Genomic DNA, 144,179 nt, shown 5'->3' with positions numbered 1-144,179 from the left:
CAGGGACCCCTACACAGTGGTGCCTTGGTTTATGAACTTAATTTTTTTTATGATTTGGGGAAAGATGGCTGAGCTCGTGTTGGTGTGGGGAAGATGGCTATGGTCATGTTTGTCACCTGATGAGGAGTTTTGAACGAATGCAAAATTTTTCCAAAAGCTTTTGTTTGAGAACCAAATTGTTTGCCAATAGCAGCGCTTGTGAACCAAGGTATTATTGTACTCTCCTTGCAACTCTTCCACCAATCTACAGATCATTTCAAGTGTGAAGTTAAAAAAAAATAACTATTACAAGAAACATCAATGGGTTCCTATGTCCTTCAGAGGAAAAGTTCAGGAGCTCACCTGGAGGCCTCCTGTGGTCTGCCACCCCATTCCAACCTAACTGGCCTTCTCTCCAACAGCCCCTTCAACTGTCCTCACCTGGCATCCTTCCTGCTTTTGAACCTGCTCTTGTCTTAGGCTCGTGCCCTGGCATTTGGCCCTGCCTGGCACACTCCCCTCAAGGATCTTCCTGACCAACAGCTTTGCTTCTTTCCATTCATTGCTCAAAGGCAATCTCTGATCCAGCCTCACCTGACCATTCTTAGGCTGAAGCCACCTGCTCTTCCCCACTACTCTCGATCTTCCTTATTCTGATCTTCCTCTTTCCTCCATGTCAGGCCTCTCCGTGTCGTTTCCTTTCTCCTTCTGGTTCACATTCATTACCTGTCTTCAATTTGATGAAGGACGTCTCAGTGGTGTTCATGCTCATACCCACACTGCCTGATGCCTGGGCTCAGTAAACTGTCTAGTGGATAAGTTTGCCCACATCATTCTAGCATTTAGCTTGCCTTGTTTAGGGTCAACACACCTCTGGCTGAGAGTTCATCAAGGGATGGGAAGGTGTAAACATTTTCCTGCAGAGGAGCTGAGGGAAGAAGGTTCCAAACAGCTCCCTAGAGCTGGGCCTAAGAGCTGAGCCCCTTCCTATGAGCATGGGCATGGCAATGAGGGTTCCTGCTCCATCCAGTGGCTCCAGATCTGTGGAGCCAGAGGTGCAAAAGGAAGCCCACGGTCAAGGCAACATGTAAGCCAAGCTGAAAGTTATGAAAGATTTAGGAAGGCTGTTTTCTAAGCACCTTCAAAACTCCCAGAGGGTTTTTCTTATGGGGCAGGTATTATAATGAAAAAAGACCCAGACATGATAAGAAATACATGGATAAAGACAGCTATTAATGCAAGAATGATTTATTTCATAACATTCCAAGGTAGCACTCTCCAGCTCCAGCTCCAGGCACCCCTCAACCGCAACCTCCCTAATTCGCATAGGTAATTGACAGCTTGTTAACAGCTCATTAAGAACACTGAAAAGCATGTGGACAACCACAAAGGTGTGCCTAAATGGACAGAATCTGTAAATCAACGGAGTATTGAGAACTCAATCAGATCTCAGACTACAGGTCACAAAACAAGTGAAAAAACAGGGACATCAAATGACTTAAAAAATAAAGTGATACAAAAAAAGTCCTTTATCCAGCAGTCTTATGGTCCAAGAGTAATAAACCCAAACCTAGCCAGGATGATTTTTAGGATTCCGCTCTAATCAACATGATAATATGAGTTCCGGTTTAATATAAATATGCAAAGGCAGATCACTTCCAGTTTCTAAAAAATACCCGTTAAGCTGCTTATGCAGTTTTAAAATTTGTTCTTAAAATTCACCTTTTTCATAAACACTAGTCGTTTAGACACCACTGTCTAATATTCTGCAAGTTAGAAAAACGTAAAGTGTAATTTGATTTTAGCCTATAAAAAGGAGATAAGTTTCCTGATTTGCACACAGCTACTATCAGTAAATTTGGAGGCTGCAGGTTTCTGAAAAGAACATTTGAATATAAATAGTGCAAATAATTGTTACATCAGCAAATCTCTTCTGAGCATCAGATGCCAGTGCAGAATACTTCTTTGCCAAACTGTTCCTGCTGGATGGAATAAGAAGTTTGAAAGCATGTGCAGCTCCGCTGGACAGCTGCTCTGTGCCCTGCCCATGTCACCTGTGATCAAGCAAGGGTACAGATGACACAACACGTGCGGGTTCTTATTTTCCCTCTTCCTGCCTGGGTCTCCTGCAGGCAAGTGGGCAGCAGGGAAGGATGGGGGTATGGACCAGGAAACAGCCTTCAGTGTAGTCCTTGGGATTCCAAACCATGCTGGTGTTTGCAGCCAGACTGGTCAACCCTGTTTGCCAGCACTGGCCAGCTTGGGAAAACCCACTGGCCACCAGTGGACTCTCACCTGGTCTGTGTGCCCAACCTCTGCCTTCTCTTTCCAGGGTCTTTCTACCTCACCCAGTCAGATTCTGCCCCCGGGACTCTGCCAACCCAGTGAGGCCCTCTGGGTGGAAGAGCAGGAAATTAGAACGTAAGGAGAGCCCAAGAGAGCCACAAGGGTCCGGGCTTCACCACTGTGGCAAAGTGCTCACCATGGACTAGATATTTAATCCACTAAGGCTTCGGTTCCTTCCCCCTGTAAAATCAGAGTGACAGTACCTGCAGAAATATGAGGGATAACATATACTTAGAAATCCTGGGAGTGCCTGTTGATATCAAACCTCAAGACAGGCTTAGGAACGAGAATCAGTTACGATCGCAAACACCTTGGTATAAAGTCTATACTGGAGACATCAGTTGCTTGGTTCCTTGGGCTACTTTATCCCAAGGAAAGTCAATCTGGAGATGGAATGGGGACTGGACAGAAGCAGGTAGACTGAACAAAGCACAGTTTTGATCTCCAGTGTCTAAACTAGAAATTCAAACAGATTTATAGCTCTCATAGAAACTGCAGCTGAAAATCCACGTTGTAGCAAGAGCTTGGAGGCGCACATGCCCACCCTGAAATATCTTCCAAGTGTCATCCTGCTGAGGTTTCTCATTAGACTTTTCCACCATTTTAATAAGCCTGTCTGCCAACAATGTTTGAAGGGAGTAAACAGTCCGTGTAGTAATGATAGCAACAGCCAAAAAGATCAAAAGTTTTTTTTTAATTTTAATTTCATAACAAAGAGAATATCTACCCAAGTTGGCCAGGAGATACATTACATTTGGGCTTGTAGATATTATCTTAAAGATTTTTTAAAATTATCTGCATTCATCTAAAAACTGAAAGATGGCACAAAATTACAAACCCTTTTCTGCGAGAGAAGGGGAAGACAGAGTTCTTCTATGGCAACAATCTGCTGGAGTCGGAAGGGCTTGCTCACAGCACCTGGCCAGCAGCATTACCCAGGGACCCCACACAGGCAGCTGAATTTGGGAAGTTCCAAAGACCAGCAGCACTAGTTCCTTGAGTCCTCCACCCACTTAGAAGTCAGTGTGTCTCCTTCACAAAGGAGGGAACTGAAACACAAGGGGTTTACGGAACTTCTCCAAAATCACGCAGCCACAAGTTGCCGACAAATGGAGGCCTCCTTGGGGACCAAACCAGTGTCTCGAAGAAGCTGGAATCTTTCTTTTCTCCCACACCCTCTTTCCATCTTCTTCCTGCTGATCCCATCCCACTCTTCTGAGAACCTCTTTAATGAATGTAGTAAATGACCCTCAACATGGAACAAAGATATGAGTTGCTTTATTTTCCCCCCTTCTAAATGCAGTTTCCTTGTTTCAGATGCAGCAAGTTCCTTTAAGGGCCTCCGTTTTCTTCCATGTCCTTAGAGAGCTTCTCACAGACAGGGCAAATATTGGATCCTAAACACAACCAGTAATGGATGGAGAGGATCTTTATCTTCTGTTAAAATATATTAGTGGTGGGCTGGGGATTTAGCTCAGTGGTTCTGCTGCCTGCCTTGCAAGTGGAAGGACCCGAGTTTGATCCCCAGTAAGAAAAAAATATAAAAAAATAAAATATATTAGTGGTCAGCTAAGTTAAACCCAGGTAACCAATGTCTCAAGCAAAAAGTCTGAGAAGAGAGCTCTGAAAAGAACCAAGAAAAATAGCTTCATGTGCTAGCCAAAGACTGTGCTCAGGAATCCACATGAACTGGGCAAAGTGGGCACCATGAACTAGAAGCTGGAAGACGAGTTCAGTCTGAGGTCTGCCTGAGCATCCACCAGGATCTGAGTAGGAATGCCAATTCCTGGGCCCCATCCCTGATGCCCAGAATAAGCATCCTAGGAGGTGGGGCCCAGCAACCAATGTTCCAATGATCTAGCCAGGTGACTGTCAAACACACTGAAGTTTGAAAATTGCTGGCTGCACACTAAGATCACCAGGGGAACTTTGGGAAACATAAACGCTTGTCTTGGCAAATGAAAAAACAAGGAATTTTGAGTGTAAGTTGGATCAAACACTTTTTTTATCCAGCACTCTGAGCCCAGTTCTGCCCTCACAGATTCTCGTTGCTTTGTCCTGATAGTGGCCCACTCATTGGAGTAGTGAAAGCTGTTATGCAGCCAAGATTGAAAAAGACAGCCTGAGAAGCAGGCCTTTTCCCACCAGGAAGCTTTCTATGGTCACTGTCTCACTGGGACTCTGATCTGGGGTGGGGACAAGGTGGCAATGCAGAAAAATTAGTCTTACTAGAATGGAACAGATGGTAGTTATGAATGTAGTCTTGAACCATCAAACATGGAATCCCTGATGAAGATAGGTCATGACCTCTTTTATTCTGGAGCTGTGTACGCATTGCCAACATTTTCTAGGGTATAGAGAACAAACTACACCACACTGTGTACAATTGGAGGTTGCCAGGTGTGAGCCACAGGGGCTCTGGATAAGAATGGGGAGTCTTGGGAGAAAAGATGTGGACAATCCTGAACAGCATTGCAGCTTGGAATTTGGAGCTTTGGTTTTCATTTGTTTTCCTGATGTTAAACGACTCAAGAACTTGAGTTCATGAATCAAGTTGGTGTGGACATTTCAAAAAACCAGATTCTCTTAATTGGTTCTACCTCCCTTGTGACTCTTGTTCCCAGTGTTTCAGTGATCCTAGAGCCCAGGGGAGCAAAGCCTAGGGTAGGAGATGCTCAGGACACAAAAAGTTTGCCTGTGTTCCCAAAGGCAGAGCTGGCTGTTTTGTACAAAGTCTCCACCTCACAGCTTCTCCAATGGCCAGAACATAGTACAAGGTGAAGGCTTCCCTTTCCTGGATCATGAACTCAGTCAAAGGAATTGTTCAGTTTAAGGACATCAGGAGCTTGTTCTCTCCGCAGGTCTGAGCATATTTTTCCCTTGGCACAATAATCTACTCAGTATAAGATTGTAGAATTAAAATTCCAGCCTGGAACAATCACAGTAGGGTTTTATCAGTTGAATTGAGGAAAACTAGTGGTGCCCAGGGACATGTGTATATATATATAGAGAGAGAGAGAGAGAGAGAGAGAGAAAGAGAGAGAGAGGAGAGAGAGAGAGAGAGAGGAGAGAGAGAGAGAGAGAGAGAGAGAGAGAGAGAGAGATCTATTGATAGCTTGGATCTTTTAATTTTTAACTACTTGTGTCATATTCCTTTTAATTTCTCCTTTAAATATAAATGTATTTATTTGTCATCCATTTCAGAGTATTCTATTATTTTCACTTCTTGTGGTACCAGTCTCTGGTTTTGTGTATCGGCTAACTTCCCTTCTATTTTCTTCTTTCCTGGTGGAATTTCTAAATTTTTATTGAATTTATTCTTCCAAAGAAGTTTGGTTTGATTTTAAATCTATGAGAGTCTCTCATGGCCCACGTGAGAATCTGGTCCTAAAGTGTTGCTTTGTATTTTTTGCTACAGAGAGTGCAAATCTTTACCTTATTCTTTTGACTTGGGATTCCCGCACTGCAAGTTCAGCCTAAGCTTGATACATCTCACAGCAGCTTGTTCATTTAATTTCTCAAAAGAAACTTTTTTCTCAGAGGCCAAGGTCGATGGCAAGCTTCCTGGCAGTATCTACTGGTGTTTCAGATCTTTGGCAGGTGTGTGTCTGCACACACATCATTCTGGTTGTCATCACATACAGATTCAAAACTACATCTTCATTCCCAATGTGAGCCATAAATCTCCAGACCCTAGGATGTATAATCTCTACCCTTGAGAGATGCTATGATACCAGCAAATTGATTCATTTCAAGCACCTGGCTTCCTTTTGATCACACCTTTATATCTTTAAACACTGTATTTTCTAGTATTTCTATGTATTTGTGTCATAAAAATGTGCTCACTAGCTCAGTCTGGCTGTTGTTAAAATCTGAAGCATGAAAGTTATTCTGGCAGCCAAAGAGTCAGAGAGTATGACTTCTTTCCAGTCTACTCAGGAATACTTGGCAGGAAAACAAAGGATATAAAGGGAGAGTTTGGGTTTAGATCAATAAGACTTCAAAAACTATGGTCATGAGGTTGCAAATCCATTTAAAAGCAACTCACACAAACTAACTCAAGAACAAGGTAACTCCAACTGGGTCTTGGCATTTTGTAAGTATAATGATGACAACTGATCAGTAGCCATTGCTGATAAACAAACTATCTCAAAAGTTGATGGCTTAAAACAACAATCATCTATTTTTTCATTTTCTTTAATTTTAATTTTATGAGTAGATTTGCAGTACATAATGACTACTATCATTGTAGGAAGTTGGTGCATGTACATATCACATCTTAATTCTTTTAACGTCCTCTTCCCCTCTTCCTCCATCATATTTTTTTAGACAGAAATTTGTATAGGGCTCAGCTGGGTGACTCTTCTGCTCTACATGATACTGACTGAGGTCATTCAGTGGTATCCAGCTGGTGGAGAAGCTGATCAGAAGGACCCCAGGTGGCACCAGTCACATAGCTGACACACTGTCTGGATAATGTAGCTGAGATTATTGTCCAGAATGCCAACATGTGACCCCTCTGTCTTGGTAGTGTTAGGAGAGTCAGACTTCTGACATGCTCAGGCCTTCAAGAGAAAGTTCCATGAGACAGGAAGTGGACAGGGAGTGGCCTCTTGATTGGAAGAGGATCTATAAATTGTTTATCTGCTACCATAAAGCAGGGTTCATGGGCTGTAGATCCAGGCAGAAGCACAGGGAAACTGAAAGAGTTTCCTTCCCACTCACTGGCTCCAATACGCTCTCCCAGCTTTTGTTTCCCCATCTAAAAAAGGGAAATATTAACATGGAATCTAATTAAAATATTTCAGTTGCAAGTAATAGAAACTGATTTGTACCTTTAAGCAAATAGGGCTTTATTTTTCTCACCTAAAATGACCAGCAGAGGAAACCCTTGGTTAATGCAGTGACTTAACCATACATGCATAACTAGTACCTTCCCTCTTTCCACTTGACCATCCTTGATATTTTAGAATATCATTTAATAGCCGTAAGATGGGATGAATATTGCAGAACCATGGCCATGTTCAAGGCAGAAAGAAGAGGAAGAGCTGCCAGGTCTAGGTGAGTCTTTTATTATCTTTCTCAAAGACTCCTAGCAGACTTTTATCTCATTGGCTAGAACCTTGTTACTCCTATAGCTAAGGAGCCTGGGAAAAATTAATTTTAAACTATGTCCATTGCTCCCACTGCAAAATAGGCTTCTTCTGGCAAAAAGAAAGGGAAACAACATAATAAAAAGAAAATGAATGGTATCTGCCTCAAAGTCATGCTACCAGCCAAATATCTATGTGCTGCCCAACACAATGCATGAGTCGTAGCCTCAAAATTAACAAAGAGAGAAAAGATGATAATGAAGATGGCAATGATTTGTCTGGGCCTCATTTCGCTCTACCAAGAACATAGGTGTTTTATTATAAGACAACATTAAATTTAAAAATGCCAACCTATACCTAAGAGTCACACATCAGGACACGGAGCACTAGAAGAAAGCAACTCTTTTAAAGATATTTGAAAATGATTAAAACCGTAGCTTGAGTATCTGTAGTGGGAGGACATTTTATCCATGGTTATGAAGGCTCTGTTACACACACACACAAAAAAATGGTTACCCAAGAATAAACGAATGTACAGCATATTTCTCAAAATAATAAAACAAGGAATAACAGAGAAGAGGACCAACATCTCATAGGTAAAAAAAAAAAAAAAAAATGAATAAACATCTGGAACATTTGGTTTGGACCAGAGCAGAGATAATTCCCTGAGACATAATTCTTAATAAGATGATATTAGAAATGAATGTCAGAATCCCACTACATACGACTTAGGGTTTGAGATATATAATTATGCTTAAATTAAGTGTACACTAAATTCCAAATAGAGTACATCCTGTGGGTTCAATTACTAGAACCCAATTGTTTTGTGATGTTCAGTACCACCCATATTTATGAAGCATTTACCAAATCATCCACTGCAATGTGAGCTTTCCATATATTTTAATCCTGGCCATACTGCTATAAAGAGCTTTATCCTGGCATTTCATAGATAGTGAAACTGAGCTTTAAGATGCTAAGAGCCAAACATCAATTGCTGAAATCTTTCTTTGGAGCCAGGATGAAATCTCTTCCAAGGGCAGCCTGTTCAAGCTCCACTGGGCTGGACTATATCCCCCACCTCACTGCCGTGAGAGACTTATCACATGCTGATCCCCACAGGTTTTCAGCAAACCCAAGATAGGCAGACAGGTACTCTGGGATTACTTAATATATGCAGAAATAAGATAATGGCAATGACAACAAAAGGGTTTCCATTCTACAAAGCCAGTAGATATGCCTATAAATGTGACATGCAGTAGGGATGGTGAAATAAAATAAAGAAGGTTGCGTCATCTCCAAGGCACTTCGACTTTAGGTACTGAGACTCTGTTTTATTGATTGCCGTACTTTTGTTTCCTTGATAATTTTTTAAAGTAAATTTCTTACGATAAAATCACATGGTTGTGTGGAATAGCCAATTTTACACATTATGGCTGAAAGTCTATGATCGCATCCTAGATAGAAGTTAACTATCTTAGACTTTAAAAAGCATAGATTATTTTTCATACATTTTCTGGGATTGGGTTTCCCAACATATAATCCAAATACCTGCTTAGGACCTCAGCAAAGCAACAGGTCCTTCATTTCATGTTCAAAAGCACTTTTTGGAAGAACTTGATATTCAAAAAACCCATCAGATTTATTATCCTGGCTATTCTCGCTGTTCGGATTGCATATGAACTTTAGTTTGAAATACACATGAAAGTGGGACCTGATCCTTTTTAGTATTAAGAGTCTGAATATCCTGCAGCCTCGGGGCCACAACACTCCACAACACGCCCCCCGATGTCCCAGAGAGAAACAGCAAGGTGGTAGTTGGGACAGCCCTCACCCTGCCTCCACCTCCCACCGCTGCAGACCCTCTGTGACACCCCTCTGCAGTCCTCGGGCTCTAGGTTGGACAACTCGTTATTAGCAGGACACCAAAGGGAATTTCAGGGAAGGCAGAGAAGGGGCCGCTACAAAACAGGGCTGCGAACTCTGGACCTGCTGGCCATGCCGCCTTCCTGGAAGGACAGAGCTGCCCACCAGAACCACAGCTCTCCACTGCCACCACGGAGCTCCAGGTGTGAGCCCCGAAAAAATCTGGTCCCTGTGAGAAAGAGTGGATGTGCAAGTGCACACGCACGTACCCACTCACACACGCACGCACTCCAGGAAGACCATTAATTCAATTCCTTCTCTACCAAACATTGTGACAGGCCACTTCGTTCTTCTTACTCTCACCCTAGCCTCTCCCCGTCTCTCCCCTTCACAGCCCAGGTTTTATTAGTATTATTATTCTCTTAAGTGGCACATGTAGTACCACTTCCTGCTCCGTCAGGCCCTGCTGTCAGCGACGGAAGCTCGCTCTCCTCGCAGTGACATCTGTCTTGGTGGTAGCCACCTCAGGCGGTTCTCTTGGCAGCCTCCGCACTGCCACCAGGCCTGTCGGGTGGCTCCGCGGCTGACGGGCTGTCACAGCCACCTCATCTTGCTGGCTGCCATTTTCTTTTGATTTACCTTTGGATTCAGAGGCATTTGCCTGCTTTCATCACTTAGTGGACAAAGCCCCCAGCAAGTCCCCCATGGCTGTCTTCTGTGTAGACAGCCAGGAAAGAGGTAGAGCCCTGTGCCACTTGGCTTTGAGGTGTAAATGGAAGCCTGACTGTCCCATGCCATGCAGAGTCCAGCCGTGGGTGTAGATTGCCACCTGCCAGCTTCCTGGGAGCCGCTGTTGTGTTTCCCTTCTCTTGGGCTCAGAAACCACTTCACCAATGGCAAAGTTCTCCTCATCAATGACTAGTCTGTGAATCACCCAACTTGGTAATGAGTGACTCAGGGCAGAGAGGCACCTAGTTCTTCTTCCCCTGGCTGGGCATGAGAGCTCATTAAAGTAACCACACTCCTCTCCCTTAGATGCTCTGCCTTTGTACGCATCCCAGTGCAACAATTCAGACTGCAACTCCGCTCCCAGGCGGGCGGCTGGAAGGAAGTGAAGACAGGGTTAAATTGCTAATCGAGGTTTCGTGAGGTCTGCCAGAGCCGAGTCTCCAACACTTACATCTGTTCAACAATTATTACAGCATTTTTGTCATAAAAAATTCAACACCCTGAGTGTCGTGCTAGCAAAACCTGAGAATTTATGCAGTGAATAGAATAGCTAATTTCTCTGAGGAAATGCAGGGGGAAAATTACAGATTTTACTTAAATTCCAAACACCAGAGTGCACACATCTGACGCCCTCCCTGGGCTTTTTTTTGGTCACAATGCCGGACTGAAGTAGGACTTCTCTTCTACCATGAAGCAGAATGGCTTTCAGTGCACATTCTGATCTTTAACAAGCACACTGTAAGAGCCCCAAATGGGTCCATACAGCCACCCCAGGGCATCTCTGAAAGACTTCTCCCTTAATTACATAATTCCATGTGTGGTGGGGAATCAGAGCCCAACTCTGGAGTGAGCCTGGTGTTATTGCTTTGCATTTTTACCACTCCCTTCTCCCAGTTTGCCCCATGCCCTTCCACAACTCCTTGGAAAAAGCAGAAGAGCTAAGGAAGGGTCTCAACAGCACCAAAGGTCTTTAAACTCCTTAATTCTTTCTGATGCTGTTGATGTTTGCAAAGGCAGCTTTGGAGTATACCTCTTCACCCCATAAAAGTCTGGAAGATGGAATTTATGCTAAAACTAAAGCTGTCTAGTTAGGATGCCGGCGGAGGGGAACAATATGCTACAGGCAACCATCGAGTGCTCTCCAGGGCTGCAGCCTGACTCCCCTCCACCCATGTTTGCTACCTTAGTAAACACTGCAAGCCAAGTGGGATGAGCCGGAGCGCCTTGCTCTGTCACCACGGTGGTGCAACCAATGTCACATGAATATTCAGAAATTCTACTGTACGAAGGGATCCTTGCTTCACTTCCTTAATGACCATGGCAGGAGCTCTGATGTAGCATTGCAGGGACACCTGCCAATTGCCCAGTCCACTGCCTGGTGGCCGTACCAGTCCAGGAGAGGTAAAGGCTTTTCCTGCAGTTGCTCCTATCTCTCTCCCAGCTCACCACAGGACTGGAGAGCCACAGCCAGGAGGGGCACAGCTTAGTGCAGCAGCCCAGAGAAGAAACCCTCACTGTCATTTCCGCCTCAGTGAAAAGCACATGCAGTTCCCAAATAAGGTAAACACTGCAGCCTCTCCCTGTTTGGGGAAAGACTTTTTCTTCTCCGCTCCACGCCTTTCTCGAAGGCACAGTGTGCCCTCCATAGACACCATGGAGACCATAGGACTTCCTGATGTGCAGACACAGCTGGCCCAGGCCTTGCAGGTGGCAGAGATCCTGCAGAACCCCCTTGTCTGCAGCCCGGCTGTGCCTGGGGCACAGAGCCCCTTGGGAGCAGGGCTGGCCCCACCTGGCTCTCACCTGAACCTCCCTTGCATCCATGGCAGCACAGCCCTGGCACTGCCTCTGGCTCTGTCACATGGTGAGGCCTCACTGGATCCTGTGGTGTCTCAGACCTCCTGCCTGACATCCCTGACATCTGTCCGCAGGCTAGAGAGCTGCAAGGTGGGAGCTTGGCTGCAGCGTCTGTCAGCCAGAGTGAGAACTGTATGACCCCTCACATGTCCTTCCCTGCCCAAGAGACAATCGTGAAAACAAGAGGGACACAAGCAGTGGCCACACTGCTGTGACGCTAACTGGTTACCAAGCTCCTGTGCAGAGCAGCTTGTCGGGTTTGAGTTTCGGAGCCGTGCAGATTCCAGGACCGGGCAGGAATCCCAGATGGGGCAAACTCCAAGCCCCTTCCCCTCCTCTGGGCCACCCTACCCCTGGGGAAACTTTGCTGGTGAGAAACAAGTTCAGCACATGATGCCCAGCTAAAATGGCAACAGGGCAGACCTAAGCAACTAGGTGCGTCCACATGCGGGGACAAACTACACCCAGGTGCCAACTGTCATTCAGAGGACAGAGGCAATAACAATCCAGAACTTTCTCAAAAGAGCTGGAAATTACCTTAACTGGAAGGAGTTTTCCAAGATAGGGCTCTCCTGTCCTTTCCTCCTCCAGAGTGGTGATTGTTTGGCTACAAATCCTGTGGGGAAATAGTTTGGAGTCACCCCAAATGATTGGAAAGGGTGCAACATTCTGGAACGCCCACATTAATGAGGACTGATCTCCTCTACTTTATAGGCCAGGTCTTGAAGTGCAGGCATGTGAGACCCCCTTCCTTATCTACCAGCTGCCAGAGCCTGACAGAGCCTTCTCTACCTACAAGAAGATCTCAGAACCACTCTGTCCCCTGGCTGCATCTAGTGAAGCCTCTGCAGCCCTCAACACCAGCACAAGAGGGCCTGTCTTATTTCCATGGACACTTTGTATTAGTCACTTGTTACTGCCTGACAGATTACACAGAGAGATAGTGGCTTAAAGAAGTAATGCTTGTTATTATCCCACAGTTTCATAGGTTGGAAATGTAGGTACAATTTAGCTAGGCCTTCTGTGTCAGAGTCTTGTGCAGGAGGTAAGCAAGGTCCTACAGGAGCTACAACCTTCCAGTCTTCCCTGGAAGAAGAATCTGCTTTCAACTCACCCACATGATTTCTGGAAGGGCCCAGTAGTTCTCCTCTGGCTGTGGCTCCTGATCACCCCACAGCCTTGCCATCCTTGCCTGAGTGCTTCATGGGGTCTTCTGGAGCACGGGGTAGAGCCAACAGAGCAGCTTCTGCATGCCGATAAGCCAAAGAAGACAAGAGTGGAGCACGCCTGCATGAAGCCAGAGGTCACATTTGTGATGGTCTAATCGGAGGTGATATCTCATCACTTTTGTCACTGTCTATTGGCCAGATGTGAGTCACTAGGCTTAGCCCCTCAGCAGAGGAGATCCTACAGGATGTGAATTCCAGGAGGCTGGGACCCTGGAGAACCACCTGGAGAGCCATGTCTCTCCCAACCCACACCAACACTTGTAGGATGAATAGTTGTCCATGCCATGACCTACGTATCCCTTGTCCAGAATCCATTTGGTACCTGGGACCAATTTTTATCACCTTATAGGTAGCTTCTAAAGACATTAAATTACCTGTTTCTACAAAGCCACTGTCCTTACCACAAAAAAAATTTGCTGTGGCATTATTGCCATTGATTGACTCCCTGCTATAGACCAAATGCCAAATAAGAGCTTTAAATGTTTTATCTCACTCAATCACTGGAGCTCGCCAGTGTGGTGGCATTTGTGAGTGGGTGAGGATGCAGACTCAGCCTCAATAAGGAACATGCTGAACATCATTTCTTACACTGTAGAGTCTATGTTTTGTCCACTCAGCCATGATCTTGTAGAAATATGTCTGCAACTTCATTTTAGAGGAATTAGGCACTCAGCCTAGGTGCCCAACCAAAGTCATCCTCATCACTGACTCCAGAAAGAAATTCTTACACAAGTTACATATGTGGAACTTGGGTCCATTGTAACACTATCTTGGGGATTTTCAAGTGGATGATGTCATATCACCCATTCAGTAAAACAATTGTAGAGACACACAAACACACAGACCTGCCAAAATTGATGTGACCCAAACAGAATTACCATTATCAGTGCTCAAGATATGAGATACTAACATTGTTAATATTCAGATCTAAATACCTGATCTTTAGGTATGGACAAATGAACCTTTTATAGAATAAATAATCCATATAGCAATGATTTATACCATAACTTTTAGAAAGAAAGAAAGAGAAATCAAAGTTCTATTGTGAGATCCTAGCATTAGATAGAAGAAACAATAATGAAAGAAACATCTCTTCCTGGACATTCTCACATTTAATATTTTATTAAGTCTTTACAGTTTCTCTAGAGTAGCTACTATTATCCTAACTTGAATACTTAGGAAGAACCTAGTTGAGAGACAGGGACAACTTACCCAAAGCCATATAACTAGATGACAAAATCAGCATTCCAATTTAAATTATTTTATTCCAAACCTCATGCTCTTTCCATTAGACTTAGTACTTTATCAAGAATCACCTTCTAGAAATTTCTTTGTGGTCATGCAATTCTTCTTCATTAAACTTGACCCGCTGTGCTTTAGAAACCTGTGTGAAGAGACACCAAAACATCCCAAGCCACAATAGCACTACAAATAAACCTCTCTGTGACAAGGTGGTCACACTCAACTCTAGAGAGGAGCAAAGAAATTGGTCAGTCACTCAGGTCTCCATTCCAAAAAGAGCAGCCTGGCTGTCGAACTGGAGGTCAGGGGTGGGGGTGGGGGGATGCCCACATGAACCACCTGAGGGTCTTTGGCCACTTGAAGGCTGTGCCACTGAGTACCAGTCTGGTGCCGGCGCCCACTAGTGAGTGCTTTCTGCCAGGTCTGGAACCACTTGCACGCACTCTCACTTCTTCTGGCTGGCATCTCCTCTTGAGAGGGAGGAGGAAGTACACGCACAAGACATGAAGAAAGCAGAAGCTTCTGGAAAGTCTGGGGCCTGCACTGGAGCCCTGGATTCTAAAGAGCTCAACTCTGTACACATCAAAGTAAGAATAAGAAGAGCCACAGGTTTCTCCAATTATCACAAAACAAACCCACAAAGACGGGAAGAGACCAAGAAGAAGTCAGGTAGATCATTTGCTTGCACTATGCCTAAAACCTGGCCACATGCTTTGGGTGAAAATGTGGCTTCTGAATTAGTATCCAAGAGGACAGTTTTGGAAATACTAGGAATCATGATGACAAAAAAGGCAATTGTTAATAAAAAAAAAACCCTGAACATTAAATAAAACTAAGCATTAAATAAACCATATCCATGAGAAGTATAAAAATGGGGTCAGTGTTGTAAAAATGTAGATGAAAGGATACCAGAGGAAAGAGGTGTAGTGAGGAAACTGAAGAAACTTTAGAATACATCTATTTTATGTTCTCTTCAAAATACAATGTAGAAATATGCAACATGATTAATTATTTTAACATGGCACATTTGGGTGAACTCTGAAATCTTAAAAAGGATTTGAAAGAAATTATGAAAGACTCAATAATAGCTAATACTTACTGAGGACTTTAAATATCCTAGACATTGTTCTATGCAATTTGCCTCTGTTAGCATGGTCAATTCTTATAATAACCCTCAAGTGTGCTTTTTATAAGAGGCTGAGACATGTTAGAAGTTAAATATCTTGCCCAACTCAAAAATGTAGTAGATGTAAAAGTAGAGATTTAAACCCAGGCAGCCTGAATATGTATACTCAGTCTTCAGACAATACTGCTCCAAAAAAACCAAAGAACAGAATTTGCAGAGCAGAAAATTCAATTAATAAACAGAAAGCAATCTAAAAAAGACTTTCGGGAATTTAGAGCATAAGTCAGCAAATTATAGTCTGAGGGTAAATTTGATCCCCAAGCTCTTCTTGTGAATGAAATTTTATTGGAACACGATCATACTCAATAGTTTGTATATTATTGATGGCAATGTTTTTGTAGTTCAAAAGGCAGCATTGACTAGTTACAATGCTGTCTGGTCCACAAAGCTAAAAATGCACTTTGGTTAGCCTTTGCAGAAAGAGATTTCTGATCATGATTTAGAGAAACAAGAGGAAGAGGTTCAATTTAATTGAGGAAAGACACAGATGTGAAAGATAGCATGATTCACTGTATGAAGTGCTAGAATTTCAATAACACAATCAGGATGAAGCAAGAGAAAGACAAATCAAACACACCAAGAATTGAGAGCTGGAAATACCTAAGAAGGTTCCTCAAAAGGGGTCAAATTATTCCAAATTAGTATTGTCTAAAGAAATTCATTTCTTAAAGGAATTCTGAATATCTGAGGAAATTTTCCTGTAAAGGATGGGGAGATTAGGGTAGGTTGAACAGGTTACTTACAAGAGAAAACAAAAGTGTAGCTAATCTCAGATTTCAAAAATTTTCATATCAAAAAGAAACTAAACAGAAACTAATGAGTTTTGAGAAGAAAATAGCTTGACTGAAGACTTTTATACCCAGCCAAATGATCATGTGTAAAGAAAGATATTCAGCTATGCAAAAATATATACTATCAGTATACTTATCCTGAAAAATTTTATCTGTACATATATTTGTGATGGCTGAGAAATCAAAATAAATACTTCAAGGCAAAGAAATTATTATTCAAGTTAAAAAATATTCATCATCACAAGAAGAGCAAAACAAATCTAAGGCAAAATCTAAGGGATAAATGCAATAAAATCAGATATCAACTAATTATAGACAGGCATAATAGCACTAATAAATAAGCATAAGAACAGGTATTTAGAAAAACACAATGAAATCATAAGCTGTTATTAAATCCAAATTAAGAAACAAATAAATATGCAGAACTGGATATGAGGAAATTGGAAACAAAACCCAATTAGTTTTAAAAATTAGAAAAAATACATGTATAGAAAAATAGATTTAAAAATTAGAAAAATGACTATAAAGATATTTGAAAATGTAATCAGATAGATGGTTTCCTGGAAAATTAAAAATAACAAAAATTAATCCAGGAAGAAATAGCAAATTTTAGTAAACCTACAGCCATGGAAAAATATTAGAAATAGAATCAGTCCCCCAAAGGAAACCTGTTATGACTTGTGTTTAGATGTCCCCCCAAAGCTTCATGCAATCAGTGGAACTTTTTCAGAGGTGGCTGGATCTAGAGTGTGTGATGCTGGGACTGATTCATGCTGCAATGCTAGGCTCAAGAGCACTAGGATTAAGGGTGTGAGTGCTGTTTGCCCTAAGTAGCCTGGATAAGATATAAGAGATAGAAAGAGTTGTGGTTGTTCCTTGCTTGCTTTGCTACTTTCTGCCCGCCGTGAACTGTTTCTCCTCTGCAATGACTGTCTGCGATGTCACCCTGACTTGGAGCCAGTCAACTGTGGACTGAAACCTCTACAAACTGTGAGCTAAATAAATCTTTCCTCCCTTAATTTGTGGATGTTGGGAATTTTGTCTCAGGAACAAGAGAAAAGTAACTAAGGCAAATCCCCAGCCAAGTAATTTTGCTTCTGTACGTCTTCATGAATTAGATTATTATACTGATTTGATTCCAAGTATATGAAAAAGTCTTCCATTCATGTTGTAAAGACACTTTTTTTTTTTTTTAGTACCGGGGATAGAACTCAGGACCTTGCAAGGCAAGCGGTGGAACCACTGAGCTAAATCCCCAGCCTAAGACACTTTTACACCCATATTAAAACCCACAATAGATGGTATCAAAAAAGAGACTCTGTAATTAAATTACTCATGAGAAGATAGAAAAATCCTAACTCAAATGCCAAATGAATTGAAATATACAGTAGAAGAATCTAGGTATTTGACTAGGGTTATAAGGAAAGTTACTCTTAATGCATTAATTTGATGCATTGAATCACATTAAGATGACAAGGTTAGAGAAAAATACGTGCATGGCAGCATATTTTCAGAAACTAAACAAATTCCACAAATTCTATGTCATTCAGAAAAAAGCTATGTATCTTGAGCCACTTGAAGACTAGCAGAATATTTCCTTAAAATTCTAAAGACTACATTTCTTAAACAGCAGTCAGCATTGCATATGATGCTTGGATTCCATATCTATTCTCATTCAAGTCAGGACAAGGGAAAAGGCCAAAGCACAGGCCATTTATCGTGGCATTGTTTTCTACATTCCAGATAATGTTGTGAGATGGGAAAACTAAATACAGTTGTAAGGAAGAAAACAGTGCTCATTAATAGTTCATAATCTCTAATTTTATAAATCATTAGGCAATAGACCTGGAGTATCTTACATAGTTAACTCAAACAAAATACGTATAGTTTTAATCTAATTCAATGAATTAGCCAGGTAGCAGGTTAGCAACTTGGACTAAGTCGGGTTACCCAAGTCACATTTGGGGAAAATACACAGAAATGCAACATCCAAAAAGAATTGAAAAATATTTATATTCTTACTAGTGTGCCTTAGAAAGTGCTAGTTTTAAAATATATTGTTCAAAAAAAAGCCTCTTTTCTCTTTAGGCATGTCTCATCCCAAGTCTCTATTTATTTATTTTATGTGGCTGCTGCCTCCAATCCCTTGTTGAAATTCTTCAATGTTACTCCATAGTTTACTGCAAAATTCCAAGCTACATTTGCTCTAGATGTAAAAGACAGTCATCCCATTCTTTCCAAACTAATACCGGCATCTATGTTGACCAAAATTCTAATCAGAATTGCCTCTTTTTTTCAGATAGTGGAAAGGGATAGATTATTTTAAATTTCACTTGGAAAATTTAATTCAAATTCTGAATTTTTTGAAGACATAAAGGGAAGATACTCTATTTTATATTTTTATTGTCATACCATATTAAGTGAAGCAATATGACAATAGTATCTTTCACCTGATACGTTAGATTAGCTAATCTGAAGCAGAACTGTATTTGTACATGTGTGCGTAAAATCTTAATACATAAGAAAAGAAGGGAGAATGGGAACTTCACACCCAGTCTTGGAAATTTAGTGATGACACCCTGACTCAAAAATAAAAATAGAAAGGGTTGTGCGTGTAGCTCAGTGAGAAGGCCCTGGGTTCAGTCCCCAATACCAAAATAATAATAATAATAATAATCCAATTTTAAAGAGTAAGGATCCAATACCTGAAGTTGGAAAAGTGATGGGTTTTAAAAAGAGAAGCCCAATCTTATTTAAATCAAAATTTTAAAAAAAACAGTTTGTAATAAAAAGAAAGACTTGTAGGAAACACAAACGGATCCCAAAATGAATCCTGGGAGAATAAAAAGATTCTCTAAACATGAAAGTCAAGGCAAATCAGCTCTGGTCTGAATGGCTGAGTTATGCCAAGTCCTCCCCAAGAGGCTGGTACCAGGAGGCAGGGAGCAAGTTCTGGGTTGGAGACCAATGGTCACCTAGGGGAACCCTGTCCTGAAAGGCCCCTCACTTTTCCACCACATGAGAACAGAGCAAGGAGACAGGGTGGGCGGAAATGGACCAGAGGACACCAAACCACCCAGGGCATTGACCTTGGACTTCCCAGTCTCCAGAACTGTAAGCAATAAATTTCTTTTATTTATATAACACAAAGCCTATGATATTTTGTTACATCTGCCCAAACTGACTAAAGCAAGAGTTCATAACAAGTGTTCTCACTACACTTCACCTGATAAAACTTTAAAATTTTCTCTATTGCTTATCATCATAAATAAAATTAAAATAAAACCCCAAAGAATATTTGCTACAAATATATCTGAAACAACACTGACAACTCTTAGACATAAAGGTAGTGAACAAACTAAATGTGCACACACACACACCAAATATCTCAAAAGAAAAGAAGGGTAAACTTTAAAAAGAATATAAATGACAAAGTAAGAAAATGACACTCGTTGTTATTAGTAATTTAAAGTAAATAACTAAAACAACAGAGTTAGTGGTTTTGCCCCACATTGCTTGGGACAGGAATGTCCAGGCCACAATGGGGGAACTAGTCTGCACCCCACTAAGGAAAATCCCCTGCAGCTCACAGCCATGGCACATCCCAGCAAACAGCAGAAATGGCACCTGATCAAAGAAAAATAATTAAACCCCCAGAGGTAATATGTCCAAGAAGCTTAAAACATTTATCCATTTTTTCCCTAAGTTCACTTCTGCAAAGGTATTCACAAGAAAGAATCAAATATTCAGATAAAAACATATTGACAAGAATGTTGACTGTAGAATGTGTAAACAAATGGAAATAATGAAAATGTCTGATAATGAGGGTAAGCTTAGGTCCACATAATGACACGAAGTGATCTGCAAAAAAACATTTTGTCTGCAAAACATTTAATAGCATAAGAAAAATCTTAATAATGTGTTGATTACTGAAAGAAAAAGATGACGATGTATGTGTGTGTGTATGTGTGTGTGTGTGCGTGTGAGTGGGTACATATTCACTGACAGCAAGCACCAATTTTTGTAAAAGTGACTCGGTCTTTCCTCCATGTCTGCATGGGGCTGGTTCCAGGGAGCCCCTGCAGGAGATTCCCACAGCCCTGAGTGTCACATTTCTCATAGAAATGGCACAGTATTTGCCTGTGACCTAGCACATCCTCCCCTGCAATACTCAGTGCTGTATAACAGTGGTTCCACATTACTGCCTAAGGAATGGTGACACGGGTAAGGTCCGTGCACAGTCGCTCATCTCATCCTCCCTGTGCAGCACTCCCCGACCCAGGACTCCTGCAGCTGGGGTGTCTGCACAGGGTGGGTCTCACGAGCCCTCAGCCGGCTGGGCGGGTCCCAGGCCTGGCTCTGAGCCTGGTGCATGGTGGGCACTCCATAAATGCTTATGGGTAGGTTTAAGAAGTGTAATAGGAAACAGGGAGGTAGAGTTTTGCAAAGAGTAAGGTGACCATGAGTTGGAGAAAAGGCGAGGTTGGGAGGGTGTTAAAAAGAATGAAGATGTGCACACTGTCGCAGCTCGGCTTAAGGGATGTGATCATGATGTACTGCAAATGGGTGCTGGTAACAAGTATTTGTAAATGCTCACGAATAAAAACAAAGAGAAGGAAGTAAAAGGAGGAGGCAGAAAGTGCTTGAGAGAGAGGAATGAGCTGCAGCAGGGCCCTGCCCTTAGGCATCCCCCAGCCTTGCCCTGCTGCAGAAAAAGGTGGGAGGTCACCCAGGTGGTGCATAGCTGTTTGTGCCCAGCATCCTCCACTCAGAGCTCCCATGGCCTTGGAGCTGCCAACATGGTCACAATGTCCAGGAGGCCAACTCGTACCAGCCACTCTGACAAGGAGGGGCAGCCTCCAGGCACTGGAAGGTTTTCCCGTCACAGATCAGATGCTAGATCTTGGAAAGTCATTCAAGGAAAATCTCTCCCCTCCTCTTCCCTGGAAACATATGATGAGCCTTAATTCGAGCCAAGGTGGGAGGAGAAGGGGACAGACACTGTAGGAGAGTGAGTGAGGGTGTTTTAATCCCATTTAGGGACACTTTGAACAATCACTTATGGGTAATAAGCAATTTAAAATTCTTTGGTCAGTCCTTAGTGAAGGGCTTTTTATGGAGGAAAGAATGAGTAATTCGATGCAGATGATCTGGCCTTTCATAAGCTTTTATTAGTGATTTGTTGGACATGGATAACATAAATTTTGCCACCAATCTATTAACAATTTCAACTGGAAGTTGGTTTCCCTGCTCCTCACATAGCATTTCAGACACAAGTGTAATAACCAAGGATCAATAACCCCTGCTTGGTATAGTATCTGAGGTAAGTGATCATGACTGCAATATTTCTATGTATTGAATATCATGTCAACAAATTCCGATCCAGGAATAATAAAGCAAGCTACAGCCAATCTCAAGGTTGTTTATCCACAGAAAGGGGTACGCAGCATATTTCACTTTTTTAAAAAAAATGTGCTAACGTCCTTTACCTAAAATAAAATAATCCATGTTTTGATCTCCACTGCCAAATAAAAGTAATTTTGCATTGAATCTGTCAGCTGCCGTAACACATTGAGTCCCATAACATGGACAGTAGCTTCGGGAGGAAAATATCACAGTAGTTTCTCCACCTTGCTTATTGGGTGAAGCATGAGGTTAGCCTATCTGAGGTATTAATGTGGGCTTGGACACACACACACACACACACACACACACACCCAAAGGGGCAAGGAAAGAAGTGGCTGAATTTACCAGATAAGGAAGAAACTTAGCTGCAGAATTATTTCCAACTTATAGTTCTCAAACACAGCGTGAAAAGTCTGAAAAATGAAATTTTAGTCATTAGAACCTGACAGCTTCCAGTCATAATATGCTGACAAATGGAACGGGAATTAAGAGTTTCTATCGGCGGAATGAACATTAAGAATCTCTTTTAGGAAAATCATTTATTTCAGCTCTGTGCGTTGGCACTGAGCACCGGACACTTACAAATGGTGTACACAGCATTCGGGTTATTTCTTAAGTAGATTCCACTTATGGACCCTAATTATTGGCGAAGGTGAGGGGAGCCCCTGCCTGCTAGCCAAAGAAAGGAGCCCTGTTCGGATCAGACAGAGGGGCTGAGAGCACAGGGGCTCCGCCACTCAGGACTTCTCTAAAGTCAGGCAGAGTTGAAACTGGTTCATCTGTTCTGGTTCACAGTCCCCCACCCCCACTCATTATCAGGAAATACTTATCACATAGAGATTGTCCTAGCTACAGGGATATGAAGAGGTATCCCATCGAACTCTAAGGACTGGAGGGGTAAACATGTAAATACATAAACATGTAAGTAAATAAACCCCAGAGCTGACCCAGCAAGTCAGGGATTGTGGGACACTGGGGAGCAGCAACCTCACCCAGGCTGCTAGGGCGTGCAAAGGCCCTGGGGTCAGCATGCCTGGGTTCCAATTCCAGTAATACTTTTCAGTAAGTCATGGGCAAGGAGCTTGACCTCTCTGTGTCTTTCTTTTTTTCCCAACTAGAGATAATCACCATGCTTTTCTCTCTCATAGGGCTATGGTAAGGATTGATGAGCCAATGGATGGACAGGAAGTGTCATTGTGAGTTTTATCAGGTAACTGTGCGTACTTGCTGGGCTGCTGGGGGAAATGACCCCTTTTTGGGGGACCTGGGTGATCCAAGTGTACCCAGAGCAAAGATCATGGAGACGAAGTGTTTCTGAGCCTCACAACGTGGTGGATTTGCCCTGCTAGTCTTGGATGTCTCGGGCCTGTCACATCTTTTCCTTCCTGACCCTCCCAGGACTGGGATGTCCAGCCCATGCTGCCACCGTGTCTGGGGACACGGGACTCACCTGGTTTCCCAGGGTCACAGTGGGAGAGGAATCGCATCTCAGGACAGATCAGAGCCCGGGGCTCACCCATTCCTGATCAGAGGACTCTGAAATTTACCTGAGACCCGGCTTGGATTCAGACCTTGAACAATGTTCAGAATGGATGGATGTATTCTTCGTGCAAAAAGGACATGAATTTGCAGGAACCCAGGGTAGGATGTGGGCTGAAGCGAATCCCCCAGATCCATATGTTCAAGTCCTGACTCCTCCAGTGCTTCAGCATGCCACTCCAGGGAGAGATGGAACTCTTAGAAAGGGAATTAAGTGAAAACAAAGTCTTAGGGTGAGCTGTAGTCCCATGACAGCGTCCTTGGAAAGAGGGGATCCTGGGCTGCAGACATTCACAAGGAGCCCTGTGAAAACACAGGGAGGATTGGCCATCACCACGCCAAGGTGAGAGGCTCAGAGAAACCAACACTCAGGCTTCCAGCCAGATCTCACACTCAGATCTCAGACTTGCAGCCTCCAGCATGGAAGGAAACACAGAGGGTCCCTCACTTATGAAGGTTTGATTGATAATTTTTTACTTTAAAATGGAGTGAAAGTGACAGCATTCAGTAGAAGTCATACCTGGTGTCATGACTTTTGGCCTTTGCTGGTCTAGGCTGTACTGTCCAACAATCTCCAGTGATGTGGAACAGCAGCAGAGAATGCAGCTCCCAGGCAGCCCCATGATCACAAAGGGGAACAATCGACCCTGCAGTTTACTGCAGTCCTGCACTAGAATGTTCCATAGTTTCAGGTATTAAGTGCATGTTCAACTTAACAATATTTTAAGTCAGAGAGCTTCTGCAATTTCTGTCGTGTAAGCCCTACAGTGGATGGGTATCCCATAGCATAACAATCCTGGGTGGGCAGAGGACAGCAGAGAGAAGTCCTACCAACCTGGCTCACGCTGACATCCGACACACTACTCACGCAGTGACCAGGCTGCTCCTTGGGGTGTTAACTTCCTGCCAGGAAGTGGACGCACCCACCAGGGCACTTTTCTGACAACGCTGTCTGTGAAATACATGGAAGCATTTCCTGCCTCTGCGTCCTGTCCTTTCCCCTGCAGTGGATTACAAAGAAGGAGAGCAACTGAGCAGCAGGAGAAAGGAAAGTGGATTCTGCAGGTGAAGGATCATCCCCCTGAGTTCTGAGGGTGTTGGGGGAGAAGGAGGAGATAAAGATCAGACCAGAGTCACAAATTGGGGGGGGGGGGTCGCTGAAGTAACCAGGGGACCCAAGGTGGTACTTTTTGAAAGTTTTCTTTTTGAAAGTTTTCATAAACGTGTTTCCAACTTTAAAAAAAGTAAGAATAGGTGTTTGTTGCCCTGCGTGGGGTCCATGTCTATAATCTCAGCACTCTGGGAGGCTGAAACAGGAAGATGAAAAGTTTGAACTGACCCTGGGCAACTTTGTGACTTAGCAAGATTCTATCTCAAAATTTTAGAAAGGGGGGTTAGGATGTCGCTCTGTGCAAAGACCTGGGTTCAATACCCAGTACTGAAAAGAAAAGTGTTTATTCCACTTTGCACTTATTGGGGGGGGAGGGGCTAGGATGGGGACAACATGGTCCTAGTGCTCTTGACCTGCACCCCACCTCCAGAAAGCAGAGACAGTTGGGGGAGGGGGCGTGCTGCCCTGCAGTAGCAGCAACATTTGGGAGCTGAATTAAACTTTGGGGTGTTTGACCTGACCCAGGAGCCCAGGAGAGTCCATAACTCAGGGATAGGAGCAGAGTTATATGGGGAGTCAGGGCTCAGGGAGATTCCGTCGCTTAGGCCAGGGGCACAGGGACAGGAAATCAGGTGCTGCCAGGCTGGTTGAGTCTCTTCATTTGTATTCTTGCTTTCAGCCTGGACCTCGAAGCCCTGAGAGGAGGGGTAAGTCATTTATAGGGTGATTAATTCTCTTGCAAGGGATGCGTGCTTATGCCCGAAGGCCTCAAGTAATTCAAAACTAGCACAATTCAAGATTAATTCTCTGGAGGAGGAAATGTAAAGTACGGTTGGCATTAGTACAAAATCTGTGCATAAACTGTGGGTATTAATGCATTATATATCATGACTTCAGATTTGCGCTATTCAGGTTCACCAAAAAATACAACCCCACCCTCCGTGCATGTATATGCTGGGTCAGAGGGGGCTGATTAACAGTGTGAAGAGAACTATGTCATTTAGGGGAGCTAGGGCCAGCGTGCCACAGTCCTGAGAGCTATTTCCCAAGGCCGAACCTAGAATCCCAGCTCTCCCTTCACTTTGGCAGGTGTGTAGCTTCTGAATGAGACAGGACAACCTAATGGCCAAAGTTTCATCTCTGACTTCAGAGAGCCATGGGTTCGAGTCTTGCTTTCTCTGTGAAATATCGAGCAAATGATTTCCCCTTTCTTACCTCTCAGTCTTGTTACCATAAAATCTCTGCCATCGCCCTGATGAAATCTGCTCCACAAGAGCAAGTAAACTAACATAATGGATGCAAGCCCATGCACGTGGTCCAGGAATATTAGCTTGTGTAGTTACTGGTGTGGATGGTCTGGGATCACCTCCCCTCCCTCCATGCCACGCGGGAGCGTTGATTATGTTATTATCCCACTTGATAGGCGGAGACCTGGGGTGTCAGATGAGGTAAAGAGGCCTAGGAAGATGACAACCCAAGTCCGCCTAGCTATGCACCCTACAAGCACATTTTCTACCCGCCTCGCTCCTAGAGGGAGGACCCCGTGGAGACCCCACCAGCCCGTGACTTTAGGGCCAGGGGCAGAACTGAGCCTCTCCAGCCACCGTACCTTCCCACAGAGTCCCTACCTGTGTGTCTGGTTAACACGAACGTGCTCGGTGAATGCTGCCAGCATTTCAATAACGCCAGGACATTATGCGCTGTAAAAACAGAACATCACTGCTTACCAGGGGCTTATAAAAATAATTGCGATCCAGCCTGGCCTCTGTCACTAGTAATTTATCGCATTGCTCCTCTTTTTGTTAATGCAGTTTACACGAGTCAAATGAATTATATGTAAATGAGGAGTCATGTTCGACTTCAAGTGGAGAAGTGACATGCATAGGTGTGAGTAAGATAGTTTCCGATTTTTCAGATCCCCCATGGAGGCAGGTGAGACACTCGCCATGGGAGAGGGGGTCTCGGGTCTGGAAAGGCTGCAGGCCCAGCTCCAGGCAGAGACCAAGGGTTCAGGTCTCTCCCATGCCACGTTTCCCCTGCTGTCGCTGTGTGGTTCATTCGTTTCCTTGTCCATGTATTTGCCCTTTGATAAGCAATCCTTCGAATCCTTCCATGTTCCAGGCCTTGTAGAAACTCCTGTCCTGCTTCACCTTCCCACCTCCCTCTGCACAGTGGACTCCCGCCAGTTAGGAGGGGTGGACAGAAAGGCTCAGGGCCCTGGAGCCCACTTCTCAGTGCTGTGCTGGGTCCTCTAGCGGAGTCTCATGCTCCATCTGTCTTAGGAAGGATTCTGTGCTGCCCAGGAAACTGAGGGTCCAGAAAACATACCAGCTGGGCCCAGGGGCACACACCTGTGATCCCTGTACTCTGAGAGGTGAGGCAGGAGTTAGAGCACAAATTAGCACAGCCTGGAATACAGCTCAGTGTGAAGGTCCTGGGTTCAATCCCCATTAGAGAAGGAAAGGAAGGAAGGAAAGGAGGAAAGAAGGGGGGGAGGGAGGGAGGGAGGGAGGAAGGAGATGGGAGGAAGGAAGGAAGGAATCTGACCAACACATCAGAGACCAGGCCCCTTGTCAGGATTTGGCACATTTGTCTGAGGGAACCCAGGCCATGGCCAGTTGAGTGAGCCTGAGATGGAGTCTTCCAGCATCTGGAATCTGATCCCAAAGCTTCCGGGGGTTCCCAGAACACACTTGGGATCCCAGCTCAGGAAAATATCATCCAGCTTAGTTATGCCAAAAGGCACAGGAGGAAGGAGAAGATTCAAGTGTTTACTGCCTGACGGTCAAACTCCTGGAAGACAAAATATGCTCTGTTACCACTACAGCTCTCATGTCCCAGAACAGAAACTACACACAGCACGCACTTGTGAAATTCCTGAAGGAATAAAGGATCCAGACTCCATGCAGCCTCTCATAGAAAGGAACTCACGATATGGCCCAGGAGAGTAAAGGTCATTATCAAAGTGCTAAGTGCATTTACAATGGCTGCCATTGTGGATGCCTACGCTGCTCAAGGGTTCTGAGCCCTGTGACCCCCACACCCGGGAGGTGGACACTCGGGGTCCCTCCCTGACGGATGAAGAAGCCGAGCACAGACAGCATTAGTGAGGTGCTCCGTGACCACTGATAGCAAGGGGCAACAGAATCGCTCATTCCCTCATTAAAGAACTCCTTAGGGGACGCCATGGCCTGTGGATTAGAGGAGGACTCACAGGGACCCGGAGACCACTCCAGTGCATGGCCAAGGCCAAGGGCAAGGGGATGGCAAGTAAGCTGGGTCTGCGGCCAGGCAGGGAGTGGGTATTTACTGACCCGCAAGCCAGTCCACAGCAGTGTTACTCCCCTCCCACCTTCGAGCCCCCGCCCTCTGCCCCTGCTGCCCTTCTCCAGCTCTCCTCCATGGTGGCCGGGGCTTCCCTGACCCCAAGACCTTCCACACCTATGATCTCAGAACACCCTGCTGAGCACCCGCAGGAGGTGCTGCCACACAGAGGTGATTATCCAGTCTCTGTCGCCTCCCAGAAGTGCAGAGACCACATCTGCTCTGGTTCATCACCACAGCTCTGTGGCCATGCCCAGAGCATCCCTCGGCTGAAGGAGCCCAAAAGCAGATGCGAGGAGGACTCGCCAGTCTGGTCTGTGTTTGCAGACACCACTCGGCAGAGTGCAGGGTGTGGGGCAGCGTGCATGGGGCCAGGAGGAGCCACCATGGTGTTTGCTTGGGGATGAGGGTGCCCGCTCAGCCGAGCCACGCGTTACTCACGCAAGTATTTCTTATATTTGTCAGGGGCTTGGACCCCGCCTCTTAGCATTTGCCCCTGGCTGGTGGGAAGGCTGCTCTGCAGAAGCAGCAGTTATCAGAAGCTATGAATTCCAGCAGCCTGGGAGGAGGGAGGACTGAGACAGTGGGTGGTTAGGGGACATGTGAGAGATGTGACCAGAAATTAACGGATTCCCCCAGTGTGTGGCCGATGCCACTGTTGGACACAATGACATCAATGACCCAAGCGCCGCAAGTCACCAAGAGAAGATAACACAGAAGAACTTACTCACAGCCAGGAAGCAATTCAAACTCAGGTAAGTTTGGAATGATGGTCACGTAGCCGACAGAAGGCCCTGGGTCCACGGGGAGCTTGGTTCCTTTGAGTGCTGGAGTGGGAATCAAGAGCCCAGTATTCACTGTCGTTAACTCTAGCACAATGGCACGGGTTCTCATCGCTGTACCCCTCCGTGTGTTTTGCAGAGATTATTTCCATCCAATGGAGCACCCTGTAAAGTAGACATTGCTTGACAGGTGAGGAATCTGATTCTCAGAAGAGCTGTACACACATGGAGACAAAGGAAGAATCAGGACTTGATCCAGGAGAATTGTAGTTCATGGCCTCGAGGATGGCCCAGTGACCCTGGCTCCCAGAGTCCACACCAACCGCAGCAGCCAACTTCAACCAGAGCTGGACTTAAAGGCTTGCTTCTCATACACAATACCACAGAAAGAAGCAGTGGCTGTCACTGCCAATACTGGATTACAAAAAGACTGTGGCTTCCATCGTCAGCCTCAAAATCTCTCTCTCTCTCTCTCTCTCTCTCTCTCTCTCTCTCTCTCTCTCTCTCTCTCTCTCTCTCTCTCTCTCTCCCTCTCTCTCTCCCCATCATAATGAAGGAACCAAGTGACCATAGGGAACTTCTCTGTCTGGCATCTGTCGAAAGCCAGTGAGAACCTGCAGCCATCACTCCATCGAGTCTTTGAAGAACTGCCTCTTCCAACATTCAGATAAGTAGGCTTGGATAAGGATTCTCCCAGTCCAGGCTTCAGGTGGCAGCATTCCTGGTGCACCTCCATTGCACCTGCGAGACACCCTGAATAGAGACACCCAGCTAAATCACAGCCAAATTCCCAGCCCACAAACTCTGCCAGGCGACACATGGATGCTGTATGAAGCTGCACAGCCCGAGGATGATTTGTTAGGCAGCAGCAGATAACAGGAACACATGTCTCATTTCAGAGTCCATGCTCCCCGCTCGTGTATCTGGCTGCTTTGCAGTCCTCCACTTCAGCCACCAAACTACTTACCCCGTACCCAAATGACAGAGACACTCAACAAATCTGCACCTGATTCTGGAAAAGGAAGATAATATTAGAATGCACATCTTGAGCCAGCACCTCTGAATGAAATAATTAGTGTAGTTTACTACCTGCCAGGGTTTTCAGTCAACGTTTTAATGAAATTATTGTCATTTAAAATGATTGTTACAGTAAATTGAATACTGCCTCAGTCTGCCTTAGACTGAAAGTTCCCCGAGGTGCCCTGCTCATTAGGAAGGCATGGTGAAGGAGGATGCCTCACAGAAAGCTGCCTTCACATAGTCATTTTACACTCGAACACCGTCAAGAGCCAGGCCCTTGGAGGGATTCCCAAACAAATATATTTGCAATTTTTTAAGTCATGCCTTGAGATGAGCACCCAGAGAGATAAAGACAGAATGAACCAACTAACTCGGGAGAATAATAGAAAATCTCTGGGAGAAAATACCCCTACATCAGGCACTTGGGGAGCAGAAGACTTAGACCTGAATACAGTGCATTTGGGGATAAGAGTCAGTGGGTGATTTTCTTTCACTTCATTCATTTGCCTATGAACTCAGCAAATATGTATTAGGCAGGCTCTAGCTCTACTGTAGAAGTCTCCAAGACACAGAATAAAAGACACTGTCAATCCAAAGCACAACATTAAGTGGACATTTAGTTGACCAGGTAGGAAGGTGAGGCAAAACAGTAAGAGGAGATTAGAGAAATCTAATAACACGAGTGGTTGGATTCTTACAGAAAGCCTTGCTGAACCACTGGGACTGGATGTGACTTTGGGGAACCATGTTTGCCATCATCCAAAAGGTATTTTGAGCATGAAGGAGGGTACGACCCATGAGTTAGCCTGAAGCTGGCACTGCTCAGGTGAACTCGGAGCTCTGGGCTTCAGAGACCTGAGCAGAGCTGGACACTCCCTGCTAAGCAGAAAGAATCATGTGAGAGACCTCTCTGAGTAGAAGTTAATACAGTTGGTCAAGTGTGGTGGCAGTAGGGGCTACTAGAGTACACGCTCAATGGAGATTTGTTGAAAGGAGAAAAGATAGGAGGAAGAGGAGAGAGGGAAGTCAGGTTGCCAACAGTAAACCCAACCTCTGGGAAGTGATTTAGTTCTATCGAAACTCCTAGAGATAGTGAAGTCTCTTAAAATCTTTGATGTTGACCTTGCATCTTGCTTGACCTTTTACCATTAGCACAATTCTCTGAAAGATCTTTGAGGATCTTCGTAGAGTGAGAGGTCATGGGCTTGAATCTTAGTCCTTTTTTCAAGTGTACATTTGCATCACTTCTCAGCCTTTTGGCTAAGATCAAGTATAGTATCACGCATACGTTTGCAGTATGTAACAGTTACCTTTGTTTGGGGGAATTATTATATATATATGTCATTTCCTGATCATTTTCCATCCCTTTACCTCCCATTAGGGTTAAGATCTAAAATGTCCCCCGAGATTCTCATGCATTCTGAGGCAGGGCCTTTGGGAGGTAACTGGGTCCCGGGCACTGTACTGGTCAGTGGATGCGGCCACTGGTCAGTGCCACCGTTCAGTGTGCAGTGAGGAGGTGGGACCCAGCTGGGAGATGAAGTCCCTGGTGTCTCTGCCTCCTGGCCCTGCCTTTCTCTCTCTGCTTCCTGCCTGACCAGAACAGCTTTGCTCTGCTTGCCCTTTCTGCCAGGTGGTTTCTGGGTTTAGGCCTGGTGACTATGGACTGAACGTGTGCGCCAGAGTAAGCCTCTCCTCTCTCAAGTTATGGGTGTCAGATACTGTGTCTCAGCAACAAGAACGGACGAAGACACCTCTTCTGGCTACCTCCCCTCTCTCCCCTGCCCTGCACCCTCCCCCTTTCTCCAAAAACCCTCCCTGTTTCCTACCACCTCTCCTTTATTCGAATCTGTAATTCATTTATATTTCTGGCTTCTCAAATAGGAGAAACCACATGATATGTGACTTTGGCGACTGACTTATTTTACTTAACGTTGGAGTCTCAATTCCACCCATTTTTCCTGCAGATGACACGATTTCCTTCTTCTCCCCAGCTGAATATTACTCTGTCGTGTATACACAAAATATTTTCTTTGTCTGTTAGCCCTCTGATGGACTTCTAAGTGTTTCCAGAGCTTAGCTAGTGTGAGCTGCGTGGCTATAACCTGGGTGTGCACCTATCGATGTAGTGTGATATTTTAAGTCTTGTGGGAATACACCCAGGAGAGGTACACGGGGTCAGATGGAACCCTCACTTCTATCCATTATTAGTAGTAGCAGTAGTAGTAGTAGCAGTAGTAGTAGTAGTAGTAGTACTGGGGATCAAATTCAGGACCTTTCGCTTTCAAGGCAGGCCCTCTCTCCCTTATTATGAATAAGTTTCAGATCCTCAATTTTCTCACTTGTGAAAGAGGGATGAGTGTTTCTGCCTCAGAAGACCATGATGCTGTTTAAATGAGCTACTGTGGAAGTAAACCGCTCCCCACACCCACCTTTCTTTCTCCAGAAAGTCGCAAGCCTACAGTATGAGGGAAGTTCCCTAACATAACCTTAACCCTCATACAAATTAACAGCAGCCTCCTCCGGAATATGAGGAACTGTAAAGAAAAACTCAAAGTGACAGAAGACACTGATAGCACCAGTGAAAAGAGCCGACTGCTTTGTCCCACGAGCAATACAAAGCTTCTAGAATCTTCCATTGTGTGTGAACTTCCACCAAAGAATAAGGAACTAAATAGGCTTCTAAACTAAATTTGAATAATTTGGCCATTCCAATAACGAAGTCCAGCAGATTTTAATGGCATTTTAAGCCTTAGAAAATAAGGCTCTTTAATGTAAATGCTGACATACCCTTAACCAAAGCGAGACATCCATCGACACAGTAATAGCTTTAAGAGGGAGAGTAAAACACCTATTTACATTTTGAGTACTAGCCTATTCCCTAAGCACAGGCACATTTGGATCAGATAAAAGAAGCAGAAGTGAGCTCGGCTGACTGACAGGTGTCAGAGTGTAGGAGCATGAAGGAGGGATGGATCTTTAACACCACCATTAAAGATCATCCCCATTTAGAAATCAGATGTTGTTAGGACCAAATTGTACTCACTGACCAGGAGTCAAGCCGACCGTTGTCTACTTTACACTTGGGGATGCAGTATCGGCCCAAGTGTGTCACAGATGGACCCAAACTCATGCTTCCCAAGCAGTGAGGCCAGACCATGGGACCAGCTCCGTGTTCACCTGTGGCGCCACACAATGGCCAGGGCCCAACGGTAAGGAAATGTGTAACCAGCACTGACTGAAAGACAGAATGGAAAGATAGGAAGGCAAGATGGTGGCGGGCAAGAAGGGAGCACGGGAGCAGGGAAGGAGGACAGAGCCCAGGACCACACTCAGCAGTGGCAAGGAGGGCCCAGGGGGTGGTCTGGTTCACCCACGGGCGAGGGGTGAGCTTGGGCTTCCTGCCAAGGTGAGTGTCGGGGAACCTGGATTTGCACAGTGCCCCTCATCCCACATCTGGTTCACCCAGCCCCGCTGGCTTCTTCTCTGGTCTTCGAGTCCGCGTGTAATGCTGGGTATCATTGGCGAGCAGGGAGCTTTGTGCTCTGGGGGTGGCTATACCTGTCTCCCTTGCCCTCTCCACCCCTGCTGTCCATCACTCCAGGCGTCCTTTGCCAGGGTTCTTGCAAAGCTTCTCCAGTCTCCCTCCCTCTACTTGTTCTTTCTGCCCATCTGCGGTGTCATCTCTCTAAAGCACAGATTGGCTATTGGTTGACCCCTGGCACTCAAGCCTCTGTTTTTGGTTGCTCCTATGTTAGCTGCAGTGACCATAGAGACCCTAAGGCTCCAGAGCTTGGCTGTCCAAGCTCAATGCATGGCTGACCTCCCTCCCTCAGCTACGACAGAGAGTAATAGCAGTGGGGAAACTGAGCTCTGCAGTCACAGGCAGAAAGGAACTCTCTAAGCAGGCCGCAGTGCAGGTTTCATCCCAGGCGGTGGCTTCTCCAACCAGACTGCACTGTCTTGGGCACCCAGCCCTTCCCAGATCCCGAGCCGCATCCTGGCATTGCCGCACCAGCCCCAGTTCTGCCACTGTCTTGAGAAGCGTCAATCTGAATCCCAAATGTGCCAGCCTTATTACCATCATCAACAGACTCCTTAATGAAGCTGCCAATACTGTCAATGGCATCTTTAATGGCACTTCCCAAAGAAAAAGAATTCTACAACTCCCTCTTACACTGCCATTTGGTTCCTTTGCTTTAAGGCAGGCATGAAATGTTCTCTGAATTAAGGCAAGGGCAACAATAACAATGGAAATAATAATGGCACTCAATATTTATTGAATTCTAATCATGTGTCAGGTTCTGTTTTAAGCACTTTACATCCATAGTAGAGTAACTTGCCCAAGTAAATATGAATTTAAGAGACCTCCAGCCAGTCACGTAAGGACTTAATAGCTAACCTTCATCTTCTCAGTGTTAGATTCTGATTTGGCTACAGTGCCCTAGTGCGTATACTGCACCAGGACTACACACAGTCCATTTTTCTAATCCTTGGGACAAGTCAGCAGGACTTTGACCCTGTTATCTCCAGATCTGGGGGAATAAATAACAAGGCCCCTCAAAATACTTGACCAAGGTCAACCAGCTAGTGGGCAACTCAGTGAAAATCATAGGGCATGTTTACAAAGCCTGTGGGTACCCTTGGCTACACCATGTACACCTCTACCATGCTGAAGTTTCTGTCACCAAATGGAGAAGCCAAAAGGATCTCGGGGTGAGAGGACCAGATAAACAGGAGCACCTAATGCCTCACTCCAAAGCAAACAGCAATGTCAGTCACATCCGGAATCTAGTATGGGTCTGGTGGAGAGTCCATGTCACAAAGAGCCTTTTTCCAGCCCACTCCTGTATTTAATACCCAAACACCAAGCAGACTCTTACGGGGCATCCCAAAAGCTTAGCCAACATTGTCAAATTTGATCTTCTAAGATGTCCCCAAGTATGATCACTAACACAATTCCACAATGGTAGGCTGTTCTATATCCACCACATTATAGAATTAGGCAGCTTCCAGCATCACAGACCTTTTCATCGAAGCAAGTAGATTTTTAGCAGAGGGTCTTTAGCCTAGAGTCCTCCATGAGTGCTGAGATTACAGGTGCACACCACAAAGCCCAGCTGAGATTTTATTTTTAAAGAGAAAAATACTAAGACTCAGAATCAGCCATTCAAGGCATTTGAAATCCAATTAGAAGAACATTCTGTACCAGCCCACGAGCATTGAACTTGAGGCTGATTGATTCATTGACTGATGGATGCCTAGATGAATTGATTATCCCTACCCTTCCTCAGCAGCTCCCATGTAAAATGCCTTTTAAAAGTTTCTTCTCCAATCTTACCGTGTAGCATCCAATAGTCTTCCCATTATTTAGTAAGGCAAACACAATTTTAAATTTTTATTTTTATTGCATTTTGATGGACATGTGTTAGTTATGTAGATTAATGGGATCCAGTGTGATATTTCATTTCATGCACACAAAATTCACATGCGAAATCTTCAGTTGACTTCCATCTCTTATCCTGTACAAAACTCAACTCAAAATGGGCCCAAGACCCAAATGTCAGCTCTGAAACTCTGAAACTACTAGAAGAAAACTGGGGAAAGACTTCAAGACATGGGTACAGGCTGTGGTTCTTTGGATACAACCCCAAAAGCACAGGAATGAAAAGCATAAGTAGATAAATGGGAGCACAGCCAACCCAAAATGCTTCTGTCCATCAAAGGAAACAGCCAACAGAGTGAAGAGCCAGCCTATAGGATGGGCGAAAATATTTTCCAACTACTCATTGGACAGAGAGTTAATATCCAGATAATATAAAAAATTCAAAACCCTTAATAAAAGTATGAGCAATCCAATTTAAATATGGGGAATGGGAGCCGAGGATTTAGCTCAGGGGTGCTGCCCACCATCTGCCTCGCAAGCGCAGGGTCCTGAGTTCTATCCCTGGTGCCAAAAAACAAAAAAATGGGGAATGATTAGAATAGATGCTTCTCAAGAGAAGCCACAGAGCACAACTTTAGAAACAAAAGCTTCCCACATTTTTCTTCTGGCCAAACAATCACTACTTTGGTTCTTTTCAAACTAGAAAGTTAAGGGGGAAAAAGATGTAGGTAAAAATATTTTCTTGTTTCTTTCAGTATTGAGGATTAAACCAAGGGCCATTGCACTGGGCTGCATCCCCAGCCCTTTTTATCTATTTTTATTTTGAGACAGGCTCTCACTAAGTCACTAAGTTGCCCAAGCTTGGCTTGAACTTGTGATCCGTCTAGAGTGCTGGACTTGCAGGCCATGTACCATGCAACACACCATGCTTAAAAATCTTAATGAGAGGAAAGATGAGGAGGGAGAAATAGAATTAACAAAGAGCATGAAAGGAAAGTCTGGGAGCCGTTATTCACCATGAGAGCCACCTCGCACTTGGAATCTTTCTGTTCCTCCCCCTTGACATTTGTGTTTTCTTGGCTCTCATTTTATGTTGTTTTGCTCCCCGCTTCTGTGCACGTGTCCCCCGGGGTCATGTCAGTGCCCTGACGGTTCCCTGCTCCCCTTTTCGGGGCCCCACGCTGAGGCTCAGACAGGAAATCCTCCCTCTGCCTCATGGGCTGCCACATTTACACCGCACACCCAGAACTCTCAAAGATCCTGCTCGCCGTGAGCATCACCTCCAAGTCCAAACCTCAATGCCACCGAGATAAGGGGACCGCGAGCGCCCCCCAGAAGCAGGCGCTGCAGCATTCCCTGACACTGTGTACACAGCAGAGGGCCGGGGGAAGCAGGTGACCCTCCAGCAGCCTGTGGCACTACAGGCGCATGCTCTGTTCTTGCCTCGGGTTTTCAAAATGTTTCATGATGTGGTTGTGCTCGTTTAGGAAGCAAAAAGGTTGTAGAAGTTTATGCTCTGTCTTGCTTCATGGATTTCTGAGACGTTTTATTTAGAATCAAGTAAGATGTTAAAGAAAGAATCCCAGTTCTCCAGGTTAGCTCATTCAGTACACTTAAAGCACCGACTACATGTTAGACCTAAGCCAGGCACCGCGATGCTGCAGGATGAGGCAGACCCACTCTCTTACAGCAAAATAGGGGGCACCAGGCATGCAAACCTACACCCTGAAGAAAGATCAGAGAGATTCACAGCCAAATGCTCCAAGGACCCAGAGGTCCTGCAGAGTAGCGTCCTGGCCACTGGCCTGCAGCACTCACTGTGAAAACGGGCTCCAAATGTCCGTGAAGAATCCCGTTTGCACCATGCACCTGCTCTGAGTGCTGTTTCCTAAGGCAGTCTCTTTCCAACACGACTTCCAAGCGCTCCTGGTCACATTGTACTAATAAGTAGTGATTTTGGAGTCTTTAAATGTTACACTGTATAATAAAAAAGGGCAGGGAAGTGTTTTTAAATACCAATGAATTCCAGCATCTTGGGTTGCCAAAGCTCTGCTATCTACTTCCCGTTCCTGCCCAACCAAGGATTCAGATGTATTCGGATTGGCACATGTCAGAGAAGCCCACGGTTGGAGGTGGGGCCACCCCATCCTTCCACATGGTGTGCTGAGGACTCCAGGCTGCTAGCAGATGCCCTGCCAAGGTGTGGCACTTGCTGTGATGTTCATGCCTCCTGCCCTGGGAGTTCTCACCCGGAACACTCACCAGCAGCCCTACGCTCCTCTCTTCTGGCCTCCATGCCTAAGTTCTAGGGGAGAGAAGTAGCCCTTGGAACCATTTAAGAGTGATATCCCATCTCAGGCCATTCAGGGAATGTTAGAGGAGAAATGGAAGCTCTATCATCGAGGAGCCAGGAAGTTTGTTTTGGGGACAAACTGGATGTGTACCCAAGGTCTGTGTCACTCTGAACTATGAACAAAGAGAATGTCACTGCCATGGATCAAAGGGTGGCTTTGTTCAGGCACTACAAGTTAGCTGGAGACTCAAAGCATCCATAGATAAACTCTTAGGATCCCTTTCCTACCAGGGCACTGGGGCCTCAGTAACACACTCAGCCAAGGCCATCCTTCTCCGAAATGGGAAGGCCACAGGTTTCAGGGTCCACAGCTTTTACCCTGCCTATCGCTCATGCAAATCCCAGACATGTCCACTGGGGACCCAGCAGGCCAACAAAAGCCAGCTTGGAACAGTGCAGTCCTGTGAGACAGGACCCAGGCCAAATCCCCCGGTGAGAAGCAAGGAGTCCACGCAGTCCTTCTCTCAGACTCTCGCTTGGCACTATGTATTGAGCACTTACTGTGTGCATGGCCTTCTGTTTTAGCCAAGAAGACTGCATGGAAACCACTCATTGCAGAGGGATGGACTTTGCAGAAGCCCAGGGAGCTGCCCGGATGGTTCTGCAAGCCACGTCTGCCAGGGGACAGTGCAAAGGTCAGGTGTGGGTACTGGGGTCAGCAGCTTGACTGCAGAGAGGAAGGGAACTTCTGAAAAGCCCTACCGAAGGGACAAGAGTCCTTCCAGCAGGTGATGGAGAGTGGCAATCCAGAAAGAGGGAATAGACTGTGTGAAGGCCCTATGTTGGGGGGGGCATGTAGGAGAATGACCCCACATCCACTGAATCTTAATCCCTAGAACCTGAGAGAGACAGCATTGCCAGGGCAAGGAACTCTGTTGATGAGATTAAGGTTGTGGACCTTAAAAGGGAAGGATCACCCTGGAATAGCTAGGTGGCCCCTGTGTAATCACAGTGACCCTTACGTGTAGAAGAGGAAGGCAGAAGGTCTCTCAAATGTAACGACACCAGAAGAGGAAGCGTGACTGAAATCATGAGGTGGACTCCATCAACCGCTGCTGGCTTTGAAGATGGAGTGGCCTTCAGCCGAGAACCAGCAAGGGAAGAGGGACCTCAGTCCTGCAGCTGCACAAAGCTGTAATTTCCCACCTCAAGAATGAGCTAGATCCTCCCCTGAAGCAGCCAGAGAAGGACACAGCCGCAGGTGCCTTGGTTTGAGCTCAGTGACACCCTGGCTAGCTAACATCTTCTGATCTACAAAACTGGGAGATTCTTCATCTGCATTATTTGAGGTCACCAAGGGTGTTCATCTGTTACTGCAGCAATAGAAAACTAGTGAGGAGAGGCTGGGGATTTAGCTCATTGGTTCCGCCGCCTGCCCTGCAAGCGCAAGGAGTTCGATCCCCAGTACCAAACAAAGAAAAAAGAAAAAGAAAACTAGCGAGGTATCGAGGTTGGAAGCACTGAGGAGTGTGCTGGGAAGAGCCAGGAGCATCCTGGGCGGGCCAGACACAGGGGCTGGATGAAAAGATCGAGATGGGGTGAGGAAGAGCGTCAGGAACCAACTCCAGCAGCCAGGACTTACCGGTGGGCTGTGATCCCTGGGCTTCGTGGCTTGGGACATCCTTGCGGAAGGAAGGAGCAGCAGAAGAGAACCAGTTTAGTCAACACCTGCAACGATCTGGTTCTTCCCAGTAACCTCGGGGGCATGGTCACACCAACTGTGTGCATGAGACACAGCCCAGAGGAATGACACAACTTAGCCAAGGCCACACCGCCAGATATTCCTGGAGCTCACAGAGGGAACTTGCATGGCACTAGGGTTGTGGGGAGGGGGCACACTAAAGGAATAGGGGGCATTCTTCAGATCTGTGGAACTGATCTGCTAATGAGAGGAAACCCGGGCCCTGCAGAGGGGTGACAGGGAGCACAGGTGTACCGGGAGTCATTTATAGTCAGGACCAGAGTCTTTCTCATTGGCCTTATTCCCCAGGGGCGGGTATGGGACATTGCATGAATCTAAAGCTTCAGAAATGCACCCAACACAACCAGTAAGGGAAGCTGTGACACTCCTGCTGTCTGAATGACAGTGTCCCTTTCAAGTTCACATTGAAACTGAATCCCCAGTGGGATAGTTCTGGGAGCCAGGGCCTTGGGGAGGTGACTGAGTCCTGAGGACCAAGCCCCTCCAAATGGGAGTGGGCGCCCTAGAGAAGGGCCTGATGGGAACAGTAGCACCCTTTTGGTCACCAGCCTTGTGCATGTGAGGACACAGCACCCTGTCCTTCAGAGGATGCAGTGTGGCACCTGCATTACAAGGGCAAGGGCTCCACCAGAGCAGGGCAGAAGCGACAAGACCAGCGACCCAGTTGCACAAGCCCGGAGCCTCACCTCCCCTGCACTCTGGAGACGGACCAAGTCTCTAAAGCCAGCCAGTTTAAGGCTGGAGGACTTAGACTCTGTCTCAAGAGGAGGAGAGATGAGGATTCACAACCATTTTTACTCTATCACAGTTCCCTAGAGTTACATCGGGGCGTAGTTATAAGAAGAGGGGACGGGCCTTGATGAGGTGAAAGGTACTACATAGAGTTCCCCCAGGCTCACTCATTGTGTGACTTAGCCCCTTGGGACTTGGTTCCTCATTTGTACAATGAGGACGATAGCCCACTGCTAACAAATCCTGGGGGGACTCCACGTGATCATACTTAGCACCCCACTCTGTAGCTGGGGCCCCCCCGCTCTCTCTTCATTCTGAGCAGACCCGAAGATAATACAAATGTCACAGCCTGCCCGAAGCCACATGACAGCCCAGGGAAGGGTTGACACTAGGCTGCAGAGGACTCTGGCTGTTCAGCTCGTGGTGTGTTCTACAGTGTGACAGGACAGGAATTAGCTGCTTTATGAGAAACTCAATTTCCTTATTACAGGGCAAACAGCCACTGTTCCATTCTAAGTAACTAGACTGATTCAATTAACGGTGCTAAATACAGTTCCTACTTGAAAATAACTTCAGTTTAGTGTTTCCACAAACCTCATTACATTTGATTAAACAAAATACATAGTAATAGGCAAAAGATGTTGCAAACTTTCAGCCATGGCCCATTGACTAGCACCCCACCCCCACCCCAGCACTCAGCAGGGAGGAAGAGTTAACGATCTCAGCCTCAGAGTCTGGGTCGGAAGCTCAGCTGCAGTCCCAAGAGCTCTGGGGAGCTGCACGTAGACTCAGGAAGGGACAGGGCAACAGGCCCCACCTCCAAGGTCATTTTGAGGGCAAGCAAAGAACACACTGAGTGCCTCAACTGTCCCCTCCCCCAAATCCATGTGTCGAGGTCCTCACCCTCAGTGATTATTTGGAGATGAGACCAATAAGGAAGTAGCAAGCTTAAATGAGGTCATAAAACAGAACCCTGGTCCATTAGGACTGACTGGGGTCCTTCTGAGAAGAAAGAAGCATCGGGTACACAGAAGAAAGGCCGGGTGAGGGTACAGCAAGAAGATAGTGTTCACCAGCCAGGAGCCAAGGCCTCACCAGAAACCAAAGCTCCCAGCACCTCGGTCATGGGCCACCGGCCTGGGGAAGTATAAGATGAGGACCTGTGCTTTAGGCCACCCAACCAGTGGCATTTTGTTACAGCATCCCAAGCTGACTGATACCCGCGCTCGGTGCTTGGAAAATCTCAGAGCACAAACAAATGCTTCATGAACAGTTTGGCAGCTGCTGCTTTTATTTTCCAATTTGGGGGTATATCTAGAAGGAGGAAATATCTGGAATGCCTTCTCCATCAGAGATGAGAATTAAAGAGAAGAAAAAGATCCTCGGCATCATCACCAACAGGAGAAAACACAGTAGCTGTGCATTTTCACATCATCGGCATCTAGACCAGAAGCTGGTTGTAGGCAGGGACTGTGTGACCTTCAGCTTCGTCTTCACTTTACTGGGCCTGGCCCCAGCACACACTCAGCCAGAATGAGTCAACGAGCGACTAACAATGGAAGCAAAGCACCATATGGAATGCTCTCTGCAGGTGTGAAAACGTGACTTCCCCTTGGTTGGATTTACATCTACTCAATAAAGCAGATGTGCTCTGAAGGCTTCTCTCCCTACAAAGAAGGTAAGCTGAAGAAAGATGTGGTCCCTGTCCTTGGACAGAGAAAGATGAAAAGCAGCCATTTACCCAGAAATGAGATGAAGGACCCTATACAGGGCTTTCAAAGTGTGCCCAGAACCCAGCAGAGAAAACAGTCAAGATCTCCTTGGAAAGAATTGGAAAACCAAGTTCAAGACCATTCTGGTTTGGTTTAAAAGGAGTGACTATAATCAACCACCACTTAGGACAATGTGGGGAAATTCTGGCCATCTATTTAATTCCACGCTCAGTTAATGAGGGGCTGAGCCCAGTGAAAACACCAAAGGAATATATCTGAAGTCTAGGCCGGGCTTTATTGTTGTTGTTGAAATAAGGAAAAATGATAGAGAAAAATAATTCCCAGAGTGGGAGGAGTTATGAGGTGGTCAGGGCATAAACACGGCGGGACCATGCTGGTCCTGCCTCAGCTCCAGTGTGGCCCACGACACCCCAGCTCCCAGCAGATGAGATAGGGAAGGGGGTGGGTGGAGGGGCAGAAGCACTGCGGGCTCAGGGACTCGGGCCATTCATGTCTCTCACCGTGGGCCAGCCACTGGGAATGGATGAGCAAGACCCAGGGGTGACTCTCAGAGGGAACCAGGGCCCAGGATCAACAGCATCCTCGTCCCCTCCTCCTCCTCCTCCTCCTCCTCCCATGGGACCCCACCCTCCTATTGCTTGCCTTCCCCCAGGCACCTCCCCCATCATCCCATGATTCTGCCTCCTTTGAATGGGGCACCCAGTCGGCCCTCCCCCAAACGGGCATCACCCCAAACTTCCTGCTTTCCTCCTCTCCACCCAGACGCCCAGGCCACAACCCTCCTGTCATCTTCACAGCTTACATCTCTTCTTCCTTCCTGTCCCCTCATCTGGACTCCTACAGTCCAGTCCTTCTGGCCCCAGACTCTGATTGATCCTAGTATTTGTCTTGCAACCATAACAAAGTACCACCCACTGGGTGGCTTAAACAGCAGAGCTTTATTATTTCACCATTCCAGAGGCTGGAAGTCCAAGGTCAGATGTCAGCAGGTCAGGGTTCTTCTGAGGTCCCTCTTCTTGGATTGCAGATAGCTGCGGTCGAGCTGTGTTTCCACACGCTCACCCTTCAGTTTGCATGTTATTTAGACCCTAATCTCATCCTATAAGGACAACGGGAATATTGGATTAGAGCCCACCCTAATGGCATCTTTTTTAACTTAATTATTTCGTTAAAGATTCTGTCTCCCATAAGGTTCTGAAAAACTAGAGATTCAGAATACAATTCACCATATGAATTTGAGGGAGACCACAATTTACTCCATCTCAGCTCCCTCTAATTTATCCCACCCAATTCCCTGTGGCATGATAAAGCCAAGAGGGTCCACTGAACACAGCCCTCCCCGGGGCCCAATTGCTTCAATGGGACCCCAGAAGCTCCAAAGTAGAACCAAAGCCCCCAGCAAGGGCTACTGTGGAGAGCTGAGTACCTCTTCCTCTTACCTCTTGCACCTCAACCTCTTTTATCTATTCTCAGCTTTTCAGAACTATGGGTAGCTTCCCAAACCACTTCAAATAATCTCTCTCCTACCTGCCATTGTGGTTCTTACTTTAACTGACCCATTCCTAGGCCCCTCTCTTACAGGAGGTCTGCTTTATATCACCCCAACCTCCCAGCAGCCTCAGTGGACCCCATAGCTGCCATTCGCCTTCACTCTGAAGGCCTGGTTTACATCTAATTGTCATCTTCTCCCGACCCATCTACTTTCTTCACTTGGCGTTGAACACAGTGACAATGTCAAGCCGTCACACACAGAGTTCTCATCACGTGGTGAATCCTGAAGATGGAGTGCATGGAGAAAGCATGTGCCCACCTTCCCCAGCTCTCAGGGAGGGACCACCTTTGCTCATCTGTGTCCCCGTCCACCTGTTTTCAGCATGGACAGGGCTCCTCCCTATCAGGAGCCCTCCTGAGCCCTGGAGGGAAGTGGACTTGCGAGAGACAGAGGGAGAAGCTCCCTGAAGTGCTTTGTCCCAGCAGGCTGGAGAAATCTCTGTTTCCTTTGATGGGTTTCAGTTGTTTAACCAAATTTAAATTGTTTTCCATCATTTCTTTGCCTTAGCTAAGCAGTGAGTTAGCAACAATTGTTTTTAAAATGGAACTTTGTTGTAAAAGAAGGCAAATGTTTAAGCGGAAAGGGTACTGGCTTAGAGCAAGACGCTCACACTCGGGTTTCCACCCCACACCCCTCACCCACAAGCTACATGACCTGCTGTCTTTGGTGTTTGCTCTGTGAAATGGAAAGTCCTAAATTACTTTCCACCTTGCTGTCACCTTTGGCAGGGGTCATGCCAACAAAAAGCTTGGCACATAGTAGGAGCTTAATAAATGCACTTTACGCTCCTTTCCAGTATCAGTAGACTTCAAGAGTTTACTCAGCACAGAATGTTTCTTAGGAGGTACTCTTGCAAGGGAGAAGAGCGACAAAAACAAAACAAAAACTAGTAATATTCTAAAAGTGCATTCCAAATGCTATTTGCTGGGGAGATCTGAACATGATTGATAGTTTCAACTAAAAATAACACCTAGGCATTTCAGGTAGCAGGAATTCCCCGAAAAAGATTCCTGCTGCCAAAGACAATTAGCAATGTGTTTGTGTGTCTTTCACATCCCGATGAAAATTTTCCAATCTCATTGCTTAGGATAAAACTCTGAGAACCCACACTTGAGGAACCACAGCCCCTTCTTCGTCTGATAAGGGTGCTTTCCAAAATATTGATCACTGCATGGTATGCAGTAAAAATTGACGGGTCCTCCTTCAGATCCAAGCAGAGGACTCTTGGACGAAGCCCTGCAAGGACTGCATAATGCAGCAACAGATCAACAAGGCTTCCGCTAAAACTCATACATAATCAAAACAAATTGAATATCCACCCTTATTTCCATAGGGAGCAGTGCTATAATGATTAATGCTTGACAATGATATTTAATTAAAGCTTATTTACTTTATAAGTACTTTCTGAGTATTTTTCCTGGGCTATACCAAGCATTAGCATTCCAAGATAATCTAACGTATCATAGGTGAAGACAAGGGTTATAATAACCAGAAAAATACACATCAACATCGGCCCTTGCCTGGAAGCATTTTTTACAATAAAGAATATTTGCAGCACACAAATTTGAAAACAGTTTGAATCTCAAAGTCTGAAGCGTTGCTTCTCTCTCACTTGCTTCTATCTGCCTCTCTCTCAAAACGTACATTACATACACAAAAATATAACCCTTCTTATGCATCTCTAAAATTTTGTTTTATCTGCTTTTCTTGTAAAATCTCTCACCTCCTTCAGCTCACTTTCAGGTTTCTGATAAATTAACCCTGAAATATTCAGTTTTGGTACATTTCCACTTAAAATATTACAAAGAATCAGCACATATGGACCCACTGCAAATTCTAGACAAGAAATTTCATTATTGTTTCCAGGTACTGCTATGTGATAATGAAAGTTATACTGTGAAAATCAACTCTGGGAAATATATCTGAAATCTTCAAGATTTTCCCCTAAATTCCAACAGACTGAGTTTAATCTTAATATACTTATTATCTTTAACATAAATGAAAGTATCCTCAACTTCAATGGGAAGAAATTTGATTCATTTTGTGTGCAGTTTCTGCACAAAGCATGATACACTATGTAGTCTGAGTTCAGGGATCGAACTCAGGACCTTGTGCTTGCAAGGCGGGTGTGGAGACACTGAGCTAAATCCCCAGCACTGTGTTCATTTTTAAAAGAAGTTCAAAGTTAGACTCAGGAAAATACTTATTTAAAAAGAAATTTTTGAGGCAGGGTCTCCCAGTGAAGCCCAGTCTGGCCTTGAACTCACCATGTTGCCTTCACTGGCCTGGATCTTGCAGTCCTCTGCCTTGACCTCCTTAGTGCTGGGATTACAGCTATGCACCACACCTGTTCAGATTTCTTTAAGTTTGAAAACTGTATGATTAGCCATGAAGATCAGCTAAAGACTACCAGGGATGGTGGTGAATGCCTATAATCCGAGCTACTCAGGGACTAAGGCAGGGGTATTGCATGTTGAGAACCCACCTTTCCAACACAGGAAGATGCTACCTCAAAAATAATAATAATAATAATAATAATAATAATAATAATAAATAAATGAGCAGAGAGTGTAGCTCAGGGGTAGGGTTCTTGCCTAGTGTACTCAAGGGCCTGAGTTGCATTAGGTAGCTGTAGACGCCAGTGGATTAGAGCATCACCCTCCATCCTGGTTCACAGAGAGAGCATTAAGTTCTGCCGGGACTGCTTTCCAGTGTGAGCCTGCACAGGAATGGGGATTTTTCCCTTTGAAGAAAAAAAGAGAGAACCTGCTGCCTGCTCAAGGGCTCAATTTCCCACATGCCACCGGAAGCCTCTATACCATTCTTCCAGGTGGCGCCCAGCTGACCCGGAAGTGCTCCATGTGTCGGGCCTGCAGAGGGCCAGGCAGCCTACAGGTACCTGCACGCCGTCTTTGATAGAACGGAAGTTCCCACCTGGCCCACCCACCAGACTCCCAAAGGCCTCATTCCCAGTTAACTCGATTAACTCAAAACTCACGTGGTATGGGAAAGCCTGACAGAAGTTGGCAGGTGTGTCATTGCTCCAGATCCAGCAGCAGTTGTGAGGAAGCTGTGACATCCACACAGTGTATGATTCTCTTGACAGGACAAATTCAAAATCCTCTACTTCTTTACTTTTCAAAAAATATAGTTTTTCTCCTGACACCTGATTTCAAATGAAGGTACAGTGAGTCTTCTTCGTACTTTATATGGAACTCTCTAAATTCACGAAACTCAAATTGGCAACTGTATCTCAGACTCATCCTAGTATCAGGCCCATTTTACAGATGAGGAGAAGCAGAACTGAGTTAGGTCCTATCCCAGTGGTGACACAGGTCCACGGGACATCAATGCCTGGGACGTCCTGCTATAACCACTGCCTCCTTAGAGGAAAATGAGATGGTGAGGATGTCTAATAACCCGATGCTAAGTCTGAGATGCTGCTCCATGCAGTGGAAGAACACCCAGATAATTTGGGGAACCGTCGCATGAGGTCCAGGACACACAGAAGGTGCTGTCATTTCTGACCCCTACGTGGCTCAAAAGGAGTTGTCTCCGTGACATGTGGCTTTCCAATCTAGAAGGAAGCTTGAAATAAATTGTACTTACTTGATTTGGATTTTTAACTCTTGAAAAATATATCACTCTCTGCCCCAAATCAGCTAATACTCTGAACAAGGTACACCGCTTTTCCCTCTAATCATGGTGATGAAAGCATGTTTTATAACAAGGTGTGCTATTGCTTTCTAACTATTCACCCTACATGTGTATATAAACATTAAATGAGTTGGAGAGGCATTAAAGTCAATTTTAATGCTTTTAAAACCAAAGGTGACATCAATTTAGACTGGCTTTCCAACAAATTCTGATTTTTTTTTCACTTGAGGAAAAATATATAATTGCTAAATTTATGTAATTTAGCAAAGTATTTTTAGCCTCAGGATAATAAATCTCTCTTAAATTGATGGTCTTTGTACTTGTTTCAAAGAGTTAATAATATAAGGCAAGTGAAAAATAAGAGCAGTTATTAAATACTTTATTGATAAGTGAAGACCAAGAGTTATACCAGCAGAGAAACTGTGAAGCCCAAGAATAATGATAAAGTTAAAATATAAACAAATATATAATGCTACTTTGCAGGATTAAGTGCACTGTCTAAGAGAAAAAATTTAAGGAAATAATTTAAATAAATGGTATAATAAGATCCTTTTAAGAGACAGCTGTTAGGGTCCATATTTAGCTTCATGTTCTTTTACCCATTCTATGAATAACAACCAGCTTTTGTTATTTCCTTACATGAAACCATTTTTAAAATAAATTTCAAGTGTTGTAAATCACTCAGAATGTGCATACCCCTAATTCATGCAGTTTATTGCCACTAAGGAAATTGTCATTCTTTCATACTTTGTATTTCTCTCTTTTTTCCCAGAGCACATCTTGAATGCAGGAGTTCAGAGAGTTAGAGTCTTTTTTATTTTGTTTTGTTTTTTAATTTCATGATTGGGAATCCACTTTTTTAAAGCCAAAATTTTTAACATTTTTAAAGGGGGAGAAAATTAGCATCCTTGGTGAATATTCTTTACAAAACCTATAAAAAAGAAAGTTAAAGGACCCATAGACATCTACATATTTCAAATGCCTAGTTGTGTGAATTTATGAAGCCTTCAAGACCCTTCACTTTGCAAAAAGCAATTTTGCAGGGCATTAGTCCACGATACAGACTAGCTTCCTTGGCACAGAGGTAAAAAAGAATATGTGCCAAACAGCCAGGGTCTTGGAGTATAAAGATTGACACCAACCATATTGTGACGTGTTCCCCTGATGCAGGACAACACGTCACATACACACACACTGCCATCCCAGCACACTACGACATGCGCGCTCTGCTATGCACATCATGAATGTATCCAAGGAATAGTTCCCAAGCACAGCCACAAACACAACCCTTCTGTCAAGTCAGGGATGCAAAATCTGCACTGTTGCTGAGAGCTCAGCCTTAAGGTGTAAGCTAGGATCCTGTGGTCCAAAAAATGGGCTTTCCTCCTCCTCGAGGGCTCGGCCAGCCCATGGACACCTCCGCAAGGCCTGGGAAAAGTTGTCAGCATCCTAGGGAAGGCAGTTCGCAATTCCTAGCTTTTAATATCACTTCATGAGAAAATTCACTATGCTTAATGTCACTTCCTGAAAAGAATGGATCTGGTTGGTTCAACATATATTCTGATGCCAGTTTAGGGTGAGGAGTTAAAAGAATTTTTTGTTTTTTACCTTGGCTAACATAGATTTTTTTAAATGATGAAAATAACAATTGTACAAAATCTGGGGGGAAAAATATCAGACTGAGTTCACAAGAGATTACAGTAAATTTATTTTTTAATGAGATGAAATTTCTACCCTAAATAAGCAAAGGATTAAGACAAAGGTGCCAATGAAATCTGACAAAAGCAATGCAGAAGCAAGCTTTTGAAATGTTGCCCCATAAAAAGAGCCCATAAAATTAATCTACCTGGATGCTTTCCACGTTAATTCAGCTCAGAAATAACTCTTAAGTGGTTAGGACATTCGTTATAAAATGCATGGTCTCTGCTTATCAGTAGACACAGCCTGAGGTGCTTGGAACTTAGATCTCCCAGCCCTGAGTGCAGAAGACACCAGCTAGAACAGGACAAAGTGTGCTTTTCAGGCACACCTGCGATCTGTGCTCATTAGAAAGAAGAGAAGCACCGAGGACACAAAGAAAGGAGGTGCTGGACACCCCCAAATCACCAGGATTCATGTGCCACTTCCACTGTCCTCATCAAAAATAAATGACATCAGTTTTGGCTTTCTGGATCACCTACTTAGAACTCAGACTGCTCAAGTCTGTAGAGCGTGATTCCCCCAGCTTGATGCCAAGTCTTCTTAGCTCCTTTTGCAGAGGAATGGAGGCTCAGAGAGGTCCCTGTCTTTCATGATCAGGGGACAATGATTCCCAGTCCATTGATGAGGCTGTCACATGCTCCAGGGGTGAAGTCCCCCTTGCAGCCCCTTGTAGCTTCCTCTTGCAGTGTCCTCCTGCAGACCAAGGAGAAAGAGAGGAGGAGTACCCTGGGCTTTCATGTCACACAAATCCAGCTTTCTACCCTGGCTCTCCAAATGGCGAGGTACATATATTTGACCAATTATTTACCTCTCAGTGCCTCAGTTTTCTCTTCTGTAAATTGGATCATCAGGTTCCTCAATAATTTAAACACAAAATGACCACATGACCCAGAAGCCCACTCCCCAGATATCCCTGAAAGATGTGAAAACATGGATACAATGGATAACTGTGTGTGAAGTTTCCTGTTTCACCATTCGCAGTAGCCTAAGGTGGGAATGAACCATATGCCCATCAACAGACGAAGAGAACAGAAAGATGAGATCTATCTTACACTGAAACGCCATTCGGCCATGAAGACAAATGGCGTGGGCCAGGACAGGGCATGGATGAAGTGGAGAATATTACGCTAGGTAAAATGAGCCAGATGCAAAAGGACAAAGATGGTGCGATTCTTCTTCCTATATGAAGAATCCAGAATGCACAAACTTACAAAGTGGACCACTGGTCAGCAAAGCTGGGAAAAGGGGTGGAGGGAGTTAATACTTCATGAGCTATAGACTTTCTGTTTGAGGTGCTGAAAACTTTTGGAAATGGATGATGGCAGTGGTTGTACAACCTTGTGAACGCACTTAGTGACACTGATTACGCACTTCAAAATGGCGGGGATGGAACACTCTGTCTATTTTATCCCAAGAAAAAATGTGCAAAGAACGACAAAGAGGAGACAGTCAGACATGATCATATGATTGTCCTTCCCCGATCCCTGGGACTTAGGATCAGAGATCAGGCACATCTCTGGGAGCCCATCGGGCCTCTTGGGCTTGTAGAATTCTGAGATCTTTGGGGAGAAGCTTCAAGCTCACCCTGTTTTTGGCATCTGTGTTCTGCCTACCCAAAAAGTTTTATTTTGTCAAGGGGAAAGGAAGTCCTGAGACATCAGCTTCAGACAAAGGCAATTAGCAAGTTGTATATGGAGGAACTTACTTTTTTTCCCAATCATAAGCTTTAAAATTCACTGCATCTGAAAGAAACTGAATTTAAAATGTAATTATTGTGTAGTAATTAACTTTGTCCAAATGAGGCCCTTTTAGAACTCAGTTTCTTTAGAGACATGTTATTGAGCCTAGTGTGTTTTGTTTTGTTTTTCAATAAAGTTTTTTATGGTCAAATTGGTGAGCTGAAAAAAAGTCTCATTTGATACATTTGGGCTGTTTTCCAAGAACTCTGTCACAGTATTCAGAGTTTCAGCTTTCTACTTGTAGGGGGGATGTCTCATTGCTGTAAATCAAATGTGTCTGTTATCACGTGAAAGAGTCTCACAGAAATGTGCCTCTAGCCAGCCAGCCCCAGACAATGGGGACAACAATGAGAGGTTGTCCTTGCCCTCTCTCCAAACTTCACATAATTTTGTCTTGAAATTGGGGAGTAGTCAGCCTACAAGTCCCCAGCTGAAAGGAAGCGTCCTTCCAGCAATGGGAAAATGTAGTTAAAAGACAGCTGACTTTGTCCCATCTGCAGAATGTCAGCTGAGATGTCTTACTTTTCTTCTCTGTACTTTCTTCACCTGCTTAGTCACCAGGGTGGCAGGACATCCTCTAAGAGCAAGTGTCCCCTGTCCCCAGCACACTACACCACGGCTGGACAGACAGGTGGTGAAGGTCAAAGCCAAGACCAAGTGAAAGGAGGATATTCCAAGCTAAAGCAGGCTTTTATCTCCTCTCTTTTTCTCTCTGGGCAAATAGTGGAGGTACAGCTTCTTTTAAAAGGGTCTCTCCAATACTCCTAAATCTTCAAAAACCCCATGCACCTCCTAAATTTAGAAGACCACTGAGAGAGGAAACTCTGATAGTGTTGAAGCCTTTGAACCAAGCTAAACTCCATCCTACTATCCCTGTTCTAAGCACAACATAAAGCGAGAAATGGAACCTTTCTCCTTGAGCCACAGAACCCCAGCTCCGCAAAGCCAAGATGTTACCTGATCCTGCAGAAAATCCCAGCCACTTCCACGCAGCTTGCCAAGAGGAAGAAAGAAGAGGAAGGAAGAGAAAGAAAGTGAGGAAGAGAGAGTATCCCGGCAGATATACATTGGCCCTGCCGATGACTCTCTGTTTAACTTGTAATCAAAACAACTCAAACCCAGTTACTGTTTGCATATCTGCCAAGTTTCTCAATTTCAGCAGTCGGCAGCAGGCCCTCCGTATGACAGGCTGTCTTTCAGATTCCAGCAGAATCTGCCAAAGCCCCAGCACAGAGGCAACTGGTAAATTAAATGCCAGCGAGCAAGGACATTCCTACACCTTTCGTTCCTGCACACAAAACAGCATCCTGTGCCTCTTCACGTGGTAGAAGCTGGCAGGATCCAGGGTGCCCAGCCTCTGCCAACGCCTGCTTCCTGAGGTCATTAGGCTGCATGCTTGCAGCAGCACTCAGTAGACAATAGAAATAAACCAAGTTTTCTCATTGAAAAGAAACCAGTGCAAAAGGTGGGGGCATCATTCTGCCGATAGATGAGAAGACTCCTCTCATATCAGACTCAGAAAAACTCACTTTCAAGTGTTCCACCATATCGTGCAATCTATAGATAATGTTAGGTATTCAGATTTGCTGCGAAGTGTAATTGAAAATAAAATAGGCATTAAATGCACACAGGCGCATCTTTAAATCTTGCATCCTAAAAGCTTCTTGTGAAACTAAAGATAAGGCTTCTCTTTTCCGAGTAAAGTGTAAGCTTTTAAAATCCAGTTGATCCTTCAGGGGAGGGGAAAGATGGGCAGGTTTAGCTACCTTCACAATTAAGGGTGCTGATTAGCATAGCAGATATTAATGAATAAGCATTGTTTTGACTGCAACTTTGACTATAATCTGGTGATTTAATGACTCACACTAAGTTTAGGGAGTGCGGGCTGCAATCTTAATTACGGGAACGTGGCTGCGCTCCGATATTAATAAGAAGCAGCATAAATATCAGAACTCGACAGAAGCACAGAATGAAGGCGGGAGACACACTCAAGTTGGTAGGCCCAAAGGACACTATAGAGACAAGACTGATCTCTTGACTTCACCACTTTACCAAAATCTGCTTCTAGGAAACAGTACCTTAAAAAAATTTTTCTTCCCTGTGAGAGGTAGGGACAGGATGCTGTACTCAAATGACAAAGTGTGAAAATTTAGCTTAATGTTTTCAAGGGATGAGAAACAAAACACCTGTATGGTGGTAGATGGCATCTGAGCACAGCGGTCTGGCTTGCTGCTCCACCTGGAGCGACAGGCAAGTGAACTACCAGGGACAGGGCCCAAAGCCCCCCAGCACCTGCCTGGGTGTGTATCTGGGTCCACGCACAGCTGTGGGGTCCCTGCGAGTGTCCCGGTGTCCCCTGTACCTTGGCAAGTGCATGCAAGAAGGAGTCCATGCTGCACTCACCGACCCAGAGCGCCTCCTTCTTGGTGCCCTGGGCCTCAGGAGCCCGTTGTGCCTGGCTCTGCCTTCAGCCCTGAACTTGTCAGGTGCCACTCTGGAGCCAAGAAGGTGGCTTATTTTAAGGAAGGAGAGGATGGGCGTTGGGAGCAGCGATCACCATTGTCATCCTACCTTCCTAGCTAGGGGTTTCATTTGTGGGGTGCAGCTGGGGCGGGGGCATTAACTGCAACCAACCAATCAGCCGGGATTTTTTTCCCCTAAACTAGCAAGATTTTCAAGAGAATAACAGAATTATAAATGGCTCCAAGGTTTCCTAGTGAGGCCAATTACCTGTGGACATTTCTGGAGGCCAGCCACCAGGGAAAGCTGCTAGGAAATTCTGGTCGCCAGATTTTAATTAGCTAACAGGCAACTTCCTGTTAAATTTGTGTTTTCCAATTGGGGAAGCTCTGAATGAGTCTGATCACTTTCTGGGGAAATGGGGAAGTGTGTGTGTGGAAACAGGAGGCCTCGGCATCCAGCTTCTTCGGGTCTTGGTATTCGGTCAGCCTGGCCAGGATTTCCAGTACAAAAGCCCAGGGCCACGTTCCCGGGGGCCTGCACTGGGCCCCAGTTGCTGCCACAGCCCCAAGTTCACAGCCCCTCCTCACGGGCCCAGTTTGCTGCCAGCACCTTATTGGTATGCTAATGCCCAGGGCTGCCTCAATTTGTAATTCCTCCCTGGAAATGGTATTCAGATTTCTGCACAGCCATCCCATGCTAAGAGGAAGACGCTGGGAGCTTGCTTTCTTTTTCTCTCTCTCTCTCTCTCTCTCTTCCTTTCCCTCCTTCAGACAGGTAAAATAAACTTAACTCCAGTGACAGAAGATGCACATCCCCTCCCTGAAGCCTTCTTTGGTCTGAGTGGAAAAGCACCCAAAGCCAAGTTAAAACGCTGCTAACGCTGTGTGCAGAAGGAGGAAGAGTCAGGAGAAAGGCCAGGTTCCTTTTACAAAACTGTTCTTCTCAATTAATTTCCAGCCCTTTGTGCAAAATGAAAGCCAAACGGTCCCTATGTCTTTACTTAGCATTGGGGGGCGGGGAGTGGGGGGCGCTTCCCTTTGCCTAAGATAACCCCTTTTTCTCTGCATTTGAAAATAAATGTAAAGTTTACCTTGGAAACAAATGATTAATGAAGTGTTTTCTATGTAACCCAGCTGTTCACCATAATGGAAAAATAATTTGAGGTTTGGGGTACTGTGGCCATTCCTTGGCAATAGATTTTTTTGGAGGGGACCTGGGGGGTCAGGTGATTAAAGGGTTAATATTGAAATCAGAAATTTGCAAGGCCTGCATAATGGGAGCGCCACCCCTCATAACAATAGGAATTTTTAACAATATCCAGCCTTGTTAGCAAGAGAGTTACATGCATTGAGGGCAATCAGAGTCTCTTGTCAGTTTCTTTCTATCTACCATCTCCAACCGCCGAGGAGCCGAAATGAAGCACTTTGGAATTATCAATTTCAGCCACATTTGCATAACAAAGCCCCCGAGGAAGAGGCATGATAAATGTGAAGGACCCCTCTCGGAAAAGGAACTGTCAACCGGGCCCCGAAAGATTCTCCGACCCAGCGCGTTCTCCCGGACTGCAGTCAGCGAAAATAAAATGAAAGCATTAAAGAAAGTCATTCTCTCAGAGAGAAAAATCTCCCCCTCTGCACAGAGAGAACTGGATGAAATGACATTATGCATATGAAAATGTCCAGAAAGATGTTTGATTTATGTATGCATTAGATGCAAATTCCATTACGGGCCGAGCGCTGTTGTGTGATTTGACGCTGAACACATCAGCGCCCTGATCAGATCTGATCTCATTAATTCCGACAAGGAGAGAGAGAGGGAATTGAGAAGAATTTATGGCCTGGACACTTGAAAGAAGTAAATTGTAATTCTGTTTAAAGCTGTAGTGAACCTTTTAAACACCTTTTATTATACGAAAGAAGCACTCACTTTTATAACACTGTAAGGACTTACTTAATCTTGTACTGGGGGCTCCTGGTCTTCATGGGGGGGGGGGAATCCATGACCTTGTTTAGGGGAAAGAAAAAGAAGAAGAAAATGTCTATCTTGGACCAAGTTGCAGAGAAAACATCACAATAATAGGATCAAAGGAGAAACGGTGCCCCCGAGAATAATTGAATAAACGTTTGCTTGCAAGGGTAATGTGTTTTGTTTTGTTTTGTTTTAGTGGCTTCATATTTTCAAATAAAATACCAAATAGTGAATGATTATATTTATGGGGCTGGGTAACAGATTTACATTTTTAGAATGTCTTTAATTGCATTACGGATACAAGTGCTACTCAAAATATTCGCAAGGCGATACAATGGAAAAAGTTGTCTTTTGAAACCTCCATGTACAGCTGCCTTGGAAGCTCAATCAATTTCAGACTAAAATTAATAACAATCATACTAATCACCCAACTGCCAAAACTGTTTTAAGAGGAAATATATTTTTATAGGGAAAATCGCAGATTGTTTCTTTCTATCAATAATGATTCTTATCTCTCTTTTGCTCCAGAACAAGACCTTAATAAGTCGTTTCCTCCTTTCAGGAGTGATAATCACCCTTCATGGGTGAGATGTCCTATATTTACTTGATAGCGTGTGTAAAGCCGAAAGTGTCTCAATATGTTACTGCATCGAGGAATCACCGGCCCTTCCCCCAGCATTCATGACCCCCCTGGGGTGCAGCTTTGCCTGGGAGAGTTATCTTCCCGAGCTATGATTAACTGCCTTCCCAGGGCCGGAGGTGGGGGCAGAGACTGGAATCTGGAAACCTTAGTTACCGATCATGTTTGATTTTCGATGGAAATGAAGATATCGAGGCGGCGTCCTCCCCCTGTGCAGCCCGGAGATTCCCGGGGTAATCCACTCCAACAGAAGTCGTCCTGGGTTTTAGCGAATGTTTATCCGCATTGTTGCCGCAAACCTACAAGTGAATGCAGATAAACAGAGACTCCGAGGGCAAAGGGTTTCAGAACCAGGTGCACCTGTTTAAATGTCACGTTTTGCCCCAGGTAATCCCCACGTCGTTCCCCATCTCCACCCCCACCATGAAAGTATCTCCCGTGCCCTGTAGATACAATTATAGATGGACTCACACCTTATTTACATTATGCCTGTGTCTCTAACCTCCAGTGCCGAGGGTTGTGGAGGACTGGGGAATGCGTGGTGTCTATTGGTTTGCCCGAATTTCAGCGTGTAACTCCAGCAAATCAGGAAAATAATTGGGTTTTCCTTTGAGCAGAGAGAGGGAGGGGAGAAGGAATTCTTCCTGTGATGTTTTAAAAATTCAAAATTTGCTCATTTATCTCCATGATAGGTCTAAGCACACAGTTGAAAGGTATATTTAGGCGGCAGAGGCTGTGCTGTAGGATGTGGAATTCCAAGTCCTCTCACTTAGAGGACTTGAAAGTATTGTGCTCGTTTTGAATGGGATTGACTGCAAGTACTGGGCTGGGGGAGGGCTCACCTTGGCATTATCCGAGTGAGATCTTCCCCCTAAGGCATTTTAACGTGTCTGGGGATGTGTGAAGGCAGGCAGTGCAATCCAGATCCAGTGTGTTCGTCTCCAATTAAATCGTTCCTCAAATATACACGGAAGGAAGTGTACATATTGCACTTCACAAATAATAAAGGGTGGGGGCAGCTCTTTCCTATCTTGCAGAGTGAGCCAGACTCTTATACCACACACACACACACACCACACACCACACACCACACACACACACACACACACACACGCACGCACGCGCGCGCAAGGCTCAGTGATTAAGCTTCATCTCTGCCCTGCCTAATGTGATTGAATCGGAACAATACCTTTGAACTCCTCAGCTATGATCTGCATACTAATTGATCCCGAGTCCTTGGCAATGACCTTAGCAGACACCCACCCATTCCCGCAGAAGCAGCCAGGCCCTGCTCAAAAGTTGCTATCGGAAACCAGCAACAACAAAAAGTCCCTGCCTGAAGAGCGAGCGTCTGCCAGCGATGTGCTACTCCCTAGCTCCCCCTGCGAGAGGCTTTCAGAAGTAAAAAGTGCTCGTCCAGGACGGGGAAGCCGAGTTAGCCAGGAAAGCTCAGGCTTCTGATCCATCACCTCAGGGGGAGGAAGACGGAATCCGCTTTTCAGAACTTACACTTGCACTTGTCACGTTTTACCCGAAAATAAAACCATTTGGTAATAGATTCCCTGGCAAGGTGTTTCCCAAAAAACTCCTCTTCGAGAGGACAGAAGCCTGCATGTAGATTTCATTCTTCTAAAAGTAGTGCACAGGGCCAGTCAGATCCTATCTTTATTTAAAATGTAAGTGTTATTTTGTTTATTGAGGATTTTTGTGCATAGATTTTTTTTTAACTTTATACATGCAGGCCGGCCTCAGTGACCTCCTGCTTTACTCAGCCCTTTCAGGCGCCCTTAGTTTAGGACCTTTTTATTACATTCTTAAGGAAGTCAGAGAAAAAGCCAGGGTGGTGGTGCACGCCTGCAGTCCCAGCACTCAGGAGGCTGAGGCAGGATGATTCCTGTGAGTTCAAGGTCACCCTGGCCACATAGCAAGACTCTGACTCAAGAAAAAAAAAAAAACACAGGAGAAAACTAAATGATTTCGCCCAAAATCTCCATACTTAGCTACAGACATGAGTGGACATGGAAACAAGTAGAAGACTCCCTGAGGACTCTTGCCTCTCTCCTTGGGAAGATGAAGCGCTGGCCCAGACAAACAGAAACACAAGTACCGTCTAGAAGACTGTAGCCATAGGAGGGTGGTGTGGTGCCTTAACACAGAGCAGCGTGGTGAGGAGTCAAGAAGGCCCCAAGGCTAAACCCAAGTGCTGTGCTTGGTGTGGCCTCCAGCAGAAGAAACATCTTGGGGGGAAGGGGACGACTATCCAAGGAATTTATTACCAGTGGTGGTAGTAACAGAACTAAAGCCGTTGTACAAAATAAAAACACAAAACACTTTCTCAGAAATGAAATCATTACTTACAGTGGACTACAGGATTTTCTTGAAATTCGTCTTGGGATAAAGCAGGGCAGGGAGGCCTCCCACTTGGCTGGGAACAGTGAATATATATATATTCAATATATAAAATCATATATATATATATGATATGATGATATATATATATATGATTTATTTTTTGGTGCACTGGGAATTGAACCCAGGGCCTTTGCCCTGAGCTACATCCCCAGCCCTTTTTTCTTCTTTATTTTGTGACAGGTTCTTGCTAAATCATCACATTGCCCAAACTAGGCTTAACCTGAAGTCTTCCTGCCTCAGCCTCCCTGAGTGCTGGGATGACAGGTGTGTGCCACCACACCTGGCCAGAATATATCTTTTTGTTAGAACTAATCAACAAAACCCAAGGTCCTCCTGTTCCCTCAAGCCACCTTTACTGGGCAGCAAAAGGACAAAAGAGGGAGAGAGAAAGGCCCCCTGTTTTCCATTCTAGCCAAACAGCAGTCACCTGATACCCAGGTCTCCCTCTTCCGGCTCAGCACTGTCTCAGGTCAGGATGGGGTGGGATTACCACATTAAGGAGCATACGTGCCTCCGAGTTTTCCCATCTCAGTAAGTAGATGCTTTTCTAAGAACACGTTGTTCTAAAAAAGAAAGGAAGAAGAAAAAAAACTGTCTGTATTTTGTCATGAATTTCAATTACCAAAAAACTTTCGATTTTTTTTTCTTTTTGCAAAAAAAAAAAAAAATTGGCATACCTCCAGGTTTTAGGAATGTGGTTAATGCAGAGAATGACAGAAAGATAAAGATGTGTGTGTGTGTGCATGCATATGTGTGTACATGCTTGTGACTGTGAGTGTGTGTGTGTGTGAGTAAGAAAACTCAGAGCATACCGTTCCTGTGGGCCAGGCTGGATTTTAAGTCCTGAGTCATAGCTCCTGGTGCCACAGGGAGGGAAGAGCATTTTGTACACATGCAGCAATTGTTCTGGCAGGTTCCGCAGCATGTCCCAGAGCGACGTGTCAGAAGAGTGACTCGCAGCGTCCCTGAGTTGCACACACATATCAGGGAGCCAGTCTACACTCACAAACTCACTGCACATAGAGGCTTTTGGAGAGGAAATAATCATTTTGCAATTGGAAAGTACGAAGGGACTTTTTTTTCCTCCATTCAGACACACAGACTACTTCCCAAACGGGAGCAGAACTTTTTTGAAATGTGCAACTGTGTGAAACTTGTCTGGTTTCAGATTTACACAGAAATTTGGAACCATCTTGTTTTTATCCAAACAAACTCAAGCTGAAGAACTTCTTAACAAGCTGGGAGCATATTTGCAGGGAGAAACTGATGTTCCTAATTCATTAACTCACCAGCATTTGGTACCAGTTGACTCACTAAATATGCCCAGCCCGGTGACACGGTTTGGTTGTTCCATTTTGGAGAAGGCTGACTCTCAGCTGGCGCGGTCCTTAGTAGCAGGTAAAAGATTAAAAAGAAACATCGGTATGGCATCAGCTTGTGGTCTGTTCCCGGCACTCAAGGGAGGATGTTAGATTTCTAAGGTGCTCAATACACATAGCTGGAGTGGAAAGAAAGTTTGTCAAGTAAGAAAATAAATAGAATTAAAACACACTGAACTGAAACACTAGACAGTGTACAATAAAAATGTCCAATCCACTGGTTTGGATCACTCCAACGGGGGACCAGGAAGGTCTCGGGAAGCTGAACGGTAAAATGATCACGCTGAACAATGCAAACGTGGCTTCACACTGACGATCACAGCTGAGCCCCTGCACAATCCGGAGTGGTGGCAGAGGGCATGAAAGCTGAAGTCCCTGTCCTCGAGGGCCTTCCGTTCCAGAGGTGGGGAGGGTGAGACCCTCGACATGCACCTGATGGGGATATGCAAGGGAGAGGGACGAGGAATCCTGCGGTGTGTATGCACGGGTAAGAAAGCCTCCTGTAGGGCTGGGGATTTAGCTCAGTGGTTCCGGTGCCTGCCTCACAAGCACAGGGTCCCAAGTTTGATCCCCAGTACAATAAAAAAAAAAAAAAAAAAAGCCTCCTGCAGGAAAGGAGAGCTGTTAGTAAGGACAAAAAGAACAAGGGCACAAGCATGTCCCTCTTGGGAAGAGGAGATCCAAGTATCAGGAGGCCTGGGGGCAGAGCCAGGGGACATGGGACAAGGGAGCAGACTCGCCAGACACACAGGGTACAGATGGTGCAGGGACACAAAGGTATGCCGAGGAGTCTGGCTTTCACCCCACGGCGAAGCCAGGGCTGAGCTGTGAATGTAGAGCGACAGGCTGTGAGATACCCAGAGGCTCCGGCCCCATGGACAGGAGCGGGCTGGTCAGAGGGAGAGGGCCACCCCCCAAGGCCCAGGGAATTTTCTTAGTTTACAAAAAGAAGACAAATCAATAAAATGCAACACGGGAGGACAGAAGCCTGCCCGGTTCTCTCCGATTTTTCAGTATGTTTCTATGCAGTGCATTCACCTGTGTTGTGAGCTATGGTTGTGTTTTTTAAAAATACTTGGGTGGGCCAAGCTTGGTGGCACGTGCCTGTAATCCCTGTACTTGGGAGGCTGAAGCAGGGGGATCCCTGCAAGTCTGAGGCCAGCAGGAGTTACATAGTGACAAGGCCAGCCTGAACTACATAGCGAGACCCCATCTGAAAACAAAGAAATACTCGGATGAAGTGGAGAAGGGAGAAGAAGCGGAGTGGGGGTCCTCAGGGACACCATGAGCCTCTCTGTGAACACCTCATCTCTGTCCATCTGTGGGGTGCCAGGCCAGCTTCGCGGGGTCTCAACAGCCCTCGCTGCTCCCTGGAGCTGGGTCCCAGGTTGGCCCTAGTCCCTGGCCCAGCCTCCCGCCTCTCTTACACTGGAGCCTCGGTTTTCTGTTCTGTAAAATGGGAACACTAGTGCAGATCCTAGTGGGGACCTCCAGGGGGAACACCGAAAGGGAAAGCCCTTTGTCAAACCAAAATGCAATTATATCCATATGATTGTACCTCTATCTGTTTTTAAAAAGAGATAGAGGTAACAAAACTAAGGAAAATTTAAAAACAGCCTAAGTAATCGATGCTATTATATACATGCATACGTATGGACATATATTTATAATGCAATTTTAAAATAAACACTAGAAAAGCATAAAAATTAGTTTTATTACCCAGAGAAAATCAAAATTTACTTCTCACTGTACTTCCAGGTTTTGTTTATAATATTAATGTAAATATCTCCATAGCATCATTAGTAATGTATATGTATCTATATTATAACAGAGAAGTCCCATTGTAGCCACCCCTATAACAGAGCACAGCCATAGGTAAGACATGCTGTAGGTGTAACGGATGACATTGTGACATGCTATTTTGTACAGCCATAAAATATGCTCTTCTATATACCTATACATGCTGTCAAGATTTATGTCATTGAATACATTGGTATGGAATTATTGCCAAATTTTAATTTTTAAAGAGATTGCTAAATCACGTGTATTATTAAAAAACCCTCAGTCCCATAGGGAAGTCTCACTCACTTTTGCCATTTCCTGTCTGACAAACTGTAGCTCTTCCCACTGACACGCATTACAGACTGGGCACACTGCTCTGCATCTTTCTTCTTCCACTTAAAACGCATCCTGGAGATCACTTCCAGCAGAGACAAACATATAGATCTGCTCCTTGTTAATGGCTGCATGGCATAGCTTTCTGAGGATCTTGGGTATTTTGTTTAATCTGCAAGCCTCAGTGAGATTCTTTCCAGAACTGTCCCAAACCCAGCTGCAAAGGGTACGTTGTTTCCTACTTGTGAATTTGTGTTGGTACAAGAACACTAAATTCCTAAAGTTGAACTGCTAGGTTACAAAGTATAAATTATGTTAACTTTGATACATTTGGCCAATTTGTCCTGCAAAGAGTAAGGTGCTTCTTTATCACTCAGGCATATCGTGTAGGCAGTCTTTTACTCATTCTCCTTCCAACTTGAATTTGCGTTTTTCTATTTGGGAGGTTATTTTTAACAATCATTTATGTTTCCTCCCTGTGTGCACATGTGTGTGTGTGTGTGTGTGCGCGTGTGTGTGAATTGTTCACTTAATGGTCTTTTCCCCTGGATGATTTTTCCATATTAATGATTTACTGAAGCTCTTTATATGTTGAGGAAAGTAGTCTGAGATATATCACACATTTTGCAAGGTAAGAGTTTTATACTTATAAAGGTAAAATGTATTAACCTGCATTTTTATGGCATCTAGGTCCTGTGTTGTGCTCTAAAGGGCTTCGTGAAGCCCAGCCGTACTGGCAGAGAGAAGTCCTACTGAAGAGCAAGGAGAAGACAGCCTGGGGAGGATTCGGGGAGACGCCAGTCATGTTCCAGGGGGAGAGAAGGGGTCTTCAGCGGGCTGGAGTGGGAGCCAGGAGAGGGACAGAGATCTAGGGGAAGGAGAACCCTGAACAAGGCTTCGTGTGGTCCAGGCAGGAAGGGGCATCATCAGTGTGAGTGCGGGGTTGGTGGTGGCAGGGGGGAAGCATAGGAGCCCGGGGAGGCACCAGGGCAGCTGTGCAGGTGGCCAGAAGTGGACGGACTTGTGCCCGTGGTGGCCATGGGGTGAGGAACCCGAGGGACAAACCGGAAGGGCAGAGATCCAGTTTCAGGCAGCGGGCAAAGCTGGAGGGGACAGGTGGCAGGCATGGACTGGGAGCTCTGGGACTCGGCAACTGCAGGAGCTGCTGCACTGGTCTTCTTCAGCCACTTCCTCCTCTGTCAAATGAAAGAGTCACTGGCCAGGACACAGTGATGGTGAACACAGGGGTGAGGTCTAGGGCTGGCTGGGGCCCCCAAGCTGTGTCCCCATGTCACCCTCCCACGTCCGACACTCTGCACGCTGGTTGCCCTCCACAGCAAAACAGCACACAGAGCATTTCAGCTCCTCTGCTGGGCCCTGAGGCTGCAGGAGTGGGAAGGATAGAAAAGCACAGATCAGGTAACAAACCAAGCGTACAGGGAGAGTAAGATGAGCAGCCTGCAAGGGCGTGTGTGTCAAGTGCCAGGGAGGCCGGAAGGGGCCAGGCTTTCACTCTGCTTGGGGAAAAGTGAAAACACACAGGCATCTCAGCAGGGAAGTGAGAAAAGGCTCTGTCACCTTCAAAATCAAACCCACCCTGTCCTGTGTCACCTTTTGCAACCAATCATTTCTTTCAATGCTTTGACGGGCCCACGAATGGGGGGTCACTGTCCTGCTTATTACAGATAAGGAAACTGAGGCACGGGCAGACTCAGTGCTGTGTGTTGCTCCCTCAAGCTCCTTCCAGCCTCCATGCTGCCACCCAGGAAAACAATGTACTCAGAAAACAGCCTGGCAGAGGACAGGAGGCAACAATCCTGAAAGTGGTACCGACAAGGCCCTTCTGAAAACCCACAAAATACCACAAAAGCAAGTTTTTCTGCCAAATTGTAAAAGAGATTTAGACTCCTTTGGTTTCTCCTGGCCATGAAACCCGCTAGGTTCCTGTCCATCTCGGTGACTGTCCCCAGACAGGAGCCTCTATCACCAATGATTCGGCTCCTCCATGGTCTATAAAGTCACTCAAAGAAAAAGAAGGTACAATTAAGCAATAATGACCTGAGTGGCCATCTTCCAGGATGCATAATAGATGTTACAGCCTCAAGCCTTGACCCATAGCTGCCCGTGACAAGGAGGTAAAGGCAGACAAACAGATCATTAGGGCTGTGGGGAGCGGTAAGATTTAGATGACTCCCATTCATCACACCTGAGCCTTGCCTCTCCTGCCCATCCCATGATAGGAAGGTTTGCCATTGCCGTGGCTCTTATTCAAGACCCCTTAGCTCTGCAGTAAAGGCCACCTCTTCCCAGGCTCTCAATGGGAGTCGCTCCTGACCTATACACTGCAGTAGTAAATGTCCTCCACCAGTGCACATGGGGGTGGGTGTTTCCACGCCCCTGGGTGTGTGTAGCGATGTGTCTGCATGAGGTTGCATGTATTTGAAAGCTTGTGTTTGCATGCATTTGTGCAACGTGTATGTTTGTGTGGAGCTGCACATTTTTGTAGGGATGGGTATAGAAGGGAAGGGACCAAATTAAGAAGTAGAGAGAGAAGAGCTGAGAAATAAAGGAAAAGCTTGGTGTGAGGTCTTTGAGCCCCAGAGACCAAACCAGAATGCTCAGCCAGTTTTTCTGGTCACAATTCTGGAGGTTTCTTGTAGGCCCTGCCACTAAAGGAAGGGCTTGCGATTTCTTTGGAAGAAGAGAAAATATGAAGATGCAAAGAGGTTAAAGCACAAGGCTAAGGAGTTAGCAGCAAGTGCTCAGAGGACAGGGGGTGCTGGTGATGGTGACTGGGGTGCATCGAGATCTGCAGTCGGAAAAGTGGCTTTGGAGGGGGGGCCTGGCCACAGGAAAGCTCCTGGCTCCTGGAGTCAGTGATGGAGGAGCCAGAACACAACCTCAGGGCCAGAACAAGCTGGCAGTATTCATCAAGGGTCATAATTCCTCTCAACCAGAATTTATAAATTCTGTGTTGCTGTTTTTGTTAATGCTCAGCCTAATCCCTTCTGGGCCATAGAAATAAAAATGTTCCATGACCAAGCATGGACCGTTGGGTAGCAGAGAGCCAACGAGGGTTCCAGAGCAGATTTAGGTCAGCACTGTCTTCGGAGAAACTTTGCTCTCAGATCTCTCATGGAGCTGAGCCCAGCGCAAGGGCTGCTGTCAGGATCCTTCAGAGACCTATTAAATTAAATTCTTGCCTTACACTGCAGAAGTTCGGGGCTCGTTCCCAGCTCTTCCCTCTTGCTCTGCAGAAATTGAGCAATCAGCAGTCAGACAGGGAAAGAATGAAGACAGATTAAGAAGAAAGTAATCACAGGATACAAAGGCAGGCACCTTTGACTGACAGGCCAGTGCACCCCCTGAGCTAGTGCGTGGATAGTCACCTTGCATCCCTCTGAGGTGTCAGCCACCCCCACATCTCAGGGGCTGACAGGCCTGGGCTAATGGCCCGGGAGCATCCCCACCCTGAGCTGCTCTCTGAGGATCCTGGAACACTTGGGCCTGGAATAAGCAGGCTAGCAGGTGTGGGCAAGCCCCGGCCAATCAGGAGACAGCAAGGCAAGTGCCGGCCAATCAGGAGACAGCAAGGCAAGTGCCGGCCAATCAGGAGACAACACTGTCTCCTTTGAGCACTAGGATACTCTGGACTCTGAGGTCATCTTGGTCCTACCCAGGGCCGTCAAGGTGGCCCAGGCTCCCTGGAAAGATGTTCAGGGAATGGAAACACCAAGGCTACCTCAGAGAGGACGTTCTTCTGACACTTGGCAAGTCCCTCTGAAGTTGGAGGCCGACATCTGTACTTTCAGGGAGGCTACAAGAACCTCTGGTTCCCAGCAGCTCCTCGGCGGACCTATAACGATGCTCTTTCTTCAAGGAGGTAAATTTGTCCCCAGAGCCCTTCCTGTGTGGAGTCCTGGGACCCAGCACGTAGCTCCCGGAACTACTTCCCTGAGACATATGGATTACTCTCGAAGCTTCATCCTCAGGTGTGACCCTTGCAAGCCCTGACAAGGTCTGATTTGCTCTTCCTCCCCCAGGGTCCAGTGCACTGACTGACACATATGTCCTCCATGACTTCACTGAACGCCAGCTTCTGGAGCCACACTGAACCAGACTGTCCTTGTCCTAAGACATCAGAAGAGGAGCTGAGAGTGGCCTTGCCCTTCTGTCCCTTAGACTTCAGGGATCGGCCAAACCCTGCCCTCTCCTGGGGGGCTCCTCTTGGTCCCTCCCTGGACCCCCACAGCACTGCCTTGGAAAGAAGAGTTCTGAATGCAAATCAAGGAACGGGCATGTCGAGCATGCTCTTTAAAAGTTAAACTCCTACTTCCCCTCTTAAATTAGAATTAGATTATTGCAGAGGTGGAGAGAGCTGTCACCTGGGTGAACTGAGCCTGGTCCTAGCAAAATGCAGCTTCCTGGCATTGTTGAGTTTGAGCTGTGTCTGGGGCCACTGGTACCCCTTATTGCCATCAGGAAATATGCTTGTCACCATCATCGTTTATTTACTGTGCTAGATGGCATTGGAGGCTTTGACTCTTGCCCCTCACTGTTCCCATGCCCGGCCTATGGTCTCCTCAGGCTGGAAAGGGCTTCTCTCACCCTTGACTTTGGTCTTCGCATTGGCTTTGCTTTGCCTGATGTTGCATGAGCCAAAGTGGCATTGTGCCAGTTCTGCGCCTAGGCCCGAGAGACTTTGCCTATTTCTGTTTGTCGTTTTGCTCTTCAGCCACCACCAAAAGAAGATAGTGCCTGGTCTGGGAGAAGACTGGGACTGTCCCGTCCAACCCAGACCCCTAGTGAGAAGAATGTCACCAGCAAAGCCCAGCCCTGGATGAGCCACAGCCAACCAGTGAGCCTGACAGCCACAGATAAGCAAGCAGTAAATTCTTCACATTATAAACCACAAGATCAGTGGCTGTTTGTTACACAGTGTTACCATGGCAACAACTAACTGATACATCCCTGATGTCTTAGTTCATTTGAGATGCTATAAGGAAGCACCTTAAACTGGGTCTTTTTTTTTTTTTTAACTGGGTCATTTATAAGCAGCATAAATTTATTGCTCCCAGTTCTGGAAGCTAAGAAGTCCAAGGCCAAGGTGGCAGTACCTTCAGTATGTGGAAAGGGCTTGTTCTCTGCTTCAAAGATGGTATCTTGTTGCTGTATCCCCTTAGGGTGGAAGAGAGGACGGCAAACAGTGTGTCTGCCCATGGCAGAAACAGCAAAGGGTTCTCTCGAGCCTCTTTTCTAAGGGCACTAATCCTAACATGAGGGTGGAGCCCTCAGGGCTTAATCATTTCCTAAGGACCCCACTACTAAATATGGTGGTATTAGTGTCTGACTTGGGGGAAACGGGGAACATCAACATTCACACTACAACGTGTAAATCACACTGTCATTGCTAGGTGACAAATTGCCACAAACTTAGCAGCTTAAAACTATACAAATTAACTAGTTACTCACAGCTTCCCAAGGCCAGCAACCTGGGTGTCAGCTACCTGGGACCTTTTCTGCTTCCCCAGGCTGAAATCACAGTGGCGGGTGGCAGCAGGAGTGGCCGTCGAACTAGAGCTCAGGGGCCTCTTCCGGGATCATCAGTTGTTGGGAGAATTCAGTCCCTGGTGGTCGTAGAATTCCTCTCGGGTCCTTGCCATGTACTGTTACCTGCAGACTCTACTAGAATGTAGCACACCGGATCCTACAGGGTATCCGGACAATCTCTCTACTTTTAAAAGCTCATCTGATCAGGTAAGACTCCCCCACACACCCCAGGACAAACTCCCTTTAGATTAACTCCAAGTTACCTGTTGGGAACCTTACTTCCAACTGCAAAACCCCTCATGTTGCCATGTAACCTAGTCAATAGAGTGACATATTCACAGGCTGTGCCCCATTCTGGAAGAGGGGATGCTATTAAGTGTGTACACCAGGGGCTGGAATCTTGGGGGACGTCTTGGAATTCTGCTTACCACAGTCATTATCTAGAGTTGTCCAAAACTTGTCTTCAGCCAATCAACTGCACTTTCTGAGAGTTTTGTGTTTTCTTGGCCTAAAGGTGTTTCTATCTCCAAATATGAATAATTTTTTAGATGATTTTTCCTCATCTCTCCTCACCTGTGGGAGAGTGACAGCATGAATTTCTAGGCTATGGGAAATCTCATCCTGAACCCAGAGCCCCAAATCCCAAATCTTTGCAGGAGTTCAGAGGGAAAGATCAACAGGTAGAGAGAATGGGGAATACTTGAGCAAGAGGTAAAAAATAAATGTGGTTCTCAGAGCTAGGGAGCCACCTTCCCCAATTCCTTGACTTAGAGGACCAAGCTTTGACCACTCCTAACGCCATCCTTGTGTCCACTGTGCTTGGCCACATAGACGCAAGCAGTCACATGGTAAAGACAAAGTTACATCCTGGTTTTATAGTATTCAAGGTATGACCAATTGCACTGAATACATTTCCAATGGATTCCTGAACTTCTTGTTTGTTGGTTTGTTTGTTGTTGTGCTAGGGCTGGAAGTAAGGACTTTGAACATGCCAGGCAACCACTCTACCACCAAGCTACATCCCCAGCCCCCTAACATTTCTATAGTGCGTAGATTGGTCAAGTTGCACTGCCTAGATTTGAGTCCTGGCTCCAGCAGTTGTTGAGCTAGAAACAATCACTTGATTCCCCAGCACTTCAATTTCCTGTCTATAAAACAACAATAGCAATTGTAACAACTATACGTGCAATAAGAATGCCTGCTGTATAGCGTCGTGAGGATTAAATGAAATAACAGACATAGCAACATCAGCACAGTGCTTGGATTGTACAAGAACCTCGTCAGTGGCCCGGGTCAGATTTTTATCATGCATTCATTTTTTCTTTCATTCTTTCTTTGGTTGATCAGATTGTCATAATCTGCTAGACACACCGGGAAAATGTCCCATCCCTACCCTCAGAGAGATGCAGTCTATCGAGGGAGAGAAAACATGAGAGCTACTTTAGTTCAGTTCCTTCAATTTTATGTGTACCTTTGAAGAGGAAAAGAGCTTGGGAACTCAGAAAGATGCAAAGAAGGTAAATCAACAAAGATGAAAATTTGGGGTAGGGGTAGAAAGGGAACACGAAGAGAGAAAGATCTTACAATCCTGCATTTGTACCTCATGGAATGCAACTGTTACTCTTCATTCAGGTCTAAATAAAACACAGCCACAAGGAATGTGTCCTTGGCCTCTGAAGCAGTAGAGACTGTGACTCACGATCCGTGGAGGACAGGGCAGAAGACGCCCCTCGGACGCAACTGGGAGCATGAGCTTCCAAAGCTCAAGTGCCGTTTCTGAGCCTCTTTGTTTATAACCAGCAGTACATAAACTCGAAATTTTAATGCAAGTTCAATTCAGATGCAAATGGCTTGTCCAAGTGGTAAATGCAAAAGAAAGACCAGGGTGACGGGAGGGACATTATTCCTTCCCGTGCCATTCCTGTGTTCCCTGAATTACAGCGCACGAGTTTGGGCAGTGAGCTATCACGCTCCGACTTGAGTAATGAGGGGTGATTCTCCATACGTTTCCCTGTGAGCTGGATGGCAAATCCAATTAGTTATCTCTGAGGACAACCCGTAAATATTATCAGGACATAAAATATTGTGGGCATTTGGAACAAAAATACAGTCATCTAAATATTGATGTTTTTCAACAGAGAGTTGGAATTTTAGAGCAGAGAGCAGCAGGCATAACTTGCTCAGGCTTCTGGGTTCAGAAATGAGAGTTGAGGGCCCTATAATTTCAGTTTTATTCATCCATTCTTCCCTCCACATGTGAGATAAATGAAGCCAGAGGCCAAGACACAGTTCTGTGAGTGCAGAGTGCACAGTCTAGCGGGTGAAGCTGACAAGCCAACTGACCATTTTGATTTATGTGATGGTCGTTCAGGGAGGCCCTGTCCTGGGCCACCAGTCCAGCAGGTGTATCGGGGAAGGCTGCCTGGAGGAGATCACCTCTGAGATGAATTTTAAAGAACTGTATTATTTGCTTGTGCGTGCCTGGCATCTATCACAGGCCCGGCACCAGACTGCACATGAACGTGTGTGAAGACAAGCTTTGTAAATTTCGATCCCTCCTGTAAAGCCAGGCTGATATCTTCAATAAATGAAAAAACATAAAAAACAGTGCAAGTTACCAGGAGGGGTGCGGACTGTGGCTGCGGCAATGGCCAAGGATATGCTCCGAGTGAACAGGCTCGGTACTGCCACCCACAGGTGTGGCCTGTGGGCCAGCGGAGCTTTCAAAGTACTTAGTAGAAATCCAAAATCCAAGTTTGTCTTATAAGATCTCCCAGCTTGCATGTCAGCAACCAATTCAGATGCTTAAATATTTCCCAACGATTCAACTATAGACATCTATGGTGTGTCTAGTAGGTCACGCCTACCGGCGTGTGACTTCTGACTTCCGGGAAGTTTTGGGTGTGTTATTGAACTGGCTCTTCCCCAAAGTAACTGTAGAAGTGAGGGTGCTGGGTGCACAGAGGCCAGTAGACACCTCTCTGTTCTTCAGCACCACTCACTGTGGATGGATGGGTGAGCCAGATGGCAGAGCCCTGGGGATTCCGGGCCAAGGAAGTCAACTGTGTGAAACCAGGCAACTGAGCAAGGCATGGATGTTCACGCAACTGCTTGGCTTGTGGGTCTGTGTGGGGCACAGGGTGGAGAAACAAGCCAGAAGGAGAAGCAACCAGGTGAGAGCCTTGAGCACCAGGCCAGGGTGTGTGAACTTTATCCTGACGTTCATGAGCAAGAACTGTGTCGTGCATCGTGACTGTTCTGCAACTCCATTTCCCTGCCTGTGGGATGGGGACAAAAGGAGCACTTACTCCATGGGAGAGGCTTGACAGGCACCCAGTGCTCAGCACCTCTCAGCCCTTGTCACCAGCAGGTCAGGACTCACCTCTGCCCCAAGGCATGCTGGGAGCAGTCTAACTGAAACCAGCTGACCCTCAGACTCAGGAAGTAGCCAGGCTGGTGATGTCACTCAGTTGCTAAAAGCACTGCCCACTGGGAATGCCGGGTTCTTTAGGAAGACCCTCTTCACTCTCCACACTGCACAGGAGCAACTGACAGATCCTGCCTTCAATGTGCTCCTGCTGGGGCCAGGGCCTGGAGGTCTGCAGAGACGAGATGGCTCCTTCCTTCCTGGTCCACACCTGGACATGTTCATGAGTCATTTGGGGGTTTGAATTCATGGACTACAGGTGTCCGCATCCCAGAGGCTGAGCTTTAAAGAAGAAACTGACCTGATCATCAGGCACCTGCAGAGCAGTAATGATGCTGGTGGAGCTAATGGTACTGGGCAACACTTCCGGATGGGCCCTCTGGGTCCCCAGCCCCTGACCAATGCCGCTGAGCCTCAGCCTAGCCCTGCAAGGCAGCCGATGGCCTCATCATCCAGAGGGAGAGACAGAGGTCCCCAAGGGCCAGTGTTTGCCAGGCACCCTGCAGCACAGGGTCCCTTGAGCCTGCTCATCTCTGGTTCTACTGTGGCCAGCAGCATCCAGGCCCTCATCTGGATTGTCCTACAAAGGGCTTTGCGGAAGACTGGCTCCTAGTTAGTATGCAGCTGGGCGGGGACCTTTACTCTGGAAGACAGAGTGGACGTTGCCCTTTCCCTCCCAGAGGGGCACATCCTTGTGGCAAAATCCCACCCTCAGCTCACTAAGCAGCTGCCTCCCTCCCCTCCCCCACCCCTAAATAAATAAACCAAGAATGTGGGGAGGGAAAAGTTTCTGACTTTCTGTAACCTTTTCTCAGAGTTCAGGTTATTTCTTTAATGCATTTGTCTGCTTTAAAATTGTCTCCTTAGCCTCTCAAGGGAAACCAATATAATACACCATCACATTTCTCACCGGCGAAAAAAGAACACTTACTCTTAATAGGTGGCAATTTTGCCAGATGTTATTGACATAGTAAGTGCGAAATTTCCGTGATACTCAATGCAGAGTGCAGCAGATTAAAGAACAATGAGGCACAGTGTAAAATGAAGTTTCAAAAGCCGCAGTGTCAAAGACAGGGAAGGTGTGAAAAAATTACATCTTCCCAACACGATTAAGTACAAGTTTACTAATTACTTTATCTGGCACAAATTTCAAAGTAAATTCCCCAAGACTAGGGAAAGTTTCGTAAGTGTTATTTTTCCCCCACTTGTCAGCATTTCTTTCTCGGTGGCAGAGAGAGGATGGAGGGGCTGGACCATATCAGGGGGGCCCTCTCTGTGGAAGGACAGGAAGCTCAGGGCCAGCACTGGGGTGCATGGGAGATGAGTCCCTCCACTCCCTGGCAGATGCCAGTGGTTTGTCCCAAGCCAAAATTCCACAAACCACACCTGACCTCGGAGCCAGGGCAGGTACCAAGTTCACCCAGCACAGGAGCAGCGAAGCAGGAATCGTGACCGCTCTAACCCCAGAGCAGCTTGCAGACAGCAAACTGAGCAGCTTAAGCTTGGCTCAGAAGATTGTATAACTGGTACCTCTCACACCTGGGGCTCAAGCAGGGTCCTCTGTCTCCCAGATGAAATCTGCTCTTTCTTTCTAATACACCAGGAGCTTTTAAGTGGTTTTTAAAGCAATGAAAATCTTTCTCCAAATGAAATCTTAAGTGAATATCGGAGATATGAAGTTAATTAAAGCAGACCTGCTTCACCGGGGCTGGGGGGCAATAAGACTTCTCAGGCCTAAGGACCAGGGATTTAACTCAGGGGCAACCCACCTGCCTTGCAAGGGCAAGGTCCTGAGTTCAATCCCCAGTACCAGAAAAAAAAAACAAAAAAAGATTTTTCAGGCCTTCAATGTATCTTGGGCTCTGGTTTTGTGCTTACTGCAAATGTTCTTGAGGAGAACTCTCCTGATGATGCCTATTTGGTAGTCTGATTGTGCATCCACACAGGCACATGCACACACACACACACTTCCACCGGCACACACGCATTCACAAGCATGCACACACACAGACACTCAAAAATACAAACGCAGACAAAGGGCCCCGTGGGATTTCACGGCTCCTCAAAGATTTCTAATTCTCCTCATTTGAAAAAGAAACCAAGCTTACAGTCAATACATCATGGTGCCTCCTCTATAGAGGCCCTACTCATGCCTTTGACAAACTCGTCCATTCATTTACACTCACTCTGACCTTAATAAACAACACAATTCCTGGAAACATAAAGTCAGCACCAACTTATTTTTTAATTAGATAGTTATTCATTTATTTATTTATTTATTTATTTTAAACAAACAAACAACCTCTAATGAAATGCATACTTTATTTTTATTTTTTCATTTTTTTGGTACCGGAGATCGAACTCTGGTCCTTGCGCTTTCGAGGCGGGTGGCAGAACCACTGAGCTAAATCCCCGGCCTAGATGTTTATTTTAAGATCATTGTAATCCTAGGTCCATGTGCAGTTGTAATAATAGAAAGCGACTGTGGGGACTCTTTCTCATTTTCCTCCAGTGCTAACATCTTGGATGATAAAATATCATATGTGGGTTTCCCCACTTTTCCTCCTTCACATGTATGTGCAGGTCCAACTTTTTTTTTTAATAAAATGCTTCTCAGATAAGTGAATACCAGTGTAAAATGATTTCTACCTCTGGGGGAAAAAAAAAACAAGAAAAAAGGTGAAGCGACCCATTTGATTCTGAACGCAGTCAGAGTACAGCAAGCCTTGACCCAGAGTGAAGGATTCCACTCAGCAGGTGCAGAGGCAGGAGCGACCGCTGGGCAGCTTCAAGGTGCCGCCTGGGGGTGCTGCTCCATGCAGGGGCTCCGACAGAGGTGGCCTGCAAGCCACATCTCAACCACGGAGCATGAAGATCCCCTCCGTCACCTTAGAAGGCCACAGTGATTGCCCTTCAGCACTGCTGGTAGGCAAATAGCTAGAAGCTACCAGGGACAGGAGAGCCTGTGTGTCCTGCCCTGATCACCCCTGGGGAGCTATGTGGTTTGTGCTGACTCCAAAGCCTCCCTTGATCCAGGGGCAAGAACAGAAAGGCAAGTGACGTGACGCAGAGCTGCCTCCAGGACGATTATTTGGTCAAGCTCGCTTGGCTCAAATCCCACCAGCCCAACGCTGCCCTGTCCCTGGACCATCCTCAGCCCTTCCAACGTGTAGACCTCCAGGGACAAAATCTCACTAGCACTGGGTGGGGACAGGACATACACCAAGCCACCTCCATGTCTCAGAGGCAGGAAACTGCGGCTTAATAACAAATGTGGACCTTCAAAGCTACCCAAGGGGAGAAGTAAGAGTCAAAGGTAGACAATGCGGTTCCCAAGATACAGAATGACCATCACCGAGGTGTTGATCACATGAGGGTCTGGCACTTCTCCGAGGCTCAGATTTGCCATCTACAGAGGGGTTACCAATGTCCCTTTAAAAGCTAGTATTTTAGGCTTTGTAGCCACATGGCCTCTGCCAATGTAATTTAAGAGCAGCCTCCAGTGATGGCCAACCTTTTAGAGCTTACAGTGATAACAAACATCCCACTGGAGTCCATGTGCCATAGGTTCGGCACTACTGGCCTAGATAATGTCTTGCCACATGGGCAAGCCGTGCCTCAGTGAAATCTGACTTAGGAAGCAGGTGGGCAGCTGGATTTTGCTGAAGAGCCATACTGTTCTAATCCTCGATGTGTATGGTTGGTACCTTATCAGTTCCCCCACAAGGCCACAGTGGTGAGGGACAGAGATACTGCATGCGAAATTGTTCAGAAAAGTGCTTGACAGACAACAGGCACTCAAGACACACACACTGGAGGTTGGGTTGCTTTGCATATGGTGTGGAATTCACACACATATCATCCAACTCTGACCCTGGAGTGAGAGACACCATTCACCTGAACAGTGCTGGAAGACCCTCAAAGTAAAGCTTTTGGCAAAAGAAATTCAGATCTTTATGAATCACAGACATATACTACTATTTAAAAAAGGGAAACAATAAAATAAATTTTATGAATAAAAAAGAAATTCCAATCTTTATATAGATCCTGTGTTTCCATCTTACAGGGGCTCTTGCCCCAGCAAAGGTTGAAAACAGAAAGTGATTTCATGTGACTTAACAATTCCACATCTAGAGGCATAAAGTCAGCACCAACTTATTAGGAACAAGTTCAGCTACATAGGATACTGTCCTCACTCAGAAAAAATCCAGCCTCAGGCAGCAATTAATCTAAAGACTCTACCCTGGAATTCACTTTATGTCTCCAGATATAAAAAAGAACTTCCTTTGGTTTAAAGGTAAAACACAAATTTTGCAGTCTTGGCAGAAAAAAATCTACGTTATTCTACATATATTATACTTGGTCTTTTTGAATCAGAAATAGCATTAGTTCAAGTTCACAATTCTATAGATTTGTGTAGGGATCAGCATCTGCCCCTGAGATGGGGCCAAAGAGAAAGAGGTGATACATCGCCTAACACCTCTCCTTGAAGAGGAGCAGTCCAGGTGTGCATAGAAAACCTTCAGATCTGAGGTGGTAGAATTTCCCTGTTCCCTGAAGTATGACTCTTTCTTGGGGACTCCTAACAACCTTTAAACTGCCAGGAGCAGCTCAACTGTGCCCTGGAATTAAACCAAGCATCGTACATTAAGGTGCTAGACTCCCTTTGCCTTCCTTCCTGAGAGACACTCAGTATGGCACATGGTCATCCAGCCTCAGATGAGGGTTCTTCTGTCCCTGGTCCCTAGTGGTGGCATAAGACTGAGCCATTATGATGCTACAGGCTTTGTCAGCAGAGCACTTTCAGACCTGCCAAAGTAGCCAAAAATCATTTCCTTTGCCATAAATCCACACTCTGTTCCAAGCTCACAAATCCAACAAGTGTGTGTTGAGTGACCACACTGTCCCTGGCATTCTCATAGGTACAGGTACCATGCAGACAAGCAGGCATGATCCTGTGATCCTATCTGCATGGAGCATGCAGTGGAGTAGGGAGACAGATGTGGAAAACTGACCTCTTTGGAGGGCATGGTGCACAATAACACTTAAGCCTTCCACAGTCATCTGTGCCTGGACCCCTCTGACAGAGGAGGACTGCAGAGAGAGGCAAGCACTGGGTAAGGAACACAACAAGGGCCACAGAGGATGCAGGCACAGAGGCACATTTGTTCCTTGCTCTTACTCTTGAACTTGCTTTTGATCTCATGTTGCTACAGTTTGGGAACAGGTAGTAAATCCTTGGGCTGGATCTGAGCCACAATGGAGAGGGGCAGATGGAGGACTCTTTGGTGCACAGTGCAAATCCAGGCTCCCTCCTGCCAGTGCTGCCTGTGGCCCCCACATCATGGCTTTAGCTTTCTCTGAATTCTGTGCCCTGCTCCCTTTTCTGCCCCTGTTGCTGCTCTCCCCTGGGTGAGTCCCCATCCTCTGTTGCCCACAGCAACAGAGGTAAGGGGTAAAGGGTCCCTCCCTCGCCTCTCCCAGCTGTGCACTGGATGTGCCACGACGCCCAATGGGCCCTACTCAGTGAACCAGGCTATGAAGAAGCAGTGCAGCAGGCCAAGAGGGCAGAAGATAAATGGCTCTGTCACACCTGGTGGATGGGCTGTGCTGCTGTCTTACACACTGTGTCCAGGCAGAGGATGTGGCAATTTGCACAAAATGCATGAGATATGATGTTACCACCAAGGGCTCTTGAAGCAAAACCTATCCTGCATGGTTTCATGAGCATTTACTGGCTTCATAAATGCCAAACCACTACATACAGAAGACTGAACAAAGACACAAAAGTGGTGGGGTCTTCTCCTCCTTCTCTCCTCCTCCTCTCCTCCTCCTTTCTTCTTCCCCCTCCTCCTCTTCTTCCCCTCCTCCTCCTCCTTCTGTCTCTCCCTCTCCCTTCTCCTTCCCCTTCTCCTTCTCCTTCTTCTTCCCATTCTCCAATTTTTTCTAAACTTTCAACTTTGAGTGTCTATGGACTTTGTAAAAAGCAAATCTTCACATAAAAATATTCTTTTAAGGAAGGCTCCCCTAAGGCCAACATAACTAAAAATAATAGAAGCCAAGGATGTCTGCAAAGGTCGTCTTATCCAACCTTGTAATTGTACAAAGGCATGGAAGCCAATCCACCCAGCTACCGACCTGGATGCACACAGCCAGGAAGGGGCAAAGTGTCCTAGCAGCCAAGTCTCTGGACTCAGGGAGGCCTCTCTGTACCCACAAGCAGTGCAGTAACTAACAATCCAGGGGCTCTTTCCTTTCATACTGTATCCTCGGGCTCCTAAAACCTTTTACATGTTCCCCCTCTTTCGGAGGTCTCAGACTCCAGTGACTGCTCATTTCCCATTTACCTTGCTAATTTTCATTCACCTGGGAATTTCATGTTCAGCTTTCACTGCTGCTTACTCAAAAGTTCTTTTCCTTTGACTCTAAAGCTTCAATTTCCCAGCAGAGCAGAACACTTCCTTGCCTGACTGGCATTGCTCAAAGTTGAACTTGGACAGGTTGGAGGGATGTGCAGGCTCCCCCTGACACTGGAGTGGGGAGGCTTTCAAACAGGAAGATGAGCAGAGCCCCAGCTGGGGAGCCTCCCAGGGCCAAGGTGGCACTGCTACCCCAGAAGGGCAGCCAGCGCCATGGCGGAAACATTCACAGCCCTGTGGTTGAGAGGGGCTGGGAGAATAAAGAAGACAGGAATAGAAAGAGAGTCAGAGAGATGAGTCAGAGGATGAGGAGGCAAGGCAGAGGGCAAACGACACCTACACAATGACAAATCCCCAGACTTTTCAGGTGGAAAATGTCATACCAATTTGGGGCCCAGACTCCCATTTCCTAAAATAAAAGTCGCCCAGGTGATGTGCAAGATTCATGTAGATGAAATCGCATGGATCATCATGCATTTTAAGGAACCTGGAATTTGCAAGAAGAATGGAAATCCTCCTGTGGGCTCCACCATTCCCAGATGCACGGCCAGCGGCTAGTTCTCTTCTCAGGCTGCCGAGTTTCATTTCTTGCTCTCAAAAATAGAGACACAACCCAAAATGTGAGCATCTCTGCAGCAGTACAGAGAGAGTGGAGCCTGGAATCTCGACTCAGAAAATATGGGCTTCCAGTCCTGCCACCTCTCTTAGCATGAGAACAAGCAAGAACCTTAACCACCCCCACTTCAGTTTCTCCATCTGTAAAACTGGACTAACAATGGTATTGACCTTCTAGGGATGGAGGGAAGCCCGAATGAGTAATAAACTCCCCACAGTCATGCTTGGCCAGCGGTGAAAGCTACGTAAGTGTTTAATACCATTATTGTTATTATTTTCAATGTCTGTTACAGTGCAAATAGACTGGTATCCCTTACATTTGAGTGGTAGATCATAAGGGTCAAAAAAATTAAGCCCCTGCATTGCCATCTAATTCGTATTCTAATGATTTCTTTGAAACAGGAATCTATTTCTAGAGCGGCATTTATTATAAAAGGAAAAAATGAATGAACCACTTACCTATGGGCAAAAATCACTGACTCATGCCTCCTCCAACCCAGGACCCACGTCCATCTACGGATGCTCACCTCATGGCCAGAGGGAAATATTGTGGCTGCCCAGGACAGCCATCCGGCCAGCCTCTGAAAATAAGAGCTCTTTGTCCTGGACATATACTGCTATTAATACTAATAGCTGTAATAATAACCAAAAGCACATCTTCTAAGTATTTTGAAATCCACATCTGTAATCAGTATTTGTATTCCCTCTCAAGTCTTATTTCTGATATTTTAACATGTTCTGACACTGTCTTGAAATTTTTTCTCCAATGCTCTGCTCAGAACCCGCAGGCTTCCTGGCACCTTCCCTCTAGTGAACATCTACTAGGTCTTGGTGCCTGGACCAGTCTTACGAGCCCATACTTCATCAGGCTGGAATTTCAACTTTCCTGGGCTGTATTCTTCCCCAGACTGGGAGCTTTTCAGGGGAGAGAGGGGAGATTGTATCCTTTCCATCTCTCTCTGTTTCACTGGACCCAACACCACTGAGATGGATGAATGGACAATAGTTAGATGGATAATGAAGTAAAGAATCAATGGGATCCTGGTCTAGTGGCTTTAAGCAGATGTAGATGTTGAGAAGGGGTGACCCACTAAGGGAGTGGGGAGAGGGGAGGTTCCCAGCAAGTGAAGACAGATAGCTCAGCCTCCAGAACTAGTAAGGCCGGGACCCTGATACTGTTGTAGCTTAATATGATGCAAGCAGTTCATAAATCCGATATAAGCAGTGCCTTCCACTTAATAGGTGCAGTATGATTTTTTTTTTAAAATGCTGATATCCTTAAAGGAGTCAGACATTAATCACATAAAAATAAAAGCTATCCAAAACTATGACAAAGGTATTTGAAAACTCAAGATGTCAGAAAAACAGTTAAAAAAAGATACCTGAAATTCCTAAGAAACTGAGATTCCCTTTAGTCCTGATGGAAACTGACCCTGTGACTCACCTGTGAACCTTGGCTACATGGACACAATGTGCATGTTGACTTTCTGAAGTGTGTATTCCCTGCAGACATAGAGGTCTACTTCATGGAATGAAAACCCAAGGCTATGCAAATCATAACATTTTCACATAACTTCCCATGTATATTTTCCTGCTTCCCAAATTGGCCATTTATAACCCTTAATGCAAATGCCATTTTTTAAATCAATTCTTTTTTTTTTTTTTTTTTTTTTGGCACCAGGGATCGAACTCGGGTCTTTGCGCCTGCATAGCAGGCGGCAAAACCACTGAGCTAAATCCCCAGCCCAAATCAATTCTTTTTTATATTAAAGACTCCAACATATGTCAAGACAATACAGTAATTCCAACCTAAAAGCAGTTAGCAAAAGCTAAGACTTCTGTTCTGCTTCCATCATACTGAGATACAAGACCAGAAAGAAAAAGAAAGGGAGAGGAGAGAGATCAATCCATGGGATTTAATGAATCATTGTGCCATCAAAAAATATATTGTAACATGGGTCAGGCCAAGGCTGCAAGCTTAGATTTGGACTTCTCCAGTAAGGAAGGACATCCATGGTACAGTGCAGTACAGCAGAGTAACTGTGCACTTCTCTGTATACTGTGTTATTCATTCCCTGATCTCTTAGGAAACATTATCAAATGTCAGACTCTGTCTTGGGTGCCTGAGATGAACTGAATGACACAGTTGTCCACCAGTGGGAATAGGGTTTGGCCAGTTACTGAGACACCAAGATTCTAGCTGTGATACCATTGCAGTTGGAAATGCATGACCTAAAAAACCCACTGAGCACATTTCTGGGGTCCTAGTGAACCCATAGAGTACTTACTATATCAGCTTAACATAAAGTACAGATGCAATGCAAGGACCTCAAATTATAGGACCCTAACTACATGGAGCTCCACTTCCCTCCTGCCTTTGGAGGCAGGCAGTCAGGAAGAGGAAGGTAAGGGGCTGAGGATCCTTTATTGTAGAGACTCTGCATGCTTCCATTTCTGAGACACTCGGTCCTGTTTCAGTGGGTTGAGGAATGAGGGGTTTCGCAGGAATTTCACAGGCCACTTTACATCTAATTGGCCAGAGCCTTTCACATGGCCACCCACAGCCCCATGGGATTGGGGGACATGTGGTATGTTAGCTGGCTTTCCATTACTATGAAAAGATAACTGGCATAAACAATTCAAAGTTGGAAATGGTTACATCGGCTCACGGTTTCAGAGGTTTCAGCCTATGGTCAGTTCACTCCATTGATTTTAGACCCTTGGTGAGGCAGAAACATCATGGCAGAAGGAAATAGTAGAGTTCCTCACTCATGACAGCCAGAAAGCAGAGAGAAAGAAGCAATGCCAGAGAGAAAGGGGCCAGGGACGAAGGATACCCTTCAAAGCCTCACCCCACAATGACTTGCTTCATCCAATTAGGCCCCACCTCCTAGTAAGCTCATTGAGCTATGAACTTGTTGATGATTGGTCCACTGATGAAGTCAGTTGCCTCATGATCAAATCAATTCCCCCAGAGCCCATAACCTGGCAACCAAGTCTTCAACACAACAAGCCTTTTGTGAGACTTTTCAGCTAACAACCATAAGATGTGCTTTAAGTAAGAAACCTTGTGCTACCAGGATTCTGTAGCCATAGATGATACATTACGGGCTTTCAGAACAATTAGCCCACCTGGCCCTCTCCCACTTTTTATCACTGGATAGCTAAGCTGAGTTTTCCTCATTCCAAACCTTCCTTTACTCATCTTTAAAATAAGAGGACAGAGTTAGGAAATGAGATTTGAACTTTGGTTAGGAAATAAGGATGAAATTAAAAACCTAGTACTGGCCACACACCTGTAATCCTGGCATTCAGCAAAACTGAGGCAGGAGGATCAAAAGTTCATGCCCAGCCTGGGCAATTTAGTGACTTAGGGAAACCCTGCCTTAAAAATTAATTAATTAATTAATTAATTAATTAATTAAGAGGACAGAGAAGAGAGGGCTCATCCCAGCTCTGAGAAAACAGTAAGTGAAAGAATGCATTTGGGAATCTGTGAAGTACACGAAATGAGCACAGCTGTGCAGTTTGCAAGGAATACAGAGCACTTGTCCATGCCTGGGAATCATAGTCCTTGGTCATCAGAGTCAAAATTTCCCTGATCCTACAGTCTTTGCAGCATTCTGACTTGAAGTTCTCTGGCTCATTCATTTTCGATACTGACTTATCATCGTGGGTGACAGACGGATTTTGTGCCTCTGTGTCTTTCTTGAATTTCAAAACTGTTCCCATCAAAAGTTGGCACTGCCTTTTTCCAGCAAAGCCCAGCGGAACTAGAAAATAACAAAATCAGCAGGTTTCAGAAGAAATGAAAGTCAGATCACTGCCCACCGCACCCCACCCAGCTGCAGGGAGTCATGCCTTATCAATGCATCATTTTCTAATGTTCAGACATGTTGAGTTAAGCCGGAGCCTGCCCAAGGAAAGGATTTACTGATTAGTCCCTGATTTGCTCTGTCTTTGGCAATGGTAATGGCTCCTCCAGTGCTAGGTAAGTAAAAAATAATTTTAAAAACAGTTACAGGTCATTTATAGCAACAGCTTTGACAGAGGTAGGGGACCCATCCTAGGAGAATCATAGCTAAACTTAATGATGACTTCATCTCAAGTTTTTATTTAGAGCCAATGCAAATGTTAAAAAGATGTACAGCCATTAATTATTAGCAGGGCTTTTTTTTTAAACTCAAAGTACGAGTTGAATAAACGTACTTTAAGACACTTAAAGCCGAGGCATTCTTTATAAAATGACTAGCTAAAGAGTCCCTTGGGTTGCCTTGAGCGGCTTTCAAAGCTCTAATAGCACTTTCTCCACCAAAGACACACCCCTTGAATCCTCAGAGAGGTACAATAGCATAATTGTTCTTTTAGGTTTCAAGGCCTTGACATATCTGTCAGGAAAAGAATAGCGAATAATAATACCAGAACTATTTTATGCAAATTCCACTTAGAGGTTTCAAGATTTCCCTGAGACAGATTTTGCCCTCTTGTTGACACTCGCATTGTCACATCAGCTTTACATAAGAAAGTGGTTAGAGTTTGCCTTTTGTTAAATAATTCTCATTTTAAAAAAATCTTTAGATAAAGTTAAAAAACAAATACAAAAACAATGAGATGGAAACATCAATTTGGAGATGTATCAAAGGGAAAAACAGTACTCACTGGAATGATTTTTTGCCCCCTGCAGCTAATCACTTTGCCAAAGGAGTTCTCCTCTAACTCAAACCATGATGGCAGGGAACGGGTGTTTACAAAGATGCAGGCTATGCAAATGTGTGAGCTACATCACCCAGAGCTGCGGCCACATGGGCCTGAGTTCTTAATTCACAGCTCCTCCAGATGAAAGACACTTGCAACATCACATCTTTAAAGCGGACTGATAAACATGGTAATCCAAAAAGCACCCCATTAGTCTCAGAAGTAGATTAGGTAGGAAAAGAAAACACATAGTCACATAGTGTCAGTGCTAAAAGACACTTGTGAGCTCATCCACCCCTATAGCCCTCTAGCAATTCAAAAATCCTCATCAGGCTCTCAAAATATAAATCAAAATTACAATCTACTGTCCCCAAAACAAAGGATAAAAAGATCCATTCCCACAGAGAAGAGTCTAAATTATTACCAACTTGGCTGCCCGTGGAGAGAGATCATCTCAGCCCATCCATCCATCCATCCATCCATGCATGCATGTATTCACTCATTAAATATTTCCTGGTCATCCTCCATGGTGCTAGATCTAAATCTGGTTCTCTAAATTGACATATCGATTGGGCATATTCCCTGGATGGAAGAGAGAGAGAGGAGATCACTACTGCACCATCAAGCCAAAGAACTGGAACTACCACTTGCTGAAAGAGCAAGAAAGCGCACTTCCTGTGAAGGCTTTGCAGAGACCTTGGTTCTGCCAACATCTGAGCATTTTCACCTGAACTGGGCTGAGAGATCACTGCAGCTAGCAGAAGACAAAAGATGTTACCATGTGTGACTTCAGGGACTTGGTCAAAAAGACAAGAAAATGAGGAGCTTCTGTTTGATCTTCTACAGAAAGCGTTCTATAGAAGGAAAGTCCTGAGTGGCCACGTAAGAAGTCTGGTATTAGAGATCATGGTCATAGGAGAGCTGCCAGCTGTATACCTGTTCCAAGTTCACAATCAACAGAATTTGTTAGCATCATAAAATGGTTGTTCACAACTGCTAAGTGTGGGGGTACAGTGGACCGAATGCTTCTGTATGTCTGACCGGAATTAATGCGTTGATATTCTAGCCCTTAGGGTGATGGTATTAGGAGATGGGGCCTTCGGGAGGTGATTAGGTCAAGATAGCAGAGCCCTCCTGAAGGGGATTAGTGCCTTTCTAAGAAGGCCCCTAAAGGGCTCCCTAGCCCTTCCCAGCACCAGAAGACACCATGGGAAGGTGGCAGACTGCAGCTTGAAGAGGACCCTTAGCAGTGTGCCTGCTGACACGGTGATCTCAGGACTTCAGCCTCCAGGATGTGAAAAACAATTTTCTGTTGTTTATAAGCCCCTCTGTCAATGGTATTGTGTCATAGTGCCTCGAGCTGACTAAGACAAAGGCAACTCGTAAGTAGCAGTAGGAACCAGAAGATTTCCTTCTATATGAGTCACAGACACTTGGAAAGGTCACCGCCTCTCACTTTGTTCAGCTGAATCTCAAGGCCAAGGTGGTAGAAACACAGTCGGATTCCACAGAGGCAAGTAACAGACAGGATCCACAGCACACAGCTCCCTGGAGGAACCTTGCAAAAATTGATGATTTGGGGCTTTTAAGAGACTGACAGATCTGTGTCCATGTCCCTCTTCCCTGTGTCTCCACCTCCCTGGCTGTGTGGTCCTCCGCATGCACCTCAGCCTCTCTGAGCCGGAGCTCCCTCATCTGTCCAGGGAAGGGTGATTCCTGCTGTGATCATCTAACATGGACCCAGGATCTGTTCTGCTACATTGCCAGCTCTCAGTAAATGGGAGCTCTTCCTGTTCTCAGTGTTTTTCACCTTGGGCCCAGGGAGCTTTCCCTGAACCTCAGACGCTGAACGTCACACAACAATAGATGCTAAGATGCCACTTTATCCTCACTTGGGTGGGAGGAAACCACTTTCCAGCCAAGAAAAGGAGAGACTTGCAAGCTCATGCATCAATTTAGTGTCTCCCCTGGGGGACCAAGAGGCTTAATGTTTATAAAGTACTTTGAGATCCTGAAAGCAAAGACTTTATACAAATGTGAGATAATCATGATAATTAAACCACTGTTATTGAATACAGGGAGGCCTTATTGTTCCCTCATCCTGCAGTGAGCAAACTCCTGGCGGACTCTTTAGCACACTGAAGAGATAATTTGCTAAATCATATACCACTGCCCTGAAAGTCTTACTTACCTGCAGCCAGGGACAAGCTCCCACCCCACAATGATGCTAATAGCAGCCTTCTGTGGTCCCGCACTTTACAGTTTACAAAGCACCTTCAGGGAGCATCTCCCACTCTGTGTCAGTAGGATCGGGAGGGATGGAGAAGGAGAAAATGGTGCCTGATGGATAGATGGGAAATATGGTGGACAGACGAGCCTAGAGGGCCACAGTGAGGAGGACCAGAGCGCCTCAAATCTGGAAACACGCTGAACATTTAACCCAATGTCTACATTTTGTAGATGAGAACACTGAGTTTCCAAGAGGTGAAGTGGCCCAACCTGGGGCCCCCGCTGGCCTACGAGGCACCTCTGTGCAAGGCAGAGCACTCACCCAGCTGAGACAGGGTCAGCCAGTTGGTAGCTCCAGCCCTACATGCCTGGCAGAGCACTCTCGTTGGACTCTCCATGGAGGACTTTTGCCATGTTGCAAAATGTGGTTCTCATCTTTATTCACATAGGAGAGGTCCAGAGATTGGAGGTGATTGCTAGCATTGAAAGAGGGCTTGTTACCTGCATTGCCTCCAAGAGGAGGGGCGCACAGCATTGTGGGGGCTGCACTGGGGAGCACCAGGGCCAGTGAGAGGGCGGAGAGAGGTGTAGGGGAGAGGAGGTGGGCCGAGGCAGGGTCCACAGGCCTAGGATTGCCTGGTTGGGATACTGTGGGCGGTGGGGGGGATGGGGGCTGTCCCTCATGAACTAACACCTGGTGATTGGTGGCCTGGAATGTGAGAGGCCAGTTAAGAAGGTGGCAGGGCCTGTGGGCTCAGGACTGGTTGCTTTGCATATGAAAGCCAGGTTCCTACACACTGGTGCACGATTTGCTGTGTGAGAATTAGCCAGCCCTGGGGGGTCCCAGAGGGGATAGGTCCCTAAGATATCAAAACATCAAAAATACAGAATAAAAAGACATAATTAACATGTGCTTCGAAGGACTTTAGAGACCACAGTATCATTTCACAGAGGAGACACCTAAGGTCAGAGAAATAAAACCCCCAGGACTCCAAGTCCAGGTGACCTAGCAGAAGCAGCTCTGGTCACGGCCTATGCTCCAAACCTTTCAGCCACCCCCTTGGCTGGAACATAATCTCCAAGCACCTACATTTAGAGACCTCAGTCCTTGACGTGCTGGTCTCATAGCGGCCAGCTCTTTATGGATAGTCTCAAATTTGGTGCTTTGGGAGTTAGGAGCAAGCCCAGTGTTTTTCCATCTGGGCTGCTTACGCCACCACAGCTCCTTCCCATCACCTTCCTGCCAGCAGCCTCCTCGTGCCCTGCTTCTTCCCTGGCCACCTACTTCTTCCTAAAAACTGTAGTCACCGCTCAATGTCCACAAAGGCATGAAGGATCACATACTGAACACTGCCTTTCATGAGCTGAGAATTTAGCCTCCTGTTATAGCTGTGATTGCTTTTGCTTGAGTTTGTTTCCTATTTTGTTCCTTTGTTAGAGTCAGCTGGATGTTCCCAGAGAGAAAGGATCTCATTTCTAAACCCTCCCCTCAGAGTAGATGCCCCAGACCCTGGACCTCCTCTCTACCTGCAAATGTACCTTCAGAGCTCCTGTGCCCGCGCACACTGCTTTCCCTGCTGATTTAAAATCTTAAAATAGATTTCTTCTTCCAAAACATCCCTCTCCACAAAGCCAACCCACCGAATCAAACTCATTATCTTAAGACATCTCTATGGCCAAAGGTTATGCTTTGCGGAGCTATATTAATCTCTTTGTCTAAACAGCACAAGCTTAATTGGTTGAGATCAGAGTTGTACTGTTTTGAGTAAAAGGGTGTGATTAATGTGAGCTAAAGATGGTTGGACCTGCACAGACTAATTCAGTTGCATACACAAACCTATTATCCTCAGAACCTTGAGGGCCTGGGGGACCTGCCTCGTGGGCAAATATCCTCTTGGGAAAAACACAGGGCCCAGAGCAGGCAGGGCACTGCGGACACCTCCCCAGCCTCTGTGCATATGAAGTAGCTGGTGGTGTGGAAAGGGAGTACCTACTGCAACAGGCACTTGATTTTCTTTGGGGTCCCCATTAAGGAGAAAATGTGGTTGCTACCTGCTTGGCCCCAATTAGAATACAGCTTGATTGCTTCCTGATCAAAGCACAAGTTGTCTTCCTTTTGTCCCCCAAATTCACTAGCCAGCCTTCCTTTCTAACCTTCCATTCAGAACCTTGGTCTAGTCTCTGTGAACCCTCTTGCCTTTGATGCAGGATCTGGTTAGGGAGTCAGAGCAAGAAATTGGAGAGCAAGAGGAGAACAAGGTCAGTGTGTAGCACTCTGTCGGGATCTGGAACCCCTGAAAGTCACACGCCCTTCACACCAAGCATGGAAAGAGCCATACTTCCAGCCCCAGCTACTGCACTGAACCTAGGTGGTTTCACTAGCTTACTACACACCAGCTAGGGCCACAGGATTTACATATATGTGTTTATTCACGCCTCAAAAACTATCAGTTCTGCACAACTCATGCCCCTTGTTGTAGAAGTGAATACAAACAGGCAGAGGAATTTGCCCATGGCCATAGCTGACTGGCAAGAATCAGGATGGTCAGCTAGGCCACTGTAACCATCCCTCAGCCTTCTACTCACACATCCAGCAAGAGAGAAAAGCAAACGTGCAGGCACACCTGCGTTAGGAAACAGTGGAAGCAGAGCATTGGGCTGCTGGACAGAGATCAAGACACGCTGAAAAGTCTAGGGTGGTGTGGAGTAGCAATGGGAAGGGCAGGAGGTGTTCAGATGCGGACGGGAAGCTGGACCAGGGTGAGGGCAGGGGAAAGACTTGGAATGCCCATGTCTGCAGCCTGCATAGGCTTACATGTATGTGCTTTAATATGGCCTTCATCGGATCGAGACACATTCCTCTGTACCTACCTTGTTGAGAGTTTTTGTCATGACAGATGCAGAATTTTGAAATGTCTTTTGGGCATCTATTGCAATGATTGTATCATTTTTGTCCTTCATTCTGTTAATGATACATCCCATTTATTGGTTTGTGTACTATTTATTGATTTGAACTATCCTTGCCTCCCTGAGATGAATCCACCTGATCCTGTCAAATAATCTTTCTACTGTGCCATGGAATTTTGTTTATTGATAATTTGGTCGAAGATTTTTGCAACTATGTTTATCAAGAATATTTGTTAGTAGTTTTCTTTTTTCTTTTTTTTTTTCTTTTCTTTCCATGCATCCTTATCTGATGGCCTCACAAAATGAGTATTCCGGCTTTTTCAGTTTGAGTAGAATTGGCATTTGGTTTTTAAAAGTTTGGTAGAATTTAAGGATTATGTCCACAGATTTGTTCCCCAACTTCCTGCTTGGGGTTGGGGGTGCACAAACTAGGGAAACAATAGCCCAGCCCTTCCCAGGGTAGAAGAGGACACTCACACCTGGGATCCAATTTAGTTGATGCCACAGGACAGAAAGAACAAAGGACCAAAACACTGCAGAAACAGAAAGTTCTACTTCTGTTTAGCAGGGCTGCCAAATGGGCATTTGTCTCAGGCGCAGAATTTGCTAGGGCACTGAAGAATTCTGAAACCAAAATAAATAATATTTGAGTACAACTTTAAAAAAAGTCAAAGTTATTGCAAAAAAAATCCACAATGAGCAAAAGATCAAAATTTTAAATAAAGACAGGATTGGTTTTACTCATTTCTCCTTTTGCCACAGGCTCTAGGGCAGAGTTTGTTCAATTTCATATTTATTTAACATTTTCATCTTTTGTCCATCCTGGGTTTTTGCATTCATTTTGATTTCTTTAATGCATTCAAATATCATTACTCTTGATGACTGAGATTTCCAGGAGCCTTTCAGTTTTCCAACTAGGCAAAGTGGCACACTCGCCTCTCATGAGTGCCAGCCCAGCTGGTGGGGCATTTGACCTTGAACTTTCTCTTCTCTTGTCAACCTCCGGTAGCCACAGGTATAAAGTCGACATGCTTTGCAGTCTAGAGTGATCACTGTATCATTAGAGTGGAGAACTGCCCAAGGAAAGTCAGTCAGGAGGAAACAAAAGACAAGTTGTACCTGCAGTAGTCTTGGGGGGTGGGGAGCTGAGAGGCAAGCACTGGAACAGGTTCCACAATGTGAACCAGGAACCTTTCTGTGCAGGAACGCAAGCTGATTCTTCAGTTCTTGGCCAATTTCCTCTTCCAAATTGTGAGCAGATGCACGTTAAATTAGGATTAATGGAGCTCTTTTGTGGTGCATTGAATTTGAGCCCTGCACAGTAATAGTTTCATAACACATCATTCAACCTTTCTAGGAGGTTAAAAATTATATACTTAAAGCTTTAGTGTATTTGTCTACAGTCTGAATGATTCCAAATGGAACTGATCAGTCCACTTTGTTAAAGAAAAACTGGTTAAAAAAAAGTGCATGCGCATAGCAATGAGAATCTGTACCAGTTTAGAACCCAGTAGTGTTTTTAATATAAATATCCAGTTCTTGATAGAATTATCCTGGGCCGCCCTCCGGTGCTATAACCACAGTGTTTCTACCACATATTTGGGTTGGATTCTTTGCACATTACTTATTTCCTAGAAAATCTTTAGAGAGGTCTGGACTGAATAGTTATAAAAATTATTGTAATGCATTTTCTGTGCATATTAAATTAGCTCCCCAGACTGATAAAAGGTTGAAAAGCTATTATTCTTTATTCTTCAGTTTACTACAACCCTAAAGTAATAGCATTCTATTAAAGTTTATTGATTGCTCCCACTGTTAACTAGCGAGTTGGTATATAAAAATAAAACAGAGAAATCTGCCATTTCTGCCTCTTTTCTTTTCACAGCACGTGTCCCAGGAGGAAGATTTCAAAGGACCCGGGTTGGCTGTACATTGGATTCATCAGAGGTTTTGGTTTAATTGTTTATTTTTGTTTGTTGCTTGTTTTTATGTTTCCAAAACATCTGAGTCTTTGAGAAAAATTTACTATGTTTTCCTCCTCCCTCTCTCTTTCTCCCTCTCTCTCTCTCTCTCTCTCTCTGGTTTTCGAAAGAAAAACCAAGAATTGTGGTCTGGGAGCGGTGCTGGATCAAAACATCTCTTGCCACATGACCAACGGTTCCTCTGTTCATTTCCCAACACCCCTCCACCCCCTGCTCTGTGGCGGGCACTATTACTCCAGGCAGAAGGGCTTTAACAGAGGAGAAAGCGGAGGGTCCACTCTTAGGATGCCAATAAAGATTTACTCCATAGGAGGCCTATAAATGCTGTAAGGAAAACCGTGGGATAAGGAGGCAGGGAGCTGTGAGTTATTCTGGATCAGGAGGTGAGGAAAGGTGCTCTGATGAGGGGTGTTCCCTACAGCCGGTGGGAAGGGAGCCAGACTCACACACACCCAGGCACAGGGACCTCAAAGGAGGTTCTGATTAGCAAAACAGCATCTGAGCCCAAACAGATAACAGGGGCATGACTGGTTTGGGGACCATGCATTACCGGAGACCTGGGACTGGACTGATAATAAGCCAGCAGGGAGCCCATGGCTGAGTGAGAAGATTACAGTGTGGAGGGAACATGGGGCAGCTTGGAGGCTTACAGGGCAACCAGTCCCTTGACAACTGCCACAGCTGCTCCCAGGCACTGTAGGGTCCTCGTGGAGCCGGGGGACCTGGAGGAAGTCAGGGAAGAGCGCTCCATCTGCCTGCTGGAGATGACCTCTGCCCTGCAGTCCAAAGACAGGGGACCTCTGGGTCACCTGAGCCAGCCCAGGGAAAGGATGAGGACAGCGGGAGCCCTTGACTGGCACAGCAGCCTGGGGGCAGGGAGTGACCAGAGGAGCAGCCAGCTCAGGAAGGGGTAGGTGGAGCTGGTGCAGGGACTTCTGCTTTCATCCTGTGGGGGTTAGAGCAAGAATGTCACTTTGCCCGGTATTTACTTTAGAAGGGATCCACCCAGCAGCCAAGTAGAAAAGGGAAGGGGAGGATTTTAGGGACAGAGAGACACCATTGTTCTGACTATCTCCTCATCAGCTACATAACCACAGTGGTTAAGATGATTCCTGAATTTCCAACCAGCTCTAAAACTTGGGAGCACCTAGTAACTTTAAAGCTCCCCCCAGGTCCCCCCATCTCCCTTCTCAGAAACAAACAGGTTTGGGAGCCTTCTGTGCTGTTTTGTGCTTTTACCCCCTGAGTAGCTATGAGCCCTGTCTCCTTTTTTTTTTTTTTTTTTTTTTTAACAAAATTGATTCTTTCACCTCAGCTTCTCCCAGTTCCACATGCATGATGGTCTGTCTTTGTGCTTAAAATTGATGTTTACTTTTTTTCCTCCCTTCCCTCTCTCTCTCTCTGCTAATGAAAATGAGTTTGGTGCTTGTCCTGATGGTGCCTGGCTACAGCCCTCCCATCCAGAATAATGGTGCCCGCCCGCCTTAAAATATTCGAGCCCAAGAAATGCTGAGGCAGCGCCGATGTGGGAAGCAAGCACTACATTTTTATCCTCGTGTGAAACTCTAAAAAGTAAAACCGGGTTACATAAATCAGGACACACAGGAGCGACCCAGGGCACGGCTTCCGGGAGACAAAGGCCGACAATCAGCATGAAATGGGATCAGCTTATTTAAAGGGAGCGCTCTGGAAGCTTCTGTGAGCCCTGCAGGGAAGCCTTGTGGGGCTGGGTCCCCGGCTCCAAATAACTGCAAGTGCAACTTTGTAATGTTTGACCTTGTCCGGGAGAAGGATCAGATGAAGCCTGTCCACACCTCAAGACTCAGCAGCACGGCCGCATGAAATGGGCAGGCGTCATAGTGGAGGGAGGAAGCTACACAAATGTAAACTCTTTCCAAAGTTGATGGTAGTCAATGAGCAGCTGTTGCTCAGCCCAGGACTACATTTCCCAGGTGGCTTTGCGCCTAAGAGAGTCCACGTGACCAGGTGGTACCAATGACATGTAAGTGGCTAAATTGGGGGGGGCGGAGCATCTCCTCCACTGTCCTCTCCTACACACAGCGCTGGGCAGAGCGCTGAGAACAGAGCCCCCGAGTGGGAGAAGTCCAGGGGTCTGAATCACCAAATGGATGTGGCATTTTCCAAAGCACCTGCCAGGCACAAACCCCACTGAAGCAGTCTGATACATAAGCACAAGTGAACAAACTTCCTTCTACTGGCTACTGAGAGATGGTAGTGTGGTAGGGCACTTAGCATCACCCCAAGTAACACAGGAGTCAACTGGAAATGTTGGTGCTGGGCCTGTGGGACACCCCCTGCTCCCTGGTCTTCAGTTTACTTACTCATCATATGCAGATGTTCTTGACCGATGCTGAAGGCTCCACTCTGTAACTCTGTAACCTTCCAGTGCCCTGGAGACCTGGCAGGAAGAGCCAAGTCCTGCAACTTGATCTTTAGTTTGTGAATGAATGGGTGATAATGCCGGTACTTTCTCTTAGATTGTAAAGAGGATTAAGTGAGATAATGCACGTAGATCATTTAGCAGGGTCCCTGCTGGGTGCAAAGTGGTAACCATTATTTTTCTCACTGTTATTATTATGGCTATTTTGATATAATTCTGCTGAACTTCTGAGAGGTGGCTATTACGAATGTTGTGATTTCTACAAATCAGAGAGTTCTGAGAAAGGCAACCCAGTTCGCAGAGTTGGTCAGACACAGGACCTCATTCAAGATCTGTCTCCAAGTTTTCCCCTCTGTGAGTTGCCCCCCACACACACCCTGAGCAAACAGGGCCCCTCAGAGTAGGCAGGTCTCAGGGCAAGCGTGAAATACACCCAAATGGAAGGCATCAGAGCTAATTGGCTTTTCCCCCAATGCAGATTTCTTCCTGACAGGCAGCAGGACAAAGGCAGGAACAACTTGTTCCTCATCCTGTTGTATAAATAAGGCCGACACAAATGGCTTGGATAAAATAAGCACAGCCCCGAAACTTCTGAAACTAGAACCACATCCAGAGGGACTTTATTTTTTTCTCTTCTTTCTCTCTCTTTTATTATTTTTGGGGAACTTAAAAAGAAGCCTGTTCCTATTTTTTCTCCACAGTCACACTGTCCAAAATGTAAAAACATAGAAAATGTGAATTGAGAGGAGAAATAAAAATACTCACTTGGATTAGAAAATAAATCAAGGAACATGATACATTCTGGTGTGTAGGAATTAGCTTGGAATCATGACTCTCAGCTCCCTGGTTCAGAGGTCATAGGTCAAGGAAATGCAGCCAAATAAGCCGAGGGTGCTATTAATTAGTAATCAGTGTGGCTCCCTGGCAGTTGATCAATAGCTCTGCATTTCTCAGGGCAGAGAGGAGCCACTAGTGGCTCGAAGGGACACTAGCACCTGCTTAGGTGCCTATCTCAGGGACATGGTGCTCAGAGCTGTTGAACCAACTTTATTGCCCCTCACCCTACAAAGCCTTTATCTAGAAAGCTTTAATAAGCCTTTCCACTTTTTCACAGCTTTAACTGGAAAAGCAAACACCAAGGAGTAAGTATGACCTCGTTTGGAGACCTGAGGACAGAGTGTGCAACTGTTTGTCACAGTCACAAGAAGATGATCCCAAACCAGTTGACAATTGCACTAGGTGTGTCATTCCCAGCCATAGCTTCTGTATGGCAGAGGCAGGTGGTCTCCACATAGAAGAGGCACCTGTAGGAAGGTACAGGTGGACCTGCAGACCCTCACATCAGCCAGTGGGAGGCAGGTGTCTCCCGAGGTCCCTAACTCCAAGGATCAGTGATTCTCATGCCTGATGCTGACACCCTCTTCCAGGAAACTGCTTAAGGAACCAGCCCAGACTGAGAAACCACATGGAAAATGATCACATTCCAGTGCTATTCAAAATCACCATTGAAAGAGAGTGAGTCATTTACAAAATAGAGAGATACACTTTTCCTAAGTACAGTCATTGCTCAGCATTGTGGAGACTACTCAAGTCCACTATATGAAATAGTGTAGTATTTGTGCATGACTCATGCCTGTCATCCAGTACACTTTACATCATCTCTAGATTACTTATAATACTAATTACACTGTAACATCTGTGTAAATGGCTGTTATACTGTGCTGTTTAGGGAAGGAGGACTCAAAACACGTCTGTACATATTCAGTACAGATGAAAATTTTTAAATAATAATTTTGACCCATGGCTGATTGAACCTGTGGATGTGGAAGCCTTCTATTATGGTTTCTATCTGGATGTACCCCAAAGCTTGATGCTCTGACTTGTAGGTAGGCTTTAGGGAGTGATTGGATTGTGGAAGTGTGACACTCATCATTGGACTAGCCCGCTAACGAGGTGATAGCTAAATATGATACTGGGAGGTGAAGCTCAAAAGATGGAGGTGGGCCACAGGGGCATGGCTGGAAGGGCCTATCTTCCTCCCTCCTCTTTTGACCTTGTTCTCTCTTCCTGCTGCCATGCCATGGACTGTTTCTTCTCTGCCATGCCACCCTGCCTTGGAGCCAGCCAATTATGGTCTGAAACCTCTACAGACTGTGAGCCCAAATAAACCTCTCTCCTTTAGGTTATGGGTTTCAAGTATCATGTCCCAAGAAGGAAAAGGTAACTAAGACACCATCTGTAGATATGGGGGGCTACTGTAATATTTCAGAAACGGTCCAATCAAGACTAGATGTGCCATACATTAAAATATATTCTAAAACCGTGCACAATGAAATGCTGTGTCAGAACCAGAAAGACTTGATTAACAATGCAGTGGGAAGGAGTAGGTAGCTCAGATAGTGGATCAAAGTTTCAAGGGTTCTGCTATCCTTGATTATTTTTTAAGACCAAACTGGTGCCTGATAATGATAACAATTAACTAATATTTATTGAGTCAAAAATGACAGAAAGGGAATGTTTTTAGTAAAAGAGTTCAGAATTATTATTCAGTGATTTAGGAGAAATATCTTTTCAAAATCAAACTTGCAGAGTAGATTCTGATGGATAGATTTCAATATGAAAAATGTAAATATTAGATTAGAAGTAAACTATTTATCAGAACTGTAGAAGATTGCAAATATCTTGGGCTTTGACACCTGGAAAAAAAAACACAAAGGAAATGGGCATTACTTTCCTGTATATAAAAATTAAACTATAAATAAATAAGTTGGAATAACTGGGTATAAATGAGTGACTCCAACAAATAACTAATTAAAAATGAAAGACAGACTTCAAACACGAGTACATATGAGTGGTAACCAGGAAAGTTATCTCTCCATTGTAATAGAGAAATGCAAGCGAGAGGTACAAGTTCACCAGGAGAGACAGTTCATTAAGTCTGATGCTCTCCAAGTGGCCTGTGACCCCGTCCCACAAAGTCTCTGAAGAGCATGCAACCCATGAGAGGAGGTCTGTGATAAGAATACAGCTACTGGGCTGGGGATTTAGCTCAGTGGTTTCACCGCCTGCTGCACAAGTGCAAGGACCGAAGTTCGACTCCCAGTACCAGAAAAAAGAATACAGCTACTAAAAAGTCAAACTCCACAGAAAAATTGCAATCTGGCCACAATTATGTGAACTATTGGGACAATTATGTAAAAATGAAAAGCTGTTAAACATGGCATTTTTTGTTTTGTTTTTCCACAATTGTCATTAGGGCTGTTGCAGCATTTAAAAAATAAGCAATTGTCCTCCACCATTACAGATGCATGGGACAGAGGAAAGGAGCAGGACTTTCTGAGTCATCTAAGAGCGCCAGGGCCAGGTACTGCCAACCACGCACACACAGCATCGCTGCCAGCCCCCATCAAGGGGTACTGGTGACAGCAGTGCTCGTGTGTGTGTGTGTGTGTGTGTGTGTGTGTTGACTGGCTGATGGGCTGCATTCGTTACAGTCCATGTATCTGTGTGTATGTGAACCAAGCTTGACACCCACTCTCACTTCTTAGCTGGCGATTTGGGCCAGTTCTCCTAACCTTTCTATACCTAGTTTCCCCATGGATGCAAGGAGAACAATATCGTATCTCTCAGAGAGTTGGCATAAATGCAGCCTATCTATATCATCTGCCAAATATCAGCTACCTGCCTCATACTATTTACATACAAAGGGCCTAATGGATCTTTGGCTTATGAATAGCTACCATGGCAGCAGATACTCACTACGACAATCAGCGTAGGACAGACACGCTAGACCCTCTTGGGTTTGAATCTAAGCTCAGCCATCCGATGGCTGTGTGATCCTGAGAGAGTTACTCACCGCCTCTTGGCTTCAGTTCCGCCTTCTGTAAAAGAAGGATAACTATGGTCACCTGACCCAGAGGAAGGGCTGGAGGGTTTGAAACAATGCTCAGTTAATATGACTCGCCATCTGCTGGCCAGAGGTTTGTGTTTCTTTGCCTGTTAAATGACAGAAGTTGGGGCCTTAATCAAACCTCATCAAAACACAAAGAAGGACTCAAACTGGGCAGAAACTGGAGGCAGGTCATGCCTCATCACATTTTGATCTTAAATTGCATCAAGCAGGTCTTCACTGTGTCATCGCTGTTGGGCCGTGTCCTGGTCGCCCCACTCCATCCTGCTCAGAGGAGGAGAGGCCCTTGGCTCTCTTTCTGGTGCTTGTCCTTCACCAACCCGAGCCTCCAACTCAAAGAATCAGCTTCCTTTCTCCCAGCCAGACACCATCCTGCTCACTGGGCACAGGGTCCAACCAGAGGCAAGCAGTGTGTGTACCGCAACTTCAGCAGTCGACAGTGAAATTCATGCTGGGAAATCCCAGCCAATGATGACAGCAGGGCTCCCCAGCTTCGGCTCAACTGGGGATGATCAGCTCTTCCTGGGGCTGGGGCCACCCAGCACAGCCATGGAGCTCAGAGGCAATGATAACCCCAGCCACCTGCCCCTCTCTGCTGATGCAGGACTGATTTAGTGCCAGCTCTCAAGGCCCAGTCCCAAGCTCAGTGTTCAAAAAAGGCTGAGAATCAGACAGGGAAGCAACTCGCCCAAGGCCACACAACAAGGTCCCTATAAGGTGGCCCTGGGCGGTGGCCTCAGGGGTTGTGATGGCTTCCGGGGGCCACACAGAGTCTGAGATGCATGGATAGGAGGTGATGTCCCCTCAAGCAGTGGTCTTGGGAGTTAGGAGCCACTAGGCTCATTAGTGGTCCGAACTCTCTCCAGCCACAGAGGACCTGGGCAGGGACTTAACAATCCACACCCCAGAAGGTACATGCTTCATACTGTCTTTCTACAACAACAAGCACAGAGCAACTTCAGTGAACAAATGAGCCCCAAAGAAGAGGAAGACATGAAATTTGAGACAGCCAGAAAGGTGAACTGGTCTTCCCCAATGTGTCTGTTCTAGTACACTGCTTCCATCCACAGAAGGCCTCTGAGGCCGGACAGAGGGTCCTCGTTGGTGAGCAATGGTTGCTCAAGAAGAGTCCACACAGCCAATCAAAAAACACACACCAAGCCCCAGCTGCATTAGGACTCTCCTGGGCCCTTCATGCCTTTGCTTCCCTGGGTCCCTTTCTCTAGTAATAAATACTTTAAAGTATTTTTATGACTGTATTTGTATAATATTACATTATTAATGACATTAGTCCATTATTACTATAATATAAACTTTGCTTTTGATTTTAAAAGAAAAGGATTAAAACATTGTTGTTAGCTCCTGAACATATTGTAGGCTCTGGGACTGAGGCACAGGAGAGGGTCTTACAGCCAGAAGGGTGCAGCCGCACAGGAAGGTGAGGAGCACAGGGCACAGTATGCACACACATGCACGCACACGCACATGCACACAAGCACATGCACACACACGCACCCACCAAGCAGCTAGAGGACTATTTGCTTTGCTTTTCTTCTCCTCTTTTTCTTTTAGAAGATCTAAAGAAAAAAATGGAGACGTGAAAAGGGGGAAGCAAAGAAAGCAAGGGAGAAGTGGAGGGAGGAAGAGGAGAGGAAGGCATACCTCGTGCTGGGCCAGCCATCAGTCACATTGACACCAACGTCTCCACAAAGATAGGGAGCAGGAAAATACCATGGGGGGGGTGCGGCCATGGAGGGTACACGGCAGGTCCCCGGTAATTACCACGGCCTAGTTATTTCTCTGCAGAGGGAAAAAAAGTCCAGCACCCGATCTGTGTTTTTTTTAATAGGTGAAGTTGAACCTAAAGCACTGTAATTTTAATCAAATCTTTCCCATCTGCGTGTAGCGTGTGTGAGAAGTTGAAGATTTAAGTGTATGTTGTAGGGTTTGTGGAATTGTCCCAGCAGGGAGGGAAGAGGGCAGAGCGGTGGTAATTATGCTACACTTAAAGGTATTTCGGTTGCCAAGGAAGGCTTTTTTTTTTTAATTTCCTCTTTCCCTCATTGAGGGTTTGGATGATGTCACCGCCAGGCAAGGAGAAGAGGGAACAAATGTCGAAGCCGACAGGGTGAGCAGGATGGGGAGAGATGAAACTGCACTTTTCTGCCTGATAAAGGTTGGGGCAGTTTGGAGAGTGGGACGAGGGTGGTCTGAAGGCAAAAGCAGCCTGACTCCTCTAAGGCACACACGGGTTCGGCCAAGCGCACCTGCTGACAGACAGCGCACAGAGCCCCACCCTGCACACGGATGGAGGAACACACCATCACAGCACCCTAAATCACCGGCGCAGGGGCATGCACACCTGTGCACACGTCCCCACACACTGGCCTGGCATACATAGAACGACTGGCCCGGCAGCATGGTGCAGGATTAGCATGCAGCCTGCATGGAGGCAGGAGGGCAGGTGGGTGCTCCCCAACCACAGAGCCTGCAAGTCCAATGCAGTCAGGGAGGAATTCAGAAATCACCCACGGAGGGGCTCCAGGGCCTAGGGGAAGGATTGGAGCAGGTGGGACGCCGGGATTGCCAGTCAGCCTGTGTGTCCTTTGGCTTTTTTTTTTTTTTTTTTGGTACCAGGGATCAAACTTGGGACCTTGAGTTTGCAAGGCAGGCGGCGGAACCACTGAGCTAAATCCCCGGCCCTCTGTCTGTTTTTGTTGTTGTTGTTCTTGTTGTGGTTGGTACCAGGGCTCGAACTCAGGACTTTGCACTTGCGAGGCAGTCGTGGTGCCACTGAGCTACATCCCCACCCCCTTCCCATCTTAATATTAGGAGGGGGCAGTTGTCATGGTGAATGAACCAAGATTGATTCTTTGATTTTTTAGTGGTCTGTGGAGAATCCCTTACCCCTTACCCCAGTTAATAGTTCCAAACAAGTGATCACTTGGCGATCACTTCAGAAACTTCTCTCCCGAAATGAACTGCGTAGGATTCAGTGGCTGACAAATGTGCACCAATGAAACATTTAGTCAAGGACCATTGTCCCCTGTCGGCTCCCATCTCCAACAGTTCTAACCAAAGTAGGATTCTTAGATGAACAGACAACTCTGTAGATTCAGGGCCTGAAATGTACTTGCATGCTGTCACCTCTTTGCAGTCATCACAGGCCTCCCTTTCCCAATCAAAACCGCCATGGGGAGTTAGACTCAGCTTGGAGCTGGGAATCCCAAGGGGGAAAAGGAGTACTTTCTTTTATGAGGAGGCACCGGCACCTAATTCGACAGATGAACTCTGAAAAAGGCAATTTCACCTTAAATAAAATAAAATAAAACCAGAACAAAAGGCCTTGTTGCCAACATCCTCAGCACAGCACTAGGATTTCTCCAGATTTCCTGCCCTTCCTGTTCAGCCCCAGCCCCATCTCTACAGCACTCAGTCCTCCCCATCCTTGGAAGCCTAGTACAGGGCCTCCTCCCCCAGGAAGCCCTCCTGGGGACCATCTGTCTTCCCATCTGGTCTTGGAACACCGAAGCCCATGCAGAGTCGAACACTTGCTGCCCCCGTCGGGCTTTCCCGTGCCTGTCTCGGCCCAGATTTCATCTCCTATGGCTGCTGTAAGAAGTACCACAAGCTGACTAGCCCAAGCAACAGAAATGCATGGTGGCACAATTCTGGAGATTAGGCGTTGGAGATCTGGGTGTTGGGGCTATGAGGAGGCATCTGTCCCAGGCCCCTCTCCTGGTGCCAGCTGGTTCTCTGGCCATTCGGAAGGTTGTGTGGCTTGTGCTGTGTGTATCTGTCTCTGCCTATGGCTCCTCTTTTTATAAGAACACCAGTCCTACTGAATCAGGACCCAGATGACCTCATCTTCACTTGATCCTCCACAGGGACCCCCTCTCCAAGTGAGGTCACCTGCGCAGGTCCTGGGGGTTGGTATGGCAACATCTTTGGGGGACACTGTTCAACGCTTCACATTTTTCCTGCTGGACCCAAGTTGTAAATTGTGTGGGCTCCATCTTTATATTCACTGTGCAGTCTCCAAGGTCTAGAAATCTTCACAGCGCAGAGCTCAGCAGAAGTTTGCTCAGTGAGCTGACTGTTCAGAGGCCAGTACCCACACGTGATTGCAGACTCCTTAAAAAAAGATGTCATTATGGGTGGCCAGATGGACCAGGAGACACCAGTACTGGGAGACCTTAACTGAGGACAGACCACTCTTCAGAAGGGAGAAGTAGCTCTCAGGTACAGGCCCACAGTCCAGTTTTCAAACCAAAAAACACCTTCCCGTGTATGACACCAGCTGACCGGTTGACCTGTGGCTGCTAAAAATCCAACCCCTGAGAACTTCAGGAACAAAAACCCAACAGCATCCAAAGGGCTGCAGCACATGGCCTGGGCCTGCTGGGTCAGGGAGTGGGGAAACCAGATGGCAGCCCCACTTCCCCTCGGGGACTGGGGACATCCGGGCACAGAGAGCCTGCCAAGTGACCCAGACCCTCAGCTGGTCCCTAGCCACGCAAACCAAACATTTCTCTCTCAGATTAGGTGCACCTGGCTACTCTCCTTGGTGGCAAGGAATAATTAAAGTCTACGTCTTGGTCTTCAAGGAGGAACGCACTAGGCTGGATGGCGAAGAGGAGCCTAATCCTGTGGAGGGGACAAGGACAAGCAGAGCTGCAGGAGCTGGAAGGAAGAGGGATGCCCAAGGCCCTGGACCACAGCCATGACGAGGACTGTGCCCCTGACTGCGCACTCCGCTCCGGATGGGCGCATGCGCTGTGTTCCACGTTCCTCACAGCCCCCAGGCCCTGAGCGAGGTCATGAGATTTGCTTCGGTAGACAGAGGGAGCAGGGGGTTCCTAGAGCTCTGGTCCTAAACCCACTGGAGACGTTGAGTCAGAGCTCAGGTGACCACAGATCCCAATATGAAGAGATTTTCTTAAGTAAAATAAGTAAACAATTAATTTCAAAAGAATCCCTCCCATAGAATAGCCAACACAGGGGAAGGGGGCCGTTCACAACTTCTACAGCAAATTGATATGAACTTTTCCACCGTGACAGTGTGTGCAGCTGGCCCCATTGTCTGTCTCTTCACAAAATTCAATATTTCCCCTTCTGTTATGTTTGGCACAATGACAAGAAAGGAAGAAATAAAAGTTCGTGTATTTAATGAAGCTGTTGAGGATCCTTTTTTTTTAATCAGAATTGACGTGACCATTACCATTTCGACTCCGGTTCTGACACAAGAGTCCCATAGCAACATGATCTCTCCATGGCAACCTTCCCACTCCTCACACAAAGGCAATCTTGACAGTTTAACATTCAATAAAAAGTACTCTTAATTAAAAGATGACTAAGAACTGGCAGTACAAAAAATATATTGGACATATATTTCAACTGTCATTAACACTGGCTTATGAAGGAAACAACCAACTTTAGCTTGTCCTTTTTTTTTTATTGGTACATTTTAGGTATACACTATAATGACATTCATCATTGGAAATTTGCACGTTTACATAATCTCTCTTGGTTTTTGTTTTTCCCCCGTCCCTGCGCTCCCTACAACCCCTCTACCCCTCCCTATTTATGAAGACTTTGTTTTCACTTTTTCATTTTTTCATATTAATTCCATTCCCTTCTTTCCTTTCCCCTACCCCTCCCACTTCCCCTTCCCCTTTGCCCCTTTTCTTCCTATTTCATATTATCTATTATACCTTTTAGTCCTTATTTACACTTTCAGTTTCTCACACTAGAGAAACTATTCAGTATTTATACATGTGTGTCCTATTTCACTTAAGAGTATTGCTTCAATGTACAGCCATTTAGCTATAAATGTCTCTAATTTCTCATTTTTTATGGCTGAATAGTATTCCATTATATTAAAAAACCACACTTTCTTTATCCAGTTTCCAGTTGATGGGCAACTGGGCTGCTTCCAAGTTTCAGCTATTACAAATTGTGCTGCTGTGAACATGGGTGCACATATATCACTGTGGTATGATTCATTTAATTCTTTGGGGAAGATCCCCAGCAGGGGAATAGCTGGGTCAAATGGGACTTCCAGTCCTAGTTCTTTGAGGTATCTCCATACTGATTTCCACAGTGGTTGCACCAGTCTACACTCCCACCAGCGGTGGAGCAGGGTTCCTCTTTCCCCACAGCCCCGCCAGCATTTGTTATTGGTTGATTTCATGATAGCAGCCATTCTTTCTGTAGTAAGGTGGAATCTCAGCATTGTTTTCATTGGCATCTCTTGAATGACCAGTGATGTTGAACATTTTTTAATATATTTATTTCCTATTTCTACTTCTTTGTCTGAGAAATGTATGTTCATTTCAGATACCCATTTTTGGATTAGGTCTTTAAATTTGGGAGGCCTGATATTTTTAAGTTCTTTATAGATTCTAGATAGTAGACCTTTGTCTGAGGAACAGCAGGTGAAAATTTTTTCCCACATTGTGGGTTGTCTCTTCACACTGCTGTTGTTTTCTCTTGAGTTGCAGAAGCTTTTTAGTTAGAAGAGATCCCATTTGTTGATTGCTTGTGCTAGTTCACAGGTGACTGAGGTTTTGTTCATAAAATCTTTTCCTACGCCAATATCTTCAAGAGTTCTACCTAACCTCTCTTCCAGCCAGTTCAGCGTGTCTATTTTAATAGTTAGATCTTTAATCCATTTTGATTTTAGTTGAGTGCATGGTGAGAGATATAGGTTTACTTTTAAGGTTTGGCAAGTTGAAACTGAATTTTTCCTGCACCATTTATTAAAGAGGCTATCTTTCCTCCAGTGAGGGTGTTTGGCTCCTTTGTCAAAGATGAGGTGGCTGAGTGTGTCTGGAGTTGTTTCTGCACCTTCTAATCTGTTCCACTGGTCCTCAGGTCTGTTTCTTTGCCAATACCATGCTGCTTTATCGCAGTAGCTTTGTAGTATAGTTTCAAGTTGGAGGTTGTGATACCTCCAGCCATGTCTCTGTTACCTAGAATTGCTTTTGTTATTCTGGGTCTCTTGTTCCAAATGAATTTTTAGATTGTTTTCTCATGGTCCATGAAGTATGCTGCTGGGATTTCAACTGGGATTGCATTGAATCTATATAGGAGTTTTGGAAGTATGGTCATTTTCACTATGTTGATCCTTCCTACCCAGGAGCAGGGGATGTTGTTCCATTTTCTGATATCATTTTCAATCTCTCTTTTCAGAGTACAATAGTTTTCAGAAAAGAGGTCTCTGATTTCTTTTGTAAGGTTGATTCCTAGGTATTTCAATTTTTTTGGATGCTATTGTGAAAGGAATTGTTTGCCCTATTTCTCTCTCAGTGAGTCTGTTGTTTGTGTAGAGGAAAGCTATTGATTTTTGTGTGTTGACCTTGTATCCAGCTACTCTTCTGAATTTGGTTATTAAGTCTAGAAGACTTTTCATAGCATTCTTGGGGTCTTCTATATAGAGTATCATGTCATCTGCAAATAATGACAATTTGACTTCATTTCCTATCTTTATTCCTTTCATTTCTTTCTCTTGTCTAATTGCCGTGGTTAATGTTTCCAAAACTATATTGAACAGGAGTGGTGATAGTGGACATCCTTGTCTTGTTCCTGATTTTAGTGTGAAAGATTTCATTTTTTGACCTTTTGGTGTGATATTGGCTATTGGTCTTTCATAGACGGCTTTTATCAGATTAAGGTAGAGACCGTCTATCCCAATTGTTTTGTAGGGTTTTTATCATAAATGCGTGTTGGATTTTGTCGAAAGCTTTATTGATACAGTGTATTACATTTATTGATTTGCATATGTTGAACCATCCCTGCATCCCTGGGATGAATCCCACTTGGTCAGGGTGTATGATCTTCTTGATGATCTTCTGCATTCTATTTGCCAGTATCTTATTAAGGTTTTGTGTTTTGTTGTTTTGGGGGGGGGCACCGGGGATTGCACTGAGGTCCTTCCACTTGTGAGGCAGGTGGCAGAACCACTGAGCTAAATCCCAGGCCCAAGGATTTTTGCTTCTATATTCATTAGTGAGATTGGCCTATAGTTCTCTTTTTCGATTGGGTCTTTCTCTGCTTTGGGGATCAAGGTGATGCTTGCTTCCAGGAATGAATTTGGGAGTATTGCTTCCCTTTCGATTTCATTGAAGAGTTTAAACAGTAGTGGCAGTAGTTCCTCTCTAAATGTCTTGTAGAATTCAGCAGTGAAGACATCAGGACCCGGGCTTTTCTTGGTAAGTTTTTAATTACATTTTCAATTTCATTGATTGATATTGAGTTCTTTAGAATTTTTAGGTCTTCTTCATTCAACTTTGGTAATTCATATGTATCTAGAAATCTGTCCATTTCTTCTGTGTTTTCCCTCTTATTGGCATATAGGTTCTGGAAGTAAGTATTGATGATCCTCTGGATTTCTGCTGGGTCTGTTGTAATTCCACCCTTTTCATTCCTAATTGCATGGATTTGGGCCTTTTCTTTCCTTTTTCTGATAAAGTTGGCTAAGGGTTTGTCAATTTTGTTTATTCTTTCGAAGAACAAACTCTTGGCTTCATTGATTTTTTGTCATTCTCTTAGTCTCCATTGCATTGATTTCTGCTCTGATCTTTATAATTTCCTCCCTTGTATGAGCTTTGGGTTTGTCCTGCTCTTTTTTTTCTAGAAGCTTGAGATTCAGCATCAGGTCATTTAATTGGACTCATTCTTTCTTCCTAATATGATTATTCACTGCTATGAATTTCCCTCATAAGACTGCTTTCATTGTGTCCCATAGATTCCGATATGTTGTATTGTCATTGTCATTTAATTGAAGGAACTGTCTGATTTCTTCTTTAATTTCCTCTGTGACCCATTGGTTATTCAGAACTGTGTTGTTCAATTCCCATGTGTTTATGAAATTTTTGCAGTTTCTTTTGCTATTGATCTCCAATTTCATTGCACTATGATCTTATAATATACAGGGGATAACTTCAATTCCTTTGCACTTACTTAAACATGTTCTATGAGCGAGTATGTGGTCTATTTTGGAGAATGACTCATGCAGCTGAAAAGAATGTGTATTCTGATTTTGTGGGGTGGAACACTCTGAAAACATCTGTTAAGTTCATTTGTTCAAGAGTTTAATTGAGTTCTAGTATTTCATTACTTATTTTTTGTCTAGTTGATCTATCTATTTGTGACAGTGGGGTATTGAGGTCCCCCACTATTATTGCATTATTGCATATATAACTTTTCATGACCATTAGTATTTGTTTTATATAGTTGGGCGCACTAGTGTTTGGTGCATAGATATTTATGATTGTCATCTCTTCCTCTGGGATCGTTCCCTTTACAAGGATGTAGTGTCCTTCTTTGTCTCCCTTAATTAGTGTTGGTTTGAAATCCACTTGATCTGCAAAGAGGACAGCTCCTCCTGCTTTTTTTCTTAGCTTATCCTTTGAAAGGATGATCATGAGGTGTGAGGCATGGAAAGACCCTTGGAGTTCATCAGAGGATGTTCAGTTCCAGCCAACAAACCTGTAATGAAGTGCCTGCTGAAGCCGAGGTCTTCTACCAGGTCCTGAAGCCAAGTGTTCCAAAGAGGCCTCGACAATGACCTGGGTAAAAATTGCAACAGTGGCAACCATAGGACAGCTTGGTGATGGTCACTGCCACCTAGAGCGAGGGTGCTGTGTGGTGGACATCATGGAGAGCGTTGTTCCTGCAGTGATGTTATGCAATGTTCCCAGCACCTCTTATGGTCCTCCTCTGACCCATGGGGAACCCAAGACTGAGATGACCCTTGACCTGCCCAAGGTCATGCAGGGGAACCAGGCTGTGCCAGGCCCCAGGCCCCATGCCCTGCCTTGCTCTGTGCTGCTGTTCTGTTTTGTGCTTCTGAATGAGGCAGGATCAGCCATATCCAGGCATCTGAGAAGGTGCCCTGGAGACAAGTGTGTGGTGTGTGTGTACGTGTTCATGGTTCTGTCACTTACTGCTCAGTGACTTTAGACACTGAGTACCTCCCCAGTAACCATGCAGCCTAACAGTATCTCTTTGATACAAGAATTACATAAACTAATCATTCTTAAGGACTTAGGATACTATCTGAGTCCTAGTAATCACGATGCATAATAACAGTATCAGTATTGCTATTACCTGGGCTCTTTTCTAGGAGTGGTAGAAGAGAAATATTAAGAAATAGGTCCAACTTTTTCTTCTGACTCTCATTCTTTCAGAAATACCACGACCACATTCAGCTTAGGCCAAGTCACTTTGAAATGGGTTTCTTGGCTTTAGATAAAACGCACTGTGTTTGTGAAAAGTGCAGGGTATTCTTTTCTCTATACGTGGTGGCTGCAGGGTTGGCCACTGCAATGTAAAGGTGCCAAGGACCATGAAAGTACCCTGAAGACAAGACACCATGGGAACACCATGTTACCAAGGTGCTTCTTGAGAATCTATTATTGTTATCACTCAGTAAACAGTAAGGAGTCTCCACAGCATATCTGATACCTTGTATCCTCCTCCCTTTCTGGCATCCTCTGGAAACATCTTACCATGGTATCTTTTACTGAGATTGGAGACCTCATAATTCACAGGTTTAGTGAAGAAAATGTTTCAAACATGCAAAGTTGGAGATGCCTACAGGAACCCTAAGGAGAGAGAGTGTCAAAAGAAAACCAGAAAAGCAGTTGCGCATGTGAGCACTATGTTTGTGCCACACCAGTGAGGAGGAGAGCAAGCGTCATGTTGGCCTGGGCTGGAAAGGGTGGGGAGGAATGGCTGAAGGTAGCGCCTGAGGACAGTGCCAGCATCGGGAGGAGTGCACAATGGAGCCATGGAGAAGGGAAGCTAGGGCCCAGGAGACTTCCCACGCTTTTGATCAAAGCAGTCCTGAAGGCAGCTGACCCCAGGCTGCTTATCCGCCATGCTCCATAAGTCTACCTGCTTACGCAGGAGCTGACCACTAAGAACTTAACCAAGGCACTATCTGAGCGTGCACCAAGAAACAGGAAAACAAAGGGCATCTTCCCTCCATACCCCCGAGGTCTCTGAAGTCTGACAAAGGACCCCATGGCTGCGCATCAAGTAACATAGGTGCTGAGTGAGCGAGCAGTCTTTAGGTCCAGACGCCGGGCAGGACACTCTGATCCCAGAAAAGAGGAGACCCTCAGCCGCTCCCAGCATTGGGGTGTCCCGCCTTTCCCATGGCCCACCTTGGGATTGGCCTCTGCAATCCCCCAGCAGCCTCCCCTTCTCCCACCCTTTCGTCCTTTTCCCCAGCTCCACAACGGCCCAAACTAGACCATGAGGACGAACAGCCATCCCAGCCCTGACCACCTTGCCATCTGGAAAGTTGTCTCGCTTCTTAAGCAGAGTTCGCCCCGTCTTGTCCTGCTCAGAGCCTGTTTCTCACCTCTGAAAGGGTTGCAAAGCCAAGAAAAGCCATACAACTCTTTGGCACCCAGAAGCGGCTGTGGACCCTCACTGGGGTATGTCCCGACATGTCCTCAGTCACTGGTCACTGTGATGGTTCATTTTGTGTCAATTTCTCCACACCACAGGGGCCCGGATATGTGGTCTAACATGATTATGGGTGTCTCTGGGGGCGTTTCTGGGAGAGATGAACATCTCAGGGGTAGACTACAAACAGCAGATAGTGTCCCCCATTGGGGCCGGGGCTTCTCTAACCTGGTGAGGAGAACAAACAGGTTGAGTTAGGGTGAATCTCTCTGCCTGCCTTATAGCTGGGACCTTGGGAGTTCACACTGCCGACTGCACAGTTTGGACTTTTTGCCTCTGCACTCATGTAAGCCAATTCCTTCATAGTAAATGACTGTCTGTCCGTCTGTCATCAGTAATGCATTATCAAAAGATACGGAAGTGTTTTAACACTTAATATAGGAAATACTTATATGACCTTGTGAATATACAAAATGCCACAGAATTTCACACTTTCAAATGGTAAATTATTTGCTCTGTGAATGTCCCTTTAGTTTTTAAAAAAGTTCCGAAATCTTAAAGAGTGGCAGTGTGGCTTTAAACATGTTAATCCCTTGAGAAGTACACAAGTAGCAGGACAAATGTGATGCTTTTCCTGGATGCAGGCCTGGAGATGGCTGGAGGAAATGGGCATGGTCTAGGGCTTGCCTCGGCACAATGCACAGGTAAACTGAGGTAGCAGGTAGGTGTCTGAGGGGCAGTGCACCTGTGCTGCATATTCCTGTGCCACTCCATCCACCTGGAGGCTGATTGTGTTCTATTTCTGCCTAGAGCTGGTGGAGAAGGAAGGAGGGAGGAAGGAGGGAGGGAGGGAGGAGGGAGGGAGGGAGGGAGGGAGGAGGGAGGGAGGGAGGGAGGAAGGAAGTCCTATAGGAGCAAATGTGGAATCCCCAGCAGTGAGCCCACTGTAGCCTGTTGGACCCATCGTGTCGGGCAAAGCAGTGCTTCTGAATTCAGCTTCCCGGCAGGACAGACTCCACTGTCTTTCTTACCAATCGCCATAAGCTCTGACAGGACAGTGAGGGTTGGAGAAGTCTTCTTGTCCAGCCAAACACAGGGACAGATGAGAGGGGCACAGTCAGAGCTCCTGGTGTCCACTGCCACACCCCTGGGCACACAGGAAAGGTGGGCAGTGCCTAAGACTGCTTTTCGGAACAGCCCCACCCCAGGCCTGAAACCGGGGATGGGAGAAGGACACAGCATTATGGGGAGGTGGCCAGCGACGTGGCCTGGGCCTGCCACGTTATGGGGATGGAAATACACTGAGCTGCCAAGGAGTTGGCAGCCAGAGTAAGGTAGGTCACGTCCTGGTTCATTATACCCAGGAGACGGATGGGGAGTCTGGGATCAGAGAGGTGACTGCCCCTCCCTAGGTCTCATAGCAAACCAGGGGCACAAGAGACATTGAAAGCAGCCCCAGCCTGATGTTCCTAGCTGAGCTCTTGCTGCCTGTGTGGCAGAAATCTGAGTCTGTCACCACAGCCCCAGGCCCCTGACTCCACTCCAATATCCTCGGAATCTCTTGGCTTTTCGCTTCCCTCCCAACAGGAGAGTCCCGGGCAGGGGGACATCAGCTAGAACAGAGCCTGGTGGCGAGGCTGGGCCTGCACCTCCCATCACGAGCAGCTGTCCCCTCTCATCACAGTGTGTGTCGCTGTGTAATTGACGATGGTTGGAGAGCATTGCCTTTATTGCCTCTAACAGCCCCATAGCCACTGATTGCCCTTGCTGATGGCTAATTTAATTTCTGTCAATACAGCGCTGAGTGGCCTTAAAAGAACCATTATCCACAAGGGTGGTGCTTGAGGGGGATGTTAGTGAGATGGGCCTGGGCCGCCGGGAGTACGGCTCGATGTCAGGTCGCAGGGCGTTTGGGGCTGCAGGACCTCTGCGGTGACATGTCCAACCCTCTGGCTGCAGATGGGACAGCCGGGCCCAGGAGAGGCCCAGGCTCGCCACGTGCCAGCCTGCAGCAGCCTCCCGGGCCTTCCCTGCTCCGTGTCTGGATGGCCTGTAGGGAAGGCTGAAGCAGCCCCATTTCCAGCCCTTCTGTCAGGCCCTGTCTGCTCAGGGATTGGGGCGGTTCATGGGTGGCCCTGACCATTGGTGGCCCCCACTTGTCCTCCTCCACTCACTGCTTCTCTTGCCCCTGTGGCCACTCCAGCTGTTTCCCCTCCCCTGAGCTCTCAGCAGACTGCCCCGAACCTGTGCACCTGCTTCTCTACCTGGAAAGTCCTTTCCAGTCTCCAACCAGAGCAGCTTTCTTGGTCCTTCAAGGACACGTGCCCCTTCCTGGGGGGCAGCCCATTCATTTTATCCATTTGAACGGTCAATCATTACCTGTCTGTTGGAATCCTAACATCTGTCAAACACTGGGATTAGAACTGAAAATGACTCGCAGAACAAAGCCAGACATGCCCTGGCCTTGTGCACCTTATGGTCTACAAGGAGGACAAATGCTCCAAAAACTGACACAGTGGCCTTATGTAGTGACCTCATCTGGAGAAGACACTGCCATGAGAGCCACCACTGGGGTCTGACTGGGGTGGTGGAGTCTGGGGCCCCCCACTTGTCTTCTTCTGTAACCTCTGCCCTGTACCCACCTTGAACTGTAATAGATCTGCCCCCAGATGAGCCTCCTAGATGCCCTGGTAACAACCCAGGACTCAGGGCTTGCAAAGTGCCTGCAAACTTTCCCTTGCTCTTCACAGAAACTCTGCCCATGAAAATACTCAACACCTAGAGCAATGGGGACTTGTAAGGTTTATAGCTAGAAACATATTTTTCAAATAGCAATACTTTTCCTCAGTAACCATCAGGACTGGTCACCAGTCCATCATCTATATGCCCACCCATCCTTCCATTCATTCATTCTCAAATCCATTCATTTATTCATCCATCTACTAGTCCATTCATTTAGCTACCTAACCATCCATCCATCCATCCATTCCATCCATCACTCATTTATCAACTATTCATCCACCTATTTGTCCATCCATCTTTCTCATACTTCCATTCACTCATGTATCAACTCATTCATCCACCCACTCATTCACTCACTCATCCACCCATTCATCTATTCAATATGAATTCATTGATTCCTCCCCCCCCCTACATACCAGGTATATGATAAATGGTAGGGAGGCCAGAGAGGGATCATGAATGTCTTCTCACTGCCTCTTTCTTGACCTTCAGATGCCCTCCAGTTCATCCCTCCAGCAATGCCCCCTCACTCCCAAGGCCAGCTCTCCTTGTCTTCCCTTTCCCATTCTTCTTACCACCACTCTGAGCATTTCACTTCCCGTACTCTCCCACCCTCCACCAACTCTCTTATAGAACAGTATTATATTTGCTTAAACATGTTTGTTTCTCTTACAAAACTAGAAGCGCTGGTATCTTATTGTCATTATTTCATCCTAGTCAAGGCTCCCCCAGTATTTTTAATGCCTGAATGAACAAATAAATGACAAATATGAATAATTACATGACTCAAGGGGGTGAGCTTAATTGGCAGACACAGAACATCTGCATAGGCAATAACAGGGTGAAAAGGAGATGTGAGGGGTGTCGATAGACTCTGAGCTGTGAAGTCTAAGGGAGCCTTTCTGCAACTGAGAGGGCGGGGAAATTCAGGACTAGTGACCTGCGTGGACAAGAAGGTGCAGAAAATGAGGCTGCAGAAGTTAGATGGCTCCTCTGACAGAGCAGGTAAAGTGGGATGATAACCAGTTAATATTTATAATGTATGATCTTATCAATCAAATTTACTAGCTAGGAAGCCAACAGACGATAGGGTGATTTTGAGAGAAAAAAATTTGCTCCTAGGGTTTATGAATCCAGCACTGTCTTCCCCCTGCCCCAGCTCTACAGAGTGAAAAGTCCTGATTCACACTGTGGCAAATGGTAACAGGTTGGTGGTGGTTTCAGCGACCCATCTTGCATGCTGAGGGTCCATAATTAAAAGGACTATGCAGTCTGAAAGAAGAGGAATGAGACATTTTCTGCTTCAAACCTGACCCACTAATGATTGAGATTCAAACTTTCAACAGCTGCTGGAACACTGCGTGTAAGATATTGCCATGGTGGATCTGGGTGTCTCACAGCTGACTGTGTAGACAAGGTCAGCCCTGAGCCTTCCAGTCTACACCTTGCCATATTTGGGGCAGATGGGGAGGGAGGAGGTAGTGAATGGATTCTGAGCATTTGGTGGCCAACAGGACATTGGGCATGAAGGAGCTTCCAGGGCCACCCGTAAGAAGTTTTGTGAAGATGGAAGATGCACTCCTGCCCTGCAAAATTTTTTCTTACCAGAAAAATACAGTTTCAAAATGCATATGTTCGTGAGGTGGGCCAATGTAACATGAATAACCAATTCTGGGAAAGTGCATGGGTTCCAAGTGCCTTGGGTTTGGGGTGTCCTTGACATTTGAGAGTCCGCTGACGTCCATCTCTTAAAGCAAGGTGAGTCTGCAGCTCATGTGACAAGTGAACAGTGGGGACAGATTTCATAGTCTCAGCTTAAAGTAAATAGGTTGCAGGAGGTCAACCCCGGAAAGTTTACCATGCCATAGAGCACCCAAGACAAAGTGGCGGGGGAGCCCTGGGTGGACTCTGCTCCCTGCTCGCCTTCCAGCCTTCCTTGCTCACACAGGCCAGACTGTGGCTGAGTTAGTGGCCTGGTATTTAGTTTCTAGAGCGGCCATAGCACAAACATGGCAGCTTGAAAGGACAGGGATTTAGTCTCATAGTTCTAAAGGTCATGAGTCCAACATGAAAGTGTCGGCGGGCTGTGCTCCTCCCAAAGGCTCAGAGGGCGGCTCCCTCCTCATCTCCAGCTCAGAGGCCGCTGGTGCCCTCAGCACAACACTGTGCCACTCCTATCTGCCAGTCTTCATGTGGCCTTCTCCCGTCTCTCCTGTGTATCTTTCTGTTCTCCCACAGGGCATAAGTCCCTGGATTAGGCAGCACCCACAACCCAGGATGACCTCAGCCTAAGATCCTCAACTTAGTTACATCTGCAAGGACTCCCTGCTGAACCGGCTGGAACAGAGGTTAGGTAGAACTTTTTTTTTTTTTTTTTTTAGTACTGGGAATTGAACTCAGGACCTTGTGCTTGCAAGGCAGGCAAAGGCATCACTGAGCTAAACCCCCAGCCCAAGGTAGAACTCTTGAAGACACTGGCATAGGAAAAGATTTCATGAACAAAACCTCAGTTGCCCGTGAACTAGCACAAACAATCAACAAGTGGGATCTCTTCTTACTGAAAAGGTTCTGCACAGCAAGAGAAACCACCAGCAGTGTGAAGAGACAACCCACAATGTGGGAAAAAATCTTCACCTGCTCTTCCTCAGACAAAGGTCTACTATCTCGAATCTATAAAGAACTTCAAGAAATCAGACCTCCCAAATTTAAAGACCCAATCCAAAAATGGGCATCTGAAATGAACAGACATTTCTCAGACGAACAAGTAGAAATAGCAAATAAACATATGAAAAAATGCTCAACATCACTGGTCATTCAAGAGATGCAAATGAAAACAACGCTGAGATTCCACCTCACCCCAGAAAGAATGGCTGCTATCATGAAATCAACCAATAACAAATGCTGGCGGGGCTGTGGGGAAAGAGGAACCCTGCTCCACCGCTGGTGGGAGTGTAGACTGGTGCAACCACTGTGGAAATCAGTATGGAGATACCTCAAAGAACTAGGACTGGAAGTCCCATTTGACCCAGCTATTCCCCTGCTGGGGATCTTCCCCAAAGAATTAAATGAATCATACCACAGTGATATATGTGCACCCATGTTCATAGCAGCACAATTTGTAATAGCTGAAACTTGGAAGCAGCCCAGTTGCCCATCAACTGGAGACTGGATAAAGAAAATGTGGGTTTTAAAAAAATATAATGGAATACTATTCAGCCATAAAAAATGACAAATTAGAGACATTTATAGCTAAATAGATGCACATTGAGGCAATACTCTTAAGTGAAATAAATAGGACTCACATGTGTAAATACCCAACAGTTGGGCTGCGGACTTAGCTCAGTGGTTTCACTGCCTACTGCACAAGCACAAGGACCCAAGTTTGATCCCCAGTAACAAAAGAAAAAAAGAAAAAAAAATACCGAATAGTTTCTCTAGTGTGAGAAACTGAAAGTGTAAATAAGGACTGAAAGGTATAACCAATAATGTAAAATAGGAAGAAAAGAGGCAAAGGGGAAGGGGAAGTGGGAGGGGTAGGGGAAAGGAAAGAAGGGAATGGAATTAATATGAGAAAATGAAAAAATGGAAGCAAAGTCTTTGTAGATAGGGAGGGGTGGAGGGGTTGAAGGGAGGCCAGGGGAAGGGGGAAAAATAAGAACCAAGAGAGATCATGTAAAGGTGCAAATTTCCAATGATGAAGTCATTATATTGTATGCCTAAAACGTACCAATGAAATTAATTTAGAAAACCTTTGAAACATCTGCAAGGACTCCCAGTCAGGTCACATTCCTACCTCCCTTACGGTTCCGGGGCTGAGGACTTGGATGATGTTTTGGAGGATATAGCAGAGGTGCTGCAGTAGGCAACACTTTGATATCTGAGAAGACAGAGACTTCTCCCAGGCTCAGTGCAGTCCTATCAGGATAATCCTTTGCAATTTGCTACACTCTTATTGTGAAGATGAGCAGAGCGAACTATAACACAGTTCTGTCCAGCATGACACAAGAGAAATTCTGCTGGGACTTCTGGGAAAGTCCCAGAACAGTCTGGTTTTGCACATGTACTTCCTTCCTGATAGGGAGGCTGCTGTGAGGACCTGAACTCTCAGGTGGCAGCCATCTTGTCATCATGAGGTGACAAATGTGAGGATGGAAGCAGTCAATAAGGAGCCCAAGATGGTAGCAGTGAGAAGCAAAGGAACGCCAGCCTCCACTCACCTTCAGATGTCCTCTCTTCTTTTCTTGTCAATGCTAGTTGAGTGTTCTATTACTGATTGTATTCACAGCTGATACAAAACCCACATTTAAGGAGCAGAGGAAGAGAAGCCAGAAAAATAAGTAAAATATCTGACCCAGGAAAAAGGAGAAAGTGACATCTCAGAAGCCAGGAAAGACAGGATACGAGGAGGAGGCTGTCAAAGGCCAATGGGTAAAAGTTCCGTGCACCGTCCCAGAGGTTTGTGATTGCCCGTTGGTAACTAAGATGGAGGCTGGGGTGACACGGTGATGTCCCCAGCATGGCCATTGACATTGCCAGCTAGAGCAATGCAGAGAGGTGGCATGTGTTCTCAGACAAGGAGCAGAGGATAAAGGGAAATGCAGAAGGAGGAAGTAGATGATCGAGGTGAAGCCGGCTGGAGGAAGTGTTAGACGAGAGATACAAGAGCATGGTTGGGAAGAAGGTGACAGAACGTGAGGGGAGCTGGCACCCACAGCAGCAAGCGTGCTCCCCGAGGGCCTGGGGGCCTGTGCTGGAGCAGATGAGGCAGCCCGCCATCCTCCCTGTTTCCCAACAAGCAGGTGGTGAAGGCAATCTTCTGCCCTCCTTGTACCAACTTCTTGTCAGCAACTGGCAATGTTTATCTCTTCTGCATAGAGAAAGAGAAATTACCTGGCGGCTGATCTCTGTTATGACATATATCTTCCTGGAGGAAGAGGGGAGGAAAACTCACCGGTGGCAGAGAGACCAGAGAAATATCCTGTCTTTCCTCATAAGTGAAGATGGATGTCATAACAGAGGATCAGCCATGGCCTTATGTCCGTGCATGCAAACCCGCCATTCAGCAAGGCAGAAACTTCTTTGGATAACTGTTATGGAAAATAAAAGTGCTTGCGAAGAGGATTCTGTCAGTGCAGTAATGTATGGAGAGATGTTTGCAAAGCAGGAAATATCGCCGGGAAAAGTCTCTTGGTTGATTATATATCGGTGATGTCTCTGACCTAGGCAAGCCACGGATGCCTTTATTTATGGCTGTGTACACGTGTGCATGTATGTTTAATATTTCAGAGTCCAGAGGGGGATGTGCCATTTTGAGATAGCAATCCAGTTTGTCATTGCCGAGCGAGGTAACCAGAGAAGTCACGGTGACCTGCAGTTTTATGACAATACTTTCTGCCTATTTCTCTTTGCCTCCAAGAGGCCCCAAGTCTAACAAATCACCCTGCAGGTAGGGGGTGGATACATGGATGGCAGGGAGGAAATCTACAGCCGGTCCAGCTACTAGAAAAGTAATTTTCTATGTCATGCATCAGCCCTTCTTCATCCTTCATGGGGAAATATCTTGCAAAGGAGGGATAAGACAAGTGACCTTACAGAGGAAGCATTAAAATGTGACTAAGGAGAAAGGAAATAGGACAGCACCAGGTCATGCAGATCTGTCTCGGTTTGTTTTTGATGGCTTCAGACATCTCTTTGAGGTGCTTGAGAAACCATCCTAATGCCCAGGCCACCTTCTGCGACTCACAGTGAGATTTCTCACGGCTCCTTGAACTGAATTTTACCCTGTGCGATGAATTCCCTGCAAACCCTGAAGTGGGGTTCCCGCCAGGTGTTCAGCCAGTTTGAGCCTCATCTGTTAGGCACGGATGTGGAAATACTGGAAACATTTCTTAGGCTACTCTGCCTGAACTTTAAGGGGAAAACAGGTGGAAAGAGAGCTGGCCTTTAGCTCCATGGAGGCCTGGACAGGAAGCAGCAGTGGCTATGAAAGTGTCGTGGGCAGCAACAGATCTTAGAGAAATCCCCGAAGGTCGGAAGAGCAGCTTCCCAAAAGCTTAGGAAAGGGGGTCTCTGGGGAGCGCTGGGTGCCGGAGTGGAGACTGCGGAGGGAAAGAGGGTAGGAGAGCAGGTCCAGCTGGGGAATGGCTAGATTAATTCCAGTGATAGGGGACAGGGCACCAAGTTTGTACCCAGGTGCGTCCATTATGCAATTCTGCCCTTTTTCCCTTCAGTGTGTCCCAACAGGAAGTCAGTCCACCACTAAGGCTACCAGAATCACATCGGATCTGGCATCTACCCTCATAAAATGATACCAGGGCAGCTGCACTCTCAACTAATTCCTATGATAATTACTTATAATCTGACGACCTCTGGAAATTATTTTAATCTGCCCGTAATCTCAGTACTCAAGAGACTGAGGCAGGAGGACTGCTGCAAGTTTGAGGCCATCCTGGGCTACATAGGGAATTCAAGGCCAGCTTGAACTACAGAGCAAGACCCTGTCTCAAAAAAAAATCAATTAATCAATCAATCAATATAAGAGAACCAGAAAATCAGCCATACAAAGGACAGAGAATCATACTAAAAATCTAGGACAAATATAGTTATGGCCATGAAGCACTTAATCTGATGAAGTAAGAGTTTCCTAGCAGTTGAGGCAAAGGCAGAGCTAGAATAAGTCATGAAGTCTCATGCTCTGGTGAAAGTTTAGTAAAGCCTTCAAGAGGAGAGAGATTATTTTTCTAGCCCTGAATTCTAGGAGAGCTGATTGTGGGGAGATTTTTATGCAGTAGGCAATTCAATGAATGCAATTTTTTCCAGTCCTGGGAGGTGAACCCAGGGCCTTTGCACTGAGTGACACCCCCAGCATTTAAAACAATTTTTTATCTTTATTTTCATATACGTTCTCACCATTCTGCTAAATTCCCCAGGCTGGGCTCAAACCTGGGATTCTCCTACCTCAGGCTCTCAGAGTGCGGGGATTATAGTTGTGTACCATCACGATTAGCAGAAATATATTTTTTCTTTTGTCCCTAAAAGCCTGGATGAAAATGTGTCACAGAAAGCAGTTCTCTGCAAGCATTTGCTTGCGCCCCTAGGTCACATGACTGTGGCTGTGGGTGGGCTGTCTACTAGCTGCACACCTCTAACCACCTACTACCCTGAGCTGCACTTGCCTGAAGATTCACTCCTATCTCTGTAGATGCCAATGTCCTGAGGGCAGCATTTGCTATTATATTTATATCTGTAGCCTAATGCCCAGCACAGCATCTGGCACTCAGTAGGCATTTTGTTGCAGATGCTGGATTAAGGATTTGACTGAGTGCGTTAATAGTGCTGAGGTAGGCAGGTCTCCTAGCCAGGTACTGCCCCAGTGAGGCCTCACAGGAAGGTTTTCACCTGCCAGCCGGGTCAGCCTTACCTGGTGACACACACCAGCTGTTTATTTCACACACACAGTCCTTGCTCCCTGCTGACTAGATCCTCAGTATGTCCCTGCTTCTGATGGGTCCAGAAAAAAAAAGATGATCCTTTGGCCATTCCTTCCTAGGAAATGTCCCACAGGCTCTGGGATGTCACTCTTTTGCCCTGCTGCTCAGAGGGAGGCTGGCGGGAGGCTGGCGAGAGGCTGCCTGCCCCAGGAAAGGGGAAGTGGTGCTCCATGTGCTGACCAAGCAGAAGGAAGCTTGGGATTCTGGGTGAGAGAGGAGCCCTCTCTGCAGGGGTTGCTGGGCAAGTGGGCTGCAGCTGGCTCGCCACCCTGTGAGCTGATTGCGTTTCTCCTCCCTGCTCTGCATGCAGCGACTCACCTTGAAGTGTGCAACCAGCCAGGAAGAGAGAATTTATACCACAGGAATTGGCCAACCCCAGACAGCCAATGTGGGAGACTCTCCTTTCCTACAAAGATCCCATGAGATGCTCCCCAGACACAGATGCCAGAAGAAGGGAGGAAGGCATTAGGGTTTAAATCTAGAAGGTTCCCCAGAGTCTCATGTTTTCAGAGGTGCAGCTTTTGGAATGTGATTGGATCGTGGGGGGCCTGATGAGTTCACAGCTGAAGGTGCTGTTAGGAGGTGCGGCCTTATTGGAGGTGGGTCCCTGGGGGTGCGACTTGGAAAGGTGTATTTTGTCCCTCTTCACTCTCCCTCTTTCTCTGCATCCTGGCTGCTGTGAAGTGAGCAAATTTCCTCCCCTTCCACCCTGATCTTTCTGCCTTGGAGCAAGCCAGCTATAAACTGAATCTTAAAAAACATGAGTCAAAATAAACCTCTCCTCCTTTAAGGTGAGGATGACCAGGACTTTGTCCTAGCAACCAAAAAGTGACTGAGACAGGACAGGGAACAAGGAACAGAGAAATGGATCACAGAATTTGCCCTTTAGAGTACGTCAGATTATTCTCCCCACTCAAAACTTACTGATCTTTGTTGCATCTGCTCAACTCTGCTGCTCTATTATGAAAGCAGCCACAGACAATATGAAATTAATGGCCTGACTGTGTTCCAATAAAACTTTATTAACAGGTAGTGGGCCACACTGGTGCCACAAGCTCTAGCCTACTGACCCCTGATCTAACACTTGAATCCCAACTCTTCATCGCCAAAATCCCTAGGATGCATTCCCACCCTTGCCAGCTGCTTCCTCCACACCTCCACTGCCCCAGGGATCCTCCCAGACTCACCCACTGAAATCAACAACCTCAGGCACTTCATTCTTGTCCCATGGGAAGATCAGCTCCACTGACTCCTCACAAACCCTTTTGGAAGATGATTGGATTGTGGGAGTGCAATACTGTGCTCCCTGTGCCCGGCTCCTCTCGAGACCACCGTGCACACCTTGCCTTTGTTTCTACTGCACCCTTGGTCTCCACCTTGGTCTCCACACTCGCCTTCCATGGAATCCCCCCAACCAGAACACAAGCTATGCTGTGGCTACTTATATAACACAAACAAGCCGGGTTTTGCCCTCCGTGGGCCGGGGATGCTGTCCCTGTGTTGACTGATTTCTACATCTTGAGTCTAGCACATGCAGGTGCATAGTAGGTGCTTAGTATTGACTGAAAACAACAGATTGGGATAATCTGATTACCACCTAGAGGCTCTTCCTGAAAGTGGTACCACAGCAAGCTGTCCAGTAAACCATCCTTGATGTCAGCAGGTCTCCAAGTCATCTGTACTCCTCCCGGACACATCACCGGCCCACTGTGAGCTCTGAAGGTATTATCTGGTAACTCTTGATCTTTTAGAAATCTATACTCTAGAAATCTCTTCCCTGACCAATTCATGGCATTACCTCTATTCTTTGACCCCAGCAGTGCAAGCCAAGGCCATATAAAAGTGGCTTTCCCATGCTGGCCTTTCACATTATGCTGTATTGATAGTCTTAAGGGTCCAATATAATGTCTTAAAATGCATTTATTACTGACAAATATGTGCACTATTGTCATGTCTCTATAATATATGAACCAGAACAATCTCTTAAATTGAAGATCAAACTGAGTTCGACCGGTGATTATATAAATGTCACTAACCTTTTTATTTTCTGTAAGGTTTTGTTTATTGTTTCAGGAATCATAAGAAGTTGAAATGATTTAATGTCAAGTCCACATGGCTTCTCAAAAGGAAGATAGAAGATTATGTTCTTCCACTCACAGCCCCAAGCTGATTCACAAGTTAAATTTTCAGTCTGATATCAGCTCTAAACTCTATCGGTTCTGCCAGCTGTGTTTTTTTAATGCCCATAAATCTAGAGGTTATAAATCCCTTGAATTCTCTTTTCTAAATAAAATTTTCATGTTAAGGTCATTTTTCAGCTAGGACTTTAACCTGCGTAGATGAGCAATGCCTACAATTGAAATCATAACAGTTTTTTTAAAGTCAAGAATGCTGCAGAAATTCAGACCAAATCATAATGTGCAATTTCTGTAGTGCAAATGTACATAATAAGCAAACAGTGGGATTTATTAATATAGAGGGAGTGCTAGGCTCATTTTGGCTGACTCACAGTTGCAAATCCAGATGGTCTAAGATGCTTTCTGCTCTGGTGATAAAACCTCCTGAACATCCTTGAACTGGGCCAGGAAATGCCCAACTCTGATCTGAGTATGAATCCCATCAGCAGAGCCCTGGACTCACCTTCAAAGCCAGGAAAGCTGCTAGAGGGACAGAGTCAGCTCACATCTAAGGCTGTCCACTCGGTCCCCAAGAACCCAGAGCCGCCCTCTTCCCTTTCTGTTTCTCCAGGGCCCTGGGAGCGGAAGTCCCCGGCCACGTCTCTCCCAAACCGGAAGCCACACTGGGTTAGGAATGAAGAAGTCTGTGATCTGGTCAGAGACTTGGAGGAAATCCTGGAGAGGTAGGGTCTCCAGGAACGGGGACACCACACACATAACTAAAACCTTTTATCCAGGTCTACACAGCATTGTGCCAGAATGACATTTCAAGAAGTTGGTTGAATTCTCTTTCCTTGATCTCTTTGTCCTTTCTGCCGTCATGTCAGTGACTTCCATCACCTTGGGAGAAGGATGACAGGGCAGGAAGCAGAGAGATCACTGGTTCATGCCAAAAGGCAACACTTTGGGCTAGCTAGCCCCCGGACCTTGAGGGTTTAAGAGAAGCACTTCCTTTCACACAGAAAGGACCAAAAACAATGAAGGAGCAACAGCCACATTGCTGGGGATTTGGCAGCAGAGCTCTGGAGTGCAATAGCACGGAGGCTCACGATGGCCTTGTCCTGTCTTGTCCCCTTGGTTAAGATCGACCGAGCCAAAAGAGACTGCATGGCAGGGAAAAGGTAAGCAGGAGGCGCCTGGAAGTCCCCGCTGTGGACACCTGAAGCGTTTGTGGCAGAGCCTTGCAGCCTTCGTGGGCTCAGTTTGGGGAGCTGCCCAAAGTTCACACAACTGCATTGCCGGGTAGAGGGACCCCAGCCTAAATGTCCCCTGTGCTATCCAGACCCCAAGGCACAGTGCCACCCCAAGACCCCCACCCAGGGTCCTGCAAAGCAGCCGCTCCACCTACTCAGCCCTGCAAGCAGTCAGGTGGCGCCATCCACCCTCCCACAGCCCCAGCAGCCCCAGCAGCCCTCTCCCCACACTATTCCCAAACACCAAGATGTGGAGTGAACCAAGTGTTCATGGATGCATGGATGGATGCATAAAGAAAATGTGGGAAATGTACACAATGGAATGTTATTCAGCCATAAAAGTGAATGAAGTCCTGTCATTCGCAGCAATATGGGTGGAACAGGAGGGCATTCTACTAAGTGAAATAAGTCAGGCCCGGAAAGAAATATACCACAGTTTCTCACTCATTGATGAAATCTAAGAAGGTTGGTTTCTTGAAGAAGCAAGCAGAAGAACAGTCATTAGAGGCTATGCACAGGGGAGTGGGAAGAGGGATGGTGGGAGTTTGGACAGCGGGTACCAGAGTACTGTTAGATAGGAGGAATAGGCTCTAATTCCTGCAGCAGGGCAGGGTGCCCATGGTGCACAACAGCTTATTATATATCTTACAGGCAACTATATAAAAGGGTTAGTTTAAAGCTTCCTAATACAAATAAATGATAAATGTTGAAGCACAGGGAAATAAATGCTAATTACCCTGATTTCATCATTACAAAACATAGACATGTATCAAATTATTACCACTGCACTGCATAAATACATAGGGTGTCAAATTTAGGGGAAAACATGAAGAAAGGAAAAAATACTAAGAGAAAAAAGCCTCAGGCAAGAATGATTCAGTCTATACAATATATTTCACAAATAATTTAAAAAGACAGAGCTATACTAATATCCTGCTGTTACTATAATAAATGACCACAAACTCAGTGGTTTAAAACAACACCAATTTATTCTTCTACAGCTCTGGGTGTCAGCTGTCCTTCATGGTTTGCCCTGGGCTGAACTCAAGATGGCAGCAGGGCTGAGGTCTCACTGCAAACTCCAGGACAGCATCCATCTCTTGGTCTTTCCCAGCTTCTAGAAGCTGCCTGCATTCCCTGGCTTGTGGCCTCTTCCTTCCTCTCCAAAGCCTGCAGTGTGGCATATCCAAATCTTTCTCTGGTTCTGACCAGGGTCACACTCCTCCCCAGCCTCTGCCTTCTCCATTACATCTTCCTCCTCTCTCAGACCCTCACCACCCCTCTTCTACAAGTCTGTGATGACACCGGGCTCACCCCAGTATTCCAGGATCATCTCCCCATCTCTAGGTCTTCGATTTAATCACACCTACAAAGCGCTTTTGCCGTGTGAGAGAACATATCCACAGGTTCTGAGTATTAGAATGTGAACATCTTTTGGAGAAAGAACTGGCCAGCATTTGATCTATGACAAGCGCCAAACAACTCTGTCAGCCTCAAATATTTTCCAGACTGGATGGAGGAGAGAAGTCACAGGTGACAAAGGAGGGGAGGGAATAAGAGAACGCAAGGAGATGACACAGACAGAGTCAGCACCAGACCCCATCTGGCCCTAGGCTGAGTCACAGCTTCTCACTGTACCCAAAAGCTGCATGGAAGCCATGTCTCTCCACTCACGGATGGTCCACTGTCCACCCAACATCAAGAGCCCCACTAACACCCACTGCAGCAAGACCCTCCACTGATAAATAAGAAACCCACTGCCCAGTCAGCAAGGGAACCCATCTGGACCCCAGGGCTAAGCCAGGCTCCCACACAGAAGCCCACCCTGGGAAATCTTCAGGTCCAAGAGGAACGGGGACATTCTAGCCACAAAAAAGAGGAAGTAAGGAAGGCGAGAAGGAAGATGAAGAAAATAGAAAACAACCATAAATAAACCAAAAGACAGAAAGAATTCCTGCCCTGGGTGTTATGCTTTATATCTGATGTCCCCCCAAAGCCTCATGTGCTCATTGATGGGGCTTTTGGGAAGTGATTGGATCATGAGAGTGTGATACTCAGTAGTGGATTCATCCACTGGTGAGTTGATAGCTAAATGTGATGTTGGGAGATGAAGCCAGGTGGGAAGAGGTGGGTCACAGGGTGGTGTGGCCTGAAAGGGTCTGTCACCCTCCTCCTCCTTGATTCTCTCTCTCTCTCTCTCTCTCTCTCTCTCTCTCTCTCTCTCCCTCCTCTCTGCCCTGTCACGAGCCATCCTATGAACGTCTCTCCTCCGCTGTGCCCCTCTGCTATGCGGTCCTACCTCAAAGCTGACTATGACGGAAACTTCTGCAAACTGTGAACCTAATAACCTTTTTCTCTTTTAAAATTTTGGGTGTGGAGTAACATATCTCAGCAACAAGAAAGTAACTAAGGCACTGTGCCTGGTTTTGGTCTCAGACTGAATTAAACCAGCACAGTCTCTCTTAGACAGTAGAAAAATGCATCGTAACAGCTCATCAGGCTTGTTGAAGGAAATGACTCCTTTGTATGACCTCAAAAATACAAGGTGTTTTCTTTTCCTTTCTTCTTCCCTCTGCCCACCCCACTCCTTAAAACTGAGTCTTCCTGACATTCTTTCTGGGATGTCACAGTGTTAAGGACAGAAAAAGTAGAAAACTAAGCAGCAGGGGCATCGAACACCAAAATAGATTAGTGCCGTGTCTTCAAATTTATCAAACTGTGACTCCTGGAGGCTTCATTTTATTTTACCTTTTAACAAAAAGGAAATGATGGGTAGAAGCCACCTGAGAATGCACCTTGCACCCAGCAAGCTTAGGGAAGATATTCTCAATAAGCTCAAGGTCTACTCTCCCGTCCTACTTCCACAGAAATAAAAATCTCAAATCAAAAGCATCTGTCCTTTTCCTTGTATATGTCAAAATGTAATTGGCAACGGTTGGGGTTTGTTGCTTTTATGGCTTTTAATAGCTATATAGCCACTGATTGCCCGAGCTGATGGTTAATTTAATTTCTGTCAATACAATATTGGGGCTGTCTGCATATTCAGGCCATGATTAACTGCTGCTGAGCCCATAACACTGGTGTTATTATTACTGCATTTAACTACCTCTTGGGAGAAGACAAATTAAATTATGTTGAAAATGCTGTTGATTATCATTACGAACTTATTTGTAGAGCACAATTACTGATGTGTTGTAAAATAAATCAAATTTTTTATCATCTTGGTATAAATTAACTTTACTGGAGGAGAATGGAGAGAAGAGACTGAGTGCTGGCCACCTTGTCTAAATCAACGGAGCACTGAATTAAAATAATAATCACACGTGAGCGCAATGTTATATTTTAATAACGAGCTACTTCATGACCAAGAGTGCCTCATAGATGATGGGATTTCAACAAGAAAGCAGCAAGCTTCATGTGTGTTCCTGCTCTGTTGACTCAAACGCAGAATGAGGCCTGGGGATGAATTATTCCTGGGTTGTGACTCCAATTCGATGTGAAATCACCACTTGGGTAATTTAAGGAAGACAACTTTAAGAACACAATTACATTAATTGCTTACACGCGATCGTCATTTAGCTTTTGCCATTCCCTGACAATCGACTAGGTTCTCTTCCGCCATAACACAAGTTAGGCCAAGCCCATTGCCTGCGATCAATAAGCCACAGCCTGTCACCGCTGCAACTGCAAGGAAAGCCACAGACCCCAGGCCAGCGGGCCGGGGTCTTTCGAAGTGGCAGTCACATAGTCACTTAATTAACTGTAGCCTGAAGCTCAGTCTCAAGCTGCCTCTTCAGTGCTGATGATGGCGATGACAGTGCAGTCTCCATGGGCTGGTATTTGGAGCAGTTTCTGCACCTTTCCAAAACTCAGTGGGTCCCATGGTCGAGTAATTTGAATAAGAACTCTCTACCACAGGGCTCTCATTTAAGTACATGTGGCCATGTCGCAGGGCAGAGCAATGGACCAGGAGCTCAGCAAACTTCTGTTCAAGGTTTTGTCCTGCGACAACAGGTTGATTTGGGGCAAGAACACCAAGCACACTGGGCCTGGATTGGGTCTGTGGTTTATCTGGCTGTGCTTGCATTTCTGTGCTATAACAATTAGTACAAACTTAGTTGCTTACATATTAGCTCACAGCTCTGCCCGTCAGCAGTCTGGTCCCGGGGCTCAGCTGGGTTCTCAGGGACACAAAAGGCTGAAGCCATTGGAGCTTTTATCTGCAGGGACTAGGGTAGCGATGGGGAACCTTTTAGAGCTTTCAATGATAACAAACAGCCAGGTGCAGCATGTGAGCCGTGGGTTCACTACCACTGGACTAAGGGACAACTGCTTCCAAACTCATTCCAGTTGTCAGCAGAATTTGGCTCCTTGTGGTTGTAGGATTGAAGTCCCTCTTCTGCTGTTCACTTCCAGGAGGTCACCCTGGCCTGCTCTGCACCCCCCAGAGTCAGCATCTATGTGCTGGACTCTTCTTGCTTGACTCTCTGACTTCCCCACCTACAATCCAGCGGGCGAAAACACTCTGCTTTAAAGGGCTCCTGTGATTAAATGGAGCCCATGCCCTCACCTTCTATTTTAAAGCCAACTGATTAAAGTTATTCCATCTGCAAAAGCTCTTCCTCCAGGTGCGGCAACACAACCACAGGTGCAACCATCAACACGTTCAGGTTTCCTGAAAAGAGGGCTGGAACACTGAGGGACCATCTCAGAATTCAGCCGACCGTGCCAAATTCAAGTGATCTTGTCCTTTAGACTAAGTAAGAGCTCTTACTTTCCTTAATTCTAACATCTTTCAACTGTAAAGCCATTTGGGTTAGAGGATGGTGTGGGTTCTCTATAATCATCATATGAGTAATAGGAGCAGCCTGAGTTTACAGAGCAGCGACCATCTGAGACACCCAGGGAAACGTGACGAAGTGGGTTTGATAGGACCAGTAACCTTATGAGGCCTGTTCTAATCACACTCACTTTTCACAAGGGAACATCAAGGCCCACAGTAGCCAAGAGCTGTGTCCTGGCTCCTATTTTCTCTGTCACTTCCGAGACTCATATTCAGATTTCCTGAATGACTGACTGAGTCACTGCTCATTCCCCATGACCGTGCCATAGCAAAGCTCTTTGTGATGTCATCCTCCTGCAAACATATTCTAATTCCCTGGGCCCAAATCTGGGAATGCATTTGGATTTCCGGTCCCTTTCTCCAATGAGTGCACCTTCCTCTTGGTCTTGCCTCCTATCCAGGGAGCTGGGTGCACACGAGCCTCCCCATTAACGACGCAGCATTCCATGGAAACTGGGAAGTGCACACAAAGGCTTTCATCCCACATGCCTGGGCCAACAGCCCTTGCTGTCCTCACAGAGATGAAGCTCCGAGCTGCCAAATCTTCATCTCTGGGACCAGGTCTTGCCTTCAAGTGACTATTCGCCACATAAGTAATGTGGCCATCTGCTCTCTTGGGATTCCCATTCCCTTTCTCCCAGTGTGAAATACGGTGACCCACTTGCTCTCACTTCCAGTAAGATCGAGTCCAACCAAAGTTCATAAAGCATATGTAAAACACACAGGCTAATAGGAATGTTAAATCTAGAGAAGGCTGAAACATCATTTAATTGTATGGGCAGTTAAATTGTTGAGCTCTGTTGAGATTTTCTAAGAACCCGCTCTGGATACTATACTCCTCTAATGATCTTGTCTCCAACACAGGTTGAGATTTAGCCGAAGCATTTGCTGTAAATGAAACTGAGTGTGCATACATTTTTACCCTGGACATATCTGTATATACTGTTCCTGTCCCCAAACACCAATTCCAATATCCTTCACCAGATCCATTCCTGTTCATTCCCTACCTGAACCCTCTCTAACCAGGCAGGGGCTCCCCATTGGGTTTCTGTAGCTGGTTCTCCAACCTGTATGATTACTATCACCTGCCACATTGCATTGTCATTGTTGGCTTCCCTAGACTCCAGGCTTCTTGAAGGTAGCTACTGTGTCTCCTCATGCTCACTGAGAACCTATCTTAGAGAAGTAGTCAGTTAAGCATGTGAAGAATGGATACATGAAGGATTCGTAGCACCAGAGGGCTACCATGGAGTATCGCTGCACCAGCTGTCCATTGGGATAGAGTTATGGAGGAGAACAAGGTTATACGATGTTGACAGGGCAACTCGCTATATCGGGAGGGTGGCCTGGGTAGTCCCCCTGTGGAATAGGAAATGATCCAGTGGGTGCTCTGGAAGAAAAGCACAGGCAGAACTGGATGGGCAACGATAAGACATGGGAGCAGGGTGCGGCCAGGGGAGGCTGGACAGAGGGCCAGGTGCTGGGAGGACGAGAAAGCTCTTCTGGGCAGCTGGTGAGGAGCTTTCAGTATATAAAGTGACTCCACCTGCAGCGGAGGCTGGAAATGGGCCGGACAGCGGCAGGGAGCCCGGATGGGAGGCCAAGCCAGTGGCCCAGGAAGGAAAAGAGTTGCTTGGACTAGCCAGGGAGTTAGTGATACAGATGGCGAGACAGATAAACTGAGACAAAACTGAAAGAACATGGTGCTGATCTAATCTCTAAGGAGAAAGATTGGAATTAGCCAAGGTAGGGGTGTGTGTATTGATCGTGGAGGGTCACAGAAAACTTTCTGGGGAAATAGAAATATCTCGCATTTTGATCTTGGTAGTATTTACATGTGGTGTACAAAAGTACGAATTTTCCACCCTACACACTTAAAATTTCTACATATGACTGCATTTATATAACTTCAAATTCTTTTTTAAAAAAGCACCACATGGTAGCCAGTTGACTAGCAAAGACGACAGAAGCCAGCCTACATGTCCTCAGACTTCTTTTGTTGTTGTGCTTCTGTTTGTCTACTTATTTATTTTCAGGAGTCCATGTTTGCAGTACATACTGTTTACATTCTTTGTGTGGAGATGGTACTTGTATGTAACACATCTTAACTCCTTTTTCACCCCCTTTCTCTCCCCTTCCTCTCTCTTTCCTCTGTCTCTAGTTTCCCTTCCCCTTTGAGATAGATCCATCTCCTTACTTCCTATTACCTATCTTTTATTTTGTTCTTTATTTATATTTTGGGTTTTTCATCTAAGAGAAACTGTGTGATATTTAAGCTTGTGTGTCCGATTTATTTCACTTATTATAGTCTTAAAGTGTATCCATTTTCCTACAGATGACTCAATCTTATTCTTCTTTATGGCAGAGTAGTATTCCATTATGTATAAATACCACATTTTCTTTATCCATTCATCTGTTGATGGACATATAGGCTGCTTCCAAAATCTAGCTACTATAAGTTGTGCTGATATAATAATGGATGGGTGTGTATCAGTGTAATATGATGTCTTCAACTCTTTCTAGAAGATATCTAGAAGAGGAATAGCTGGATCAAATGAAATTTCTAGTTTCAGTGTTTTGAGGAATCTCTGTGCTGGTTTTCATAGTGGTTGTACTGGTTTACATTCCCACCAACGGGGTGGGGTCTTTTCTTTCCACTCTCTGTCCTCTGATCTTTTCTCACTGAACAATCCTGCTGTGGAAATGGTTTGCAGTGGGACTTGACTGGGAGGGGTCATCAGCTACTTTCAAGGGGGGTCAGTGTGAGTCATGAACTCATCCCTCTCTTTCACTCTCACACATCGCTGTGTGATACACACGTCATCATCCAAATATGGAGGCTTCTTGTGGTCTGGGCTATATCAGGACACCCCATTCCAGACCCTTGGCTGTCCAAAGCCCTTGCCGAGAGGACTTCTGGAAGTTTTCACAAGGATGACATTCCCCGTCTCACTGACACCCCAGATTCCTGCTCCTTTCCCTGATACACAATGCATTTCCTCCTAGGGCTTCCTGCTCAGCCCTGCCCCATGGACATCCCCAAGCCCTCGCCTGGCCAGAGTCTATAATCATCAATTACAAAAGGAGAATTTGGATACTTTGAGCAGAACAGAAATTCACTGGAAGAGGAGAGAGAGGTTCACAGGATTAATGAGAAACCAAGAAACCAGGCAGGAACCTCAGAAGGAAGACACATCCCCTCACCGGGAAAGTCGGCTAGGGTTTCCAAATGAAAAAGGAGCCCACATTATCACTAAGTGTGAATATCTGGTTGGGTCACATGAGCTGGGGACAGGAGACTGGGGACTTTCTCTCTGGTTACGGAAAGGGAATCATAACTCTGACTCCTGCTTTCTTGGGATTCCTCCAATCTACAACAACATCCCTATGCTGGGCAACCAAAATGACAAATGTTCTCAGTGGTGACCCAAAATACAAGGCTGCTGTCCCAGGAACAAGCTTCTCCTGAACAGAGATCCTGGGGAAGAGAGCTATTATATATCACATAGAAGGAAAAAAACACACAAGAACTTCTCGAGTAGTGACCTGTCCTTCAGGTCACCAGAGGGAGCTTTCCTTTGTGGTCCATTTTCTCCATGCAGCACCACCACTATGCTGCTGGCTCAGCTTCCACCCTCCTTTCTCTACATTCTCTTCGAGGCTTAGGAATCCCCTCCAGCCCCTGAGACAGTGCAGCTCCTCGCTTTCCATCTCAGCCCCTCATTTGTTTCCTTTATAATTTGAAATCAGTCTGTTTGTGTATTTTCATGTTTGGGGGCTATGGGCTGTGGCACAAGTCATGTCCATTCAGGACACATGCTGGGCATGCCTAGGAGGTTCTCAGGAGTGAAGGTCCAGGCAAAAAGACTTGTCAGGAGGCTCAGGAAGGAGGACAGAGCTTGGACAGAGGCAGTAATAACACAGGGAAGGGAGAGAGCTCGATGAGGGCTGTAGAAAAAATGTGGGGTGAGAGACGGAAGGATCAAGAAGAGCCCCACCTCCCACAGTGGGAGTGGTGAAACCCACTCAGCTGGATGAACGGAGGAGAAAAGACATGGTCCCTTGGGGCAGAAGGGAGCATAGGTGACAAGCTAAGGAGTCAGAGAGAGCAAGGGCTGTCCTTGGCTTTTTCACATCTCAGAACTTTCATTTCTTCTTCACTTTGTTTTACAGGGGTTTTGCTCCTATGCCACCTTAAAAAAACACACAAAAGACAAAAATTATGGCTTTTTCTTTACTGAAACAGAGAATGAATAAGAGAGAAGTTGGAGGAACCAATAGCTCAACCCAAACTAGAAAGGCTACAAGGGTAAATGTTAGTAATAAAAAAAAATCATTTCTGAGCCTGAAATGACACCTAGGACCTTCACAAGATGCCATCTGATCCTCTAAAATGCTCCACCTCATAAATTCAATGTGCATATACTGTGTCGTGTCGTGGTAACACATCTCCAAAGCTTTGGGGCTTATATCAACAAAAGTAGATTTCTCTTATTACTTTTTGGCTGAAGGATCCTCAGCTTAGCTGGGTGCATGTTTTCTTCTTTCTGAATCAATGAATGACCCATCTGCTGGAATATACTGTTCTCCAGTAGTGAGAAAAGAGAGCACACTGGTGGTCGAAGCTTCCCTCAGAAGAAGCATAAATTCCTCCAACTCTCATATCAGCCAAAGCAAGCCACAGTTCCAGTCCTAAGGCTGATGTCAGAGATGAGCTGAACAGTGGCCCTGCAAAAGAGAACCAATGAAGGTAGCTTGTGGTCTTTGCAGAAGTGATTAAGTTAAGATTCTTGAGGGGAGCTCCAAACCCAATGAAGAGTCGCCTTGCAAAAGGAAAAAGAGAGAAGACATATGGAAGCGAAGTTCATGGGAAGACAGACAGGCATTGGTACACAGCTACAAGCCAAGAGATGCCATCTACCACTGGAAACCAGGGGAGAGCCACAGAGCAGCCTCTCCTGCAGAGCCTCTAGAAGGAACCAGCCCTGCCAATGTCTTCAATTCAGACTTCTGGCCTCCAGAACTATCACAGAATGCATTACTGTTGCTTTAAGTCAGCCACTTTGGTCATTTGTCAGGGAAACTTCTAAAAAGTGAAAACAAGAGTAGAATCCCATTTGGGAGGGAATTGCATAATCCACCCAAAGCCCTCCTCTGGGTTAGGGCTGAGAATTCTTCATTAAAGAGCTGAGTTCCTAAGCTAATCACATTACCTCCCCATCAGAATTTTGACCCTTACAGGACACCATTCACTCAACTCGAGTCTCTTCCTGGGCGTTTCCTCTGTATACTGTTCTGCTCACCTGACCCGGGGCTTCTGGTGGTCACCAGTTCCTCTCTTACACCCAGCTGGCTGGCCTCACCTTGATCACTGAGGAGCACTCTGAAACGGTGAGGTTGGCTTGACCCTGAGGAGCACCCTGAGATAATGCCCTGGGTTGACCACTGAAGATCAGGCTGAGACTATGAAAATATCCAGAGTGTGACCTTGGTTTGACATTACAGACTGGTCTGAGAGCATGAACTTCCAAGGCCAATGAGACCATGAACTTGACTTGGTCACTGAGACCATGAAGAATGGAGAATGGCCCGAGACTGTGACTTTGGCTTGACTATTGAGGACTAACCCGAGCCTCAAGGCCTCCAGCCCTGCAACTTAAGGACATACCACCTCCAGGGCAGAGGTACAACCGCCGCAGGAAGTTGTTCCACTGTCAGATGCAGTCTGTACAACGTGAACCGGAGCATTTTCACCTCACAGGGCAAAAAGACAGCCTAGCGCAGAGCCACACACAGCCTAGCTCTTGGCCCTGAAGCGCCGACACTTGAACAATTGTGTTATTATTTCCTGGGACATGCTTCAAGTGGTCTTTCAAGGGCTGAAGCCAGATTAACTTAGCTCCCTGTCACAAATTGGAACTGACATGTCATTCATGTGAGAACCCTATGTGGTAAAGAAATATTTCATTTGGCTAAAACAAGTGTGATCTGCAATATTGCTTTTTTCTTCACAGGAGACACCTCTGTCTTCACTCCAGCTCTGAAAAGTGTCGGTGGGTCTGGAGGCTAGGGGGGAAGAGTGCTGAGTTACATAATCTACTGGCTGCTTCTGAAACACAGAGTACCATGGCTCATAGAATTGAGGTGTTAGAAAGAGCCACAGATATCAAGCCCAACCTACCCCTGATTTCTTTTGGAAGACAAGGATTGTCACATCACTCTCCAGGACCATGTAAGAGCTGAGGATCTGCATTCCACCCTACTGGCACATAAGTTTCCCAAATGTCCATCTTGATTCCAGTGAAATCTCTCACCTGCTCCATTGCCTGCTTCATTTCCACAGCCCCTCTGCACCTGGCTGGCAACAACACACACTGAGGTCCCAGGCTAGACAAGGCTTCTGCAGCATCTCCTGGATGTGCACAGAGAGGACTGGAACACCCTCATCCCCCGACTCCATGCCCACAAGCAGTGCCAGTCTCCCTTTCACATGGCACTCACTGCCCACTGCAGGGACCAGCCCACTGGCCAGTGTCAGCACCACCACTGACCACCAGGGCTCCCCTCTGCATCCTCAGCTAAGTGGTGCACCTCCCAGAGTTGATGAGTGAGTGCATTCATGGAGAGTGTTAGCTTTTAAATCTAAAGTGTCTCCCAAAAGTCTCAGGTTTAGAGATGGGGCCTGCTCCAAAGAGATGGGTCACAGGGTGTGTGACTTGACAGGGTGTGTTCTTGTCACCGGCTCCTGCTTCTCTCTCTCTCTGCATCCTGGGTGCCATGGGTTGATCTGATTTGCTTTACCATGCCCTTACACCACGCTGTTTCAGCCTTGGAACCAGCCAACCATGGAGTAAACCCACTGAAACCATGAGTCAAGTAAAAATCTCCACCTTTAAATTGCAGGTGTCATGTATTTTGTCCCAGAGATGAAAAAGTGATGAATACAGAAAGAGATCAAGCAAAGTGCTTTAGGACTCTACTCTAGGCATCTCTATCCCTCCAAAAACCATGCCCTGTCTTTGGGAAGAACAGCTGAGGGAGACCTGTCTTCACTCACTTCCCAGAGATTGCAGAGATGAATTACAAACTTCTGCTCACTCATGAGCTCTCCAGCCCTGAAAAAGAAACTGCGAGTTGCCAACACAGCTCCCCAGCTCCCTTTCTTTAGGCTAGCACCTCCCAACTGGGTCCTGGGTCAGAGTTAGCCCCAAAAGGGCAGGAGGGGAAGGAGCTGCTGGCTCCAGGCAGCTGCAAGTGAACACAAAGGTGGCCTGGAGGGTGAGCAGCATCAGATTGGCTTCTCAAGGCTCACTTATTCTAGTGAATAATGGAAAGAGCAAAGGGGAGATCTCCAATACCTCCTAGGGCTTTCAATGTCCTCTGGGTGAGCACTGGATACCTACTTCTGCTCGAGCAGTACCACCACGATGGCTAGGGGTGACCTGAGTGTCAGCTCTCCTGGTGACTTTGTGAGCTCTGCATTTCTTGTATTACAACTCTCCTGTGGGACTGTTGGAAGTAGGCAAGCTAATGCCACATTGACAGAGAAGGTCCCTGGTGCTTGGGAAGCTAAAACCATCTCTGGAAAGAAGAATTGGGTGGGAAGGATGGCTGCACACAATATCACCCCTTGCTCTCCAGCTGTAATAATCGAGGCAGCTCGGCAGTTTCTGAGATCCATGGAACAGAGCAGAGACCCAGACATCGGTCCACATGGAGAGACTCGAGATGATCTTTGACCAAGGTATAAGCACAAGTGAACAGAGAAAGGAAGAAACAACTGGACATCCCGGGGCAGAGATGACCTGAAGCACAAACCTCCCAGCTTCCACAGAAATCAGTTCAAATGGGTCATGGACAGAAATGGAAAATGTAGAGATGTGAAGTCTTAGCAGAGGGGTGGACAAGAAAAACTCCCCAAGGTCGAGGGCTAGGCAGAGAGTTCTCAGACTTGCTGTGAAAAATGTGATCCATAAAAGGAAAAGTTTATGAATCACACCTCATCAGATTATAAACCTTTGCTCTGTAAAAGACCCCACTAAGAGAAGAAAAAGTCAAGCTGTAGCCTAGGGAAAGGCATTGCAAACCACACATCTAATATATCTGGAATATGTAAAGAACCTTCAAAACCCAATAGTAGGAAACAAGACAATCTAGTTAGAAAATGGGCAAAAAACAGGAGCAGACATTTCAGCAATGAGGACATGCAGATGCGAAATAGAAAAATATTTTTTAAAAAAAGACGTTCCATGTCCTTAGCTAATAGAGAAATGCAAATTAAAGCCACAATGAGCGATTTCTACATCCCTATCAAAGTGCCTAAAATGAAAACAGTAATAACACCAAATGCTAGGAAGGATGTAGAGAAACTGGATCACTCATACATCGCTGGCTGGAATGTAAAATGCTGTAGCCACTCCAGAAAATAGTTTCACAGTTGCCTATACACTTGCATATGCAATCACAACATGACCCAGCAATTGTACTGTTGGACACAGAAATTAAAAATCTGTGCATACATATTTACTGCAACTTTATTTCTGATTGTCAAATATAACTTATATGTTCTTCAGTGGGTGAATGGCTAAATAAGTTGTGGTACACTGATATCATGGAATGGTTAAGTGATCAAATCCAACGAACTTTCCATGTGTCTTAGTTACTTTCTCATTGCTGAGACACAATACCCAACATACACAACTTAAAGGAGGAGAGGTTTATTTTGGCTCACAGTTTGTAGAGGTTTCAGACCACAGTCAGCTGGCTCCAGGGCAGGGTAACATGGCGGAGAGGCATGGCAGAGGAGAAAGAGCTCACAGCATGGCAACAGGAAGCAGAAAGAGATCAAGGGAGGAGGAGGGATATAGACCCTTCCAGGCCATGCCCCCAGTGACCCACCTCTTTCCACCAGGCTTCGCCTCCCAACATCACATTTAGCTACAAACTCATCAGTGGACTAATACGCAATGAGTGTCATGCCTATGAATATATGAGGCTTTGGAGGGACATCCAGATATAAACCATAACACCATCTCCACTGTCTTAGTTACTTTTCTTGTTGCTGAGACAAAATACCTGAAATTCAAAGTTAAAGAAGGGTTTATTTTGGCTGAGTTTGTAGAGGCTTCTGTCTATAATTGGCCATCTCCAAGTCAGGGTGGCATGGCAGAGGGGAATCACAGAGGAGAAACAGTTCGTGACAAAGCAGGGCAGGCAGAAAGTAGCAAGCAGCAGCCTGCCTCTCCCTTTTATTGCTTCCAGGCTACCTTCTTTTTGGGTGGTGCCACCCACACCCAGGGTGGGCCTTTCCATTATCCACAGAGAACTACACTAAACCAATCAGTGGACTAGTTTAGTAATCATGCACCCTTAATCCCAGCATCACATACTCTAGATCCAGCCATCTCAAAAGAGCCCCACCTATGCCTGCATGAGGCTTTTGGGGGGACATCTAGATACAGGCCATAACACACACCATAATCTGGATGAATCTCCAGGGAATTATGCTGAGCAAAATACACCAATTCCAAAAAACTGTACCCTGTATGCTTCTATTGATACAACATGCTTGAGATAAGAGAACTACAGAAATGGAGAAGAGATGCAGAGTCACCCAGTGTTGGAGACACTAGAGGGAGAAGAGGGCAGCAGGGGCAGGTATGAGATCAAAAGCACGACACAGGGCCTTGGAGGTTGTGGAATAGTCCTAGACCGTGCCTGCAGCAGTGGATACAGACCCAGGCATGTTGCAGAATTGCACAGAACCAAATACCCACACACATACATATACACACATAAACACACATCTATACATATACACATAAAACATGACTATAAAGCACAAGGGACCTGAATAAGATCTGTACATTGTGTCAAAATTGAAATCCCAATTGTGACATTGAACTATAGTTTTGCAAGATTTTACCACTGTGGGAAACCGGGTAAAGTGCATGTGACACTTCTCTATTTTGTATATACATCTGCAATTATTTCAGCATAAGTACTTTGTTTTGTTGCTGTTGTTTTGGTACCAGGATTGAACTCTGGACCTTTCATTTGCAAGGCAGGCAGCGGAACCACTGAGCTAAATCCCTGGCCCACACTTTTTTTTTTTTTTTAAGGAAGAAAACCACTTCATATCTGGAATTCAGGAGTGACTTCAGGTTTTCCTGAGAAAATTTTAACTGCTACAAGGAGCTCCCCACCCTAAATGCCCCAAAATGAGTCTTTAAGAGACATAGTTAAGCCAGGTGTGGTGGCATAGACCTGAAATCCCGGTACTTGGAAGGCTGAGGCAGGAGGATTTTGAATTCCAGTCTGGACTGCCTACTGAGGCCTTGGTGGGGAGGGGGAGAGAAAGGATGAAAACAGAAACAAACCACATGCCATTAACAGGACATTGAATTTTTTATTCTTTTTCACCCCTCTGGAGGAGTTCTAGATCCATACACTCAGTGAAAATGAATAAAAGATAGAGAGTGCTTTCTTCTCAGGGACTGATGTGCTATTTATTGCTCCTGGGTATTAAACACATACACATGCATGGAAAGTGAAAAGGAGAAACTAAAAGCAGGCATTCGGTAGGAAAAGCAGCACAAAGCATTAGTCAATATCTGCTTGATGCAAAACCCCAACATTTTGCTTCTCATTTCTCCTTGCAAAACCTACTAAGATGCACAATAGATTTGAGCAAAGTATAGATTAAAAGCTGACTTTGAACTGTGTGTAGAAGCTTAAATTGGATTTCTTTATGATTTAGGACATGTTAGGTCATTCATAATTCATTGCAAGTGCATCTTCAGATGCTGTTGGAAAAAAGCAGCACTGCCCAGTCTTTTCTACAACATGCAAGAAGTGTTTCCTGTTGACCAAGTGCAAGAGGAGCACCAAGAATGGAAGGAGTACGTGTGGATTGTGCATGCATGTGTGCATTTACACACCTGTGCACAGGTGGACAGGCAATACAGTCTCAGACCCCAAACCTTATGAAAAATCAGTGTGGGCTGAAATAAAGCAGGATCACATACATGTACAATCTCACATTAATCTCAATAAATGTTCAAACCCAGAGCCACATGGCTGCCCTGGCATTCTTAGGGCAAGAAATTGAGTGTCGTAGTGTCCATGGTGGCTCTGAGCCCAGAACTGGTAAAGTTTATCCTACATCTGGGAAATCTGAGCAGCAGAGAGGGTGGAGGTTTGCCCAGAGGTGTGCGCCAGTGGCAAGCCCCCAAGGGCTTTCAAAGCATGCTGTGCAGTCCACATTGCTAAAGCACCACAGGTGCTGTGTTGTGATTGGTTATGTGTCCCTCTCCCCACTGGAGCCTGTAACTCCTCCAGAGCACCAGCCTTGCCTGCTGACGCCTCCACATTCCTGAAGCTAGGCACAAGGTTCACCCAGGACCAAGGCCATATGGATGTGTTGGATGACAAGACTTGACTGAACCTGCTGACCTGTGCTTTTCTGTAAACTCTCTGCCCACAATAACAATACAGCTTGTGCTGGTTATTTATTCTTTGCCTCTCTAGATCCATGCTGTTTCTTTCTACTGTCTGGGGTCCAAGAAGGCTGACCATATTGATGATGCTACCAAGACTTCAGTATCCCCTGGGTTTGATTGTGTTCTGATAAAGGAATGTAGCAATGGAAGACCAGATGGTGGAAGGAGGGAGCGAAGAGAAGTAGGGTTATGCACTTTCAGTGTCCATCTTGGTATGGTGGCACTCTGCTTCTCTACCCAAGGCCACAGGTCTAGGTCCCCCAGCCTCCAGCAATGGGTTCAGGACCAAGGGTCCTAATAGGTCCCATCATTGCCAGTCTGTAAGCACATTACTGCCTCCTGCTCTCTCCTTGGTAGTCATGAGTGCTGTTTGCCAAACATACAGGTCTTTTCTTCTTGGCAATAGAAGGAGCATGCTTCCTGACTCCATCATCTGGTGGGACCATGGGAATATCTTTGGCACAGTTATTAGAGATGCAAGAATCACTAGAGCATTTTCCCCTTCAGAACAATGACCAGCAACATAACAGGGTGGGGAGGGTGGCTGTTCCATTCCTTAGCCTGGACTCCAGAGAGAAGGCAAAGAAATGAACATGAAAGAAAACACAGGACTATTTTACAAATGAGTAGCATGAGCCAAAGGTAAACTAAGATTTGGGGGTTGTTCCTGCAGTGTTATCCAACCTATCAGATCTGAAACAGCATCCTTGACCCTGAACCCTGTAAACAGTCACTCCACTGAACGCTGTTCAGTTCATCTCAGGTAACAATATCTTTTTCCTGCTGACACTGTAAGCAATAAGAGCCCATTTGGGGAAATTTGTAAAGCACAGAAAGTTATCTATAAGCAAATACAATAATTTGAAATTCCACTGCTCAGAGATACCAACTATAAATATTTTGCTGTGTTTCCTTCCCAGGTGTGTGTGTGTGTGTGTGTGTGTGTGTGTGTGTGTGTGTACAGGGGAAGATGTGTATGTTTCTATGTATATATACATAATTGAGATCCAATGATAATTAATGCCCTTACAACTTCTTCTAAAAAGGTGAAAATTTAGCAGAATAGTGACAATAAATGCAGCCAACACAGCTTTGACCTTGTTTAATTGAATTGACTGGTGCCCTAGAGACAAATCACCAAGCAGGGCCAAACCACACAGTGATCTGATGGCCATTTCACTGAAGCCTGTTTTTTGCCAGGCTCTGACAGGGGGAAAAAGAATGGAGGAAGCTTTGCCAAAAGAAAATAAAACATCCGACCCCAGGGGAGCCAGCACAATGGCTGCACTGGTAGAAAACAAGCCATACAATGTCAACAAACAGAAAATGAATGGGCCTGTCATGAAGCTGGAATTTGGGAAAGCTCTGGTTTCCAGGCATTTTATGGTGGCAGCAAAGAAACAAGGATAATTCATGTGCATTGTCGGATGAGCTCCTCTCCACTCAGCCAGTTTGAAATGGCACAATGGGAACGTGTTGCATAGGCCAGTGTTTCCAGAAAGCTTGTGAAGCAGGCCTAGCTGAGCCCAGGAAAAGGGACTCGCTATGGCCAAATGTTTATGTCCCCCCAAGTCCACATGTTGAAATCCTAACTCCCAAGGTGACTGATTGGCCTGGCATACGGCATCCATGCCCTTGTAAAAGGGGCCTCGTGGAGCTCCCTGCCCCATGCACATGTGAGGACACGAGGACTGAACATTGTTTGCAAAGCAGAGAATGGGCCCTCACCCTTCATTGTCTGCCAGCACCTTTACCCTGACTTCTCAGCCTCCAGAACCATAATTAACAAATTTCTTTCATTTATAAGCAACCCAGACTATACGATTTTGTTATAGCAGCCTGAGCCAACTAAGACAGCTATAGGTGGATATGTTAGTCAGCTTTTTTTCATCCCCATCCCTGTAACAAAATACTGAGAAAATTAATTGGAAAGGAGAAAAAGCTTTCTTACATTCACAGTTTCATAGGTTTCAGTCCACGTCATTTGACCCCGTCACCACTGGCCATGGGTGAGGCAGAACATTCTGGTGGACAGTGTGTGATGGAACAGAGCTGCTCACTTGATGGTGGCCAGGAACAAAGAGAGACAGAGAGGAAGAGCTGGGTCCTAGTATCCTCTTCAAGGACACGCCCCCAGTGTCCTAGCTTCCTTCCACTGGGCTCCACCTCTTAAAGGCCCCACCACCTCTCAATCACATCACAACCTAGCAACCATTGGACATTTAAAATTCAAGTAACCACAGATATAAACAAGACCTGAATCTGAGTCCTACTCAGCCTCTTCCTGTCTAGCACTTGCAAACATTAAAAGAGTTCACAGAGTCACATAATTATCACAGGATGGGGGAAATTCAAATTGCGTTCTCTCTGACCCCAAATCTGCCAATTGTTTCATGGTGCTGTGATGCCTTCAAAGACAAAGATAACTGTACAGAGAAAAATGTTCTGCCTCTAAGATCAAAAATTGTAGTTAGTATGGCAGAGTCAGAATAGACCAATCCTTTCTCTTCTTTCTGGGTACAGGAAAACTACATTTCCCAGCTTTCCTTAGGGTTACACTGGCCCATGTGACTAGTTTGACTAATAGAAAGCAGCCATAGAGATGCATACATGCCTATGTTTGGACTTAAGAATCTCATGTTGGAGATTTTGGTCTTCCCTTTTCTTCCATATGGCAGAACCATGTTCAAAACAGTTTATTCATGTGTTTTGTGTTGCCATAACCAAATACCTGAGACTGAACACTTGATTAAAAAAAAAACAGGTTTATTTACCTCACAGTTCTGGAGGTCCAAAAGCATGGTGCTGGCATCTGCCTGACTCTGGTGAGGGTCATCTGACCACATCACAAGATGTTGATGGCGTCATAGTGGAAATATGTTTGAAAGGAAAAGATCTCATAATGAGACAGGAAGTCAGAGAAACTCTGGGGTTAGGCTTGTTCTTTTTATAACAATCAGCTGTCATGGGAACTAACCAAGGTCCCAAGATAACTGTATTAGTCTCTTCCAAAGGTGGAGGCCATCATGGCCTAACTACCGTCTGCTGACTCTACATCTCCAAGGTTCTGTCCTCTATCAACATTTTCACACCAAGGACTAAGCTTCTAGTACACAAACCTTTAAGGGACACACTCAAAACATATCCAAATTAAACCACAATACACATGAGAGAGAGCATCCAAATCCTTGTACTGCTGTCTGGGAGATAGCCTAGGGAAGGTACTTGACCCCCATAGAACTGTAATTGAATGGGAAGTTAATGCACACATGCACAAAGACATTAGGCAACTTTTATTCTGTTAAGTTGAAATTTTGGGTTTGTTTGTTATAGTATCTATCATGCACTATCCTGACTAATGTGGTTTAGTACTAGGATAAACACAGAAAAAGTATCATTTGCTGTTACAATATGTGCTAATGTAGCTGCAAGGTAGAAAGACTGGGAAGACGAACATGTTGTGTCCCTACTTACCATATTCTGAGTCCCGCAGGATGTTTCTGAACTGATACATCCACTCATTTAAAATATATTTTGGAGTTCCTGTATAGGGTATCATGTCTAAATTGGGGATTTATTTATTCAGTGGGTGCTCATTGATTCTCTACAGTGACAAGGTATCAGGCATTCTGTTGGGTGACAGGGACTAATAGTATTGGTCCATGTTCTCAAGGTTCTAGGAGACATGTATTCATTCCCCTAGGAAGTATTTGTGCTCTGTTACTACATGAAGACACTGATTTGAGCAATAGCAACTCAATAAAGCCTACACATACTGAAATAGAGCTCAAAAAGAAAGGTATTCCATGGTTCAAACAGAATATGTAAGCAAGGAATCTGACCTCGACTTGGGTGGGAGTGGCATTCCTGGAAGCCACATATGAGCTGAAATGTGGCAAGTGTCAGTTACATAGCTCCAAGGAGGGAGGAAGATACCATCCTAGGAAGAAGAAGCAGCCTGTGAGAAAGGAAGTGGCAGAAGGAAGAATTCTCCATATGAGAGGCCAAGGACATACCACATGGCTGGAATGCACAGCATGGAGAGGGAGAAAGGTAAACTGAGGTAGTAGAGGTGGGCAGTGAGCAGATTACATGGGACTTTATTGCCATATTCACAATCTCTAGCTTTCACCCCTAAAGTATGGGAAGATATCTTAGAGGACTTGGGGTGTGTAGGGAGATGGCGTATTGTGATGTGGTCAAATTTCACTTGCACAATATTGCTATGATGAATGGACCATGGCTACAGGACAGAGAGATCAGAAATAAATCTGCACAACTCCGGAAACCTACTACCCAACAGATGTTTTGTAGAGACATTAAGAAAGTTGAGGAATCCCACACCCAGTAGTGGAAAATTAATTGTTTACACAGGGCAAAATGGAATTGGATTCTTGTTTCAGTGCATTCTGGATGCGATCACAAAATACCATCAACTGGGCAGTTTATAAACAACAAAAATTTATTTCCCTCTGTTCTGGAAGCTGGGAACTCCCAGGCCAAGGTACCAAAAGATCTGGTGTCTGTAAGGGTCCATTCCCGGGCACATGGATGGCTTTCTGCTGTGTTCTCACTTCGGTGAAAGGAGCAAGGAAGCAGCCCCATCCATGAGGGCTCTGGTCCTTGACTAATCACCTCCCAAAGGCTCCCTCCAAATAGCTTCTTCTTGGGGTTTAAGATTTCAACCTTCAAATTTGGAGGAGACAGAAATTGTCCAGCTATAGCACTTCTTTACCCCACTAGGAATGAGAAGTAATTTATACATGGATTTAAAACTGTAGGACAAAGGCAAAAAATTGTAAAACTTTCCCAAAAAATTACAAAAAGGTGTGTTGCCTTTTAGCAAGATATTTTAAATATTTTACAGCAAATTGTTAACACTATAAATTTAAGAAAGTATCAAATATGGATCACATTAGAATTAAGAACTTGTATTCAATACAAAGGTGCAATGCACAAAACATAAAATACAAGTAAATAGGTCTTTGCAAACATATAACCAAAAAGAGTCAATACTCTCGATGCCCAATACCATACACTGCTTATACGCATTAGACAGGATGAGGACAGAAGAGCATCAGGAACTAGGAGGCTGTTGCCACAGTCCCTGAGGAGGGAGGTGGCAGGAGACTGAGCAGATCCATAGGGAGGATATTTAGGGGTAAACTCGGCAGGGGTTGCCAACTGAGTGGCAGGTGACAAATGCAAGGCTGTCAATCACCACTCCTAGGTGTCCAGTTTACACACATGGGTGGGAGCCAGTGTGAATTGGTGCACCAGGCAGAATGAGGACAGGAAAACTGAGGAAGCTGTGGAAGTTCCTGGGGTTGTCCATGGGGTAGAGAGCCAGAGGGAGAAGCAGGCTCACAGGCCTTCAATGAAGAAGGCTCACTCCTTATTTCCCTCGGACACTGTGACAAATTTCGGGGCAAGGAGGGGATGGGAGTAGAACATTTTTTTAAGAAGAAGGTGGGGGCCTTAGGGAGAAAGCATCGTATCTTCTCCATTCATATAAGGCGTTTTTGCTGGAAGTATGGAGTACATGTCTTTGATCTGTTCAGAAGGTTCTGTTCTACTTCTAGTCTCCTGATAGCTTTACCAGGAACAGCTGTAGAATTTAGTCCAATACTTTTTCTCCAACTACTGACAGGATCATATGGCTTCTTCTCTCTGCTTTAAATGTTTGATATAATTTATCAGTTAAAATGTATATGAGCCTGTTGTTGTCATATAGGTAGGTCTTCAAGCTAGGAATATACTTTCTTTAATAGGTGCTATTCAAACTTTATATTTCCTCCAGAGTCAGTTTCATTAATTTGTCTTCCAAGGTACTTCTTAGAAGTTGTCAAATTTATTTCAAAAAAGATTTTTGTAATATGCTTTCTATAGCCTTTTAAATTCTGAAAAATCTGTGGTAATGCCTTCTAGATCTTGATATTGTAATTTTAAAAATGTATAATTGATATGTGTAATAGGAATAAAAGGTCTAAAGGAGCAGGGGAAGTAGGAGGGGTAGGGGAAGGGAAAGAAGGGAAAATAAAAAATATGAGAAAAGGAAAAAAATGGAAACAAAGTCTTTGCAAATAGGGAAGGGTGGAGGGAGTGAAGGGAGGGCAGGGGAATGGGGAAAAAATAAGAACCAAGATACATCCTGTAAAGGTACAAGATCCCAATGATGAATGTAACTGTATTTTATACCTAAAATGTACCAATAAACTTAATGGGAAAAAATAAAAGAAGAAGGTGAGGAGTGACAGTGTGGAAGCAGAAAAGGACACCCCTTTAAGTGGGGGACCATGGATCTGAGTCCATATACAGACAGCAGTTTCATGGGAAGGAGATGGGGAGGGGCAGGAGGAAGTGATGGCTGATCCAAGAGATGAAGGGGAGCCTGGGAGGAGAGCTGGGAATGGTTGCTGCAGAAGGAGAGTTCCACAGAGTATGGATGGGCTGTGAGGAACTCCGGAGGGCTATGTGGAGGAGCAAGGGCTGGGGACACACTTGGGGCATGATGTAGTGGACCTAAGAGTGAGCTTGACAGTGCACATAGGTGCAGAGTCCGGGAGGGCATCCTGGAGGGCACTGGGATGGGAGGACCAATGGTGTGGGCTGGTGAAACAGTGCTGGTGTTGGCTACAGCATTTATCCTTGTCTTTTGTCCACCTGGCCCAGGATTCAGCCAAGCAAGACATCTCAGTGTCTGTGCCCCATGGAATGGACACATGGGAGGGGTTTGTTCTGGGGAGCAGCATGGGGGTGACATACCGGGGACCTCCAGCATGGCGGGCTCCTCACAGAAAGGGCTCAGGGATGGAGTAAGAAGAACTGCTGCTGTGCCTGCCTTCACAGAACTTGCCTTCTTACAAAATATTCACTCCTCAAACTCATTCTCATCTTCCTCTTTTCTAGCGGGAAAATGGAAGCTCAGGGCCTGTGGACTAGAAGGGCGCAAAGACAGACACAAGCCCTCCTGACTCCACGCTCCACTGCACAGCCTCAAAGAAAGTTTTTAAATAGCAGACTACTCGGGCTGAGTAAAGCAGGCCAGCATGGCTGCTGCACTGTCTGGGAACAGGCGGGAGGCATCTGGAATTCTATTTTGGAGCCATCCTAGAATGCCCTTCTGTCATCCTCTGCCACCTTCACTGTGCCGGAGATGCTGACATTTATATTTTTAAACCCTTTTTGTCAAAATTAATGCTATCATTCTCAGGTGCAGGATCTTACCCTGTGGAACACCTGCAGAAGCAAGAATAAATTGTAAACAAAAATTCCCAGTATTACATAAGATGTTAAAACTGGAACAAAAACTTGAATTTAAACCAGTTCATCCCGTTCCTAATAGAGAAAGCCGAACAATGGAGAAACTCTATTCAACGTCTTCCAAGAACAAAGGAAATTGTCCCCAAATAAAGCAATAACCTAATACCATATTAATAATAACCTTGCATTTGTGTAGCCTTCTTCACTTTACAAGGCATTTTCACATCTGCCATCTCATGGGGAGGTGACTTCAGACACAATTGCAGTTATTAAACAAAACCAAGAGTTTATTATAAGGTTATATTTGAACAACCACCAATCTACCTTCTACATCGTAGCCAGGGTTAAACTTTCTCAAAAGCAGTTCTATTAAGATCACTTTTGG

At 45.7% G+C, this 144,179-nt stretch overlaps 1 long non-coding RNA gene and 1 pseudogene across 2 annotated transcripts; one reads left to right on the top strand and one right to left on the bottom strand.

Annotated features, from left to right (window-relative positions):
• The first annotated feature begins 30,737 nt into the window (after window positions 1-30,737).
• Window positions 30,738-30,902, top strand: LOC147822825 (U2 spliceosomal RNA; annotated as a pseudogene).
• Window positions 30,903-41,284: 10,382 nt separating this feature from the next.
• On the bottom strand, window positions 41,285-138,750 carry LOC101713166 (uncharacterized). Of its 2 annotated transcripts, none has more exons than XR_002389401.2 (11): window positions 138,483-138,749; window positions 58,825-59,033; window positions 57,963-58,098; window positions 57,482-57,548; window positions 55,966-56,079; window positions 55,597-55,730; window positions 55,280-55,422; window positions 54,466-54,518; window positions 48,793-49,006; window positions 45,954-46,121; window positions 41,285-42,502 (listed from the first exon to the last, which is right to left on the bottom strand). It is a non-coding gene; the product is annotated as an uncharacterized LOC101713166 (long non-coding RNA). The 2 variants fall into 2 exon arrangements; XR_015445144.1 differs by lacking the exon at window positions 41,285-42,502 and adding an exon at window positions 44,971-45,302 and having other exon boundaries at window positions 138,483-138,750.
• Between the last annotated feature and the right edge of the window lie 5,429 nt (window positions 138,751-144,179).

The sequence above is a fragment of the Heterocephalus glaber genome, unplaced genomic scaffold, assembly GCF_053883595.1.
Source record: "Heterocephalus glaber isolate CG9 unplaced genomic scaffold, H.glaber_assembly_v1.0 deba00001608, whole genome shotgun sequence".
Lineage (NCBI taxonomy): Eukaryota > Metazoa > Chordata > Mammalia > Rodentia > Bathyergidae > Heterocephalus > Heterocephalus glaber.
Note: the sequence above shows the minus strand (reverse complement) of the source record. Positions and strands in the feature narration are given on the sequence as shown.